The 144,179-nt window shown below is 43.9% G+C and overlaps 2 protein-coding genes across 3 annotated transcripts in view; one reads left to right on the top strand and one right to left on the bottom strand.

Moving 5' to 3' along the window:
* Positions 1-2,174, top strand: part of KCNK15 (potassium two pore domain channel subfamily K member 15) — a 10,986-nt gene extending 8,812 nt beyond the window's left edge. Inside the window, exon 2 of the mRNA XM_063120227.1 lies at positions 1,139-2,174. Within this exon, the coding sequence (XP_062976297.1) occupies positions 1,139-2,055 (917 nt within the window). The 3' untranslated portion in view covers positions 2,056-2,174. The remainder of the gene's footprint in view (positions 1-1,138) is intronic.
* Positions 2,175-22,528: 20,354 nt separating this feature from the next.
* RIMS4 (regulating synaptic membrane exocytosis 4) lies at positions 22,529-131,407 on the bottom strand. 2 transcript variants are annotated; one of them, XM_063145900.1, is made up of 6 exons: positions 131,294-131,407; positions 49,633-49,774; positions 29,869-29,981; positions 26,777-26,878; positions 24,776-24,915; positions 22,529-22,987 (listed from the first exon to the last, which is right to left on the bottom strand). In XM_063145900.1, the coding sequence occupies exons 1-6, from the start codon at positions 131,388-131,390 to the stop codon at positions 22,769-22,771; spliced, it is 813 nt and encodes a 270-aa protein (XP_063001970.1). In that variant the 5' UTR covers positions 131,391-131,407; the 3' UTR covers positions 22,529-22,768. The 2 variants fall into 2 exon arrangements, with proteins under 2 accessions (XP_063001970.1, XP_063001979.1); XM_063145909.1 differs by having other exon boundaries at positions 49,633-49,771.
* Positions 131,408-144,179: the final 12,772 nt, after the last annotated feature.

Genomic DNA, 144,179 nt, shown 5'->3' with positions numbered 1-144,179 from the left:
GCTTTCTAAATATTTGAAACATGTAGTCTAGTGTGCTTCTCTGGTGGGGATCTAGTGAACCCTTCTACATGGAAAGCAAGGTTAAAGCAAGTACAGGCTCTTACCGTTTCAAGATGTAAACAGGCTTGAAACGGTAAGAGTCTGTACTTGCTTTCTCTTGAACGAAGCTTTTGAAGAACCTTGCTGTCGGGCATCACCAAATTTCTTCTTCCTTTGAAGCAGTCTCATTGTAATCTACGGTCTAGTCAAGAATGTTGACTTAGGGGTATCAGTCTGAGAAGGCCAAGAAGCTTACCTGATGGTTCTGCAACGTTGTCATTGGGCATAAAGAATTCCATACTTGTTTTCCAAGCGTGCCATACCATGGGATATGTGGGAGTGGTGATTGTGCTGTGTGTCTTAATGGTGATCAAGTTTGGAAAAGTGGAAACTAAGTTGTGCTTGGAGTTGGGCAAACACTTAACACTTATGTGCACTATGTATGATTTATTGGCCCAAAGTGTTTCCAGTCCATTGCCACCTCTTAGGGGACAATTGGTTTAATTTATTCCAAGGATGACCAAAACAGTCATACTATCTCAGAAGAACTGTGGAAGGTCAGCTTTGGCCATCCTTTGAATGGATTAAACCAGTTGCCCCTGAAGAAGAGCCGTGACTCAGTAGACTCAAACTTCGTTGGGCCAATAAATGATTCCTCAGAGCTCCTTTCGAGGTCTCCTCTCTCCTCATGTTTGTATTGGTGCCCTCTCTTCTTTCCTTCTTTCTATCATTTATATGCCCAGGCTGTAAGCCATCCTTTCCCAACCATGAGTCCCCAGATGATGATGGACTGCAACTCCTATCATCTCTTGAGATTCTGGTCCTTCAAAAGCAGGTGAGACAGCATCTTCTTTTCATGGTGCATCATGCTGTACAAAGTCAGGCTGTGTAACCTAGAGGAACATCCAGTCCTTGAGACCAGTAATTATATCGTGCATCACTTATCATTCTTTGTCCCTGAGGAGCAATACAATGGCCAGAAATAGGCATTACCCTGTAAGTTCTTGACATAGTTCTTCCCCTTCCTATTGCTTTAAGATTCACTCTAAATAATGCTTATCTCTCCCCCCCTGCCCCACATCACCTTCTTTTGCTGTAGGTTATGGGCATGCTGCTCCTGGAACCGATGCTGGCAAAGTTTTCTGCATGTTCTATGCAATCCTTGGCATCCCTCTCACCCTGGTCATGTTCCAAAGTCTTGGTGAGCGCATGAACATTCTAGTCCGGATGGTGCTGAAGAAAATTAAGCGGTGCCTGGGCATGAGGCAGCCGACAGTCTCCATGAAAAACATGGTGGTGGTTGGCTTCCTCTCCTGCATGGGAACACTGGGCATTGGGGCAGCTGCCTTCTCCTATTTCGAAGGCTGGACATTCTTCCATGCCTTTTATTACTGCTTCATCACATTGACCACCATTGGGTTTGGAGACTTCGTGGCCCTGCAGAAACACGAAGCTTTGCAAAAGAAGCCCCCTTACGTCGCCTTTAGCTTCATGTACATTCTTGTGGGCTTGACGGTGATCGGGGCATTCCTGAACTTAGTCGTCTTTCGGTTTCTGATCATGAACTCGGAAGACGAGAGGCGGGACGAAGAAGAGAGGGCGTCTTTGAGGAGAACCAAGAATTACATCAACCTGAAACCCAGGGAGGAAAATCGGAGCAGGAACGAGATCCTGCTCCCCATTGAAGACCGGACCAGTCAAATGAACCTCATCCCGTTGATCCAAGAAGATGCCGAGAGGCAGCGGGGCAAGTCTTCAAGTTCCACCCCGAGAGTCCCTTCCTTCTGCAACTGCCTATGTTACAGGCCGCGGCTGAGCAGGAGCCCAGATCCTCCCCACCCAGAAGCCTTCAATTGCCATACGAATCTCGTTTATTATAATTCGATTTCTTACAAAATCATGGAAGTCTCCCTGGGTGGTAAGGAGCCCACCGGCTTGTCTTCCCCCAGGAGCACTCTATCATCCAGTAGCCCCAGCTGCCGGGAGCACGGTCGACTCCGGAGGAAGTCTATCTGAAACGTGCATGCTCCTTTGGACCTTTTTATGGTTCATTTTTACTCTGAGCTGTGTTCCTTTGCCGAACTTGTCTTTTGATGATAAATGATTAACTGAGACGTTGTGATTCGGCCTCCTCCTTCTCCCCCTCTCTTTTGCAGGCGTGCTCTGTAATGGCCACCAACGCACGGTGCTGCCAACTCCGTAATGCGCTGCCTGAGCGATGCTTTTTAAATACGAATGGTGAATCATAGTTTCTCCTGGCCGCATATGTCACAGCGTTTGCATTGGAAGTCAAGTGTTCGGGTGTGTGTGTGTTAAATAATAGAACTCCACAGTGCATCAGAGTTGCTGTGTCATCTGAAGAAATCCCTAATTATTCCCTTGGGGGAATGTATAGATAATGCTCAGTGACATCATTGCAGCCCATTTTCTAGGCTTATTCTGGCTTGGCTCCCATACTGTAGGAGCGCACCTCCTACATCAGTGGGGAGCAGATTTCAAGCTCATGGGGGTCTGCTTTTTTTAGAACCCCCAAAACTGCTAATCGAAGCCTGGTGTAAAAGACATACACTTAAAAAAAAAAATCTGAGCCCCGCAATTTGTTTTGAGCACCAGAAGTGGATGGAGCTCACAGTCTTTCCACACAAAAATCCACTCCTGGTTATCCTAAGCCAGGTGTTGGCAAGGTGCCCTCCAGATGTTTTGTACTTCAACTCCCAAAAGCCCCAGCCGGCGTGGCTAAAGTTCAGGGATTGTGGGAGGTGAGGGGCCCAACATCTGGAGGGCCTTGGTTTGCCTACTCTGCCTTTGCCTTTCTTCATTCAACGGTATAATTTAGGGTGGCAGGAGTCAGTTTACTGCTGCTATTGTTAAAGATTTGGGAGTCACAAATCCTTTACTGCAAATTACCCAGAGATCTACTGTTTGATCCAGATTTACCTTCTGCGCACTGTACAGTTCTGGTCACTCTTGCTTTGTACATTTCACACAGAAATGGGGTGTGGGAATTCTACTAAAACAAGATATTGTAGAGCTGGAAAAGGTGCAGAAAAGGGCAAATCAAAATGATCAAGGGGCTGGAGCAACTCCCCTATGAGGGAAGATTACAACAGCTGGGATTGTTTAGCTTGGAAAAAAGGAGGCTGAGGGGAGACCTGATAGAGGCGTACAAGATGACACATGGTGTGGGGAATGTGGATAGGGAGACATTTTTCTCCCTCTCCCATAATACTAGAATCCAGTGGGGTCATCCCATGAAGCTGATTGGTGGGAGAAAAGGGAATTTCAGCAGGTGGCATTTGTATGCATGCAGCCCCTGGTGGAATTCCCTCTTCATCACAACAGTTCAAGCTGCAGGAGCCCTGCCCTCTTTTGTATCTGGTCACACTAGGCAGGGCTCCTGTTGTGATGAGGCGTTTTCACCAGGGGCTGCATGCATACAAATGACACCTTCTGAAATTCCCTTTTCTATACAACTATTAAAGATACAGGAGCCCTGTCCTCCTTTTCATAGAGTCACCTTAGGAGGGGGTATGGCGAAAGGAGACACCCAGCGAATTTAGGCACTCATGCTTTGTAAAGTTACGTAAATGATCCACCATCAGGTTGGAGTGTCAGAAACAGTTCTGGGAGATAAAAAGCTGAATGGCAGATGGCGCCAGACAAGCCCATAGAATATGGTGACTGGCCGTCTCACCTCTGCTACAGCCTGGTAAAATGTGTCCCTCTTAGCTTCTTAGTATTTAGTCCTGTTGATGAATGTAGACTGCAGACCTTTCAGGGCCAGCGCAAGCTCTCTGCCGCCTGAGGTGGGAGAGCATCTTTGTGCCTCCGCCACATCTCCCTACACCTGCCTGTCACATCTCCCAGCCCACCACTGCATCTTCCCCCACCCTTTCTGTGGTACAGGCGAACTCCTAGGACAACCCCTCCCACAATGCCTGGCTCTGCAGAAGGACCCCTTCAGAACTTGGCTCTCTGAAGAGCCACACCAGCCGCTTTCTCTAGCCAATGCAGCTCTACAGAGAGCTCACCCACTGACAGGATTCTCAGTGCAAGCCTGTACTCTATTTTGCTGAAAGCAAAACAAGAGGGTGGGCAGCTGCTCCACAGAACCCCATTGGTCGGTCACTCGCTCCAGTATTTGCCAGAACGGGAGAATGGGACCAGCGGGGATCTCTGGAGCCCCTGCTATTGTCACCAAGTGGGTGGCTGCTCTGGGGAGCCGCATTGGTCCCCCTCCCTCACTATAGCAAATGCTGTGTTAGGTGAGCAGCTGGCATCACTCTCAGGAGCACCTGCTGAAGGAGGCAGTGGGCCCTGGCAGGGGCGGAGGGGAGCAATGCAATTTGCCGCTCTTCCTGCTCCACCGTCTGAAGTGGGGCCTTAAGCTGGCTTCATGGGAGGGCCAGCCTTGAGACCTCCACATAGAAGGGGGGTCTATATGGTCAGGAATGCAGTTCAAAAAGATTTGAGGTCTCTGTCTTAAAGCACTGCTGAAGTCAGGCACTATTCCTGCTTCAGGTGTTGGGCCCAGGATCTTCCTTCTGAGGCAGGAAGGGCTCTGCTTGCAGCAGGTTCATACACCTTGTGTCAGATCATTACAAATGTGGACTAAAAAGCATGAAATAACACTATAAATGTGGTATATTTCTTTATTGCATTTCTGTACCGCCCAATAGCCGAAGCTCTCTGGGCAGTTTACATGTAATGGAACATGTAATGTGCCCAGACAGTTATCAGTACACATCGCTACTGCTGTAAAGCAGTGAGAAGGTCAACTCAGAGGCTAGTGTAGATCTCGCCTGAGTTGACCTTTTCACTGCCATTTCACAGCAAATGTGATTGCTCCTCATCTTCTTTCTCCGCATTGCTATTGCTTGCTTGACAAGTAGGCAGGTGGTGAAGAGGAGGAGCAACTCTTGGGGGATCTTGTCAGTGGGTCCCTGCTGTGGTGGGGGCCCTTGGCAGGTGCCCAGTGATGCCTACTCGTGACACTGCCCCTGACTATTCCCCTTTCTGTCTTGCCAGATCACAGACATAACATATATTTGAAAAACAATTAAATGGGCCAACATGCTCTAGTCTACCTAAATCCCATAAACTTCCAAAGCCATAAATCCCTTTGCTGAAAAGAAAAGAAAATTTCTTTGTTGATAACACTGCTATAACTATTTTTGAAGTATATTATTACATTCGAACCCGACAACAAATAAAATATATTGACCCTGAATGCAAGAGAGTTGCTAGGAACTTAAAGAGCGCAGGACCATCGTATACAAATCTGCACAAAATTTGTATATGCTAATTTATATATGCCAGTTTATTTATTTATTACATTTATATACCACCCATAGCCGAAGCCCTCTGGGCGGTTTACAAAGGTTAAAAGCAGTGAGTATTAAAAACAAATAAACAAAAATGTAAAACCAACAAAAGCATGAAAGCAACAATATCCAACTATAAAGCAACTATTCTTGGGTCAGTTAAAAACTCAACACATGTTGTTGACTGCCTGGGAGAAGAGAGAAGTCTTGACCTGGCATGCACCGAAAAGATAACAATGTTAGCGCCAGGTGAGCCTCATCGGGGAGATCATCCCATAATTGGAGGGCCACCACTGAAAAGGCACTCTCCCTTGTTGCCATAAAGTGGGGGAGGCATAATTTTTAAATAATTACTAGGATTGGTTTAAATTTCACAGAAGGCAAAGCCAGCCAACTGATTTCTTATTCTAACTATCTCAAATACATTCTTATTTGACTCAATAAATTTGTATCCACCCCAGATCATTTCAAATCAGTAGTTCCTCTTTAATTTTTGCCCAAGCTTAACTGCTAGACATTGGGGTAATGGGTAGGCTTAAACTTTCCGTCCTTGGCTGAAATACCCCTTGAAAAATACCTCTTTTATGGGATTTAAGCTGGGGTGGGGGGGGAACCTTCCATTAGCAACAGTGGATACTCAGGGTTCTGGGAAATAGAACCAGGGCCTGAGAAATAGATTCAAGGTCCGGGCCCCATGGGCCTATTATCCCTAAGAACGCCCCTGCTTGAATGTATCTGGAACAAAGGATTTTTGGACTCCCACTAAAAACTCATTAGTCCTCTGCCTTCCTTCACCACCTAATTGTGAGTATGATAGAACAGTTAAAACATGATTAAGAATAACTGATCTATGTGAAGTAATCTTGCATTAGGTTACATCTTTAGACTACATCCTTCCAGCTGCATTTCGATCGTGTGAATGCATTGCGCACTTGTGCGTACGGTGTGGAGCCGCATGCATGCAAAACGATGTACTAGGCAGCGTGTCAAGCGAAGGGCCCAAAGCGGCACTGTTGTTGCTAGGGCTAGAAAATAATGATGGGCAATTTTGGGGTCTGGAAAAAAGAAGGAAGGAAGTTATTATTCAACACAAATGAGTGCCATCTTGTGGTAAACAGGCAGAAGCACAATTCAGCAGTGACCGTCTCCCAAGATTTTAGAATTAAAGGCAAACAACGGAGAAGCTCTTTTGCATGCTTGACAAACTGATCAGCAGGCTGAGCTTCATCTGAGCCCAGAGGCAAGGAGAAGGAGAAGGAGAAGATTCAACCTGAGCATTTCTATGGCTGGGATTTACCTAGTGCAAAATCAATGCATGGTCTAAATTTAGTTTGGAGCCAAGCAAACAAACGAATAATTGTTAGTTTGAAAACAGGACAGAATTTTAAGGATGCAACCTAAGCCGTTACTTACCTTCCCTGGGCATGAACCCTAATGGACACAGTGGGGCCAGTGGTCTAGTGGTAAATTTTGAAGCGCAGGTGTTTGTTGTTAACTGTTTTTGGGGGTGGCTTGGACTTGAATGGGCAGTTAAAGACCCATTAGCTTTCCAAAAGATCTGTTGCTGGTGGAGATGAAAACTGCTAACAATAAACACCTGTGCTTCAAAATTTATCACAGTATTACATTTATATAACCACAAGATACACAAGGTGTATTACGTAGTCCCTCCCTTCCTCTCCTTTTGATCTTCACAATGACCCTGTGAGGTAGCTTAAGCTGAGCGTCAGTGACTGGTGCAAAGCTTCATGGCTGAGTGGGGACTAGAACCTGGATCTCCTGAGTCCCAGTCCACTGCAACACACATCAGGTGAGAGATTCTAGGGTGGCCACTTGTGAATCAGCAATACACAGGACATGCATCATCCAAAAAATTGGGGTGATGGGAGTTGTAGTCCAGCTCATCTGGCGGGCCCCAGGTTTGGGAAGGCTGCCATAGTGTGTAGCTGAGAAGCACCTTTGGGCTAAGGCCCCAGTTGATCCTGAATGGCTTCTGTTTCCAGGAACACGCAGTTGCTCGATGAGGATGATCAGGCTGTGATGCAGAGAATGGTCGAGTACCAAAACCCCCCACAATAAGGCACAAATGAAAGGCATAGCACTGCAGCCATGTCAGGGACCCCATCGGACATGATAACAACTGAGACATCCATAGCGCCCAGCGTTTGTTTCGCAGAAAAGAGCAGCCGCTGTTCATATGGCACCTGACAAAGAGAGCGAGGCAAGGCACCTGTTTATTATTTGTTGCTATTACAGTGCGTGCGTTGCTAGGAGATATTGATGCTCAGGCCGCCAGTTGCTTAGCAACTGCCAGAAGCTGATGTAGCTTGTGGAAGTGGGTGATGGAGGAGCTGGCCGTGGCCCTCTCCAGGGTCCTGCTTGGGGTTCTTACATTCGAACAACACAGTGGTTCTCAACCTTCCTAATGCCGCGACCCTTTAATACAGTTCCTCATGTTGTGGTGACCCCCAACCATAAAATTATTTTCGTTCTTTTCTACACGATCCATTGTCATGGGATGGTTTGCTAATGAAAATAATACATAACAATAGCTTTAATAATACAAAAGATGATACATGACATAGTTCAGTCAATACAGTTTCCTAAGACCATTGGAAATATGTGTTTTCCGTGAAAGGGTCATTCGACCCCCAAAGGGGTCCCGACCCAGAGGTTGAGAACCGCTGGAACAACAGGAAGGAAGTGGGTTTTCTTCTCCCTTTCCTCTCCTGTTCTCTTTCGGTACCCTGTGTCTGCTCCTTGTTTTTGCCCTTCTATCCCAGCCTTCCCTTGCCTGGTGTCCTCCAGATGTTGTGGACTTCAACTCCCATCAGCCTCGGCCAGCATGGCTAATCATCAGGAATCCTGAGTGTTGTAGTCCAAAACATCTGGAGGGCACTGGGTTTAGGGAAGCTGTTCTTTCCTTTTCAACTGTCCCTTCTTCCTTCCGTTGTGGAACTGGCTGGGAGGCTTCATTTGAAAAAGGCCTCAGCCCTGGAACATCTGGTCAGTGCCAAGAGCGCTCTGGGAAAGCTTGCGAGGACTGGGCTCAGTCAGAATGGAGCTGCTTTGAGTTTACTCTCCATCAAGAAGTTCTATCATATATTTATAGCAGTGGAGGCTGGTGTTTCCCCAGATGGGTGCACCCAGTGGAGGCTGGTGGCTCCAATATGAGTGGGGTGTTCAATCCGCTCTGGGTTTCAGTCAGAATTGGTCAGAACTCTAAAGGAGCTATTCAAGCTTCTTAATGTCTCCCTGTTGATCCTTTGCACCTTGGATATCTCCTTTAGAGTTCTGATTGGTTCTGATTAAAACCTGGAGCGTATTCACCACTGTACTGACATCGGAGCCATTAGCCTCCGCTGATTAATAGCGACCGCATTTTTCTGAGTGATGGTCCTTTTGTAATCGAAAGCCTGCCATCTATGCACCAAGGGGAGGTAACTCTAGGCTCGGGGCAATGCTGAGGTTTTCCATCTTTAGGGAACTCGCAAAACAGCCCAGTGAGGACTGGCCACAGAATGGTGACTCTTGGGAGTAAAACCCAGATGGCTGGATTAGGACTGCAGATGAGCCTGATTTGGCCTTCACAGCTGAGGTTTGGCAGCCCTGGCTTGAGGCCTAACCTTTCCTGCCTAAGGGGAAGTGCTAGAGACTTTCTTTTTTCATAGGGTGGAGCATTAGCATAATGTGTTGTGGTGCAGTGGCTAAGTATTAGACTTAGGGCCTTGCTAGACCTGCCGGCTACCGTTAGCGCGCCTCCCCCACGCTTCCAGACGCCGGAGCCGCAGGGAGGACGGAAGCCCTGCGGCGTCCGCCATTTGTTTTGTTTTGTTTTGTTTAAAGGGGCCGCGGGTGGCCCGAAGACTTCGTGAAGGTAAGGGGTGTTTTTGTAAAAACCGGGGGGGGAAGGATGGGAGGGTGGGGGGGAAGGGGGGGCGGGTGACAGAGGGAGCGCCGCTCGCCGCCGCCGGCGCTCGCCTGCTTGCGAGCGGCGGCGAGCAGCGCTCCCTCTGTCACCCGCCCCCCCTTCCCACCCCCCCTCCCATCCTTCGCCCTCCCCTCTCTTTCCCCCCCGTCCCCGGGCCGATGGGCACAGCGCTCATATGAGCGCTGTGCCAGGCCGGTCCGCGGCTTTTCGCGGCTCCTCACGAGTAAGCGAGGAGCCGCGAAAAGCCGCGGAAGTTGCTAGACGTTCCCCAGCTCCGGCCTGAGGCTGGAGCTGGGGAAAAAGTGCGCCATAAGCGAATTCGCTTATGGCGCTTTGAAGGAGGCCTCAGCACGGCCTGCCTCTGGATTCCCCTGTGCGTCATCTGGACGCACAGCAGGGAAACCGGGTGAGAAGGCGCGCTAAGGCCTCGTCTAGTAAGTCCCTTAGAGGAGGAGGCATCTGGGTTCACATTCCCTCTCATGAAGCACACTGGGTGAGCTCAGGCCCATCACTAAAGTGGCCCCTTGTGAATGGCCAAAAAAGAGGACAGAAAAAAGAACAGTTCTGCATAAAATTTACATATGCCAATTTCTATGTGAATATGCACATTTAGAAAGTATTATACTTTAAATAGAAATGCAGTACATCTCACCATAGTGTGGAAGACTGCGTGCAGGTGACCTGTGTGCATTCAAGGCCCTTCTGATGGTTCTTTAAATTGGACTTGGCCTGAAGAGCCCTTCAGATAGAGGATGCCTTCAAACAGAGGAGTGTCCTCTGCAAAAGAGGACACACGGCCACCCTGCATCACCTTTTCAGACTAACCTAACCTCACAGTGCCAATATGGGGATAAATTAGTTTCCTACGTTCACTATTCTGGACTCCTTTCATGGAGGGTGGGGCAGAGGGATGTGATATAAGATTGGCAATTGTGCCAACGTGCGTTCAAAATGATAGATGGCTTGTCACAAGGGCCATTAGGGCTTGGCATTTATGGGTTTAGCTTTATAGACCATTCCAGGAAGGCACAGGGCTGATCATTCATTGTTGTTGTTTTAAAGCACCCTTGTAATAATTTAGCAGATTAAAACTTGCTGTATTATTGCTTTGCTGAGCTCCACAGGCCATCCCAGATGGAACGAATGAGCATCCATGCCAGACCTTCTGTGCATCACATAATCAGGGCTACAGGGATGTAGAAGCCCTATTTATGATTTATTCATTTATGTAAAATTCTTATTTATTTATTAAGAATAAATAAATTAACTTGGAAAATATTTATTTATAATAAATAACTGGGAAAATATTTTCTTTCTTTTTATCATATCATTTATTCCACGTACGTTTACAAATAAGACTTTTAGGGCTCAACCCTATGCTTTGAGCCCTGGATATTTGTAACCCCCCAAACCCAGGGACTTATGAGTATCCTATGCAGGGTGGCTGCAGTACAGAGGGGATCCTCTCCCCCGTGCTCCACCCACCTTGCTTTTTTGGCTAGATGGCTGATTTTGGCAGTGACGATTTTTGGCTGGGGGCTTCATAGCAGGAGGGAGGCCATGTGGCACTTAGGAAACAGTTCAAACCGGCTTCCGCAGTCGCCCCCATTTTACCCTCTCTGCGCTTGATTTACGGACCATGGAGGGGCAGCTGCAGCAGTTCACTCCACACTGGCTGCGAGGGGGAGGGGGGCAGGGAGTGTGGTTTTCTGGCTCCATGTTTGGAGCGCAATCTATGAGCTCAGAACCAGAAAACTGAAAAATCCTGTGTCCCCACAGGCGCTGTCTGGGGGACATAGGATTGCTCCCTTATTGAATCCACTTTCCAATGTGATTAAAATTCAAAATAGACCTTTAATTAAAGAAATGTAAAGTGAAGGAGGATTACTGATTTATTAAGAACTAGCTAATATACCCAGCGTTGCTCAGGTCCCTGAATAAAGTTTATGATGGTTATTTGATAAATAAGAAAGGAGGGGATGGGCGGATGGAGAAAGAGCCCTGGAGTACCTCTCCACAATATCCCAGCAACCGAGCTGCCCCTCACCATGGTGCCCAAGCCCCTTGCCAGCTGCTGCTGCTGCTGCTGCTCCTCCTCCTCACCACCCTCCGCCTCCTGCTGCTACTGTGGCAGTGGCTGCTCGGCCTCCTGGCTGGCCCCCATTGTCCACTGCGGGCTCTTTCAGACTGGGGATGACATCATCACCATGAGGCTGGAAGCACAGACCCAGATGCCCATTGCATGGCGACAGAGGGAGGGGTGCTGCGGGCAGCCATTTTCAAATGCTGTGCCACTGCAATGGACAGGGTGTTTCTGGGCATGCATGGGGTGCCTCCCCTTCCTTCTTCCCTCTCACTTAAGGGCCAAGGCTGTATGCACACTTCACCTGTGTTATTTCTGAGAAAATAGCGATATCAGGACAGGCTTTGATGTAGAATTGGTTTGACTAGTTGCAACCAACTTGAGGAGACTGGCTTGTGAAAGGCATGCAGTGGTCATACACCCAGGCACTCACAATGGCCACCAAAGGCTGCTAAGTCTGGCCTTCTGTCTGAGGCATGCTGGGAGTTAACCAAAGGCATGCTGGGAATTTAATAAAAAAAACCTATGGATTTTTTTAAAATTAAATTCTTAAAAAACACTTGAAACCCCAAAAATCGGGTTTTAAGATTTTTCTGTTACATTTTACAGCAAGACCTATCAGCAACCTAAATTTTAATATTGCAGCTCATCTGGAAGTGGGTAAACGTTTCCGGACATACAAACCCACAGACATACTGTCAGCTTTATAGGTAGGGAAGAAATTCACCTTGCGATGATAACAGGCACACTGATTCCAGCCTGATTTGGGAAGCTCAGGAGGAGGATCTACTGCTTAGTTCTACTGCTAGTTCCATGCATGGAATTCTAAGATACTTTGGGCCTGCCTAGGCGATGCACAGCCCTAGTAAAAAGAAAGACAATCTGCATGTGTTCAGAGTGCTCTTTTATGTGCTCTAGTGCTGAACTCCTAGCATTAAGGTACTTGGAACATGATCAAAAGCATACACTGAATGAAAAGCCGCAGATTCAAATTAGGAAAAAGAAGTTTTTATTATTATTATTTTCAACAGTTTCATTAGCTTAACACTAAATTGTAAATTACCCAACCATTGCGTATTGTCTGGATAAAACTGACAGACAAAGAAAACAGCACATCATAATCTTCCCTTAAAGACAAAGGACAGTCTCCAACATCAATGCGCCGGACACTATGTGCTACATCACACTTTGCTGCATGTACAGCGCTGTTACTGTGTACAGAGCAATCTGCCACAGGAAGTTCCAAGCAGGGAAGTTCATGCACCTTACTAAAACTTCAGTGGGATTTGTCAGTGGAAGATGAGACCTTCGCTTGGACTTTTAGGTTTTTTAGGGGAGATCTTGCGTTGTGCAATATATTCCAAACATTTGCAAATTGGTGGTAAAACACATCCTGGTAACATAATAGGTGGACAAACATGTCGTTGCCCAGTTGTATCCATTTGTGAAACTGTGATAACTGTCATGCACTATGTGGGAGGAAAATACTAAGAAAAGTAGGCATGCTGGTGGACAGAACATATCCTGCATTAAGCAGGGAGTTGGACCAGGTGACTTCCAAATTCCCTTCCAACTTCATCATCTTATGGTTCTATTGAACACATTTTGCTGTCTTCACATCTAGAGATAGTAGGCAGAATCCAGCAAAGGCTAGCCATAGGTAAGTCTCATTGAAAGCAATGGTTTACCAGTTAGCTACCACTAACAACATTTTCCATACATGGGATTAAGTCACCTTTGAGTAGAATCCATTTGGGGTTAGTGGAGTTCAATGGGGTTTCCTAGTTTTGTCCCTCCCCCCGGACTTCACTTTGGTTCCTGCTGTGGTACCTAAATCAATCTGCAGAGAACTGGGGCTGTTCATTTTTCAGGCATTTTGCGTATTTTTCACATGTTCCATTATTTGCACAAATTTCTGAGCCATTTCCACAAATTTCCAAGACACTTGTGCAAATTTGTGCAAATGTGTCAGAAATTTGCACAAATTGCGGAACCTGTGCAAAAAAACACACACGGAAAAAAGTTCCCGGAGTTTGGGGAAAAGCCCACAGCTCAGCTTACAACCACAAATTGAACTGTACACCTTGTGGAACTCAGTGTAGTAAAATAATGAACCAGATTCCCCATTGATGGACTTCCCTCCCTTTGATTCTCTCTTGGCTATTTATGTAAATGTATAATCAGTGTTAATCTGGAAAAGAAAGGGAAACAGAGACAAATTGTAATCTGCAATTTATAACTGCAGGTCAATTCAATGGGCTTATCTGCATGATCACAGTGAAGGAAATATTCACAGTGGTTTATTTCCCCCACTGCACATGCTGGGGGCATTGCCATAGTTACCCTCAGCAGCCACCCCATAGCCCTTCAACAGCCCAGAACCCTACAACAGAACACTTCTGAGTGGCTTGTTAACCATGGCAACAAGCCACCCTCACCAGAATCGAGGATACGGAAAGCTGCTTTACCAAGGATAATTATGCTAATCCCCTGGCATGCACAAGGAGGCTAACAAGCCATGGTGGCTTATTAACCACCCTGCAATCATGGGAACTGGATCAATGTGTGTTAGGAACATTGGATTTTTAGAGGGTTTGCTCATGCACATCAATTAAATTAAAATGCTGAATCAGCCACAAAATCAGGACACCAGTGGATTTCAATCTGAGATGAATGCAAGACTGGGTGGGGGAAAGGGCTCCAGGAATTCCCCTGCAGCATTAGCTTATTTGGGAACTGGATATGCCTTTTTATCAAGCAAATGGGCTCCAGGTTAGGCCCCATCTGAAAGCAATTTCCTTTCTTTAGGAGGGGGCTCTTGGCATATAGGAGGCGCTTTGCAAATAGAATTCCCAGGTTCAATCAGTGAAATCTGCAATTCAATGGAGGCTGGTGGTTCTGACGTCACTGGCAATAGCTAGACCTAAGGTTTATCCCAGGGTCATCCCTGACTGCTCCCGGGATATCCTGTGTGTCATTTACATGAACAGGGATGACCCTGGGACAATCCTGGGATAAACCTTCGGTCTAGCTAAGGCCACAGAATGCTTGTCCACATTTCTCTTATTACTTCTGGGGTTGGCAATGAGGGCAGGGGTTAGAATCATGCAAAGGGATAGATTTGGCTCAAGAATCACCAGTTGCTGACCTCTAGTCTAGGTTCAGCACTGTAGATGGAGATGATTGTTTGATAAATCTGTAATCAAAGTAAGGGAATTTAGTTTTCCATAAACATGAGTGAAACTTTAACACTGGAAGTAAGAGTCATTTTACAATCTTGAGAGTTTCCATCTGGGCTTGCTCATCCCCTTCCCACTTTTGTTGAAACTAAATTTTGGCACTGATGGAAGCCTAAATATTTTATTCACTGTATGAACTGGAATAATTGTTCATGTACATTTTCACTGGACTGCACATCAATCTATGTTTGTCGTTTACAAAGGTGCATGTATTCCCCTGCGTTAGAGTCATGTACAATAATAAAGAATGGAACAACAGCTCAGGGGGGAAAAAACTTCCACCTCTCTTGAGTTCCAATGAGGTGTCTTTGCCGAACAGGCCCATTAGAGGGCAGAGCTGCCATCAAATTCAGAGTACAAAACATTGGCAGTGCCAATGCCTGAAACAACAGTGACAAATGCTAAACAATTATCTGAAAAACGAGGAGATCTGACACATTGATGAGCTTTATATTGAAACCTTTGACAATTGTAGCATGGAAGTCAACAACAGAGATTTCATGGTCAGTGAGTGGATTTGCTTATAGAAGTAGATTGAATTAAACCATCTGCATTGCCCTACCCTATCTCCCTTTTTTAAAAAAATAAATAAATGTCCAAATGACCCATGTTAATATGCCCTGTCCAGAGCTGACGTCCCTAAGAACTAAGTCTGTCATCACATATTGTATCCATGTGCTGCCATCTGCACGTCACAACCTGCAAAAAAGATACATTATTGCTTGTAAGCCTATGTAGACTCTCTTTATAAAAAGACTTTTTGTTGTTTTGTTTACAGAATACAGGATTATGAGAAACTAGCTAAGTGGGGTGGGTGGGTTTTCATCTCAAAAATACAACATCAATTCCCTCAAGAAAGGCTTAGATCTTAGGTTAAGATCTTTAGTAGAGATGTAATGAACAACTGCAAATATTTTTTTTTACACAATATTAATAATAATAACAACTTAATGATAGTTTCAAGTGAAGTTTCTATAGGATTATTTCCTGGTAGCTATTTACATACTTTGCCATTTCTGGAAAAGAAATACAAGTTGATAAAATATAACACAGAACATCTATTACTAAACCAATGAGGCCCTGATCCAGATAATGTTAGTTGTGCTGAAGTTCCACTGAATTCTATGTGACAAGTTAGTCATGGCTAACTTATGTCCCATTTATTTCCAATGGGTCTTAAGTGTGACTAACTTTCTCTGTATCAGGAAAACAATGAATACTCATTATGCCAAGAGAGTAAAAGTTTTTCTTTCTTTTTTTTTTAAAAAAGGTCAAATTATATAATCTATTAAAAAAAAAGATGCAACATTTTTGTTTTTAAAGAAAATATTTCTCCAGTGTCAAAATTATTAAATAGCATGTAATAAATTAACTTAAAATAAGTTTCATAAAAAAATTGTCCTGCTATCTAAGATGATTACTACTAAACATGCTTACACTGAGATTCATTACTGCCTCAACATCTACAGAATTTCATTCTATGCATAAACTTATGACATTTCTTATGCCTGAAGACCTACTTTTTAAAAAACAAAACAAAACAGTACATGTATAAGGGATCCAGTATTAAAAACATTTAAAAGGTATAATTATATACAACAAAAGCATTCACAATTTGATTTTTCCTTCTTCAAACATCCTCTGCCCCAAATTTGGGAAGTATGAGTTGAGCTAATAGGCTAGGGTTTGCTTAATCCCTCATCCTCATAAGCAACTCTGTTTATAGATGAATGATCTGGTGTTTTGAGGCACTGGAAAACCAGATTCAACTCCTGACTCCAAAAACAGACTTCCTGTGTGAACCTGGGCACTTCCTGTGCCATGAGATCAGCCCAAATGTGGAGATGGTTGACTTGTGACCTCATGGGCCCTTTTGCCCTTGAAAATTCAGCTCCAGGAGCTAAGAGAACCATAGTTTTCTCTGTCTGTTTCTACCATTTGTATTAAGAATGAGAGGGATAAAGCAGTGCCAGAAGATTGAAAAACCCACACAATAGCATCTGAAGGAACTAGGGACATAGGATCAAGTCTTCCTCTTTTTGAAGAGAAAAACAGAGTAATGGATCTCAGAGCAAGAATTGTGTGTTTTCTTGGGATACTGGCTGAGAAGATAATGCAAGGGAATTGAAGCAAAGGGATTGAAAATGCCATAAAACTCAGAGCCTGAGTTTTAGCTGCTCCCATTAAGAACAAGCAGAGTTTTAGGAAGTACAAGCGCAGGAATAATCACCTATCTATTTGGGACACTTGCTGACTCTTAAACACAGCTATTACTTCCCCGTTAAAGAAGTAATAATTAAAAAGTACAGATAGACACAATTCTATTTTAAACTTTTAAAAAGGAAGAAAGAAATCAGGTTTCAAAGGCTAGCCATTTACTTTACAAACTCAAAATGACAAAACAGAAGTTAGACCAATAAGTTAGCTCCCAAGATTTTTTTAAAAAAGGCTACACGATAAGCTACTCCCCACAAACCTTGGGGTGGTTTCAGAAACAGCATGAAGAGGTGCTATGAGCAATGGGGAGGAAATTCAGGTTTGTACACCAAAAGGAACACTTTTGATCACGACCTGATATCGTGCAATCTAGCAAAAAAAAGGAAACAGGCTCTGGTCTGGGCTTTACATCAGAAGAGCTCTTCTAAGTCTAATGCTATCAGCTAGGTCTTTATCAGTTGGGAGTTTCTAAACCATTTTTGGATGTTGTACTAAAAAGCTGTGCACAGATACAGCACAAGTGTGCAAAAGTGCAGAAAAATGGCACCAGTTCAAATCTAAGGGTTCATCAGACGAGCGTTTTATCACACTCTCACTACTGCCCACTCATGGTTTTTCATGCATCCTTTAGATGACAACATCCGCCTCCTGCGCACCTCCCAATTCTTCTTGCCTTATTTCCGTCACAAAATAGACCCCAAAATAGACCCCTGTCTGCAGGAAAAGCAGCGCGATAAAAACGGCCCCTAAATGGGCCATGTGGTCTTTGTTTACTTCCTCTTTCTTCTTCGGAAAGAAAGAGGAAGTATTGTGCAACAAAAGCAGGGGCAGAGAAGCGATGGCAGGGAACTGTGATTCCCTCCCCCCTGCCCTGTCTGATGGAGCTCCTAAAGTAGATTGGATGCAAAGCCAGTTAGGCTTTCAAAAGAGATGCTGTGAATGAGAACACCTTTCAGTCTGGAATCTATCACTTCAGAAAATGTTGTTCATGTGGAGTTGTTTTGAAATCAGATGCACATTCTGGCTTTTTCATTTGGATTTATAAATGTGGGTCTGCATCTAAGAGAGGTCTTTCTATGCGTGAACCTGAAGGACTAACAGTCTCTTCTGGGGGCAGAACCTTGCCACAAATGGAAAACTGCTTTTCATGGTACTGCTCCTTACTGTGAGTAAGGGACAGCTTTTCAGAAGGTATGGGGAAGTGTGGTAGGAAGGCAGAAGGTCTGAAAAGCTATTCTGCATGCACAGAAGGGTCCTTTGGGCTCAACTGTTGCAAATGCAAACTAGATCACAAGTGAATATAACCCAACATTGGGTTTTGGCCACAATCAAAATGGCTTTTCTAAAGAAGAAACAAAGAAAAAAGCTAGGAATTAGTTCTCCCTACAGAAACATGAAGAAGAGTGTTTGCTTTTATTGTAACCTTTTTGTATGTTGTGTTTTAATTTATTGTACACCACTCTGATATCTCTCAATGTGGACAATAAATAAAATAAACAGGTGGACTCCACTTTTTGAAATTTCCTGCCCAGACGGGCACACCTGGAAGCTAATTTGCTATCCTTTCAGCGCTAAGTGAAGACCTTTTCATTCGCCCAGGACTTTTATGCTTTTAAACAGGGCAGCAAGATTGTTAATGGGAACTGGCCAACAAGACCACATTACACCAGTACTTTTCCAGCTTCACTGACTACCAGTCCAGGTCTGGGCTCATTCAAAGTGCTGATATAACATTCAAAGCCCTCAATGGCTTAGGGCCAGGTTATCGGAAGGAATGCCTCCTCTCTTATGTACCTGCCCGGACCCTAAGATTATCTTAAGTGCTCCTTCTCCATAAATTCCTGCCAAAGAAATTGAGGCAGGTGGCTACCAGGAGGAGGTGTATCCCGGCTGTGGAATGAACTCCCTAGAGAGGTTCACCTGGCACCTAAGTTATACTCTTTTCGACGCCAGGTGAAGACCTTTTTATTTCCCAAGTATTTTAGCATTTTACCATCCTAGTTTTTTATCTTTGCTGTTTTAAGTCTGTATTTTAAATCTGTGCATTGCTGCTCGGTTTTATTCTGGTTGTACTGTGGAATGATCTCCCCAATGAGGCTCGCCTGGCGCCAATACTGTTATCTTTCACGCACCAGGTCAAGACTTTTCTCTTCTCCCAGGCATTTAATAGCATTTAACAACGCTAAGTTTGTTTTTTAACGGACCCCAGAACTGTTGTTTTTAAATGGATAATGTTGTTTTATATTGTTGTCTATATGTTTCTAATGTTTTTTTAAAATTTTGTATACTTTTTTAATGTTTACTGTTTTTAACTGTTGTAAACCGCCGAGAGAGCTTCGGCTGTGGGGCGGTATATAAATGTAATAAATAAATAAATATTGTGTTTTTATATTGTGGTTTAAGTTGTACACTTTAAATTGTACTTTATGTTTTTAATTTTTGTGAACCACCCAGACGGCTATTGGGTGGTATAGAAATGCAATAAATAAATAAATAAATAAAGCTTGAGTTTTCATCGATTAAAGGCACAATCCTATGCAAGTTTAGGCAGAAAAAAGTCCCACAACAATCTAGTCAGCATGGAAGTGGTAGGACTTTTTTCTATCTAAAAATGCATAGGATTGCACCTTTAATCTGCTACATTTAATTGCTACTTTTGTTATTTATTTTTATTCTGATTTGGTAATGTTTCATTGTCGTTTAGCTCATTGCTAATCACTCCATGAACCAATTGTTTAAAGGGTGATTTACAGATACATAAGAGTATCCGTCTCATTTTAGAGTCACCGGGGATCAAACCGCATTCGATCATTTGATGTTTACGAATATTTTCTATCAAAGAAAATTCAAAGCAGTTTTGAGAAGTTCCCCTTTGTTCTCTTTATTTTAATTCAGCCCAACTCATTTATCCATTCAAATTTAGAAAGGCATTGGCACAGCATTGCAGCAACTGCTAGTCATGGAGAGAGCCAGCAGCAAACATTTCAACATTAAACCTGTTGTCATGCTGTCACAAGGTTAGGAAACCATAAGTGTGTTTCAGCATTTTTACTTCCATTCCCCCTATCAGCATTTGGGAAAGAATTGACAACTAACTGCAGGAAACATATAAAACATGACCAACGCGATTATCAGTTTTAAACAACATAAATATCTTTGAATTTATAAAGCATGAATACCTGGGATTCAGTTCCCAGGTTTGGAATGTATTTGTTTCCCCAAAGTTCTTTTTAAAGACAAGGCTATTAAAAGAGTCAAATGGCTACCAACCACTAAATCTAACCCAATCTATTCTAGTTCATATATATTGTACAATACTGCTTAGTGCCTACTTTACAGAAATATGAAGAGATGCCAGAATGTAGTTAGTGTGTTCTTAAATTATTATTTTAAAAAACAAAGTCACAACGTATTTTGGCTAGCATGCAACTACTTTCCTCCAACCCATAGACAGAAAATCTTTAATATGAATTGGAAAAGGAATTATACAGAAATCACAGGCATAGAAGAAATGAAGACAATCGGATTGAAATTCTGGAGCATCTATGACTTTAATATACTTAAAATTCTTAGCGTTCCCTTATTCTATTATCTATATTAGGTTACTTCTAGCACAGATCATTACTAGGCCTATTGTTTTTGTAGTCATTTGGTCTCCTATTTCCCAAACCATTACAAATGCTGTCTATAAGATACAGCTGTCTAAGTTTCATTCTATAGCAAGTCATGCTTTAGCCATGCTTATTTCTTAGGCCACGTATAAACATTTGTCATTACTTTGTGCTGTAACAACAGCCCAGGGAGCCATTTCCAGATGGTTCCTTAAGGTTACTATTGGACTCAGTATCCTTAACTGTGAAACAAAACTTTTCGGCATCCTAACAGGAAAGTTGAGATAGAAATAATTAAGTCTTCATTAAAAAGGAGAGCTAAAACAAACATCTAGTAATGTAGAAAAGGTAGATCTAAATACAGACAGAGCATCCTGGCCTGAGGTACCTTCTAAAATTACTCTCTAGAGCTTTCAGACATGGCTGTGTACAGGTAATGTTTTGTACAATCTGTGTAAACTGCTCTCCCTCAAGTGAATTACCTATCTACTCTATGTGACTCTTTCTGTTGACGGTTCCTGTCTCCTTAGCTGTACGCAGAATATATATAGCTATCTTTTTATTGGCTAACATAAAATATTTACAACACTCTTTTCCTTTCCTTTTTTCTTTTCTTTTTGCATTTTAAAACCACCCACAAAAGCCTATCTGCAGTGGCTTTTGCATGAATGACTTGAGATGTCACTTTTTTGACCTGCCCTCCTTTGATGATGGTTTTCACCTCGCCGGCTGATTCACAATCAACTCTGTTTGAAAGTCAGGCTCCTCCTCCTGAGTCACGGTACACCCCTCTCTCACTAGTGCAGTAGAAGAAGACACACCCTTATTGATTGAATCTGGAATGTATACGGCTCTGTAGTAATGATGGTGGATGGAGGATCAATATTACAGTATGAGTAGAGCACATCCACTCATAAGATCACACAGACGGACAGGCACACACATATAGGCAGAAAGCCACGTGGAAGTTGAAATGCCATTCTTAAGCCTCCCAACCACTCATTCAAAAGTGCTTTATAGTTGTTCACACATGCAAACAAACCATGCGAGAGTTTACAAGGTGCCTTTAGCATCACTTGTGAAAACGTCCTTCTTAGTCATTAACTGTGTCCTGTGCCCAAGCATTGGAAAAATCCAGCCCCTTTTGCCCTTCCTCCAGGTTGCTTCATACACCACTGGTGGCTTAAATAAAGCTGCCTTAATGCATCTCTCCTTTTCATTAAGTGCAAGGATCCAACGATCTCCTGCAAGCATCTCTGAGATTACAAATAGGATTTCATCTTCTGATATTTCTCCCTTCCCTTATGAATTTGCTTGCAATGCTGTAATAAAGTATTGCTACCTCAAACCAATCCCTATTCTAGAGGAATGTGGCACGTCACGAGGCATGTGCAAGAAAATGTAAAGTGTGACTAGAATGTGGGAGCACAAGCATAACTAGGAATAACACAGCATAAGCTGAGGTAAGGTATGGTGCAAGTGTGTGCTTGCAATGTTCATATCTAACAATGGGCTAGGAAATCTCATCTCTGCACGATTTCCAATTTGCATTCAGCCACATTCTCTGTGCAACATCCCAACCGGGTTGCTATGCTCTCTGTATTAGAACTGACTGGTGTAATCAAAGTATACACCCTTGTTCTTCCAACAAAAATGCTTCAGCAGTACTGTTGGCCTAAGTCCTATAATAGAAGACACTGCTGGCAATTTGGCACAGTGTAAAAAAATACAGCAACAGTGTTTATACATCAAACAGAACTACGGAACTTGTTCTAGAGAAAAAGTTGCAGTTCCTTCCCACCCACCCCCATTTCTTAAAGGGGAAAAAAGTTTACAAAACCCATAAAGTTTCCCTGAAACTGCCATTTTCTTTTAGGTCAAATGTTTGCTTTTGAATATTTAAGAATTGCCAAAAGTTCTCTTTTTCAAATTTGTAAAATAGCACTAAGGAGAAAAAAGCAACATCTTCCTCGGTTTAAAAAAGTTGCTGTAATATCTCAAGATTTTACATTGATCTGAATCAAGGATGCATGGATGACGGTGAAAAAAAGGGAAACGAAAACGGTGAGTTGTGTGTTTGTGTGTGTGTGTGTGTGTCCTTCTGTAATTAGGATTGTGCCCCGCAGCTCCTCCCACTTGGATGGAGAGAGGTCACTGGCCTCCATCTTGGTTTCTGTCCAAGGTTACTTGGCCATCCTCACCTTCAGGTTTTCCCCCAAGGACTGATCGAAGATGCAATGCGCTCGAGGACAGCGTTCCGGCAAACAAAACCTTGACAGCATGATTTTAAAAACAGAAGCAGTCCCAAAGTACTTCCTTGCTCATTAAGACCTGTCGCAGCAAGGTCCCACTGTGCTCTCCAAGGAAAGCTGTGACGATTGGCGCAGGAGCGGAGCGGTCGCAGGATCCACCATTGAAGAGGTTGGGAAAAGCTTATACCAGCCTACCGCCAAAGTTGACAAATCCAATTCTTCCAAAAGAACCCGGGCGACTCCCATGAAGTGTTTGCGTTCCATGCGTCCGTAGTTTCCCCAGACAATCACCTTGGGGAAAAGAGGGGGGGAAGGGGAAACGGGTTTAGTCCATAAATAACTTTGCACTGGTTGATGGGAGATTTGCATGGGATCGATCTTTGGACAAAGCCATTGATACAGATCCTGATGGGAACAACATGAAGGACTCAAGGGGAAGTTCAGTGGAGCTTCGGGTCCATAGCTCAGAGGGATGGGCTGTAACTCAGTGGTAGAGCACCTGATTTGCATGCAGGAGGTCCCAGGTTCAATTTCCGGCATCTCCAGATAGGGCAAGAAAAGAATTCGACCTGAAACCCTAGAGAGCCACTGCCAGTCAGTGTAGATAATACTGGACTAGATGAACCAAGAGTCTGAGTCAGTCTAAGGTAACTTCCTATGTTTCTAGGTCAATCGCCCGGCATTGTTATGGCAGAAAATGCAACCTAGTGACTTCTTTCCTGCATTGTTAGTGGCAACAAAATAAAAAGTAGGGGGAAGATGCATGCACATTGGTCAGCTACACAGTGCCTAGAGGAAATGGAAGTCCCTTGCAGTCCAGACATAGGAAGCCTTGTACTAGGTCAGATTATCTGTCCATCTAAGCACACTTTGTCCAAATTAAGCATATTATGGTCACAATTTGCAGAAATTACAGAAATTGAAGCTGATTTTTTAATAAATTACACAAATTGTGGCAGCAATTTGCATACAAGCCAATTTTGAAAAACAAAAAAGAACCTGAAAATCCATGAGCTGGCCCGATTTGATGCAGATTAAGTTAAGCCAGTTCACAGGTAAGTGAGCTGGAGTCCAGGGGACCAAGCTGCTGAAAGCTTGGAGAACTTGACCCTGTGGACAGATTCCTCTGACATCCCTAGTTCTACTTTACAGAGGACAGGCCTCTCTTTGAATGTGTCTTCTGTTTGAAGTACTGTCCAGTCCAAGACTGGGTTAAAGATAAGGAACCATAAGAAAGGGGAGCCCAAGGGCCTCGGAGTTATCCATCAATAGTGAGCACCTGGACAGTACACACGTCACCCGGGCACAGTCTTCACTGCTATAGCGAGATGCCCGCCATTTCTATTTGAATTACAGTAATGCTTTCTAAATATGAATCTATACATATGAATCAACACATGCAAATATTCTGCAAATCTGTGTCCTCTTGTCCTGTGTGTGTGTGTGTGTGTGTGTGTGTGTGTGTGTGTGTGATGCATTTCTTCTTTTGAGGGGTTATGTTGTAAAGTAGGGATGTTGGAGGAATCTGTCCTGGGGATCAAGTTTGCTGAGCTTTAAGCAGCTTGCCTCACCACCAGACTCCAACTTGCTGGCCCAACTCAATCTATATGGACACAGGCTAGGTCACGGATTTTCTGTCATTTCTCCCAATCAAAATTGGCATTTACACACTTCGCGTGCCCATAAATTACACAAATTTTGACTGTAGTCCACGTAATTTGTGCAAATTGCAGCCATAATATGCTTAACGTGCAGAAATTACAGGTGCAATTTGCACAAGGTAAGTATATTTGCAGCTCCAATTTGCGCAAATTATGCAAATTGCGGGCAAAATTTGTAAAACTTATGCAAACTGGTTGTATTTTGCGTAAATGCCAATTTTATGAGGGAAATAACTCTGAAAGTTGCAAGATTTGGGGGGGGAAGCCCCCAGCTTGGCTCACAGATGGAAGATGAGCCAGGGGCTTTGGGTAAAAGTGCCAGTTTTCCCTGTGATGGTCATCCTTAGTGTAAGTGACCACGCTATACTCTACTCTAGCTGTGGGACCAGCCTTCAGGGCTCAGACCTGTCCATCTTACCTGCAGTACTTTGCCTTGTGGACTCTCTGGGAAAAGTAATACTTGGTTGTACAGGGGGTCTAAGGATTTGCGAGCCACTTTGGTCTTCTTCTTTGCGATGCACACCCCATTTTCTAGTAGATAGGCCTTAATGTAAGCAGCTGGTGGGGAAAGAACATTGTAAAAGCTCATTTTTCATGTTAAACACAGAGTTGTTTTTTTTGGGGGGGGGGAAATTACTTTATTCATTTATTTACTTGTATTTAATTTATCTATGCCCCACCTTTCTACCAAAAAAAATGCATTCAAAGTGGCTGACAATAAAGTTTAGATTAAAAACAAAATCTTAATTAACATAAAAGATAAATTAAAAACACAATTAAAAAACAACAATAAAAGAAACAAAATGCATCCAATCAATTAAATTCACCTTCAGCAACAGAGCAGCTTATATGCCATTGCCATAGCTCTGTCTGAATAAAAAAAACACCTTTGCCCATTGGGGGCCCAACCTAATCTCCCCTGAGAGTTCAGAGCCTGGGAGCAGCCACTGAGAAGACCCTTTCTTGCATCCCCACCAAACGTGTCCCTGATGGTGGATGTGCCAAAAGAAGGGCCTCCCTCAAGGATCTTAAAACCTGGGCAGGCTCATATGGGAGATGGCAGACTTTCAGGTAGCCTGGTCCCAAGCCATATTTTGTTCAGATGGAGCTATTATAGGATGCTTAATATGTAATATTATGTACCATTGATGTTCCTTATCAGTTCTAGACTAAGATTTATCATTAGTGAATTTGTTTTAATGATTTTGATCTATTATATACGTTCTTTTTGTGGCCTTTATTTTGTTAACTTTATTTCCAAATAAAATAAAATTTCATGATGTAGCTCTTTATATTGTTTTTAGATGCTCAGCCGGCCAGACAACTTGCCTGTCCAGCCAACTCCAGACCTCAAAAGATGCTTCCAAGGAGGAAATTATACTTCTGAGTATGCTTAGGAGCACTGTTTCAAATTTGGGAGTTAGTTGGGTAGGCTGGCTAGCTAGCCAGCTGGTCCTCTGCCTGCCTGCCTGCCTGCAAGATAATAAACCACTTCCGTCACCAGTTACGCTCGCCCTCCCCTTGCAAAGATAAGGTTGGGGAGGTTGCCTGAGAAAGGTGGGGAAACTATCAGAGGAGGGCATGCTGGTGGGGGAGAATGTGAGCACCATTTTGAGGCACAATTCAGACTTGCATGGGCCTGGGCTGCCTCAAAAAGGGATACATCTTTTCAAGTGGAGTGGGTTTGCTTTTTGAACCTGCACCTCTTTGAATACCTTCCCCATCCCTCCTATTTATTTTCATTGATGGGTTCCAGGATCATTCAACTAACTGTATCAATAAGGTGTCATTAGAAAGCCTCCGGCATGTAGGCAAAAGTTGCTCCTGGACATTGGAACTGAAATACCCTGATCTCCTCCCTGCCCCTGAGCATCCAGCAGCCTGGACCAAAGGTTACCTAGCCTCTCCGTGACATCAGAGCAGTTACGCCAATGGCACTTGGAGGAACCAAAATCCATGTGCTTCACTGTGACATTAGATCAGTTGAGTCATTCCCTACCGGATGCCTACCATATATTTATGTTATTATTTATTTGTTACATTTATATCCTTCCTTTCCACCAAATGGTGTTCAAGAAGGCTGGGTATACAGGTGGGTTATTAGTGTGTCACCCTGATATTAAAACTGTTTTCAGAATATTCCAGTACTGCCAGGGGAATTGGTAGCAGTTTGGTGGATGAATATTTAGGTTGACCCCCAAAAATAATAATTTCAGCTTCTACTTTTCTGAAAATTATTTGCCCGGGGATAATGGCCTTGCTCACCCAATGTTACTTGCTTATACCTGTGTAAAAACCAAGCAACCTCTGTCTGTGCTTGTCACAGTGATCTAGCTATTACCTAGCATTTTGTGGAGGCAAACAGTCAGCAGTTTGTTAAAAGGCAGAGACAGTTTAGAGAGCAATTGGAAAATGCTACCTGGAAGGGTTTTGGAGCCAGGCTTTGGAGTCAGTCCTCGGGCTTGAATGATATCCACTTCCAGTTGTCCATTTCGTTCCTGTAATCCAATTTCCACATCCCCTAGACATCAAGCAAGATGCAAGTTAAAGACAAATATCTGTTTATCAAAAGGGCTTTATAATAATAATAATAATAATAATAATAATAATAATAAGAAGAAGAAGAAGAAGAAGAAGAAGAAGAAGAAGAAGAAGAAGAAGAAGAAGAAGAAGAAGTCGTCACTTTAATCACTGGCATCACATAATTTTTTTTTATAGAAAACCTTCAGGCCTACCAAAATACATCCACACCAACATCCAGAAAGCAGTCATACTTAAAACATGCTCAATAGTCAGGAGGTTTCTGAATCAGTAAAAGACAGCATGACTTGGCAAAGCCCATCATGTCCATCTAGAAAAACCACCATGAGCAAGAAAAGAGGGATGAATAATAATAATAATAATAATAATAATAATAATAATAATAATAATAATATCATCATCTCCTTTAACTGCTGCTTGCTTCCATGATTTCTCTTTAACAATTAGAGGTTTTAGGATAACACAGAACTCTCCGCTCTGTGTGCAGATGATCATTAAGCAGAAATCAGAGAGTGAATCCCAGATCCTCAAGGCAAAACAGATGTGGAGAAAGTGGGAACAGAACATAGCTTCTTCAGATGCTGTGGTAATTTTAAACTTTGGATTAATGGTCTTAAAGAGGGAGGAGAGTCATTAGGTGGTAAAGTGTATTAGTTCAAAATGCGGTCAGCCGGCACTGCTGCGTTTGGGGTATGTGTGCTCATGTGTGGGGCCCTGGACCTCTGATTCAAAGTGCCACTATTAAGAGGATGGGAATGAGGCACTAGCCCACTATTTCCCAAAATGGACCACTAGGAAAATAAGCTAGCAGAGCCTTCGAATCAACTCTTGCCTTCAAACTGAGGGCTTCCAAACTATGAACCCTTCCTCAAATGAATTTATTTTATTCAGCAGCAGGAGGCAATCCAGAATGAAACCTCTTTGTATTCAGATGTTCTGAGCACCAAGGTCAGTGCCTCACCACTAAAAATGCATGAGAATTTCAATTTTGCTCACAAAACATGTGAACATGCCCTGTTTGAAGCTCCAAATGCGAGCAACAGCACGTGTTCGCTGGAAATATTCGTAGATTGTTGAACATGTGCTTGCGTTCTTCTCGTTTGTGATTCTCAGTTCGATTTGCGCAAGTGCCCTAATTTGGGCAAATGTCCTCTGTGAGCTGAATCAGCCCTGCTTTAGTCTATGGAAGAAAGTTGACAAATCTCCCATTTGATCGTGGCTCCATTTGCGCGAGTCCCCATTGGTGTAGAGTGAGCAGCGATTGCAAATGAGAAGGGGGATCGGCCATCAGACAAGTGGTGAGCAGATGTTCACCTAATCCTGGTGATCTCAAACACCCCTCATTCGTCCATCTCAACACATCAAAAGGCACGCCAGCGCAAATGAACAGCAAGTGACCCCAGCTAATCCACACACCCAGGTCCAGTACTGATCCAAAACAAAAACACACATATTGAATGCATTTACGAAATGAAAACAAATGGACTAGATGTGACCACTCTCGTTCAAAAAACGTTGTGAGCAAGAGAATGATGCTACTAATCTAGCACTAAGACACCCAACCACACCAACCTAGACCACTTAATTTTGCAATTCATTAAACTAAGCGTATTACTGCAGTCCTGGGGTGGAGATGGTGGCAGGGTGGGGCAGGGAGCGCGTAGATTCTGGACTGCTTAGTAGGTGATGCTGAAGAGGCACATCCCTGAATTGAGTGCCATTGCTGCAGAGCTGCCTGACTTGCCCTGTGCAATTGCACTTGCTTATTAATGATTAGGGATGTCAGACTGGGGGAGGAGCATGGTGAGTTTTCACCAGCTCAGCCCCACGGATGCAAGTTCACAAATCCCTGAGCTGGCTCGACTTGGTGTGTGCGGAGTCAGGCAAGCTCACCGTTTCCTGTTTGTGTGTGTGTGTGTGTGTGTGTGTGTGTTAGTGAAAAAATGGGGAGAGGGTAAAGAAAAAAAATGCTTTAGGTACAAGCGCTATGGTTCCTGCCATAGAAGCCTTGTTCCTAGAGTGTCCCTGGAACATCCTAGGAAAAAGTGCTCAATGTTTCCTGTCAGCTCCTTTGGGGGCTGTCTTCATGGCACTGGGTTGGTGCCACCTCCCTCCTTAACCCTGCACTTTCCCTCTCCCAGGGACGGCAGCTAATCCTGATGCTGAGGAGGGAGTATGGGGTTTCTGGGTGGCCATCCAGATCCCGGAGCCACTGGTCACCTTCCACCAGGCTCCGCCCCCATGTTGGCCCCAGATTGGCCGTGGAGTGACATTACATTTCCCTCCTTTTCTTTGGTGATTGGGTTGGGGAGACTGAGGAGGGGAGGAGGCTTCAAAACCTTGATGCTGTGAGATGGAACAAATGCTGTTGCTGCAGTACTAAACCTGTTGCTTCTGTGTGTGTGTGTGTGTGTGTGTGTGTGTGTGTGTGTGTATGTGTGTGAGAATGTGTGTGAGTGCTGTGTGTATGCATGTATGCATGCACACATGTGCAGCCTCTGCCACCTCAGCATATACCCCGTGTGGCTGTAGGGTCCAAGCAGGTTGTGCACCTCTGCTATACACATACACAGAGCTGGTGTCAAGGGTCGGCATGGCTGAGCACCTACCAAGGGCCCAGCAGGGGCCCCCTGACAAGAGCACCCTGGAGTTGCTCCTCCTCTTCGCCATGGCAACCTGCTTGTTCACCTGCCCCTTGCTCTGGCCCAGACAATGGTGGTGGTGAGAAGGAGGAGGAGGAGCATGTGCCATCGCCTACTTCCTCATTGGATCCCTTCCTTTCAAGGATGCAAATGGTAGCAATGATGAGAAAGAGGAGGAGGAGCCAGAGCAGCTGGTAACAATGTTGGTGAGAAGGTAGAGTTACTGATGGAAGGGCCCCAGGGAAGGTGCCTTGCCCATGGGTCCTCCAAAAAATGGAGCTGGCACTACATTTACATACATAAAGATAACTGTTTTTCTGTTCCTTACCCATGGAGGTAGTGGCCAAGGTCTGGCGCCCCACAAACTGGGCTGGTCCCATGCTGCCCAAGAAATCGCTAAATTGTCCAGCGGATGCCAGGTGAACTCCATTGAAATTCAAGCTGCAAAACAGATGGGTTGGCACAAGTCATTATTTCAAGTCTTCATCACGAGGCGGCAATTAAACAGCTTTATGTTAATTGGATATATGCACGGAATGGAGAGCTGTTTTTATGAGCCACAGTCTCGCTGATTTTCACACTGGCTTGTTATGTCACTTACTTTCAATTTCTCTCTGTAAACCCACAGAAGAGATGCGCTCGTGTAGTTATAGATAGTTGCAGACAAACAGTTATTGTCACAATAAATTAACTTGGGGGAGGATGCTGCCTTTTTCTATAACAAGCTTAACTGTACCTTCCCCCCTCCTTCTACACAGTAGGGGGAAAATGACAATCTCTAGCCTGCAGGGCTGAAAGGTTTGCAATTAATTTTTTGCTAGTGTGCATTCTCTCTTTCTCCTGAGGCTATTAGTTTTGGGAGAAAATCTAAAGCTGAGCAGACTAGCCGTTCTCTATTTATACTCAATGAAAGTACAGCAGATGAAAGCATATATTCCCTTTCGCCCTCTCACAATGAAAAATTCATTGCTAAGCTTAATAGATCATGCTCAGAAATGCACATATTTTTAATCTTTTTATTTATCAGATGTATCTACTGCTCCTTATCATAAATCCTAAAGTGGCTCACAAATACAAAACACAAGTGCGAATAAAACTAATAACCTAAACCCTAAAATAAAATTTTAAAAAATCAAACCAGCCGCTAAATAATAAATACAACAGTCTGTTATAACAAGAGAGATGATTCAAAGGTCTCCCCCAAAACATCCAAAGGACCCAAATGCCTGAGTGAAATGGTGCAACTTAAGTAGTCAGCGAAACTGAATGACTGAAGCTGCTTAACACTCCCTGAAAGGCAAAGATTCCTAGAACAGGAGTGCCCCAATCGAGAAGGCCCTTCAGTCCCATTTATGCAATGTGCAACGGCGGGACCATGAGCAGTAAATGGAAATAACGCAGTAGGGAGCATTGCATCAGCTGAGGTACATTGTGATACACTTCCTCATTGCATTAATTTCACCTCGGACCCTTATACTCTCCCACAATTAACTTTCACACATTTCCCATAGTAACACGCTTCCTCGTCCCAGAATTTGGAGGAGCTGCTTTTTCTTTTGAAGCATTGAATTTCTTGACTGTGCCACCGACAAGCCCATCATACACCAACCAGAAACTGGCAAGCTTTTATGTGAATATTATTTGGATATCCCCCAAACCAGATGTTCCCAGAGAATCCAAGTTCTTCGTTTCTGTCCAGTACCAATTGGACTGCTCTGCCTAGAATCCTCTGCTTCTTCCTTCCAAAACTTGAGCGAAAGAGCATCACCAGACAAGCATTTTCTCACATGGTTACTGGCCACTCATGGATTTTCACGGGTCCTTTTCATGAAGCTGTCTGCCTCCCCTGCATGTCCCGTTCCTTCTGCTTGTTTTTCCGACACAAAAAAAGATGTGGAAAATCCTATTTTTTGGCAGTAACGAAACTTGCTGCCATTTTCTGCTGCGTGCAGGAGAAACAGCGTGATAAAAAAAATGGCCACTAAATGGGCCATGTGGTCGTTGCTTGCTTTCTCTTTCTCCCCTGTGCGAAGAAAGAGGAAGCATTGTTTTAGGTGCAAAAACCTGCCCTGAGTTCTCAAACCATTGCATGGATTTACGTACCCAAAGTTAACATATTGAAAGCCTGTTAGCTAGCAATCTCAAGAGCAGATTTTGCACGAAGCACAGACCAAGCATTAATGAATGCTTGGCCCTGTGTACAGATTTGTTTTCGAGAAACTAATTTTAAGGGGCAGTGATCCATTTTACTGAGCTAGTATGTCTTCCCAGCGGGGATGTGTGTAGCAGTGCCAGAAATTTATAATTGTGTCTAATGTTAGTGTGTAGCAGCTTCCATGGAAAAGTTGGCTAAAAACCATTGGGGGGGGGGGGTCATAGGAGGAAAAGAACAGGAGTTGTGGTTGCAAGGCCGGCCTAGACCAGAGGACATTTACTGACAATGGTGAAAACTAATGGTGCACATTAATGAAAACAATGGTTGATAAGAAGTGGTGCCTCCCGGATTTTTTAATTAGTCACCTTGCTGGTTGAAACACATGCCTAAATTGTTGAAACGCCTCACTTATTTGGGGCCCTGCCTCTTTTTCCTTTGGCCCCGCCCTTTTTCACTTTGGTTCTGCCCACCACTAAAATATGGTGTCCGAGAGCTTCTCCAAAATGGAGTTCATCCTCTGGGCTGAAAAATGTTCAGCACCTCTGCTTTATATCAAGGGTGAGGAGAAGTTAGATCTCACAGATTGCTGTTTGATTTCCAGTTCATCAGCAAGGATTTCTGACTTCCAGTGATCTAATTGTAACATCAAAAAAATGACCTTCCCTCCCCTAAATTGTACTGCTGAAATGAAGAAAGCGTGGGGTAACCAGGAGTGGATTTGTATGTACAGGGACTGTGATCTGGTTTCTGGTACTCGTCACAAATTCCTTTTGCACTAGGTTCCAGATGGTAGATCCTGGGGTTCTACCCCAAAACAAAGTAGATTTCAGAAGCATAAAATCTGTGCATCTCATCCTTCTACAACCGAGCACATGGGGCAGACAAAACCATTGCTTGATTCAATAAGCTGCCTCCTAGTCATCAACATTTATAAAAAAGAGATACCCAACCTCCCTTCTTCTATGACCTTTGTCTCCTAGTCATCATAATTAATGATGCACTTGTTTCAGCAGCATGTTAATGATTTAAATAAAATTAGATTAGACGGCCTTTTGAAGTAGTGCTTGACTCCCCCTCTGAACTTTATATAGTTGGGTGAATCTGCCCCGGGCAACAGCCAATATGTGCTGTGTCATCAACTTTGAGCAAAGTCAGCAGAGGTCAGGCATTGCTGCTGCGCCAATGGAGTCAACAGAGGGCTATGCAGCCTATGAAAGACAAGCAGAGTGGAGACACAAGCACAACACACACTCATTCAGGCACCGTGAGCCTCCATGGATACCAGCAGAGGCTGGTGACGCTGATTTCGGTGGGGCTGTCATTCCATTAAATGTGCTATCCAAGGTGCTGAACCCACTTTGGGGATAGGACTCAACACCGTGGATAGCCCCTTTAGAGTTCTGGCTGGTTCCAACCCAACCTAGAATGGAATAAGCCCCACTGAAATCAGAACCACCAACCTCTATTGATGGATACTAGTTTTGCACCAAATGCTTATGGGCTTGGATCCTAAGATCTCATGCACAGACTCACAGGACACTGGCAGAAGGGGAGGGAGATGATGTTCTTTCCAGATATCTGGGACCCAGTATGCTCCCCAGATATCTTATCCAGAGGGTTGGTAAACCTTCTGGAACAGCACGGGAGGTGGTGGTGATGATCTGCTGGCAGAAAGGGTAATTGGCAAAACCCCATCTCCTTCAAGTATGGCCATTGGCGCATTGTCAAAAAAGAGGAAAAATTCTCACCCAAAACAAGGAGAAAAGATGACACAGATTTGCATATAATTTGCATATGCTAATTCATAGGTATAATGCAAATGTAGAAATCATTACTAGGATTTAACTAGGTTCTCACCCTATTGGGGAAGGCTCTGAAGAGGTGACCTGGGTACCTGCTCGGTCTGCTGTACAGGTGATAACTGTGGATGAGCAACTTCAAGGCCCAGCAGATTTCTTTATCTTTACACCAGACTTGGACTGTACAGCCTTTCAAATGGAGGTTGCCTTCAAAGACAGGACTGTCCTCCAGTAGCCATGGACGGCCCCAGGTTGGGGAAGGCTACTCTATGCTATTGACTCCAAAATAAGAGTGTGCACAGACCCCCCGCTCCGCTTCTCTTCCAGATCTGAGATTTGCTGATCGGGCCGCTTCACTCTGCCCCTGCCTCGCCTATGTCCGCTCCACTGCGGAGCTCCGGATCCGGATCGGAGCTCCGTTTCCCCCCCCATAGGCTTGCATTGAAAGCTAAAAAAGTATACAACTTTTTTTCTGTTAAAGTTAGAAACCTCAAGTTTGGCACCATGACACCTCATGGATGTATACACATGGACGCCAAGACTCAAGGCAATCCCATCATCCCCTGATTTTTGGGGAATTTATGAAAATCGGGCACCCCATTCACACCCCTTTCCATAGCTCCGTCAATTTGCATGTTAGAAACCTCAAACTCGGCACCATGATAGCTTATACAGGGATACACATGCATGCCAAGACTCAAGGCAATCCCATCATCCCCTGATTTTTGGCGGGGCTTAAACCTTTTAACTCATCCCAAATCAAGTCCCATTTTACAACTATGTCAATTTGCACATCAGAAACCTCACCTTCGGTACCATGACAGCTTATCCATGTGTCCACATGGACACCAAGTTTCAAGCCAATCCCATCATCCCCTGATGTTAGGGGAAGTTATGAAAATCGGACATCCCATGTTCATGCATGGACTGTTCTCTGACATTTTGACAGATAAAAAAAAGGAAAGTGGGCACACTCACAGATGCCATCTAGACCCACATTCATGGCAAGCCTCAAGCCAATCCCATCATCCCATGATGTTAGGGGAAGTTATGAAAATCGGACACCCCATGTTCAGGCATGGACTGTTCTCCGAGGTTTTGGCACAGACAACCCAGCACTAACTCCCTGCAGGAACGGTACAGGGAAGGCACCACCCGCCTGCTAAGGGTGGTGCGACACGGCAGCTTATAGTACGGAACCACAAGCGCCATCAGCCTCTTGAAGCCTGCGTTGTCGACGAGGCTGAATGGCTGGTCGTCCAACGCCACCATCTCACCGATGCAGGTGGTGATCTGGGTGGGCGTTGGAAAACGCCATCTTGTGGGTCCATACTTCCCCCACACCATGTCCTGCAGGGTTGCCTGCCTAACCCTCGTGGGGATGGGAGATGGAGAGCTTAGAGTGGCAGTGCCAGCAGCAGCAGCAGCAGCAGCAGCCGCAGCCTTCGGCTTTCCCCTGTAACTAGTCGCCTTGGAAGTGCCCGCCTCTTTCCCCAGCAAGATCGTCTGGTGCTGCCTCTGAAGATGCATCCATGCTGCTGGTTCCATAATGCCCTGTAGATGAACCCCTGCATAGGGTGAGTTTGCAGTGGTGACAGACAGCAAAGCGGGGATCCACTCCCACCTCAAAGTGGTCCCACACTATACTTGTCTTTCGCTTCCATGGTGACACCAATTGCCCGCCTGAGCTCTCTGGTGTTGCCACAGAAACAGGGGTGGCAGCGGAAGAGGTGTGGGATGAGATTGGGGAGAGAGCCTCGGCCTGCTGCTGCTCCTCCTCATCCCCCACATCCTGGAGGACCACCTCCTCCTCCTCCTCCCCCTCCACTGTGCTGAGGACCTCGTCTAGGAGATCTGGAGACAGGTCCATCAGCGGGCTCGTGGGCTCAAAGGATAATGAAGGAGTTGGGGATACTCCTCCTCCTCTAATGCCACCTGCTTCTTGCAAAGGGGCACTTTTCCCATTCCCACCCTCAAAAAGAGAATGCCGGGCACAAGTTGCAGAAGAGAGTGCCTCTGCCTGCTGCTTCTCCTGCTTCTGTTGCGGAGCAGCCAGCCAAGGAGTTGCCCATTTGATTTTCACAGCAGGAGAGGCAGCCTGCTTACTGGTGCCAGCCTGAGCCTTGCCTTGACCACTGCTTTCAGCATGCCCCGCCACAGACATGCGCCTGCTCCCTCTTCTCATGATGATATTATACTAATACTAATAATAATATGTATAAGAATATACTAATACTAATAATAATATATATAAGAATATAATACTAATACTAATAATAATATGTATAAGAAAGAATATTATTAATACTATATGTAGGGAAATGGGACAAGAAGTGTGTATGCTTTGCCCAAACAGGATTTGAAATGCTCAATCTGTGGCTGTTGCACTTCACAAACACTGCACACAGCACACTCACACAATAACAGAGTCACACACACAGTCCAAGTAACAGAGAGAAGAAATAGAGAATTTTTTTTTGTATTTTTTTGTATTTTTTTGTATATAGAAGGAAGATGAAACACAGTCAGGCTTTAAGAGAGGGAAGGGGGGAAACAAACAAACAAACACACACACACACACTCCAAAATTTAAAAATAAAGTTTATATTAAATCAAAGTAAGGGAAAAACACAGAGCAAACTAAGCAAAAAGTCAGAAAGAAGCAAACAAACACACACACACGCCAAGCTAAATCCTAATCTATCTCCAAACACAGCAGCAGCACCTAACTAACTCCTCTCCCCATGAACGCCAAACCCCCAAGACGCTGACAGCTCAAAGCAATAAGGGTGCCTCTGCCTTAGTCCCCCCCTCCAACGCTGGGATTGGAGGATGCTTCATGAGGTGATCAATTCTCATCAGGATTGGGAGTTGAATGTGCCTGTCATCGCTTCCAAAAACAAAACAAAAAAACCAAAAACCTCTGGTTTACCCACTGTCCCTGTTTGTTTACCCGACTTTTCCAAAAATTCTAGCAAGCGAACCACAGCACGCAGAGAGCTGAGAGTAGGATCAAAATGACCCCCATCCACGACTCTCTAAGCACAAGAAGTTTCAGAAAGATAGCTTTAAAAACAACACAGTTATCCCCTATTCTTTTCCGCAATGCAATCCTATGGGCAAAATTTTTCAAAATGGCGATCGGAGCGGTCCGCGGAAAGAGAAGCGCTCCGCCAATGGGCGCTTCTCTTCGCCTTGCTTCTAGGGGTCCGCGGTCCACTTCTACTCCGCCTCTTGGCTAGGCGGAGCAGGCCAATTCGCTTCTGATTCTCCGCTTCTAATCGGAGCGGAGCACATGCCTACTCCAGAACATCAAGAGAAGAATGGCCATTTGTAAAAATGAAAACGTTTTAGGGGAGATGCGAGCAGGCGAGCTAAACCAAAGCCCCCCAATTTGCTCAGCCAGCAATTTGACTTATTGTTATTATTAAAGCAACACCAATAGAATATATCCTGCTTTAAAATTTGGAGACACTTTCCCTAAGCAGCTAAGAGCAAATATCAATACAAAAATCAGTGTAACAAATGAAACCTCCAAGCAGCAGGCAGAAACAGTAGCAGCCTCAGCAGTATAGTTAATCAAACCAAACAAACCAATGAAAGAGTCTACCCAGTCTGACGCATAACATAATCACACTGCAATGGTCACGTCTTTCATGCTCACCTAGTGGCTAATCCCACTTTGGTCACCCTGCTCTTCTGCTGCTGTTTAATAAAGCTATTTATAGTTCCCACCAAATACAGTCCTGTGCTTTGGGCCTAGCATGTATGCCACACCAGACATCAATTACATGTTCCAAGGGACCACCCTTCTAGGTTTGTCCCCCCCCTTCCCCCACCCCACTCTGATAATTTTCCCATAGTCTTGACCTGCTTTTAAAATCCTATTTTGGAAAGTGACGCTGGTTCAAACAGCTCGATGAACGAAACTGCTTGCAGCGAAGAAAGCTCTGAAGAAGATCCCAAGTGGGTGCTGTTCCCCTCCGACCTGCCAAACGCGACGCATTAGTATGCGGAAAGCATCTTCACGCGGCTAAGTTTAGGCAAACGTATCATTAATTCCTTTTCTTGTCCATGTGGAGTTTGTGACCTCTTTTCAAATCTATTTTTGAAGCGCTTCCGAGATCTTGCATGCCAAGCGCTGCTGCAGAGTGCCAAGCCAAAGCTTTCAACCTCCCGAGCGCCTCCAGGATTTGCAGCTCTGTCTTTCCAGCATCCGAAGCTCCCAAACCACAAAGGACTGTAGCCCCACATCTCCCAACAATCCAGGTGGCTAGAGCAGGGCAGAAGATCCTCCTCACTGGACACCTAATCTCCCAGTCACCTGCCTGTGCCTATCCCGTGGTCTGCCACTGGGACATTTTGGTGGTGGTGGGGTGTGTGTGTGTGGGGAGAGAATAATGCATGCATTTTGAAAAAGAAAAAAAAAAGCACACAAAAAATATGTTTGACTTTTCACGTGGGCAAAAATCAATCAATCACAATGTGATGTGGAAACGGGATGGAACAAACTGAAAAGTGGAAAAATAAGAACCAGACCCAAATCAAGCTTGGCAGATTTGCCCACCCCTACTCAAAGACCCTATGCCATGCAGATAAAGATGGCATTTATTAGTACTGCATTAAATCATGCCAGCTATTTTCAGGATTCCCCCCCCCCATTTCCCCCCCTGCCTCTTTCACAAGGAAAGGGAGAATTTCAAAGAATTTTCTCCTTGGGAAGGGAGACAGGGTTCCACCTAACTTTTTAAGATTGGCTGAAGGATCTTTACAGTGACTCTTTTCAGAGGCTTCTTCAGCCCAGCAGCACTTCCTAAGGTCCCAAGAGACCACATGACCTTTCCCTCTCCTATAGGCATTCAGGAAGAGTTCTGGAGTTGCAGAAACTTTGCAAAGAGTCCCCGGGTTGCTACAAACAAGAACAAATGGGACTTATAGAGCTTTAGACAGACCTCTTATCTTGCTTGCTCTATGTTGCTGCAAGGATGAAGAGAATTTTTCTAAAGCTCTAAAAGCCCCATTTGTTCTTGCTTTGCAAGACATGACAACCCACAGTGGGTTGTCACCCTTGTTAGTTTCAGGGCGGCTTGTTGTGATGTCCAAATTTGGAGCAGCTTCCTCCCTGTGGTTTGTTAACTATGCACAAACCAACCTGAGAAACCATGGCTTGTTGAGCTGTTCAGGGTGGCTTGTTTTCAGGGTGGCTTGTCGTGACATCCAAGCCTGGCATACTTATTTATTTTATTTTATTTTATTACATTTATATACCGCCCCACAGCCGAAGCTCTATGGGCGGTTTACAACAATTAAAAATAGTAAACATTAAAACTCGCAGGGAATAGGCAAGAGGATGAAGGGGGAAACAAATGATGACAAGCCGGCAAGCCCCTGATTGTCTGTCGGCAGCAATGTGGCTTAGCGAGCTATTAACCAACCCGCCATGGCTTGTTTTTAGCGTGGCTTCCTATGACATGTGAACTGGCCCAGAGACAGAGGGACTTTGGGAGCAGACCAGAGACAGGACTAATGCCAAGAACAATGCTTCTTCACTTTTAAATTTTGTTTTTGGGGCGGGGTGTGTGTCATCCATCTGCTGTTCAGCCCTTCTCTAGAGAGCTGGTAGATGCTAAATCAAATACTGGGTTGCAGTCAAAAGAAGACATTTGCAATGAATCTTTTTCCTTCTGCTTTTCATTTGTTACCTCTGCAGGCCGAGGATTTTTGCTAGAAAGGCCTGTTTATAAACAAAGCACTAATGTTGAGAGGAAGAGTATGGGACCACTTGGGAGCGGATTGCATTAACCAGCCTGATATGCATTAAACACATTCATTGCACCACCCAAGTTGCTCAGAAACTGACATTTCCCCAAATTTCTTGGCACCGAGTTGCCTGACTGATCACCGAATGGAATAAACAGAGCAAATGATCTTTTACAATTGGATTAACGGGCTTTTTGTTCATCACTTCGACTGCTTAAAGTGGATTAGCGCTTGCTGTTTCTGACGTTATCTAATATGGACAGCTAAATGTACTTCCAGTGTCCCCCCTTCCCAGGCAGACGAACACTTTCCAGCAATATCATGCTTCCGATTCTCAGGCGTCCCTGAGCCATTGTATCACTCACTACTTCTAGCGTTGCCCTTCTGCCCAGCAAGTTGGAAGCCTAGAGTGTCCCTGCACACTCCTGTTGTTGATTGTGTGGTGGGCTGACAATGGTCTGAACTGGGTCTAGCTCCAAACTTGGTGCCCCTGGACACTATCTGCTCAGATCCCCTCCTTCTCCCACTTTCCATTTTTTTTCTTCCCCAGCTGCTGGGGTCACTTGAAAGCAAAGTGAGGGCCTCCAGCCAGCCATCTTCAGTTCCCATGAATGCCTCTGGACTGCTTATTGGACTCAAAAGCATTTCCTGACCTAAAGGGAACATTATGTGGTTCAGTAGGGCTGTGCGAGGTTTGGGACTGGGCTTTGAAAATTCGAATCCCAACAGCCCTTTTATGACGGATCCGCTATTTTATGATGGACCCGTCATTTCCTCTCACAGCCTACAACTCCCAACAAGTTGTGCCTAGGAGGGCTGGACATACCACAGCTTAGGAGCAGAGGGCAAGCGTGTACTTGCCGCCGCCATTGGCCGCTCCTTGGTGCGCTTGCCACCTTCCCTGTGCGATTGCCACCATTGCCACCTTCCCCATGTGATCGCATGAGAGGATGCCCACGATCGTGCTCGAGGACAGATCCGTCATAAAATGGCCATCGGGATTCGAATTTTCGAAACCGAATTCTAAACCTTGCACAGCCCTATCGTCTAAACCTAACTCTTTCATCAACCTGTTGCCCTCCAGGTGTGTGTGGATGAACTCCCATCATCCTCAGCCAGTGTAAGGCTCTTCTAGCATAAGGCTATTCAAACTCTGCCTCAACTTGGCTGTGATAAGAGTGGATCTTTTTGGATGCAGACTCTGGAAGGAAGCAAGTACATGCTGCCAAGACAGGGCCGTGAGACACCAGTCCAATAATATGTGAGTATTCATCAAGTTCACATTCAAGATGGACACTGAAGCTACTGTTCTCCCACGTCATCTTTCCAATAAGATACCAGGCCTCAAAAAGCTACTCCACTCCAACATGAAGTTAGTTGCATATGGTGGCTCCACAAGTGGTTGTGTAGTAGGGGAACCAAGGCTGGCCCTCCCATGAAGTGGGTGAATCCCTGCCTCAGGTGGCAGAGTGGGAGGAGAGGTGAATTGCGCACTTCCTGCAACCAACAGGAGGACCACCACAGGGGCTGCTGGGCAGGTGTTGCCAGCCAGGAGAGTACCACTGGGCAGGTGAATACTCTGGCGAGCTCCGCCAGCCACTCTCCCACTGTGGCATTTGCTACAGCAAGAGAGTGGGGCACCTGATGGGGAACTCTGGGGCTGCCACCCAGCGGCGCTACAGTGGGTTCCCCAGAACCCACTCATTGGAAGAACACCAACCTCACTCTTCCAATGAGGCCAATGCTGCCCACACTGGGGTAGCAGCCAGTAGGGCTCTCCAGAGCAGCCAGCACCTGCCCTCTGAGGATGCTTAAAGGATTCTGAAGAGCCATATCAACCATCAAGGGTGGGTAGCATGGCTCTCTAGAGAGCTGGCCAGGCCCAAATGCCTAGCTCTGAGGGGGGCATTGTGGAATGGGTGTCTGTGCTGTGTGTGTGTGTGTGTGTGTGTGTGTGTGTGTGTGTGTGTTCACAGCAGGGTCTGGGAGCCACAGGGGTGGTAACAGGGGTGGACAGACACAGGAGAAGTGCCTGTGTGCTATCCTGCCTCAGGTGGCGGCAGAGCTTGTGCCAGCCCTGAGGCGAACCCACCCTAAGAATGACTACCCATCTCTGACCCTGGTCAGAAGACACCTTAAGCCATGGCTTTAACCCCAGTGGTTAAGCCAGAAAGCCAGGCTGTGTTCAGAAGACACCTTAAACCATAGCTTTAATCATGGTGAATAAAGCAAAAAGCCTTATTAGCTGTGGTTAAAGCCATGGTTTAAGATGTCTTCTGAACGGTTTGTTTGTTTTAAATCACCAAAGCAACTACCACTCTACTGCTTGGGAGGGAAGCCCGTTTGTAGGTATACCTAATATGCAGAATTGTTATGCGATGATTTGCACTCAACCACCCAGTTTGGCTACTAGAAGAAACAATGTCGGGGGCAAGATCTACACCACTGCTGCAAAACAGTTTTTAATGGTATTGACAACTGTTGGGACCCAGGACACACTCCATGTACCGTTTTCAAACCATTTTCAAAGTGTTATATCCTGCTTGGTGTAGATCTGGCAATGGTTTCACAGGTAGGCATGCAGGAAACAGACTTGGGGCTGGCTCTGCAGCCTCCAGTGCTGTGTTTTTGAGTGCCTAGAGAAACATGCTCTCATCATGCCACAAAGCCAGCCTCTAGGGAAGCAGCAGGAGAACATTATTTTTTAAGAGCTGAAAGACAACCGAAAGGGGGAAGGCAAGCAAATTGATCATATGTCCTTGCAGAACATGTTTTTGACTTCCTCACATCAAGCAAGAGCGCACCTTTCCTGCTTCTCCTGCAGTCACCGCCTGCTGAGTTATTCTAAAGTAAGAAAGTCACCTTAGCATTCTGCAACCTCATCATCCCTGCGGTCATCAGCGGAAACCAAGAAAGCCTCCAGGTGCCTCCATTACAGACTGCAGCAGCCAACAATATTTTCTTCTGGGGGTGCTGACCCTAATCCAGCTCTTCCAAGAAAACCAGTTGCCAGGGACAATTGCATTAAACTTCATTAGCCTGCCACATCTTGCATATTGTACTATATAATTCACCCAGCACAACGTTGGAGACAAAGCTAAGCTTTAGAACCTCTGCTGAATTGGCAGAATCCCTAAACAGCAAGGAATGCTTCCGATTCTGATGTTCCTGAACCTGCTTTTGGGGTGTGTGTGTGTTTCAGTGTCAGAGCAGATCCCTAGAATATAACATTTGGGATATTAATGCAAAACTCAGTTAACAGAAATATTTGCTGCGAACTGCAGAACTCGGCAGGTACTGTATCAGTAATATATGTGAGAATATTGCAAAGAATTCTACTTTTCTCGCCATAAAATATTCTGGTTTACATGTGGGTTCAGGGAGCATACCTTAAAGGCCCCTTCCAACTCGACTATTCTATGAGACTCATGTAGTTCAGGTCCCAGGGCGCTTCCAGGTGGAGGGGTGCTAGTACTACCAACGCAAAGGCATTGTGCAGCTACTCTGTTTTTCTTTCTTAGAGAGCAATCCTATGTTCCTGGGGCGAGCATCCCAGGGACCATAGAATGGCTCGGGAAACTCCTCTGAGATTGGAGACAGTGCTCCAACCTTGGAAGGGAGAAAGGGAGATCCGACCCCAGACCCTTCCTCCCTCGCAGCTGGATTTTCCATGGTAAGAAAACAAAATAGAAGAAGTGACGGGAAAAAGCAGAAAAGTTATGACTAGAAGATGATGTTGTCTGAACTCTGTAACAGTCCCATGAATTAGGCGGGGTGACAGTGCAATAAATACTGCAATAAACCAGTGCCTGGTTCCTCCAGAAGCAGGAACCAGGCAGATGCACCCAAGTCTTAACAGAACAGAAACCCTTATTACTGGTGGCTAAGAATTATGGGAGTTGCAGTCCAACACATCTGGAGGGCACTAGGTTAGGGGAAGGTGAACTACAACACAACCCAGAACAGCCTTCCCCAACCTGGCATCCTCCAGTTGGACTATAGGTTGGACTACAACTCTCAGCATTCTGATGACTGGCCACACAAAGGGTTTGGTTAGCAGGAGGAATAGAACATAACTCAGTCCCAAAGGCTTAGCAAAATCAACATGTTTTTACAGTTCTCTAAAAAGCCACCAAAGAAGGGAGCTTTCTGGGAGAGTGAATTCCACAGTTTGGGTGTCACGCGTTAAAAGACCCTGTCCCGTGTCACTGTCAAACAGACATATGGAGACAGCAGGACACAAAACAAAGTCTCCACTGGAAAATGCAGCAGTGGGTGCTGCACATTTGGCCAACACATAGAAAAAAATCTGATTGCTTGGGCCAGGTTCCCCCCTTATGTAGGGGAGCTCTCTGTACATACATAGGGATGTCGGAGAAATCAACAATGAAATCAAATGAATTCATATTTCTATAAATCTGACCCATGGAGTCCACTGCAGATAGCTTTTCCCGAATTGCATGGATATTGCAGACTTGTGGACTGGTTTTTTTTTTTTTTTACTTTCCCAAATTTTATGCAAATTTTGTCATAGAAAAATACGTAAAACAAAACAAAAAACACCACTGGCCGAAGTTGCAGATCTCCCACATAGGCCAAAGCAGGAAAATGCGCATCGAGACGGATTTGTGCTTTTTTGCACGTGTGAATTTGTGCAAATGCAAATTGCTGCAAATTTGGGAAATTGGAAAAGTCCAATTCCATCAATGAGTGGCTGATGGAATGAATCCGCCATACACAGGTGGAATAGATTTTACAAAATCTGTACATCCCTATGCATACATCAACGTGTGCATACAACCCCTTCACACACTGGCCAAATGCATGGATGGTAGAGGGTTGCGGCTAGCCCGCAGGGCCCCATGACTCCCCTCAGGTCTTCTTTCAACCCATGGGTGGCATATCTAAATTCCCCCCTTCCCAAAGTGCAGCTTGATTGATGTGGGAGGAGGCAGTCCTTCAAACAACCTCGTTCCAGACCATTTACAGCTTTACAGGTAATATCCAGCTCTTTGCATTGAGCTTGCAAATGAACAGGCAGGGAGAACAGCTTGAGCAAAACTGGAGTTACATGCTTCACAAAGCAAACACCAGACAGCTTTCTGGCTGCTGCATTTTGCAGCGGCTGAAGTTTCTGATGGTTTTTCAAAGGCAGTGCCATGCAGAGGGCATTGCAGGCATCTCATCGGGATTCACACCGGTTTCCTGCATACCACAATTTGGAAATCAGAAGCAGCCAGCTGCGGGAACATGCAGGAACCCTAGTAAACATCGGGCAGGATTTGCTTCGGTGCAGATGTAATGCAAAGCCGCGGCTATAATTGACAAGGAAAGGGAGGGGGGAATTCATGCCTGACAGCAAGAGCGAGAAGGAAGGGGGGTGCATATCCCTCAGGCTGGCTTCCAATTTGTAAACCATGATTTGCAGGGAGCCAATTTGAACCTTGGATGATATCCCTGGATATGAAGAGGCATTTACTTCATGACAGCCTACCCCAAGGGCAATGCTCTGAGCTGAAAGCAATTTGACTTCTCGCTAGCCTCCTTAGCCTGCTGCTCTCCTGGGAGGTGTGCCATCTTCCTAATTTGGAGGCTCATCACGATGAGCAAAAAGCAGCAACATCCTCAGCTGGGAGGCTAGTGAAGGATTGGCCATCTCAGTCGATACGCGCAATCAAAAGACAATGGCTGGGGGGGGAGCAACTTCTCAGGAACTGAACCGTGGAGGGACAGAGATACATGATCTCCTCGTCGGAACTTCCTACTTCCGGCCACAGGTTATGAAACGTACAACGGCACCATGGAAGGATACAGAAAACACTAATCTTCTTTGACATAGCTGACTGAAAGAAATTATATTCCAGCTTTCTGCAATGGGGCATCCAGGATGATGGGACTTGTAGTCCAAACATCTGGAAGGGAGGCTATCCCAACATTGCGTTTTACAGTATATGCCTTTCATAGTACATGCCAGCTGATATTGGGAGCCAGAAATCCGCGTTGTTTCCACACTACATCCTTTTAGCATTGCTGAGGCATTGCTTTCTGCAATTAGCTGAAAGTGGGATTAAAGTGTAGGTTCCACACAAACTGTGTAATCCAGCAATGGAGGTCCTCCTATAAGGTTTACTCACAACTCTTGCTAAGCATAAACATTCCCAGCAATCTGAATTAAAATGCCATTTTTGTAGTTTTGGCCAGTTTCGTTGCTTCCTGATAGACGTGGGTAGGGATGAGTGATGAATAGACTATTAATTGCCCCTTGAATCGCCTTTCTTAATTGCACACATGAAAAGGCGGTGAGGGAGATAGAACATTCTCCGCTGCAACAAATCAACTACATCCGTACAATCCGCCCCACACACTCAGGTCGTCTGGGAAGAATTTACTCCAGCCAACAAAAACAAGGCTGACAACTATTACCCAAAGGACCTTTTCTTCTGCTGCTCCAAGTTTGTGGAATGGCTTGCCGGGAGAGATTCGTCAACTTAACAGTCTTCTAGAATTTAAGAAAGCCATAAAGACTGATTTCTTCCGGCAGGCCTACCCAGCTGAATTTTAAGATGCCCTTTTTAATGGTGTGCTGCTTTTAATGATGCACTGGTTTTAAATCTTTGAATTAGTTTTATGTACTTTATGTTGTTTTTTATTGTGTTGTACCCCGCCTCAATCCAGAGGGAGAGGCGGGTAACAATTATTATTATTATTATTATTATTATTATTATTATTATTATTATTTGCTAGGGAGCAAAGGGTGAATGGAATAAACCTAAGGGATCACGTCTCAGAGCTTTCTGAATCTATCTATCCATTTGCATCCCTGAAACCACACTTTGTCAACATGGGCAGGAGGGATATTATGGGAAAGCTGAGAGGCAGCAGAAGGTAACTGGGTTTGAAAATTTTCACCTTGGAGCTCCATCACACCAATAATTTAGTGCACTCTCGCCATGCCTGGTGTGCAGATTTGAAGCACGGTACCCACATGACACTGTGCCTGTCCTGCTGACACTCCACCTCTTCCCCAGGCTTTTCCACCTTTTCCTAGAATGCCTAAAGCCCAGATTATTTTCCCTAAGCATGTTTTCCTTTGTTGGGGGCATGTGCTGTGACAGGAGCCTGGCTGTTGGCTTGAATGGATTGCATCAGGTCCTGGCAGGGAAAAACGATCTCTCCCAGCAGCTGGCTCCAAGCCTCAATATAAAATCCAAATCTTGCATCCCAGGCTCAGAAGCATTTTTTAAAAATCATACAATGCCCAATCTCTGCAGGGACAGGATTGTACTCTCTCAATGCCCCCAAAGAACCAGACTAAAGGGTCATTCCATTTTTGCCAGGCAGAAAGGCGGTCTGGTTGAAGTACTCATCTGACAGGACCTGTCTTGTTAAAGGGGGGAAGGAGCAACCAATGAACTGGAGAGTAGGGCCGGGGTGGAGTGGAAGAGCAAACAAGAGTAGAAAAGGGAAATTTAGCAGGTGTCATTTGTATGCCTGCAGCACCTGGTGAAATTCCCTCTTCATCACAATAGTTAAAGCTGCAGGAGCCCTGCCTAGTGTGACCACATACAAAAGAGGGCAGGGCTCCTGCAGCTTTAACTGTTGTGATGAAGAGGGAACTTCACCAGGTGCTGTATGCATACAAATGATACCTGCTGAAATTCCCTTTTCTATACAACTGTTAAAGATACAGGAGCCCTGTCCTCTTTTCCATATGGTCACCCTACCAAATACTATTCGTCTGAGGAGGTGCGCAAGATAATAACACCGCTTGTTTGCTGATTCACCGGGCCATTGGTTCTTTTGTGACATCAGCAGCCGTTACACTAGTTCCCTTGACCTGTACACCCCAGAACTATTTGCATGTTTACCAATCAATACACTTCAGACCAAGTTAAAGGGCAAGAATAACAATGAACATTTACAAATGTGCAAGAATCCACACAGCTATAACACACCTGTCTTTTCTTTTCTAAATCCACTGGGAACATTACCCTTTCACTTTAATGATAATTAAAGGTTTGTGCAGCTGTCCTGGCAAAGGCCTCAAGGGTGGTGCATCAGAGGTACCGTCTTATGGACATGATAACCAACCTCCCCCATGACTTGATGGCCAAGGCATTGTTATATTAACCCTTGCAAGTGTGGAGAAACGTTATCTTTCCTTATTATAAGAGGATAGTTGCATGCTATTGACATTAACAAGTGCATGATATTAAAATGGAGTAACTTTTTACCAAGGTACTATATTTCTTTGGGGATTATGCTGTTGCTCCCCTCACCTCTCCACACACACCTTTTCTGATTGGTTTGAATATGAAAGCAGCTGGACCATGCAATGGTGGTGCACAGATGATCCAAGATATTTGTACATCATTCCCAAGAAGCTGAGCTATACAAACCTAAAAGAAAGAATGTTGCTCGGACTTTATACTGTTAGTTTTACCCTACCCTGTGCCTGTTTTCCCTACCCAGTGCCTGTTTGCATTCCCTTCCCCTCCTTATTGCTTTACTATGATTTTAGTAGAATGTAAGCCTATGCGGCAGGGTCTTGCTATTTACTGTTTTACGCTGTACAGCACCATGTACATTGATGGTGATATATAAATAAATATAATAATAATAATTCTCTTCCTGCACTGCCAAAAGGACAAAATGTAATTCCTAATCCTCTGGATTTTGTAATATAGACAGGGAGTAGAGCTGCATAACTGCAATTCCATAGCAGAATTATTTCCCCGGAGAAAGGTTTTCATGGAGGACATAAATTACATTATAATTACAGAGCAGCAGTGTTTCTATCTCTGTAGCAGCTTGGAAATATTGATGATGCCTAATAACAAAACCAACAACAACAATTATCCTGGCTGGATCTCCAGAACTAAACCATCCTCCAATGGTCTCATTGGCTCAGTTCAGACAACACATTACTCAACCAACGGTGGTTTTAGAATTCCACGGTGGAGTTTTAACACCATCATTGAGAAATGTGGTGGGAAAACTCCATGAACAATGGTGTTTTTTGCAAAAACACTCCATGCAAAATATCCACGCTGTGCAGAGGAGAGTTCCTCCACAACCGTTGTGTTGCATGTTGTGTGGCGGGCTCCATGGAGCTTTCCCTTGCATTGAGTTGACTTTTCTCACTGGCTACAGAGTTCCCTGGCAAGAGAGGCGAAAGAAGCGAGTGCCACTCTAGGAGAGCCGCTGGGATTGTTTTTTTAGCAGCAATGGCTGATGGGATACTATCGGGAGGACCGGGGGAGGAAAGAGGGGGGAAGAACTGGCAATCAAACATTGCGATGCATTTTACTCAACTCTACGGTAGCCCACAGTCACACAACGGTGGAGTTAGAACATGCTGTGTGGGGAGTACCCCGTAGGAACTCAACCTGTGAGTGGTTTCCACACTGCATTGACTAATGTGTTGTCTGAACTGAGTCACCCTTGAATACCTTTTAAAACAGGGATGGGAGTCAAATCCTGGGTCCCAATCTGACCCTCCAGGTTTCCCCTGATGGCCACACCCCCTTCTTTTGGCCCTACCCACATTTTCCCCAACCACCTATCATTTGGTGATTACCTGGTTTTTCCCCATGCTACAAGTTAAAATGCCTTCTCTCCTAGGACTTCGTTACTGGCAGTAAGAGATTTAAACTACTCTATGTGGATGCTCTGATATTTCCTCCCCCACCCTGCATCCCTATTGCCTTTAGCCCCACTCTCCACTGGAACATAGCTCCCAAATGGAATTTGGCCCACGTGGTGAAAGAGGTTATCTGCTGCTGATATATACGAAGATGTCAACTCTAGTTCACTAATGTATTTGTGGTGTAGATAAAGGAGAGGACATTATTCAGTATACTATATTTTAGAGTGTCTTCTGAATGAATGGAGATTCTTGGGGTGTCTCATTTGTTTAAGATATGTCTGTGATGCCTGCTTGCTGATAATAACTATGACCCTGTTCAGAAGCTAAGCCACGTTAAGCATTTGGAGCTAAACAATATGGCTTAGTGTGCCATGTGAATCATGACTTAGCATGTCATGTGAACCATTCCTAATCATGGTGGGTACATAACCACAGTTTAAACACTCTCACTAACCCATTTGTTATAAAATGGTGGGCAGCCTAACCATGGCTTAGCGTGTTGTCTGAAAAGGCCATATATATATATATATATATATATATATATATATATATACACACACACATTTTTTAATGGGTCGGGGTGGTTATATTTGTCAAAGGTAAAAAGCTGAGCCACTAGCATTTGCTTGAGATTTGTCTTTTTCCAGGGAAGGAGAAAATCACTTATTTTTAAACACATATTTGTCCGAAATGTTATGACTATAATCTTGCTCCCCACTTTTAACTTACTTTCCTTCGGATCCATAGCTGTTCATGCTTTCCTCAATGGATTCATGGCTGGCTTGTCGGATCGTCCGGCTTGGCATTTCAACAGCCAAGCCAGTTTCTGTGCTGCGCTGGATAGCACCTTTGAGTTTCCGGCCATCTCCTTCTAAAGCAAAGAGAGACATAGAGAGGGGTAGGGGAAGAGAGAGAGAGGGAGGGAGGGAGGGAGGGAGGAAGAGGGGGGGAGAGAGAACATTTGGGAGGGAGGAAGAGGGGGAGAGAGAAAGTGAAGGAAAGTGGTTAGGCTTTTCGATATTGTGTGAATAATATATGTCAATGAAACAAAATAGACAAATAGAGTTAACAGGGAGACTAGAACTTAGGAAACTAGAACAACAATGGAATCTGGAAACTATGAGCGATTAATCCCTTCTAGCATGGCAGAAATATGATTAACAGCTTTTGTTGCCTTGGTGGATGACGTAGGCCAGGAACTGAACAAGGGGAGTGTGTCCCTGTTGGTTCTGCTGGACCTCTCAGCAGCATTCGATACCATTGACTATGGTATCCTTCTGGGCCACCTCACTGGGATGGGACTTGAAGGCACTGTTTTACAGTGGCTCCATTCCTTCCTGGAGGGATGGACCCAGCAGGTGGTGCAGAGGAACTTCTTGGCCATTGGTTTATGGAGTCCCTCAGGGTTCCATTCTGTCCCCCATGCTATTTAACATACACATGAAACTGCTGGGAGAGGATGTCCTGAAGTTTGGGGTGTGGTGTCACCAGTATACTGATGACATCTGTCAAGGATAAAAATCCACTTTGGTTGTAAGGCAACTCTGTTTTATTGACCATAATACAGCTGTATGGAGAAAGTCCTAAAGACAAAGATCTTCTCAACTGGCAGTGTGAAAGGCAGGTATATTTATACATATTAGCATCTTAACCAATTAGCAGTTGGCAAAGTTCTAAAACAAAATAAAGACAGATCAAAGAAAACTTCTTCATTATAACTTATCAACAGATGGCCTATAACTCTTCCAGCAATGTCAGACTGAGCTGGATGGTCAGTCTTCCTTATCAATCTAGCTTATTTGTCTTTTACTATATTCCAGTTAAGCATGTCCTTCCAATTAAGCAGTTTCAGCATTACTGCACATTCAGGCACATACATCATTCCAATCGCATCATGCAGTTCACTTGCAAGAACCAAACTACATCCAGAGGCAAACATACAGAGCAGGTATATCAAGGCTTGTGGACTTGCTTTCTCAGCCCCCCACCCCTTTGAGCCTCCTAGGCCCACTAACCACATTAAACTTGCATTGCCATCAATAGATCAATTTATCTTTCTTTCTTTTCCTCAAGCACTTCTCTCTACGTAACACTATTTGCTTCAATTCTATCTTTATGACAGCATTAGTAGTAGAGTTAATACAGCATTTTATCAACAATGATTACACAGATTATTACTATGCAAGCAATGATTACACAAAGCACAAGCATAATTATTTGCAAGTTTTTAGCATCAATGGAGCCAAACATATTGCTAAACCAACATCAGATGGACCAGGGCTCTACGTGGACAGCTTTTGCCATCTCACAGATCTTCAGCTAGAGGGCGGTATATAATAATAATAATAATAATAATAATAATAATAATAATAATAATAATAATAAAAAAAAATGTAGCATGGTCAACTACTTCCTGTGAGTCATCAGGTATGTATACACAACATTCCTTACCCACAAGGGCACAGACTCTGCCTTGACTGGCTAGAATGTAATCTAAGGCCATGTGATTCTGTAACACCATCTGTCTGATCTCTTTTTGTTCAGCAGCTAGGCTACCAATGGCATCTGCAGTTTCATTTGCCATAATTTCAATTACAGGTTGCAGTCTAATAACAGCTGAGCCAATTCTATCTACACCATAGAGCCAGTGTGGTATAGTGGCTAAGGTGTTGGACTGGGAGTTGGGAGATCTGGGTTCTAGTCCCTATTCAGCCATGGAAACCCATTGGGTGACTTTAGGCCAGTCACATACTCTCACTACCTCACAGGGTTGTTTTGAGGATAACATGGAGAAGAGGAGGATTATGTATGCCGCCTTGGGTTCCTTGGAGGAAAAAACGGCAGGATATAAATGTAATAAATAAATAAATAAATAAAACATAGGGAATGATATGCATGTGGATGTTGTCCGCTATGGATTATTCACACGCCCAACTCTACTTCTCCTTTCCACCAGATTCCAAGGTACTAAACCAGTGCATGTTGTGCAGACTTTATACTGTTAGTTTTACCCTACCCTGTGCCTGCTTACCCTACCCTGTGCCTGTTTGCATTCTCTTCCCCTCCTTATTGTTTTACTATGATTTTATTAGATTGTAAGCCTATGCGGCAGAGTCTTGCTATTTACTGTTTTACTCTGTACAGCACCATGTACATTGATGGTGCTATATAAATAAATAAATAAATAATAATAATAATAATAATAATAATAATAACAGTGTCTGTCGGCAGTAATGGAGTAGATGAGGGCAAACAAATTTAAGCTTAATCCAGACAAGTCAGAGGTGCTCCTGGTCAGTCGAAAGGCAGATCAGGGAAAAGGGATTCAGCTTGTGCTGGATGGGGTTACACTCCCCCTGAAGACACAGGTCCGCAGCTTGGGTGTACTCCTGGATTCAGCCCTGAGCCTGGATGCCCAGGTTTCAGCAGTGGCCTGGAGTGCATTTGCACAGTTAAAGCTAGTGCACCAGCTGTGTCCATTCCTAGAGATGTCTGACCTGGCCACAGTGGCACATGCCTTAGTTACATCCCATTTGGATTACTGTAACATGCTCTATGTGGGGCTGCCTTTGAAGAGTGTTCAGAAACTTCAGCTGGTTCAAAGAGCTGCAGCCAGATTGTTGACTGGGGCTGGTTACAGGGAGCATACAATTCCCCTGTTAAAACAGCTTCACTGGCTTCTAGTTTGTTTCCGGGTTCAATTCAAAGTGCTGGTTATGACCTATAAAGCCCCATATGACTCGGGTCCAGGTTATCTGAAAGACCGTATTCTCCATATATTTCTCCAAAGACTAAATTTATCTTGGTTTGGAAGAATAGCTTTAATAAAAATTAAGATTTTAGCTAAAATTAATTTTGTGTTTAGGATGTTACCAGTAAAAATATAAGAAACCGAGATAAAAAGTTGGCAAAATATTATTAATAAATATTGTAATGGAGAAAAGAGAGTAAGAGTGAATAAAAATAATTGGTATCTAAGCCAAAAAAAGGGTGGATTGGGTCCCCCAAATATAAAATTATACTACGCAGCAAATAGATTAAGACATATTGTAGAAGCAATTATAGGAGTAGGAGATTTACACTGGATGGAATAAAAAACTATAAGTAATGTAGAGATGAGTTTGGATAATGTCTTTTTTAAAGATGGAGGGAGAAAGTGGGTTGGAAGTATAGATAATCCACTCTTGAGGACTCAATGGGAAATTTGGAGTAAATTTAAAGGGAAGTTGCTTCCGAGCAACTCTCCCTTAGCACCGATAATAACGTTAAAGAATTTCCCAGAGGATCTGAAGGGTAGATTATGTAAAATATTAAAAGAGAAAAATAAAATGAAATTAAAGGATTGGTTAAGAGATATAAAAACAAGAGAAGATATGGAAAAATTGTTAAAGGAGAAAAAATTATCTTGGTTAGAATATGGGCAATTAGAACAATGGAACAAAAAGTGGATTAAAGATAATAGAGTTTGCAGAAAGATGACGAAGTTTGAAGAGTTAATAGTAAATAAGGAAAAAGGTAAAGGAGGTAGTATAGTTTTAAAAGGGTTAATGAGTGAAATATTTAAAATATTGTTAGAAAAGGAGTTTAGAGAGAACTCAGAGAAAATGGTATGGGAGTCAGATTTGAAGGTACAAATAGGGTGACAGAGATGGGAGGGACTATGGAAACAGAGAGTGTTGAGAAGTTTGTCAGTGAGAATAAAGGAGAATTATTTTAAAATTTTGTGGAGGTGGTACCTAACCCCGATTAGAATGAATAAGATAAATGATCAGTGTTCAGCAAATTGTTGGAGAGGTTGTGGGGAAAAAGGAATGTATTTACATATGTGGTGGGAATGCAAATATGTACAAAGATTATGGAAGATGGTGTTTTCAGAAATTGAAGATATAGTGGGAATGAAAATGGAACAAACACCAAAGATTGCATTACTGTCACTATTTGAAGATATAAAGTGTGGAAAAGAAACTATAGAGTTGATATCGAGTTTGCTGGTTGCAGCACGATTGATGGTAGCCAGGAACTGGAAGATTCAAGGGGAATATTCTATTGAAGAATGGTATAAAGAAGTATGGGATATAGCCATTAACGATAAATTGACATGTAACATTAAGTGGAGAAAAGGCGTAACTAAAATAAATGAGTTTGAAGGAATCTGGAAACAGTTCCTAATATTCGTGTTTACTAAGGGAAGTGGGAAACCGCCAGCAGAAGAAACGATAAGATTTTGGACTCAGGAATAGATCCTGAGGTGGGGGGTGCACTTTTATGTTAAGAATGATTATGTTGTAGTATGATAATGTATAGGTAATACTTATTCAACATATATGTACTCAACATTTATTCAATATGTATGTAGCAGTTGTTTGATGTTTTCTTTTTATTATCATTATTATTGTAATGTTGTATGTTTATATAGTGTAGAAAATTAAAAAAAAGACCGTATTCTCCCTTATGAGCCTATCCGTCCTCTGAGATTTTCAGGGGAGGCCCTTCTCTCGGTCCCACTACCATCACAGCCACACCTGGTGGGAACAGGGAACATGGGAGAAAGCCTTCTCTGTGGCTGCCCTGGGGCTATGGAACTCCCTTCCCAGGGAAGCTAGACTGGCTTCCATCCTGGTGTTTGGGGAATAGTCTGGACCTCTGTTCATGTTTTGTTTATATACTGGATTTTTTTAAAAAAAAAATGTATTTTAAATGTTTTAATATTGTAGTATGTTTAATCATTTTTAAATTTTTGTATATCTCTATCTGTTTTAACTGTACATGTTTTAATTTGTAAAGCCGCCTTGAATCCCAGTATTCAGAAAAAGGTGGAATATAAACAAATAAATAAATAAATAAAAATGATGATGAGGTGATCCTAAGTGCCTTGTTGCTTTTCGGGAAGGAGACTTCCAAGTATTCTACTATGAGCTTAGCTCCAAGTTTAGCATCCCTTTCTGAAAGATGCTTTATGGGGAGTGGGTTCATGAAATAAGTGAGGCAGGTGGCTACTAGGAGGAGGGCTTTCTCCGCTGTGGCACCCCGGTTGTGGAATGAGCTCCCCAGAGAGGTCCGCCTGGCGCCTACACTGTACTCCTTTCGTCGCCAGCTGAAGACCTTTTTATTCACTCAGTATTTTAACACTTAATTTTAACTTAAATTTAAATTATACTGTTTTAACTCTGTATTTTAACCTTATATCAATTTTGCTGCGTGGTTTTATCCTGGTTGTGCTTTTTATATTGTATTTTGTATTTGTATTTTTAACTTGTTGGTTGTTTTATGATGATTTTAATTTTTGTGAACCGCCCAGAGAGCTTCGGCTATTGGGCGGTATAAAAATGTAATAAATAAATAAATAAATAAATAAAATGAAAACCATCATTTTCTACTCTAATTCTAACAATTCTAACATGTGTTGCAAGAATTTATCAGGTTCCCCCTTCCTGTTCCTCCCCCTCCTTCCACCCTCCTCTCTCTCTGCCTTCCTCCATTTCTGGAAGCACATGGCTTACTCTCTTGCTCTTGCCTGTGCGAAGGAACACAAAATGGATTGAACAAACTCCTTTTGAAACCCTATGCCATACTTATTGCTGTTAGCTTCCCTGAGTGGTGCACAGGCACCAGAAGGGTGGGATATACATTTTTGTACTGGAATAGCCAATTTTTACAAAGAAAAGATCCCACTCCCATGTCCACACGTTCCAGTAGCAAGAATAATTTTGATGCCACCGATTCCCTTTCCTGAGGAACTAGACTTCAAAAGCCCACCCCCTGAAAATTAACAGTTTCTATTTTCATCGGCCGCTCTCAAAGGCCATGTTTCTTAGAATAAATTATGTTATATAATGAATATATAATGAGTACTATTAATGCTAATTGCTTTGGCTGACGTCGGGAAGCTGGGATGTTTCAGCTGACATGCAATACTTAAACCATAATGCTGACAAAGGGCTGCAAAATTCTTTTAATGAATTAGGAATTCTCTTCAAAATGTGCCCTGCCATAAGAACGCAAGGTTCTTCTCTCTGTCTGCCTCTTTTGCTCGGCAAGGGATAAGAGTCTGCTCTAGGAGTGTCTCACCACGTAAGACAATTGTGTATTGGCCTCAGTGAGCCCATTCAGAAGACACCTTAAACCATGGCTTTAACCACAGTGGTTAAGCCAGAAAGCCAGGCTGTGTTCAGAAGATACCTTAAACCATGGCTTTAACCACGGTGAATAAGGCCTTGTGCTTTATTCACCGTGGTTAAAGCCATGGTTTAAGGTGTCTTCTGAACATGGCCCAGCTTTCTGGCTTAACCACCATGGTTAAAGCCATGGTTTAAGGTATCTTCTGAATGGGGCCAATATGTAGTAGGAACTGTCACCTTGGCCACTGGACTATTTCAAGAGAAGGTGAAAGAAGTGAGATTGTTCCTCTCCTCAAAACAGTCTGTTGAAAAGCCTTTCTTCTGTTTCCCTCTTCCCGTATGTAAAGAAAAAATAAGTTTTTCACATAGTCCTCTGCCGCCACTTTACCCACCCACCTTCCTTGCTGAGTGGACCTGAGAAAGGGAGAAGAGGGAAAGACGAAAGAACAAGATGTGTGCTTATCAGGCTCAAGAGGCTGAGTTTGTCTTTCTGAGCTAATCATGGTTCAGAGATTCAAGAGCAGTGAGAAAGAGAAGAGCACTGAGGAAATGAATTCTTTTTCATTCATCTCTCTCTCTCTCTCTCTCTCCCCCCCCTTCTTCTAATGGTAAGAAACTTCCTAAAGGTACAAGCTGTTCAACCGTAGAACAGTCTGCTTCATGTGGTGGTGAGATCTCCTTTACTGGAGAAATTTAAACAAATGCTGGATGGCCATCTCATGGATGCTGTAGTTGCATTTTACAATGTAGACTCTGCATTGAACAGCAGAGTGGCCTAGATGATCCCAATGGTTCCTTCCAATTCTAAAATTCTATGGTTGCTCTCCCTCCCCAATCACAAGCAAGAAAACCACAGAGAAGGGGGAGTGGTCCAATGCAAATGCACCTCTCAGAGGGTTGCACCAAGCCTGTGGGCTGCAAGTCTCCAAACATTAATAGTTAGATCGATGACAAACTCATAATCCAGAGGTCATAGTCTGAGTGCGTACGTTGTAGTAACTTTGCTGAAGCCAAGCAGGTCTCAGTCTGGCTAGAATTTAGGTGGGAACTGCTTGGGAATCCCTTGTACAGCACTTTGAATTCCATAGAAGGCAAAATAAATAAATTAAAAATTAAAAAACTACATAAATTGTAATAAATAAACGCTTATCCAATAAGTGAATAATGTAACACTGAATGCTTTATAAAATAGTATCTTTTGATACCACAAAATGTGCTAGAATCCCCAGAAAAAAGATGGCCATGTTTATTCTTTGAATTGTATGTTTTATGTTGAAAGCCACCTTGGGAAGATGGTCACCTTGAAAGGCGACTAAAAATGCATCAAATAAATAAGTAAATAAATAAAACCTTTTCTAACTTTACTCAGGTTTTCCTACAAGTGTGGGCCTTACCAGCTGATTACTTAACTGTACAATTACTAAACCATTTTTTTTCTATATAAAAGGTATGAAACACAGAATGTGGCATTGCTATAATACTCTGCATAGAATCTAGGCTTCTTTCTTCACGTCACTGTGCCTTTCGCACCCTGGTAGCCTCCAGATGTTTTGGACTACAACTCCCAGCATTCCTGACCGTTAAACGTACTGGCTGAGGCTGATAGGAGTCAAAGTCCAAAATATCTGAACTTTGGGGAAGGCTGATCTGCTCTGATGGGATACCCAACTTCCAAATCATTTCAAATTGCAAGAATACATTGCTGGAAAAGTTCTCCCCCTAATCTAGAGCATCCATTGCTCTTGCAGCTGTGATACGGAGTGCAGTTCTGAAACTTTTATAGGCACTTATATGACCGTGGCTATATTGTCACTGGCAGCATTGCAACACCTCCAGTCACTCTTACCAGTGTCGATGCCAATTCTCAATCCGTGCATGGTGCCAGCAACATTAGGAGTGGTGTGCAAACCCATAGGTAGCATCTGGATTCATGCGCTGCCCTCCCACATTATCAGTGCCACACATGGTTCCAGAAGATGAAAGGCATGACCTGGCCCAGCTGCTGCTGCTACTGCACTGCCTATTTTCCTTCTGTTGCTTCTGCTGCCTCCCTCTACCCCTGCCAGATGGGAAGCAGAGAAACAGCAGACTGATAAAGAGTAAATGCTCACAATCACTCCCTGGTAATGGGCTTCCTCCATATACAGAGCACCACCACTGCATAAGACACCACAGATGTCCCCCATTTAAGAACATAAGAACACTGATACAACAGTACCAAAGTGTCCCTTATTTGAGAAATCTTAACAGCTGAGATCTCGGATTAGAGCAGACAGAACATCCTCAGTTGTGTGTCTAAGAAGGCATTTTGAGATGGCATCTCAAAACTGACTGTGGGTAGATTGGTTGTACTGTCATGTCACCTCAGCAGTCTGCTTGAATTTGTGATTTGGGGATGGAAGGACATAAAGGGGAACAGGAAGGCAGCTTGCGAAGTGGTTTTCTCTCATCTTGTGGCTTTTAAAGCCATCACTCACCACTGCAAAAAATAAATCTTAAAGCCAGACCCATAAAAACTGTTATTTACAGGTGAAAAAACTAATGTGTTCTGAATTTCCTGCTGGAAAGATCTTTATATCCAAGGGCTTCCATTCGTTATGTGCTCCTTCACACTGCATCCAGGATTTTCTGGGACCTATACAATCTAATGTGGATTGAGGCTAAGGATAAGTAATGACAATAAATGTGGTGCAACATTAGCTGACCATGTGCATTCAACGTACCCATGCATCCAGTCTAGTGCATGGTGCAGAATTTGGCATGCTCAGAATTGCTCTTCCTTCCACCAAGTTTCTATACTCATGGATGTGGAGAAAGTAGAAAAACCATGTTGGCAGCATCCAGAGAAATTTCTGAAACCATAGGAAGAATGGGAAAGTCTTCCAGAGGTGAAGAGGTGGAGCATAAATGACCTGTATAGCTCTTTCTTCTTTACCATTTAGAGATGGCACCTGTTCATGTTTATGGGCCATTCCTATTTTAGGAGCTCTGACCATAATAAATGAAAACTTGTTATGGACAGCATTTATCTATGCTTCTGCTAAATGCAGGATGATGTATACAAACCAATGTTGTTGTTTTAAAAAAACACCATGTATTTTAGCCAAAAATAAAAGCCGATTGTTTCTGAAGGCAACGAACAGCAATACCAAGTATACTTCCTAAAATATCCAACCTAAGACGGGCAAGTTGTTTTGTAAAAATATAACACAATGCATTGTTTTGTTTGTCATACCCCCTTTGAAAACTGGAATTGTTGCTGTAGAGGAAACTGAATGGCTATAATGACTATTGAGTTTTACTGATCAGTTTTGCAGCTTCATTTTTAATAATAAAAATGATCTGCCTACATAACCATGAATGATTACACTATGGTTAGATTAAACTACCTCCGGTATCAGAGGCAGTAAGTCTATATACTGTACACCAGTTGCTGGGGAACATGGCCAGGAGGGTGCTGTTGCACCCAGGTCCTGCTTGTGGGTTCCCGCTTGAGAGCTGGTTGTCCACTGTGTAAATGGAATGCTGGACTAGATGGACCCTTAGTCTGAGCCAGCGTGGCTCTTCTTACATTCTTACAGTATGTTCTTAAATCTCTGGCTTTCTTATTTGGTCCACTGATGGACCATTCATTAAGCTAAAATGGCAGCAAACCATTGGCTCCTGTTCATGAGACCTCTGACCCTATTGCTAGATAGTCCTAGTCTCCATGACCTTCTGTCACTCAATTCTCCTCAATCACCCTGTCCCACATGAATAGATAGAAAGTTTTAATAGCAATGCAAGGATAACTTATGCCAAAAAATGCAATGTATATACAGCTTACTTATGTTTAGTTCATTTTCTTTGTGAAGTGCTTCATTTGTAAAAGTAGATTTAGGGCCAACATAGATTATACATGAAATGCGTGATTAGGTTTCACACATCTGTTTCTTTTCAAATTTATAACTTTTCTACACAAGCCCATTAATCAGCTGTTAATCCACTGTACTTTCAATTTCATTGCAGAATTGAGATATGAGCACTTTATGAGCCGTATTTCCTTTCCTGGTTTCCCCCTACATAACCTCTAGGTGGCACTGTGGTATAGTGGAACAGAGCAAATACACAAGAGGAAATTGTGCTTTCTTTCACTTTCATAATTAAATGCTGCATTTTCCCTGCACTAAAAAAAATCTTGCAAAGTTCTGGTTAGACACAGAAGCGAAACTGGAGGGTCATGACATTGTCTAAAGAACCCGTAAACAACAATGAATAAGGAATGATGTCCATGATAAATGCCTCACATAACAGCAGCAAGGAAGGGGCAATCAGGATTAGGGCCATGGTATATGGCAGGGGAGCCAGGGGCCAAGTCAGCATCCCAGAACTCACTGGAGGCTGCACCCCTCCCCGCCGCTGCCCAAACATCCACAGCCTTGCCACAGAAAATGCTGTTAAAATTTGATAGCACAGCAGTGGCAAAAATCCAGCAATTTTTCTTTAAAAAAAATATGTGCAGGATGCGTACACCTTATTTTAAAGCAAAATTGCCTCTCAGGAGGCTTCTGAGAGCCTTGTTTTGCAAACCTGATGACAGCGCTCCCAAGAAGTGTAAAGGAAAGCAAACAGTCATTCTATTGCAATGAATGATGAAATAGTTCCCAAAGGAAAACCAAAGGGACACAGTGAGAAGCTAGCAGAGTCATCAAGTCCTTTTGACTATATAAGTAACAAGAAATGGTGAGAGTATTGACAGAAAGGAAAATATCACTTTGCACAATGCATATTTCATATAAAATTCATTATCCCCCAAAAGTGAGAACATAAAAACATAAGAAAAGCCATGCTGGATCAGATCAAGGATCCATCCAATCCAGCACTCTGTTCTCACAGTGGCCAACCAGATGTCAACCAGGAACCCACAAGCAACAGTATCCTCCAGCCCATGTTCTTCAGCAACCGGTATATATAGGCTTACTGCCTCTGATAGTGGAGGCAGCAGATAGCCATCAGGACTAGTAGCCATTGATAGCCTTCTCCTCCAGGAATTTATCCAACCTCCTTTTAAAACCATCCGAATTGGTGGCCATCACTACGTCTTGTGGTTGCAAATTCTGACAGGGGTGGCCTGTAAGCTTAGTCGGCTTAAACATTCATGAAGGAATGTAGGTCTATCAGTTTGTATCAGCAGTGACAGTGAAATGCAGCCACTGTATTCAGAGCCACTGTGTATAGGAATCTCATTCACCGGCAGCAAGCAAGAAGGGATGGCCATCGTCACCTTGCATGCTTGCTGAATATTTTCTGGCCACTGTTGGAGACAAAAGTACTGGAGTACACAGATGCCTGATCCGATCAAGCAGAATTATGTTCTTATGGCTATCACTGGGTCTCCTGAATGATGATGCACTTCATGGAAACAATTTGTCTTTGTTTGCTTGTTACAGGCTATCTGTGTGGGTATTGATCTCCTTTCTTATGGCAGTACGAGACATATATCCCCTGCCCACTTTGCAATTAAAACATGCAACTTCTAGTAGTTAAATTAATGGGCAAGGCCACCAAAGAACACAGCCGGGAGGAGATCAGGAACTTCAACGCCCATTTGAAATTAATTGCAATTTAGTGTAGTATTCATGCTCATCTGGATGATTGACCTCAGAGATGAGCATGACTACAACCCACAGGCCACTTGTGACTCCTCTGGCCTTGACCTCCTGCTGACCCTGTGCCACCCAAATTTGGCAGTGGCAGCAGAAAAAAATAGCAGTTTGCCCTTTTAATTTGGAAGCAAACCACTATGGTGACTCAAAAGTTTCAAATTAGCTTGTTTTCAAGCTAAATAGGGCCCTCTTGAGTCTTTGACTTGGATTGCTGAAGGAGTTTGGTGGCAAACCACTGATTTTTTTTCTGCCACTATCCTGCCAAATTTTAGTGGCAGGAATGTGGCAACAGCAGGAGTGTAGTTCCTAGGGGTTCAAAATTGCCCCACAGACTGCCCAATGTTTCCAGCTGCTGATCTAGTTTAAGGGTAGTCAACCTGGTGCCCTCCAGAAGTCTTGAACTACAACTCCCATAAACCCCAACCATCATAGCCAATGGTCAGGGATTACGGAGACTGTAATCCTAAAAATCTGGAGGGTACCAGGTTGACTATCTAGCTTGTAAGTAACAGATAGCAATCTGATAACAAACCCAAGAGTAAAAGCAGCCACAGGGATTCAGCACCAGACAGGTCGTATAGGGGCCAGGCCATTTGCTATGATACTGACAGGCTTTGCACAACACGCTAACCTACACTTAGTGGTTGAGCATGCGTATTGTTGAACCATGGGTTGTTTGTTGAACTGTGGTTTAGCAAGCCAACCTGTGGAAGCCACCCTGGGTTCAGACAACACATGGTTCAATGAATAACCCACAGTTCAACAGCAATCGACACTCAACCACTGAGTATGGTTTAGTGTGTTGTGTGAACAGCCCCACAGTTTCTGTTTCTAACTAGCTGAAGAATCAAATCTGCCAGGTTCCCTTTTTTAGTTATAAAGACAGATAAATCCATTGCGCATTCTTTAGCTCTTCATTCCAGCCAAATAAGGACAACCATTGAAACAACAACATCATGGTGGCTCTATAGTGTCATCACCAACACTAAGGGATGATGGCTGGCATGGTGAATCGGTGCATTGAATGACCCATCATGTGTCAGTATTATGAGTCGCTACATCCTGGCTCAGCTCACTGCCAAAGGTTCTCCAGGACATTGTATGTCACAATTTGGACATGCATCAAAATATGTTTAAGACCAGCTCACAGTTCCAAAATGTCAATACATTCTAATTTAATCATTTTATTGTGTATCATCATATCCAGTCAGAGCAGCAATTACAGATGCAAACACTTCATATTTAAGGATTGAATCTGTAGTTGTTTATGATTCCACTCTCCTGTGAACTTGCTTGCCTCTTGTTGAAGGCTGGCGTAGTACAGTGATTAAAATATATCCATTGAGGTGGAAGCCCACCTTGCAATTTTTTATTTTTTTTATTTTTTTTTGCAAATCTCAGCTATGAACTCATGAGTAATCTTTAGGCAAATATTCATTTCTTGCTTCATACCTCCATCCCCTATCCTGAATCAAAAGATTTACCTTGCAGGAAAGTTATACGAATTTCTGAAATAATGTATGTGAAGCACTTAGAGGAGTTAGAGAATGCATTCTATAACTATCAGCCAAATCCTGAGCACACCTTGCCCACTGAAATCAAAAAGACTTTGAACAGCCTTCTCCAACGCAGCATCCTCCAGATGTGTTGGACTGCAATTCCCATAATTCCCAGCCAGCATGGCCATGACTTAGAAGTTCTTGTTTTGGGCTGGACCGGGCCCTAAACAATATTGCTTCCTTTCAATCTGGTTGCAGTTCCTCCATCCTTCTCTTCCTTCTCGATTCTCTTGGCTCCCCACTTCCTTATTTAAAATTCCATCTGCTGCAATTACCGTTCAGCATTTTCTCCATTTGGGTCCACATTTGGCTTCCACTTCCATGCTACAGGAGGAAATTAATTGAGTGGGTTGTGGAAATATCTCTCTGAGTGGTGCCGTCCATATCTGCTAAATTAAGTGGTATTGATTCAAGGTTGAATTAAAAAAAATGGCTGGCTTAAAATGGATGAGCTGGCCTTCCAAGATTACTTCTTTTTCTTTGAAGTGCACTGTGCATTTGTATAGTGCTGGAAGAAGTTAAGCGGACCGCGTACACCCCCAGTGAGTTCTCATCAGCCCCAGACCTGCACAACGTGGACAAAATGCTTAGCTGCCAGAATGCTTAGTTGCTTCTGCAGGTTTTGCCCTCTCCTGTATTTCTAGGGAAAAGGCAGGGAAATCAGTTTCCCCACCTGTAACTGGTTTCCTGTTTTAAGAACATAAGAAGAGCCCTGCTGGATCACACCAAAGGTCCATCTAGTCTAGCATTCTGTGCCCACAGTGGCCGATTAGATGCCTATGGGAAGCCCACAAGCAGGACATGAGTGGAACAGCATGCTCATGTTCTCTAGCAACCAGTATAGATTTATTTACATTGCACACATGTAAACTATATGCATGTATGAATAAAAGGGCTATGTTGCCTGCCTGTCTGCATTGCATTGCATTGCATTTCTGTAATGCTCGATAACCAAAGGTTTTTGAGCTGTTAAAAAAAAAAGCATACTACAATACAAGACAATAAAAACATAATATAAAATCTCTAACTTACAAAATTTTAATGGCTAGAACAGTTATAGTAGGGCCTGATAAAAAGAACTGACAGAGGTGCCACATCATATGCCATCAAATGCAGGGGAAGGAAGTTAGTGTGTGCAGGAGCAGTTACTACTTGCATGCTCCACATTTGAAATGCTGCTGCACTAGTCCATGAGAACTAGTGTGGCAAGTAGCCTGGTTCACTCAGAGTAGTATTATCATGTTTGTGCCCTGCCTTATCAGGTCAGTCCCCTATTTTGTCTATTCTGCCCCAATTGGACCTTATATTATTTGTTATATTGCTCACTAGGTTTTGCATTGGTAATTGCTCTGGTTTACCCTCTATGGATCTGCTAGCAACTGATCAGGCCCAAATGCCATGCATAGATTAGTTGTACCAAGGAAGAATTTCTATCTGCTTTGCACCAGCTCTTCCTCAGTTTGGAAGAAACCTCCTGGGTCCTGTGCTGCTGCTCTGCATTACAAATTGAGCTTGCATTGTTTTTTCACCTCATCAGTCCATTTCATCGCATCTCATCTTGGGCTCATTTACACCAAGCAGGATATTCCACTATGAAAGCGCTATATAAAAGGCAGGAGGCACACTACTGCTTTATAATGGTATTGAAGTGCACTGACAACTGTTGGGGCCCATTGACACATACCATATACCACTTTCATAGTGTGATATCCTGCTTGGTGTAGATGTGTCATAGGCTCCAACAGTTGTCAGTGCACTTCAGTACCACTATAAAGCATTAATGTAGATCCTGCAGTGCACTTCAATACTGCTATAAAGCAGTAGTGTGGCTCGTGCCTTTTATATACCACTTTCATACCACTTTCACAGTGGAATATCCTGCTTGGTGTAGATGAGCCCAGTGTCCACCTCATCCAGCCACCTCACCCATCTCTCATCCTTCTATTACCAAGTATTGATCCTGTATTTATTAGTTCTTTAACTGTTTATATTACATTAAATAAAGATGAAGGTTTCAGTTGTACAGAAGTGGATTAGAAGTGAGTTTAACTCAGCCCAGCGTGAGTTGAGGCCAGAATGGTGTCCTCTGTTTGAAGGGTTGTCAAGTCCAAGTTGGCTACCAGTCTGTTTCCAAGCAGAATTCAAAGTGCTGGTAAGGACCTATAAAGCTTTGTTCCCCTGCACTCACGTCTGCTCTTCCTTGTGCCCAGTCATTGTGCTACAGAGCCAACCCACATGCATGCTGTCTGATCGATGACCTAGGTTGGGGTACGGCCATCTGTTTTGCAGAGGATCGTCCAAATCCGGAATCATCAGAAGACATTTCTGGGCCTTGAGTTTCCCCATCAACATTTAGCATTCAGACGACAGACTGAGCAGGCACACCGGTCGCATTTTCTTCCTCACTGTGGTGAGACGGAGATATATCACATTTCTGTTTATAGTAATTATTTCCCAATTCGAGTCTATACAGAAGATTAGCATATGCAAATATTATGCAAACTCTTTTGGCCTCTTTTTTGTTTTGGTGATACATTCCTTCTTTTTGAGCAAAGCATATGTAGCCACCCTAACATATCCCAAGATTTCTCAGTGAATTTAAGGATTTGGGTTCGTTGTTCTGCTGAATTTAGGGTAACCACATGGAAAGGAGGACAGGGCTCCTGTATCTTTAACAGTGGTAGAGAAGGTGTCATTTGTTATATATGCAGCACCTGGTGAAATTCCCTTTTCATCACAACAGTTAAAGCTGCAGGAGCCCTGACCTCTTTTGTATCTGGTCGCACTAGGCAGGGCTCCTGCAGCTTTAATGTTGTGATGAAGAAGGAATTTCACCAGGTGCTGCATACATAACAAATGACACCTGCTGAAATTCCCCTTTCTCTACAACTGTTAAACATACAGGATCCCTGTCCTCCTTTCCATATGGTCACCCTAACTGAGCTCCCAAAAGCTTCTCTGTTCTTCAGCAAACTCAAACCCATATTTTCAAAGTTTTCATCCAAACAACTTACCTTACAGTCATATCCCACCTTTCCCTCTAAGAGTTCAAGGAAGTGCACATCAGTCATTCTCTCCCTTCCTCTTTTATTTTGTTCCCACAACTCTCTTATAAGGTAGGATAGGCTGTGGGGTGATGATCGGCCCAAGGTCACCCATTCAGCTTCAAGGCTGAGCAGAGATTTGAACCTGGGTCTCCTCGCAGTCCTAGTCTTGAGCTGTCCCCACCTCTTTTATAATGTAGTATCTTGGTGGTGGTTGCTTGGGTTTGTGCAGGATGGGGAGTTTGTGCTTGGATTTTTTGGGTAGTGTCTGTTTTTAAATTGTTTCTCTTTTCTGGTTTATTCCGATGCAGAGAACAGAACCCCTGTGGACTATTTGCCAGGAGGCATTTAATTACACATCCGCTCTGAGCTGAATCAAAGTATTCCTTTGGCCCAAAATATAAGGGATAAAAATAGTAACAGAGCAACTTGAATACCTAACACGTTGATGTACACACTACGTTTACAAAGCAATTTGTCTTCACTTGGTATTGCATGCAGGCCTTTGTTTCGCTCACCTGTTTTTAATTTGCAATGTGTATTTATTTTTACTTGTGCGTTTAAGGCCTCAGCTAGACGAGGGGGTCGGAGGGCAACGATCTCGCAATTTTATGTGTACACACAGCGCGTGACGTACAGGAAGGAAAAGGACGTTGTGCCCACCTATTTTTTTTAAGGGAGATGGAGCACACGAGTGCTCATGCACAAAATGGTACATTTAAAAAATAAATAAATTTCCCCACTCCCCCCCTACCCCCGATGGGCACAAAGCTCCTGAAGAGCTCTGTGCCCCATGCTCGGCTCCCGGCTCCTCGCAGTTACTCACGAGGAGCCAGGACAAACTGTGACTCACGCACGCACGTTCTGCGATCTCAGGATCAGCCCGAGACTGCAGAAAAAGCGGGCTAGAAATGTAGGGCGAGATCCTGGGGCAAGGGAGGGATCATCCCTCCCTGCTCCCATGATCCCCTGTGTGTGATGTGAACGCACAGGGATGATTCGGGGTGATCCCCGGGATATTGCCCCATCTAGCTATGGCCTAAGAGAAACAAAGCAGTTTGGTGGAGAATGTCTGCTATAGGCAGTGTGGTGGAGGCAGAATCAATGACTCGAGTCAAAAGTACACAAGAGGAGCCCTGCTGGATCAGAGCAAAGGTCTGTCTAATCCAGCATCCTGTTTCCAGAGTGGCTAGATGTCTGTTAGGAAGTCCACAAGGAGGACGTGGATGCAACAGACTTCATCCGCTGTGATTATATTTGCAGAAGTCCAAAACAACTGAAGGAGACCAGTTTGAGAAAAGCTGATGTAGGCAAGTGCACTTCTCCTCCATGGATGCCACTCAGCCTACTGGCGCTGAACATGTTTATTGCATGCTATCCATTTAGCTGTCACTGCTAATACCTGTTGAAAAGACTTCCATAAATTTATCTAAGGGCCAAAACAGACATTAGGTTAGTATACCAGCCATACTTTTTCTTTCCCCTTTTTTATCCTTGAGCAGATTGGAACCCTATCATGTGGGCAGGGGGCAGGGAGGGTTTTAACATTTGGATCAGGCCACCTGCGCCTACTCCAAAGTAAAAAAATGAAGGAGAAAATACTCGTAGAGCATCTTTAGATGAGAGTTTTGTAGTATGCTTGTGACTGGCCACTCAAAGATTTTGGCGGGTCATTTTGAGGACGCAGCGAACCTCCTGTGCATCTCCTGCTCCTTCTGTCATTTTTCCCGCTACAAAATAAGACCAGGAAAATCTGGTCTTATTCTCAGCTATAATGCTAATTAGCGCTATTTCCTGCTGTGTGCAGGAGAGGTTGCGCTATAAAAACGCCCACTGAATGGGCCATGTAGTTGCTGCTTGCTTTCTCTTTCTTCCCTGTGGGATTCTGCCCATCCCTATTGTGGAAGACAAGGAGGAAGCAAAGCAACGGTAAGGAAATGTGATCCCCCCCCAATCTGAAAACACTCGTAGCTGCTAATGCCTGTAATGTCTGTTTTGGCCCAAAGTCCATCACCATCCATCTTGTGGTAGTCAGTTCCATTGTTACGCGTTGTGTGAAAAAGTACTCTTTTGTCCATCCTGAAACTATGGTGAATTTCACTGGGTGAGCCCAAGTTTAGATAAAAACGTAAGAGAAGCTCATTTCTTATTGCAGTTTAACCAGCTGAACACAAGTTCAGCAGGCCTGGAGAAGAGCTGACATGCCACGGTCAGGCATGTCACAGTTCTGCTCCTTAATGGGAAGAGAAATTTTATAAGCCCTGGAAGCAAGGCAATTTATATTTGTGTCCAGGAAGCAGCAAAACTGTGATGTTGCTTAAATAATCTACTGGAGGTGGGGGTGGGGAAAAATGGATAGAAAATGGCAGGAGACGAACTCGGGGCAACAATCAGTCAGTTTGCGTCATGCTTTGAGCTGTCACTTGAATCACTGACAGCCTGCCGAAAGGTCCACACACTGTTGAAAAATGCTACAGAATCTTGTGATGAGGTAGAAGAAGCTTTGTTAAGACGGAGCAACTCACCACATGGAAGCTGAATCACAATTGTGTGAACCAACTCCCTGTGGGTTGGGGTGTGTGACTTCTACAGCACTAGAGAAAACCCCTCTGGGGCACGCTTGTTTGCTGGTGTGGCTGAAATCACCCTGATCATGCAAACAACTCCCCATGTGTCTATTAGAGGCCTGCATATCTTGCTGTTTTGGCAGCAGCTTTGTGCTGAATTAACACTGGAAGCTAGCTCTGCTTTGCCTGATAAGAGACAACAGTCATACCTTGTCCTTCTTCCTTCCTTACTATATTGCATTTATTTACTCTCTCCAATAACTGGTCTTGAACTGAATATTCAAGCAGAGCGTGTTATTAAACTAGCGTCCGCCATTTCCTTTAAACCAGCCTTCCTCAACTTGGGATGCTCCAGATGTGTTGGACTACAACTCCCAGAATGCCCCAGCCAGCTCTGCTGGCTGGGGCATTCTGGAAGATGCAGTCCAACACATCTGGAGCGCCCCAGGTTGAGGAAGGCTGCTTTAAACCCACACACTTCAGAATGTTCAATAGGACATTTAAAACTTCTTCCGACGAGCGTTTTATTGCACTCTCGTTACTGGGCACTCGCGTATTCCTTGGAGGTAGCTCACATGACGTCGTCTGCCTCTCGTTCACCTTCCGCTCCTTCTGGTCTTCCTTGCGCCGCAAGAAAAACCAGAAAAATGCCAAAATATTTTTTAAACCGAAGTTGCTGCTTTCTCCTGCTGTATGTGGGAGAAGCAGCGTGCTCACAAGGGACTGAATGGTCCTCCTGCACCTTGTTTACTTCCTCTTCGAAAACAGGAAGTAACTGTCCACAGAGAAGCGATGGTAGCCAGCGTTTCTTCCAAGGTGTGATGGAACTTTTAATCTCATATTGGATTGGATTTGACTTACTGCAAAATAGCTGCAGCTTGGACACATTGGACCAATTCTAACAATACCCCTCCTCCCCAACCAGACCAGTGCATGGTGGTGGGGTGAGCATGTGAAGCTCCTCACCACCCAGTGGCATAGCATCCCTGCCTCCACTATCTGTGCTTTGCACATGCAGGGGTGAGTCATTTGATGTACATATTTCATGGGATCACGGGGTTGATATCCCAATTTCAGGAGGAGACCAACCGCATGATGTGACACGTTTTGTGTGCATGGGAGGCAATTGGATGATCTGGAGGCAAAGGCTATCAATGGCTACTAGCCCTGATAGTTATGTGCTATCTCCAGTATTCGAGGCAATAAGCCTGTGTGCACCAGTTGCTGGGGAACATGGGGGGAGGGTGCTGTTGCACCATGTCCTACTTGTTCATCCCTGGCTGATGGCTGGTTGGCCACTGTACGAACAGAGTGCTGGATTAGATGGGCCGTGGGTCTGATCCAGCATGGCACTTCTGATGTTCTTATCCATCCCCATGAGTAGAGATGGGACAGCACAGCAGGGGTGCAGGGGGATGCTTCATGCACTCGGTCTCTTGAAGACAGTGGACCAGATGGGGTGTTAAGTAACATTAGATCCAGCCCATTTGATAATTTTGACTATCTAGATAGGTAGGGATTGTAGAATGGAAGGGAGGCAGCACCCTGGCCATTGGGCAATATGTGCATGTGTGCAAATACATGCATGTACGCCATTTCCCCCTAATGAGGAGGGAGTAGCCTGAGCTACACAGGGCTCAATGCCTAAGGAAGCACTGACTTTCCCATATCATACAATTCCATTAACCTTCCACCAGCCTTTGCTTCTGGCAGTTATATTAAAGGAAATTGTTCCAATGTTAAAGGTTACAGAGGGACATTAATAATAATAATAATAATAATAATAATAAATGTATTTCTTACCCGCCTCTCCTTTTAGATCGAGGCGGGGAACAACATTAGAACAGGAATCAATACATCTTAAAAATTCATGATTTAACATTGATCTGGATAGGCCTGCCGGAAAAGGCTAGTCTTTAAAGCTGCCTTAAAATCACACATAGAGTTAATTTTACGAATCTCCTCCGGCAGGCCATTCCACAATCTGGGGGCGACAGAAGAAAAGGTCCTCTGGGAAACTGATGTCAGCCTAGTTTTAGCTGACTGAAGTAAGTTCACCCCAGAGGACCTGAGTGTGCGGGGCGGACTATATGGGAGAAGGCGATCCCGCAAGTAACCTGGACCCAAACCATTTAGGGCTTTAAAGGTAATGACCAACACTTTGTACTTTGCCCGGAAACTAATTGGCAGCCAGTGGAGTGATTTTAATGTTGGTGTAATGTGGTCACCCCTAGGTGTACTGGTGACCAACCTGGCTGCCATATTTTGAACTAGTTGAAGTTTCCGAACTAGGTACAATGGTAGCCCTATGTAGAGCGCATTGCAGAAGTCAAGCCTTGAGGTTACCAGCGCGTGCACTACTGTCTTTAGGTCTTCTGACTCTAAGAAGGGGCGCAGCTGGCGTATCAGCCGAAGCTGATAGTAGGCACTCCTGGCCGTCGCATCTATCTGGGCTGTCATTTGGAGTGACGGATCCAGGAGCACCCCCAAACTGCGAACACAGTCTTTCAGGGGGAGTGTAGCCCCATCCAGAACTGGCTGACACACCTCCAAACCTAGGTCAGAGCCCTTGACAGCAAGCACCTCTGTTTTGTCTGGATTCAGCTTCAGTTTGTTTTTCCTCATCCAGCCCATTACTGCCTCCAAGCATTCATTCAGAGGAGACACACTGTCCTTAGCTGATGCTGTTACTGAAGGCATAGAGAAATATATTTGGGTGTCATCAGCATACTGATAGCACCCCGCCCCATGCCTCCGGATGATCTCTCCCAGCGGTTTCATGTAGATGTTAAACAGCATTGGGGATAGGATGGCACCTTGTGGTACGCCATACAACAGCTCCTTTTTTGAGGAGCAACTATCCCCCAGCATCACCATCTGGAATCTACCTGAGAGGTAGGACCGGAACCACTGGAGCACAGTGCCCCCGATTCCCAAAGCCCTCAGGCGTTCCAGAAGGATACCATGGTCGATGGTATCGAAAGCTGCTGAAAGGTCCAAAAGTACCAGCAGGGACACACTCCCCCTGTCAATGCTCATGCGGAGATCATCCACTAAGGCGACCATAGCTGTCTCAACTCCGTATCCTGCCCTAAAGCCAGTTTGAAATGGGTCTAGAAAATCTGTATCATCCAAGACTGCTTGGAGTTGGAAGGCAACTGCCCTCTCAATCACCTTGCCCAAAAATGGAAGATTTGATACTGGTCTATAATTATTAAGGTCCAGGGGGTCCAGGGAGGGCTTTTTGAGAAGTGGCCGTACCACTGCTTCTTTTAAACATGGTGGAAAACTCCCCTCCCTGAGAGATGCATTAATAATATGTTGTAGTTGTAGTCTAATTGCATCTCCTCCCTGGGTGACCAGCCAAGAAGGACAGGGATCGAGAGGACAAGTTGTCCTCCTTACTCGTCCAAGCAGCTTGTCCACATCATCAGTACTCACCAACTGAAACTGATCCAGTGTAATCCTACTCACAAAGTTGCTGGACACTTCAGCTTCAGCTTCTGTTATAACGACGGCATCTAAATTGGCTCTTATCCGAGAGATTTTATCTGTGAAATGATCATTAAATGCATCACAGCGAACTACCGAAGGCTCTAAAACTGGGTTCAGGGGAGGAGGTGCCCGAGTTAGACCCCTCACCACCCTAAACAGTTCTGCTGGACGTGAATTCGCAGACGCAATGCGGTCAGAGAAGAAAGCTTTCTTCGCTGCACGTATTGCCACCCCATAGGAACGAAGATGTTCTCTATGACGTGCCTTGTCGGATATGAGACGAGTTTTCCTCCATCGGCGCTCCAGTCGTCGACCTTCCCGCTTCAACTTCCTGAGATCTTCTGTGTACCAAGGTGCCCGATTGGAAGCAGGTCGGAGAGGACGTTTGGGGGCAATCGTGTCGATAGCCCTAGTTAGGTCTTGATTCCATCTATTGACCAGGGCTTCAACAGGATCGTCGACAATACCAGCCATAGTACCCTCTAAGGCTTTCTGGAATCCAAGAGGATCCATCAGCCTTCGAGGGCGGACCATCTTAATAGGTCCGCCACCCCTGCAGGGGAGGATGGTAGCCATGATATTAACCCTGACCAGAAAATGGTCTGTCCATGACAACGCAGAGGTATTTATCACCTCCGCCCACAGATCTGTCTGTTCGGAACTGAAAACAGCATCGAGGGTGTGACCTGCTGAATGTGTAGGTCCAGAGACCAATTGGGATAGGCCCATGTTTGTCATGGATGCCATGAACTCCCGAGCTGCACCTGATAAACCACTCCCGAAAGGGATGTTGAAGTCGCCCAGGACCAAAAGCCTGGGCGACTCCAACACCAACTCCGACACTAGTTCCGTAAGCTCAGCCAGGGAGTCTGATAGGCAGCGGGGTGGCCGGTACACTAACAGAATCCCCAGTCTATCCCTGGTCTTTAGACTCAGGTACACACACTCTATGTGATTCAATTCCCGGACAGGAAGTCTGGTCAGGTTGAGATTATCCTTATAGACCACAGCTACTCCGCCCCCCCGTCCACTTTTCCTCACCTGCTCGATAACACAGTACCCAGCTGGGAGGGCCTGGGCCCATGTTGGGCCACTGTCATCTCCCAGCCAGGTCTCTGTGAAACATGCCAGGTCGGCCTCCTCATCATTAGGACACAGCATGAAGAATGGCAAAAGACACCCACATCTAAAAGCTGGCTCATAAGGAAAACTGAATTATTGTGAAATGAGATGTAGGTTTTTTGCTTTGTTTGTTCCATTAAAAAAAAAAACAGCCCAATGATTATTGTTTTTCCTTTTTGGCATACAGTCTGAATTGTTGCTGCAGAAGAACTCAGAATTGCTAATGAGCTCTTCCTACTCAAATCTAAGAGCTGTGTTCCAGGAAATGAACTTATGTGCCTACCAAGATCCACCTACAGATGCTATTTTTCATGAATAGGGTCTACAGGCACACACCCATTCATAATAATGACTCCATACTGACTGCTGTTCCCACACACGTACAAAACTCCCTGCATGTGGATGAGAAGCCCATCAGGAAGAGGGCTACTAGAAGCTTTCTTCCTGATGTGCTAGTTTTCTATGTAAAAGTATTTGTTTAGACACAAAGCTGTCTTCAAAAACAGCAGTATTCAGAAGCCATTGGCATAAGATTTTGGTTTCCCAGGACCTTTAGCTGTTAACCAGAAAATCATCAACAAAGGATTGTGGAATTGGTCAACCAAAATTGTTCATTAAGCTTGATTCTGTTTGTTGAGGGCTAAATGAAGACCAGGATCTCTTGCTGAACATGACTGAAAGGACGTAGTATCCACCTAATTTTTGAAGTTGGGAGTTTCCAGAACAGGGCCTTTGAGGATGATCTCAGTGACCCTTCAGATATCCTGGTCCCAGGTCATTTAGGGGTATTTAGATCAGCACCAGCACTTTGAATTGGGCCCAGAAAGAGCTTGGATGTCGTCGCAGTTCTTTCAATTTCAGCAGGTCTCATTTGTATGCATGCAGCACCTGGTGAAATTCCCTCTTCATCACAACAGTTAAAGCTGCAGGAGCTATACTAGAGTGACCAGATACAAAAGAGGGCAGCTTTTGTGATGGTGAAGAGGGAATTTCACCAGGTGCTGCATGCATACAAATAGCATCTGCTGAAATTCCCTTTTCTATACAACTGTTAAAGATACAGGAGTCTTGTCCTCCATTCCATATGGTCACCCTAAACTATGGACCCATCTTCCAACACCTGTCATGAGGTGTACAACCACATTTTGCACCAGCTGAACCTTCTAGAGTCATCTTCAAGAGCAGCTCCACATAGGGCAGAGAAGCACAGCACGGGCAGCCTGGCAGGGGAACTACTGTTACCGGCCATCCAAAATTCGCAGCAGCTAAATAAATCGGTGTTTTATCCCTATGAGCTTATCTTCAGAAGAAGTTAACTGTGACCTACTTATTGCTCTGTAGTGGTTTCTGCCAAATTTCAGCCAGAACTTTGGTGCCAGAAGTTCAGCCTCTGAGGGGTGGGTCCAGGAGGTGGGAGATGGCCGCAGGAGGACCTACTGAAGTTGCCCACCACTGACATAGGCCTAATCTACACCTGGAGGCCTTCCAGGAGTGGAGAGGGATGTTCACGGGGTTTTGTGCTTCTGGGATTGTCCCTCAGAGGCCACACATCATCGGTTTTCCCGAAAGTAAAGAAGGACCATTCCAGGACGCCATATACCTTTTTTTTACAAGCAAAGACAATCGCACAATAGCATGGGTGCAATCCTGTGTGAAGGTAATATATTTTTAAACCCCAACAAACTCGGTGCTGGAAGGAGCTGCGAGCCATCGCAAAGATGGCGGAAATGATCTCCCCCTCACCACTGCACAGCTCCTTGTCCATTTCCTGAGCCCCACTACATGCTGGGAAGAGGGAGGACCCCGAGAGGGAGAGCCACACCACCCATGTGCCTTGGGATTGTCCCGAGATTGGAGAAAAAACTGGGACAAAAGCAGTCCTAGATATCCCGGGAGAACTGAGTGATTGTCCACGGTTTCACTCTGGGATCATCTGTGTGTTATTTGGACCCGCAGGGATGATCTTGAGTCCACCCCGGGATAAATATTGGGTGTAGATGAGGCGATAGAGTCAGTGCATGGCTGCAGTGTAACCAAGGCTAGAATTTACAGAATCACGGATCAGTATAGCAAGGTCTGCCTGACTAAGAGAGGAAAATGCCTTATTAGCCGAAGATGAAAGCAGGCACTCTGCACAAGAATTCCAACCCACTGTGAAAAAAGCACCACTGAGTCCAGGAATATCCCCAAGCTTTTCACCTGATCTGGTAAGGTCACAGATATCCCATCAGTCATAGGCAGGCTGATCCCCTCCAGCCCACGGGCATTCCTGAAAAGCATCACCTCCATCTCGTTTGGACTCAGCTTCAGCCTATTCTAATCTAGCCATAATCAAAGCATGGCTAACGGAAGAAAGTTCATTCCTACAGGCCAAGGATTGAAAATATGGTGAAATGCAATATTTGGAAGCCATTGGCATAAGATTTTGGTTTCTCAGGACCATCATGAAGTCTAGGAACCAGTGCCAGCTCCAGGTGTTGGAAGTGTTGAGTTATGGCTTTAGAAGCTGATTAGTTATGGCACAGACTGGGTTCCTGGCATATAACCTTTTGTGTTAAGTCTCTGTCTGGGCCCTCCAGAGACTAGCAGAGATTACAGCGGTTCTCAGCCAAGTCAGCAAAGACGTGAATTAAGACAGAGATTTATGTAGGTTCAAATAAACCTTTTTACTGGCAAATAAATATATAATTTAGTTATGGCAGTACAGATACAAATACTTACAAACGGTCAGTCAATACAGCTCACATCAAGTGAGCCCTTGGACAAGACACCCTCAGTGGGCCTCCTTCCTTCTCGTTGTTATTGTCACCCCCTGCTATTGCTCCTCATCCTCTTTGTCATCATTGCCACTTGCTTGCTTGCCAGGCAGAGTGCTGGTGAGCAAGTAGGCCGCGGCATCTATAGCTTGACCACGGTGGTACAGGCATTGGTAACCTCAAGATTGGATTACTGCAATGCGCTCTATGTGGGGCTGCCCTTGAAGCTGCTCCGGAAGCTGGAGCTAGTGCAGAATGCTGCAGCTCGGCTGTTGTCTGGAGCTGCCCCTTTCCAGCATGTAACTCCTCTGCTGAGGGAACTGCACTGGCTGCCTATTCGCTACCGGGCCAGGTTTAAGGTTCTTGTACTTGTGTACAAAGCCCTAAACAACTTGGGACCAGGATACCTGAGAGAGCACCTTCTCCCTTACCAACCTGCCCGGTCACTGAGGTCATCCAAGGGCGTGCTCCTGGTGGTTCCACCTAGATCCATCCTCCGATTGGAATCCACCAGGGGAAGAGCCTTCAGCGTGGTGGCACCCCTCCTGTGGAATTCCCTGCCTCTGGAAGTCAGACAGGCTCCAACCTTGTACTCCTTTCGGCGCCTCCTGAAAACATCTTTATTCCAAGAAGCCTTTCTTTAACATGCAGCCTTGGATTTCTGTGTTGTTGTTTTGCTTCTTTTTAAATTTTGTTTTAACTGTTTTATTCTGTTTTTATTTTCATTTTACCTTGTACACCGCTCCGAAATTTTTTCAATGAGGAGCGGTATATAAATATTCTAAATAAATAAATAAATAAATAAATAAATCTACTACTTTTCCTTCCCACCACCACTACCACTGTCTGGGCCAGGGGTGAAGAAGAGAAACTTCAGGGGCCTCTTTGTCGGTGGGCCCCTACTGTGTTGCGGGCCCTTAGCACATGCCTGATCATGCCCACCTTTGACATATGGACCCCACTTCATTCATTCATCCAACTTCAGGTGCCAAACTGCATTGCTGTAGCTCCGATATTGCCAGAGTATTTTGTTGAGGTAGAACACCATGCATGTGTGACATGGAGAAACAGCATATCTTATTCGTGACAGAGCCAGTATAAATGTAGTGTTGCAGAACTCATTTCTCATAAAGCAGCACGCATCTACATGCAGTCTTGGAGGGTGGAGGGGCAGGGGGAGAAGAGTGGATTTTCATTCTAACATAAGTAATGGAAATACATTTCATGGGAACAGATTTAAAGAGTGCACTGGAAACAATTTACACGAAGCAGTGATTAAAACAAGGTCGGTCTCTAGGGAGAGGCTGGAATATTACAGGCCGTGTAAATTATCCGGATGGTGCTCCCCAATGCCGCTCACCCGGCTCTCTACCTGAGCCCTCTCCATCATTATTCATGTTTACAGTTCTTATAACTAACTGGGGAGCTTTTCTGAGCCTAATACACACTGGAATTTTCACATGAGGCATGGTGGGGAAGGGAGGCTGCATGGACAGCAGCAAAGAAAATTAATTTAAGGTACAGCGCAACAAATTTCCCATTCCAAATATATTCAGGGTGACGTGCACTTTTTTTTTTTAATGACAGGCACTGTAATTGCGTTACAGTTCTGTCCATACTCAGTCACACCACAGCAGCTCGCAGCAATCAGAAGAAACACCGAAACCACATTGGCCCCAAAGTAATGCAGAAATCATTTGCCACACAACTGGTTGAGCATTGACAACCTGTCTGCAAAAAAGTCTCGGAGGAACACCTGCAGTCAACAGAAGTGGGCCACGTTGGTGTTAAGGATGCACAGATAATTTTATCTGCATCTAATTTGGCATTTGGAAGCATTGCAGTTACCCCATGGCATAGCAGCAGCAGGAAACTTTATAGGCAAGTCTTTTTCCCTTAATGTAAGGATATTTCTCTTTAAGAATGGACCAGGGGATGATAGTAACAAATGCCATAGCCAATGCCCCATAGCAGCAGACAGAAGGAGATCAGAAACCACTCATTCATTTATTTGTTTATTTACAATATTTATATACTGCTCCCCACCCAAAAGATTTCAGAGCAGTGTAAACAACAAATGGAATAAAAGAATTAAAAACACCATATTAAAAATACAATTTTCAAAAGAACAAAAGCCCAATCTACACCAGCCGTTTATTCCAGAATAATATCGAGGTCATCCCTACTCCCGCAGTGATCTAGGGACGCCCTCACAGTTATTCAGGAATATTGCAGACTGCTTTTGCCATGGTTTTTTTTGGCTCTCTCGCTACGATCCCGAAGTCCGCGGCTGGTGTCCCCCACCCCCACCCAAAGCTGTTGATGTTTGTCATGAGCTCGTGGCTTGGTGAACAGCCAACCCACTGTCAGGGGCGTGTCCAGTAGTGTGCAGGAGAGGGCGGACGCCATTTTCAGCACAGTTTTTGATTGGTTAGCAGCATGTTTTGGTGCCAACCGTGTGTATTTTTTAAAAAACGCACACAAAGATATTGATGCGCAGGAGTGCGCATTTGGCACAATACCTATCCCCTCCCATGCGTTTCTGTGTATTTGTACAGGTGCGCATCTTGAGGTATTAAAAAATAATAATCCATGCCCTGTACCCATCTGTCCAGTCCTGCCCACTTCTCCCGATACACCTTCGGAAGTGCCATCATGGGGCGCACATCCTCCAACAGCGGGTCTCCTTTACTCCAGGGATGTGCCCCATTAGGGACAATCATAGAAGCTGGAAACCCCACGATTATCCCTACCCCCTCTCAAAAGGGCTCTAGGTGTAGATGGGCCCAAAGTTTTGATAAAACCCCATTACTGGTAAAACTGCAGCTGGTCATTCATGGAGAGCTTCCAGAAACAGCAACGTTTTTAGGAGGCACCGGAAGCAATACAATGTATTGCTACCTGACCTCCAAAGGCAGGGAATTCCATAGGAAGGGGGCTACCACACTGAAGGCTCTTATTCTGGTAGACTCCAATCGGACCATGGATCCATGTGGAATCACCAGGAACATGCCCTCAGATGACCTCAGTGACTGGGCAGGTTCACAAGGGAGAAGGCACTCTAGATCCTTTAGTATGTCTAGTCAGTCCTCCAAGATTGTGTGGAGAGCTAGACCGATAATGTGAAGGACGCTACACACTATCAGTGAGGCAGGGTGCTTCCACAATAGGCATTTACTCTGGGACTGCCCAATCTCTTCATTCACATTTTATATCGGCATTATGACATCATGATCATCATCATGTCTCTTCCACTTCTTTTGAAACCTCAGAAAACCTGACCTTTCTTGGGAAACAGTATTGAAGTCTCTGTAGGTGTAGATGGCCTCAATTTTCCCCAACCTGGTGCCCTCCAGATACATTAGACTGTAACTCCCATCATTCTCAGCCTGGGGGTCATGGGAGTTGGGAGTCCAACACATCTGGAGGGAACCAGACTGAGGAAGGCGACCTTGGCATATTGCTTATGAAGAGGTGTGCTTTTGATGTGTGCAACTTCAGTATTACATTACAGTATTACAACATCAACTTCAGTATTACATTTTAGCAGTGGCCTAAAAAAAACCCTGTTAGACATTGAGCTTTTCTATACGAGGGCTGTTCATCACTGTATCTACTTTCAGCTTTGTCACAAAATTGAGCTCTGAGCTCTGCAGCTTTTCCTTTCCTGCTTTTCTGCTACATAACCTCTAGGTGGCACTGTGCTATAGTAGAACAGCACAAATACACAAGCAGCTCTTTTGCTTTCAAAAATAATACCCCATTTTCCACACTCATAAAGAAAAACCCTGGGAAAGTGCCCTTAAAAAACAGAAGTGAAATTGGAGGGCCACAACATCGTCTAATGAACCTATAATCTACTGTGAGTAAAGGAATTACATGTACACAATAAATGTCTCATGTAGAAAAGCTAGTTCCTGCAAAAATACTGAAATGAAAAGAATTTTTTGTGCAATTTTATATCATGCCGCTCAAGTAGTATGCATAAGTGAATTGTCCCTTCCCTACCTACCTACATCCATGAGTGTGGGTGGAATGGAATGGGATGTATACACAAAAGCTACACACACACACACACACACACACACACACACACACAGTGTGGAGCTTACAGCAAAAGAGCAACAAATGTGTAGTGCTAGAAGCTGCCTGCCTAGAAGCACACTTTTATGGGGGTCGGAGCAGACCCAGGAAGGTGGGAGGCTAAACCATTAAAAATAATTATGCCCTCACCAGTTTGCAATGAACTTTACAGTACACAGACATCCATTATTTTATTTGTTCTGGATCTGCTGGTTGATCTTTGGTTAATGATCAGCAAGGATTCCCAATTATTTAGCATCAGCAGCAGCAAAAGGATTCCCCTCTCCTAGCCCTAAATTATACTGCGGAAAAGAAGAACGCTTACCAGGGGAAACCAGAAGTGATTTTTTGTGCGGAAGAAGGACTATGAGGTCCATTTAGTTCTAGTACTCAAAAGAAATTCATGGGATCAGAGTATATATGCACTGTATGGTTCTAACCTATAAAGCCTTACATGGCTCGGGACTACAATACATAATGGAACACCTCTCTTGACACAAACCCACCCATACACTACATTCAAAATTTAAGTTCCAGGTGCCGACTCCGAGGGAGGCTCGGAAGACGGTAAAATGGGAGAGGGTTTTCTCAATGGTGCCCCCCCCCCAATTTTGGAATGATCTCCACTGAGACCCCGTTCAGACAACATGCTAAACCATGCTGCTTAACCACAAAAATGGTTAACGGAATACTTAACCATGGTTCACAGTGTAGTCTGACACACGTTTTCCCTAACCATCTACCCCGTTAGGCTCACTAAGGAAAACCTAACCACAAAAAGGTTAAAAGTGTTGTCCTACATGTGGTTAGCGTTAAGCACAGCTGAACATGGTTAAGCTTACCACAAAGCCCAGAGTGTCGTCTGAACCAGGCCGATGAGGCCTGCCTGGTGCCAACATTGCTATCTTTTCAGCACCTGGTCAAGACTTTTCTCTTATACCAAGCAATTAGCAACGCGTGATGAGTTTTAATCAATCCTGGATCTAGTTTTTTTTAGGTTTGGCTGATAGCTCAAAGTTGTTTTTAGATGTATGTTGTCTTTGTATATACTAGTGCTGGGCCAAATGCTGCCCCCTTTTTTGGGGAACTTTCTCTTTCCCTGCAAAAGAGGCATATATTTTTTCTTCCTCTTTCACAGGGAAGGGGGAAAATTTGGAGAATTTTCACCTTGGGGAGGGGGGGACAGTGTTTCCACATACCTTTTTCAAGTGTAGCTGGTTGCTGAGAAGGCTTCTTATTTTTTTAGCTTTTCCAAATCCCCCCCCCCAACTTTCCCCAGAATTTGGAGGAACCCAGCAGTTCTAAGTGAATGCTATTGGAGACCATGTGACCTCACCCTCTCCAATAAGCATTCAGGAAGAACTCCTGGGCTCCTGAAAATGCCAGGGATGTGTTGAAAAAAACAAAAAGAAAGAAAGAAAGAAGACCCCTCAATGACTGATTACATTTAAAAAGGTATGTGGAAACCATTTCCCCTCCCCAAGGAGAAAATTATCCAAAATTCTCATCTCTCCCAGCCTCTTTGGCCCAAGTTTTCTTTTTCTTTCCCCCCACCTCACCCCCCACAAAATGCCGAAAATAGAACGGTCAAAATTTTTGGCCCAGCACTAGTGTATACTGTCTATTGTATGTTTTTATGATTTTAAATTCTGTATACCGTTTCTAATGTTTTAATCTTTTGTAAGGATATATATACAATGAAACCATAATGTCTAATATACAAAAATATAAAATAAAAATTAACAAGACAGGCCTCTTCCTATGTGGTTTTAGCTACACATTGGTCTGTGCAATATGTTATTGCACTTTTAATGCAATATCATTGTTAATTTTTATTTTATATTTTTGTATATTAAAACATTATGGTTTCATCCTTAACTTTTTGTTGAGCATTGTATTCTTGTTTGTTAAGGATTTCACCGTTCCTTGCTTTTAATCTTTTGTAAACCACCCAGAGAGCTTCAGCAATAGAGCGGTATAGAAATAATAATAATAATAATAATAATAATAATAATAATAATGTGTAGGGGTTCACTTGAACAGTTCAGCTTCTAAGATGAAGCACCAAATGCTTAGTCCAGATGCTTTGGCAGGTAAACAGCTCTAGGTCATATACCACCAATTCTGCTTCACAATTTTCTCTGTGTCTGGACTGGAGAGTTTTATGGTGTGAGACCTTGATTTATTTTGAAGAGAAAGAATGCTATGAAGCTCATCTTTAAAGGAGAATGAACAGTTTGTGGGGAGAAAGAACTCAAGCACCTGAAGCGAATGTAGATTTCACGACTGTATGGCGGTAAAAAGGACCACTAGCTAGGATGACTCAAAAAAAACCTTGGGAAGAAAAATACCCACTCGAACTCTAGCACAATTTGTCTCTGCCAAGGTTCTGATTTCAGTTATTGTGACCCAAATCACTGACATTTCATGGCTATTTTATAGCAAAAGGCAGGTGCGTGCTTGTATGATTGAGAGAGAGATTGAGACTTGTGCAAGGCCAATCCGATGGTTTTCTGGCCAAGATGGAATCCTCACCTGCAGTGTCCTGCTTGTAGCATCCACTTGGCTACCTCATAGGTGATAGCAATTTGTTCTTTTATGTCTGGCTGAGCCCTGCCAAGTAGAGGTAGACTATACTGATTCGCAGAATGTTTCCATAAATGCAAACGTGCTTGTTACAGCTGGTGTGACTGACATGGCTCACAGAAGTGGCTATAAAATCCTTGAGCTGGTGCCAGTCGCAGCCATAGGGGAGCAATGCCCCCTCTCAAGAGAAAATGGCAAATCAAAATTAAGGGAAGGAACACTGACCTTCTCTCCGTTGGACATCTGTTACACTAACTACAGGGCTCTTTCAATTAAGGGTCCACAGCTGGCACAGCACATTGCAATAGATTGGAGAGTCTGCGTTTTGGTCGAAGAATATCCAAGCAAAGCAGTAGGAAGGAATGGGCTTTATTTTAAGAGGAACACCCAACAGAAGGAACAAAAAATGGCCCGTTTCATGTAGCACCCTCACAGGCATATTCCCAAGGGAGAGGGGTCAAGCACAAAGTCTCTCAAAAGGGTTGAATTTGGGCAAGCCTGTCTAAGTTACTCATGATTCAGCCTGGAGATTTTATCACAAAACCAGAAGTGGGGGAAGAACACCAAAACGATGATCCAGTACAGCATTGCACTTCGCATGCCAACATTGTGTTGGTTGCCTGATGCGATGGAGGCTGGTGGCTCTGACCTCAGTGGGGCAGTGACTCTGCTCCAGGTTTCAGTCAGAACAAGACAGAACTCTAAAGGAGCACCTTGGATGGCTCCTTTAGAGTTCTGACTGAATCTGAAGCAGATTCCATGCACCACTGAGATCAGAGCCACTGGCTTCCACTGGCCTGACGTCTACGCATAGCTAGAACAGTGTGTATCCCTGTACCTTCAATACAGCCTTCCCCAGCATGGTGCCTTCCAGATGTTTTGGAGGTCAACTCCCATCAGGACCAGCCAGCATGGTTAATGATCAGAAATCCTGGCAGGTGTCATTTGAAACACCTGGGGTGGGGTGGGGGCAGGGTGAGGAAGTCAGTATTAACAGGGCCTTTTCAGAAGTGGAGCCCCATTTGTAGAATGCCCTGCCTATAGAGGGCCAGCTGGCCCCTTCATTGCTAATTTTTAGGTACCAGGTGAAAAGCTTTATATTTGTCCAGGCTTTTAAACAAATGGGAATGGTGACTGTATACTTATCTTTGGGTCCTTCACAGGAAGCTTTTATCATGCACTTGTGGTGGGTCACTCATGGAAGTTTGCGGGTCCTTTTCATGACATCATCAACCTCCCATCGTTTTTCAGCTTTATTCCACTATGTTTTAACTTGCCAGAAATGCAGTAATATATAAATTACTTTAGAGTAATTTTAAATTTTAAATTTAAATTTTAAATTTATAATCTTGCATTGCTGCTGTTTTTATCTGGTTGAGCTTTTATATTGTATTTTATATTATGGTTTTATACTGTTGTTTATACTTTGAATGTTTTTAATTTTTGTGAACCACCCAGAGAGCTCCGGCTATTGGGCGGTATAGAAATGTAATAAATAAATAAATAAACTGCCATCAAAGAGGTGGTGTATTTCTGGAATTGTGCAATGTTGTGCAGTATCACAGCACCATCTATTGGCTGTATAAATGAAATATTTGGAGATTGGCAAACAGGAAACAGGAAAAAAGAGGGGAGGTGCAGAAACGCATGTATTGTGCTGATCATTATCCCATAAAGATTCCGGAAGATGAAGCCTCTAAGAGTGCATGATTTTGGCTTTATGTAAAGACGTTCTTGGAGTGCTCTGAGGTTGGAACGCTGCAACATTTCTAATGCCCTGCGGGACTTTTGCCAGCAGGGCAGAAGGGAGGGAAGAGTAGCATTCACTGATCTTCCTCCTGTTTTATTTTTAAAACCAATTTTCCTCCGATTGTAAGCAATGACATAGAGGGAAGGGTCGTGGAAAGATCCACAGGGGCAGGGAGGTAGAATTCGAGATCGAATCTCCTCCTCCAAAGTTCGGCCTCTGTCTCTGACCTCAGTGGAAAAGATCCCACCTCTCTCATGGCCCTCTGGGACACCCTTAGGATTGCAACCAAAGTCTGATTTTATTCTTTGATTGCCAGGATATTTGAAGTTTTCTCCGCTGCTTTAAGGGCTGTCCAAATGCTTTGAAAGGTCCTCCGTGGCTGTGCAGTGGCGCTACATCAGTTATACGATGCAGTAGCCGCCTTGCTGCCATCACGAAACTTTCCCACGAAGCTGTGAGTTTAAAAAGTTGGGGACTTACATCGACTTTTTTGCTGGAGTAAGATGAGTACGGCACATCCGTCATCTAACCTTGCTCTGGCATCGCGGAAGAGCTGTTCCCGAGTGGATGGCAACCCATGGAAGAGGGCAGGGGTGGGCCTGCAAGCTGAATGGCTGTCTGAAAGCCCACACCCCTCCTTCTGCATCAGGATTAACCAGGGCCACCCCGCAGCAGAGAAAGTGCAGGGTTTCCTTAAACGGAGTGGCAACCCAGCGCCGTCAAGGCAGGTCCTTGGACAGCTCTCCTGCTACTTCGAATGAGTTATTTTATCAGCTATTTTATTATTTGTTTCATGCTGCTTTATTTTAGTAACGTTCATTTGATTTTTAAACATTTATTACTGTGTTGTTGTTGTTGTGTTTAAAAAACCTGTTCGCTAGTTTGGCAGGTTTGCAAGTTGGAAAGTAGGTGTAAAGTGGCTTGAACAATTTGCATAGAAAAATGGTTGTTATTGAGGCAGCACTGTAGCAGGACAAACTGTACCTGTTGGATTTCTGACTTCTATCTACCCAACTATTAAAGGTAAAAGAGAGTGCTTTCTTCTATTGTCCCAACTGATCCTTCAACAATGGTGGGAAACCTGTAGTCCTCCAGGTTTTATTGGACTACAGTTTCCATCGTCCTTGCTAGACCATGCTGATGGGTTTTGGGACTCTAACAGCACCTGATGCTGGAGCTTCCCCATCCCCGCCCTACAACTTCTTGTACTGCCAAAACCTTCAACAAAAACATGCGGGGTGGGGGGACTCAGATTGAATTTGTCACCTTTTTCCATTGCAGATTATTACAGGGTTATGGCTCTTTTTTCCTTTTTTTTTAAAGTTACTGCTCAACCTCTTTGCCTGCACCTGAACCGTTTATTCCTGTCGGTTTGTTGCTCCAAAATCATTTTTTCCTTTTTGGCTTTCAAATTGCCCTTCTGTTCTACCCAAGATGTGTTTGGAACAGCTCGTTTCAGAGACAAATGACTTTAAAGCTTGGATTATCTGTACGTTGAAATTTGTTAGCCACTGTTTGCTTTGTGCCTGCACTTGCCTACTGTGAAAAGCCAGAGGGGTGGAGGTTGAAATGTATTTGCAGCTGTTCATCAATATGAAATGTGAGTTTTCTTTCCTTATATTGAAGCAGAAAACAGCTATGAATCAAAATTATGAGATGAAATAGGAAGTGTATACAACACTTTAAGTACTTTTTGCCATCCCTCTGCTCTAATGTTGCTAAGTAGCACATGCTATACCTTAGAAGTTACAGCTTGTGCCAAGCAAATCAATCATCCCACCCCACAACCCATGAAACAGCATTCAAAAGGCAGAGCTTGGCAAAATAACTGCAGGATAATTCTAAACATCCATCAGCATGTAGGGTTGCCGATTCCTTTTCGGCATGTTCTTTCCATTGTGGCAAACACTCTCTGTAACCGTTAGTGAAGCAATCAAAAGGTCTCATCTGCTAACCAAATCAAATCAATATAAAAGAGAGACATTCCGCTTGTTCCTGGCAGGAATTTTTAGACCGAAACTGCAAACGTTAGCAGCAGCAAAGCCATCAAAGTCAAACTCGTAATCAATGAGCAAATCATGGCTTGGACTGGCTCGGAGTGGAGATAAGACATTGCCCTTGCAGAGCACTGGGCCAGTTTGGAAATGCTCTCACTGCGCTCGTTACAAATGTACCCGTATCTTTCCAGGAATGAAGTCAATGGAAAAAGAAATGCCGCAAAAGCCGACACTGGACAATAGTGAGTGGTTTATGCCATCACCAGTGACAATGGCCAGAATCCAATGGGGTGCATGTGCCACCGCCAATTCCCCTCCACCATACTGTTTTCTTTCCACAAGCGCTGGGTCCTGCCAATTCCGTTGCGCAAGCGGAATCCGCCATTTACACAAGGAAGATTTAGCGCTTCCTAGGGGGAGTCCCAAAACAAGCAGAAATGCTCATTTCTGGAGGGAGGCAGGTCCGTAGAGCAGCTCCCATATGCTAGCTCCAATGATCTGTCTCCTTCCAGAAACAATCAATTTTGCTCATTTGAGGTTGGGGGCGTCTTGTGCAATGGAGTAGGGGGTGGGGGTAAGAGAATTTCCTGGGAATTAAGTGACCCACTGGATTCTGCCCATTGGTCCCCACAATCTGCAAACCAGTTTTGCAACCATTTTAAAATACTATTCCTTTTTTTAAAGGCCAAAGTATGAATATATACATCAACATACACCATGTCACTTTTAAAAATTAATGGCAGGCAGCCTGCCTGAAGACTGACCGCTGTCTCATACTTAATCAAATGGAGCAAAAGTGCATCCGTTACTTTATTTTGCTGTTTTCATTGGTTTGCACAATACATTCAGGGCTTTCTAGTCATGGGGAGAGAGAAAGAACTATGTAGAACACCGAAGTCCTGCCCCCAACCTTGTGGACCTGCACTCCTAAGTTGTGAGATCAGCAGCCATTACTGACACATGTCGAAGCATATCTTAATGACAAGAGTTAGAAACTTGCGTTAAAAATAAAATACGGAAATGAAGGAGTAGCAGCACATTCTGCTTCTGTTCTCCTACAAAAATAGAGTCCCCACATAGCCTTGGTTATCAGGAACTGCAGGTGCACCTAGTGACATCTGACTCCTTCTTGGTTGTGAAACCAGAACAGTTCGGTCAGTCCGGATATCACACCAAACCATGGTTAAAACTAATCTGGGTTTAGAAACCAAACCATGGTTTGAGATCCCAATCATATAACAGGCAATTATGGTTTAGAGTTGCCTATTAGCTTTTATTTTCTGTTGGCTTACTTAGTGTCTTCCTTCTCTATTATTATTATTATTATTATTATTATTATTATTATTATTATTTATATAGCACCATCAATGTACATGGTGCTGTACAGAGTAAAACAGTAAATAGCGAGATCCTGCCGCATAGGCTTACATTCTAATAAAACAATAAGGAGGGGAAGAGAATGCAAACAGGCACAGGGTAGGGTAAACATGAGGAATATTATGAAGCAGATGAGGGAGATGAAGCAATAACAGCAACTATGCTCCATTTCTGACATCACAGCAAACCATGGTTAGCACAAAACTTGATTCACAAACCCACTGCAAAAAATGCACCCAGTTTCTGGGTTTATTCCTGCAACTGGGCATCTGTCCCTTAATAAAGGAGGGGGCTTTTCTGGGAGTGGGAGGCTAACCAGTTTGAAGGCTTGAATTGGGGGGGGGGGGTCACTTACCTTAGCAGCAATTAAGCCTGCCTCACAGGCTGCCAGCCCTGCTGTTTTCACTGTTGCAAAGGTAGGCAACTCCCTCCCCACCAAAACTGCTTCAGTGCCCACTCCCAGGGAAAATCAAATGGACAAACCGAGTCAACCACTTAAGGATTGGAGTGCTGAACTGAGTGCCGGTAGTTCAAAGTCCTACTTCAAAACATGGTTTCCAATTCAGCTTTGTCATCTGATCGCAAACCGTGGTTTGCCAATTCTCCTGATATCATGGCAAACCACAGTTAAGTTCCCATAAGCATGGCTTGGCATGAGTTGTGCCATGGTGTTCTGAAAAAGAAAGCTGTATGGTATTGGTAAAATGCGGTCAGTGCAAGACTCTGTTTCACCACAAAGTATGAGGACAGCCTTCCCAAGCCAAGCTCATTAATAAATCAAAATGACAATAAAACAGTTGGAGGGCAATGAATTATTGAGCAAAAAGCAATTTACTAAGTCAGACATAAACTGAAGCTACATAAGCCAGGAGCTAACGAACACAGAATCTGATTTGCCCAAGGATGCTTTTATCGACGCGCTATAAATTGCCAGTCTAGCAAAACACTAACAGAGATGGAACAATCCCTTTTTCATTTCGTCATTAAAGTAAGAATACCAACGGCATCCTTTATACAAGGCGAGTGAGAGAGAAAGTCAATATCCCTTTAATAAGAGGAGATGCAATTAATGCTGTGCGACTCTATTACGTTCAAAACTGGAGAATGACATTATCGAAATATGTGAAATGTTCCAGAACAGATTTTCCACTGGTGTAAATCATATGGGAAGTCTAGGGTTCCATCTGTTTTCACACCAATTCTGCTGGTTGCTATGGCGTGCAAAGGTCAATCAAGTACTGTGCCTATGGGGTTTGGTGGCTGCCATTTCCCTAGAAGATACAGTTTTATATTCAGAGACTGCCACCCCTAAAATCTTTATCATTTTTATACAAATCATGCTTTCCATGTTCAGAATTTCAACCCTCAATATATATATATTAGCAAATACAGCATGCAAGCTGCTGTTCCCTCAGTATATCCAGCAGTTTCATTAACACCTCGCTAGAAACTGCACTTGCAACAAAGAGAGAACGGAGACCTCAATTTCACTCTAATGAAACGAACTCCTGAATCTGTACTTCTTTTTCCTGGCTGGGAAACATTTCATATTCTTACAACGTAGAAGCCATCTTGAATAAAAATCTGCATTATCCTTTGATGGTTAACACACGTGATTTTCATTGAGCAGATTGAGGCGGCTGCCTCAGGCAGTTGACGATCGGGGATGGGAAGCATTTTGGAGGATGGAGCTGCCTCAGGCAGAAAAATGCATTGGGCCTGCCATGATTACGCTGTATTCTTTTAAAATATTTCTCTTCCTCCCAAAGCACTAGTTTATTTCTTCTGTGGCGTCAATCATCAGGGCCGGCTCTACCATTTGGCAGAATGAGGCCGCTGCCTCAGGCAGCTAATTTGGGGTATCATAGTAGGGCAGCAAATGGTTAGTTATTTAATTCATTATTATTGGATTTTTATTGCCAGAGGTGGGGAGAGGGATTTTCTGCCACAGGTGCCCTTGAGAATGGGTACTATGAAACTTGACTTGTGGGGGTGGATTTGTTGCTCTGCTTCAAGCAGAAAAAGGTCTTGGACAGCCTTGTCCGCAACCCCACAATATCTCAGAAGTTTAATGGATTCCTAATATGCAGCCTCTAATACTGCCTTCGCTGACAAGATAAAAGTGCTGAAGACATTTTGTTGAGATGCAATTATTTACCACACTGTTGTCAATTTGTCTCAGTTCACACTCCCATCTCAAATCCACAGGATGTAGGAGATTGAAAAGATTCAGACAGTAATATTACCGGATGACATTTTTGCTAAAAAAATAATAATAATTTTAAAAAAAAACCACCACGAATTGGGTGAATGAACACAGTTGATCCTTTACCAAAGTGGACATTTATCCGTGTTTGTGGGTATGTTTGAAACCATTTGGTAAGTTGATTGTCCATGACATTCTGGAGTGGGGTAAATTTTAACAGTCCCCTGGGATTTCTGATTGGGTGTAGATGCGTGGCAAAATGGTGTGTGTTACCTGATAAGCAGTTAAATAAAAACAATAACAATCTTGCAACTCCTTATGCTGTCAGGCCTGGTTGACACATGTAAATAGAACAAGAGCTGGAATAGTGTAGCAATTAGGAGGCTGAGCTCAGTGGAAGCTGATGGCTCCAATTTTAGTGGGGCTATGAATCTATAATAGGTTTCAATCAGAACCAGCCAGAACTTGAAAGAAGCTATCCAAAGTGCTAAACCCTATACCTAAAATTTGAGTTCAGCACCTTGGAGAGCCCCTTTAAAGTTCTGGCTGGTTCTGACTAAAACCCAGAATGGATTCACAGCCCCACTGAAATCAGAGCCACCAGTGGCTGAGCTGCGTATGAGGAAGCCCCAAATTGGAATCTCGCTTCTGCCATGAACTCATTAGGTGGCCTTATCGAAATCTGTCTGTCTGTCTCTCTCTCTCTCTCAGTCTCAGTCCTCCCATCTGCAGTGTGGATATAATAATATGGACTTACTTTGCAGGCTGGTTGTAATGATAAGCATGTGAAGCCCTCTGAGTTCTTGAAAGTACTACGATATAATTTTAAAGTATGGATGACAAGGTAGAATAAACTGTACCACTTGAGAATGCATGGCCAGATTATGGAATTCATTAATTCCATTTATGAGTCACTCTGTCATCGAAGTTCTCAGGCTGACATACATAATAAAAGCAAACATACACACACACACACACACACACACACACACACACACACACATACAAAACCAAGAATCAAAACAATAATGAAACTTTAAAAACAAACATAAATCAAATAAAAAGCTGCAGCAGCATTTTTAAAAACAGAAGATAAATATCAAGACAGCATGCTAGCAGGGAATGATGGGAGTTGCAATCCATCACATCTGAAGGGCACTAGGCTGGGAAAGGCTGACATAAAACTTTGAAGCATACTGTCAGGGAAAACTGTGGGCCAGGGCTATGGCCCCTCTATGGTAATTTCTTTTTCCATACAAGTCGGGAACATGTAATTGGAATAGTCCGATGTACACTGCAGAGGAATCTTATAAGAAGCAAGATCTCTTCGCGTTGGGCACCTGGGAAACGCAGAAGCAGCACAAGACGTAATATTTGTACAATACGCCTTCAAGTGCTGAAAGTGCTTTATGTACATTATCAACGTAAACCACCCAGAGAGCTTCAGCTATGGGGCGATATATAAATGCAAATAAATAAATATAAAATCTAGTTGTAATCCTTACAACAACCCTGTGAGGTCAGTCACTATTATTATCCTCCCACTTCCATATTGCAGATGAGCACGGGACTGGGACTGGGACTAGGACTGAGGCAGAGAGAGAGAGAGAGGGAGAGGGAGAGAGGGAGGGAGGGAGGCTTGCCTAAAGTCATGCAGTCTTCCCATAAGAATGTAAGAAGAACCATGCTGGATCAGACCAAGGGCCCATCTAATCCAGCACCCTGTTCACACAGTGGCCAACCAGCTGTCGACCAGGGACCCACAAACAGGGCATGGTGCAACAGCACCCTTCCACCCATGTTCCCCGGCAACTGGTATATACAGGATTACTGCCTCTGATACTGGAGGTTGCACTGAGCCATCAGGACTAGTAGCCATTGATAGCCTTCTCCTCCAGGAAGCCTCCTCCTCCAGGAACCTGGCACACTCCAAGTATTTTAAACTTCTGCTCCCATCAGCCCCAGCTAGTGTGGCAAATGGTCAGGAATGATGGGAGTTGTAGTCTTAAACCTCTGGAGGGCACCAGATTGGGGAAAGCTAACCTATTGAGTTCATGGCAGAGACGAGATGCAGATCAGCGACTCCATGATTTGTAACTCAGTTTCTTAGGACACAATCATATGCACATTTAAACAGAAAAAAGGCCTGCAGCTCCCAGCATTCCCCTGCCAGCCATGATGATAGGGCATACTGGGGGAATGTAGGCCTTTTTTCTGTCTCAACATGCATAGGACTGCACCTTTAGGAACTATACTACACCAGCTAACAGAAAGATTGTCTTCCATCATCTTTCTTGGGTCCTCCAGCATGAAGCCATAGGCTGGTGGCTCCAATGTGATGTGATGGTGAATCCTCTCTGAGTTTCCGTGGGAACCAGCACCTTGGATAGCTCTGTTAGAGTTCTGACTGAGAGCTTCGTCCCACGTACCTGCTTCCCTCAGATTATCCCTGTAGCGCTTAGCTTTCACGGTGGTTGTTGTTTTTGCTACCGGGCAACAGCGATCCTTTGCATACCAGGAAGTGAGTTTAAGGGGGGAAACGTAAAAAATCATTAAAAAAATCAACGGATGACCCAATTCAATTCAAATTTGGTATGCTTAAAGCTCTCCCTAGTATCTATTAGTGTGCCAATTTTGGTGACTTTATCTTTAAAGCTTACATAGATGTAAACATTTGTTTAAAATCCTGCTCCTGCGCCCCAGCCGCGGCTCGGAAGATACGCTCAGAAAGTAGGGGCTAAATATGGTGAATCTTTTGGCTTTGAAGCACAATTAAAGCAGGATGCATGGGAGTACTTCACAATCAAAGCAGATTATAAGGTGGAAAACTTCTGAGTCCTTTGCATGCAATTCACAGTGATTGCACAGTATAACGCTGGTGTGATAAAGCTCTGAAACCCAGAGAAGATTCACTGCCCCACTATCAGAACCACCAGCCTCAACTAAAAATTATTTATGCCCTTTATTTATTTATTTATTTATTTATTACATTTCTATACCGCCCAATAGCCGGAGCTCTCTGGGCGGTTCACAAAAATTAAAACCATTCAAAGTATAAAACAACAGTATACAACAGTATAAAACCATAATATAAAATACAATATAAAAGCTCAACCAGATAAAACAGCAGCAATGCAAAATTACAAATTTAAAACCATGTTATTTAAAATTTATAGATTGTTAAAATGTTGGGAGAATAAAAAGGTCTTCACCTGGCGTCTAAAAGCATATAATGTAGGTGCCAAGCGAACCTCCTTAGGGAGCTCATTCCACAGCCGGGGTGCCACAGCAGAGAAGGCCCTCCTCCTGGTAGCCACCTGCCTCACTTCCTTTGGCAGGGGCTCATGGAGAAGGACCCCTGAAGATGACCTTAGGGTCCGGGCAGGTACATATGGGAGGAGGCGTTCCTTCAGATAACCTGGCCCCAAGCCGTTTAGGGCTTTAAATGTTAATACCAGCACTTTGAATCGGGCCCGGACCTGGACTGGCAGCCAATGAAGCTGGAAAAGGACTGGCGTAATGTGGTCTCGTCGGCCAGTCCCTGTTAGTAAGCGTGCTGCCCTGTTTTGCACCAGTTGAAGTTTCCGGACCGTTTTCAAAGGCAGCCCCACGTATAACGCATTGCAGTAATCCAAACGAGAGGTTATCAGAGCATGGATAACTGTAGCTAAGCTATCTCTGTCCAGATAAGGGCGCAGCTGGTATATCAGCCTGAGCTGATAAAAGGTGCTCTTTGCCACTGAGTTCACCTGTGCCTCAAGTGACAGTTCTGGATCCAAGAGCACCCCCAAACTACGGACCCAATCCTTTAGGGGGAGTGCAACCCCGTCCAGGACAGGGCAAACATCACCTCGCCGGACAGAAGAACCACCCACTAACAGTACCTCCGTCTTGTCTGGATTGAGTCTCAGTTTATTAGCCCTCATCCAGTCCATTACCGTGCCCAGGCACTGGTTCAGAACAGCCACTGCCTCACCTGGGTTTGATGAAAAGGAAAGGTAGAGCTGGGTATCATCCGCATATTGATGACACCTCAGTCCATATCTCCGGATAACCTCCCCCAGCGGCTTCATGTATATGTTAAACAGCATAGGGGATAAGATAGAGCCCTGTGGAACCCCATGGCTTAAGTGCCACGGCACAAAGCAATAATCCCCCAGCACCACCTTCTGGAATCGGCCATCCAAGTAGGAGCGGAACCACTGCAACGCAGTACCTCCAACTCCCAGCTCAGACAACCTATCCAGAAGGATACCATGGTCGGTGTTCTTTACTGTTCTCTGGGCTTCAGCAAGTGCCTCACCTCACTGCCTATTCACATCAGCTATGTCCAGGCATGCATTAAGATCCATGTTAGCGAAATCATGCATTGAAGATTTTCTTATGCATCAGAGCACCCATCATAAAATCACAGTAGCTTTGTGAGCCCTTTTAAGTGGCATTAATCATGCACCATTTAACCTTTGCTTTGTCCCTTTCAAATAACTTCTTTTATTTTCACATCTTTTTTTCCCCCAAGCCGGTTTTACATACCTTGCTAATTACATCTTTCCATGCCACACGCTGATGAATCCCACTCAGTTTGGATTAGAGGACGGCTTGATATATTAAAGGCACAATATATCACCATTTACTGCAACGCCAAAGTGGGTATGCAAAATTTGTGCAAGATATTCAAAATATAATTCAGCTAGCTAGACAGACCACTGGCAACATATGCAGGAAAAGAGAGTGAATGAATGAACCATTTATATTGAAACCTGTTCATGTAGATCTGAAAAGGGCAAGAGAAGCAGAGGTTTCCCAAAATACATACAGTATATTTATTCTCTCCCCCTCCCCCCCCACTCTCTCTGGCCATGACTAGACCAGGCCTATATCCCGGGTTCGTCCTAGGATCATCCCTGTACATCCAAATGACACACAGGGAATATTGGGAGCAGGCAGGATGACTGCCTGCTCCCAATATCTGACAGACGCAACACTTTGTCCTAAGAATGCCCAAATTATTCAAACTTACATAAATGACACAATCTGCACTTCACTATTTAGAGTATTTTGACACAAGCTTGCAGTGTCAGATTGAGAGGGGAATGAGCTGCACGGGTGAGAAGATCAATGATCATTGCGGTGATCACTAGAAGCCAACATGGATTTGTCAAGAACAAGTCCTGTCAGACAAATTTGATCTCATTTTTTGATAAGGTAAACTCCCTTGTGGACTGTGGGAATGCTGTGGACGTCATATATCTTGACTTCAGCAAAGCTTTTGACAAAGTACCACATGACATTCTGATTAACAAACTAGCTAAAAGTGGGCTAGATGGAACAACTATTAGGTGGATCCACAGTTGGCTACAGAATCGGACTCAAAGAGTACTTATCAATGGAACCTTGTCAAACTGGGGAGAGGCAACGAGTGGGGTGCCGCAGGGCTCAGTCCTGGGCCCAGTGCTCTTCAACATTTTTATTAATGATTTGGACGAGGAGGTGCAGGGAACGCTGATCAAATTTGCAGATGACACCAAATTGGGTGGGATAGCTAATACCCTGGAAGACAGAAACAAACTTCAAAGTGATCTTGATAGGCTGGAGTGCTGGGCTGAAAACAACAGGATGAAATTTAATAGGGATGAATGCCAAATTCTACATTTGGGAAATAGAAACCAAGGGCACAGTTACAAGATGGGGGATACTTGGCTCAGCAACACTACAAACGAGAAGGATCTTGGAATTGTTGTAGATCGCAAGCTGAATATGAGCCAACAGTGCGATATGGCTGCAAGAAAGGCAAATGCTATTTTGGGCTGCATTAATAGAAGTATAGCTTCCAAATCACGTGAGGTCCTGGTTCCTCTCTATTCGGCCCTGGTTAGGCCTCATCTAGAGTATTGCGTCCAGTTCTGGGCTCCACAATTCAAGAAGGATGCAGACAAGCTGGAGCGTGTTCAGAGGAGGGCAACCAGGATGATCAGGGGTCTGGAAACAAAGCCCTATGAAGAAAGACTGAAAGAACTGGGCATGTTTAGCCTGGAGAAGAGAAGATTGAGGGGAGACATGAGAGCACTCTTCAAATACTTAAAAGGTTGTCACACAGAGGAGGGCCAGGATCTCTCCTCGATCCTCCCAGAGTGCAGGACCCAGAATAACGGGCTCAAGTTAAAGGAAGCGAGATTCCAGCTGGATCTCAAGAAAAACTTCCTGACTGTTAGAGCAGTGCGACAGTGAAATCAGTTACCTAGGGAGGTTGTGGGCTCTCCCACACTAGAGGCCTTCAAGAGGCAGCTGGACAGCCACCTGTCAGGGATGCTTTAGGGTGGATTCCTGCATTGAGCAGGGGGTTGGACTCGATGGCCTTGTAGGCCCCTTCCAACTCTGCTAATTCTATGATTCTATGATTCTATGATTCCTCCATTTGCCTGGGATAATCCTTAGGTCTAGCTAAGGCCTCTCTCTCAATCTCAATCTCTCTCTGACTATCACAGAATTTTAGTTCATTTACTGGCTGACTAGTGTGGCTTTTTTTAAGGGATTACAGTGAATCTTAGAAATACAAGGATGGGGCCCATATCAAAGTCATTCCACACACTGCATTTTTAATCATACAGTTGAAAATATAAGGCATGCATGTGTCGAAGAGATGTTTGTAAAGTATCTGAATCATACAGGAACATGGTTCATGGATACTGCAGCAGAATCAAAAAGGAAAATGCTTGGTGAGGACAATAACACCAGAGACCACTAAGACCAACAATCCATAAATATATGAACAAACCCTCTCTTGTATTGTAAGGGCACAAGAGTCCATCTGTCACAATATAAATGGTGTATTGTTGTAAAGGATGCCAAAAATTATATAATAAAACATGAATAATGCCAATCTATCTCACTTGCCAATCAAATTCCATCCTCATTACATAACCTTCCTTCAAGTGAATGTTCTTGAACTTTTATATAAACATAGTAAATGTATACCAATAGTCCTCAATCAAGGCAGCTGTTATAGATCCATCTCTGATTTCATGTTTGGCTCAATTCAGTGGTCAACAGTTGTCAGTGGAGGCTGATGGCTCCAATGTCAGTGGGGCGGCAAATCTCTAGAGTTCTGACTGGTTCTGATTGAAACTCGGAGCGGATTCGCAGCCCCACTGACATCGGAGTCATCAACCTCCACTGATAGTTATAGGTCTTACATTTCAGCTCCAATTCCAAACTATCCCCAACTTTGTAGGTTCTCAGTCTGGTGACTTGCTCCAAATTAATTTTTATTATTTATGAGCTTCTCACACAACCGCCCAGAGAGCTTCGGCTATTGGGCGGTATAAAAATGTAATAAATAAATAAATAAATAAAACCTGTTCCACTTGGTGTTTTCAAGGCATGTTTCTGAGATGCTACAGTGGCTCAGTGGGAATGACGAATGTTCGAAGTAGAAAAAAAATCCCATTGTGTACATCCAAACCCTTGATCATGCCCAGAGTTAGGCCTAATCTACACTAAGCAAGATATTGCACTATGGAAGTAGTATGAAAACGATATATAAAAAGCAGGAGCCACACCAAGCAGGATATAGCACTATGAAAGCAGTATATGGTATGTGTCAATGGGCCCCAACAGTTGTCAGTGCACAGATCAGAGGCAGTTTAAGACAGATCTACACCAAGCAGAATATGACACTTTGAAAAATGTTTGAAAACTGTAAATGGAGTGTGTCCTGGTTCCCAACATGTGTCACTACTGTTATAAACTGTTTTAAACCAATAGTGTAGATCCTGCCTATGTACACCAGTTGCTGGGGAACATGGGTAGGAGGGTGCTATTGCACTCATGTCCTGCTTGTGGGATTCCTGTGGGCAGCTGGCTGGCCATGTGTGAACAGAATGCTGGACTAGAGGGACCCTTGGTCTGATCCAGCACAGTTCTTCCTATGTTCTTATGTTAAAACTTCAGGTCCAGGAGGCTAAAGTGGTTCCCCAAAGCTCCTTAAACAGCCACACCTTCTTCCTTGGCCTTGTCCCTTCTCCCCACAACACCAATTGTTCAGTGGCTTAATAGTCCCCCAGTTTTTGTGCAGTTGGCTTAGGGCATAGCTAGACAGGGTGATATCCCGGGGATCGTCCTGGGACCATCCCTGTGCATCCACATGCCGCACAGGGGATCCTAGGAGCAGGGAGGGATGATCCCTGCATTTCCCCGGGATATGGCCCTACACAGTTTTCTCGCTTTTTCCCACGGTCCGAGGATGATCCTGAGACCGCGGGACATGTGGGCAGCCATCCCAGTATAGTCCCGGCTCCTCGCAAGTAAACACAAGGAGCTGGGAACCGGGAACAGGGCACAGAGCTCTGCAAGCCCTCCGTGCCCATCGGGGTGCAGGGGAGGGGGTCGGGGCTTTTTTTAAAAAACAGTTACCTTTGCCCTGGAGTGCTGGTGAGACCAGCTCCCGTTTCTTTAAAAAAAAATAATGGTGGGTGCAACGTCCTGGGATGTCGCACACCACTTGTAGATGAGGGGGGCGATCTCGCAATCACCATATCGCGAGGCAGTAAGATCTTGAACTTAAAATATGCTGATATTTTGGTGTTTGGGGTTGCATCCCTTTGCTTTTGACCGTGCCCAGCACTTGAATGTGGCCCTGGAAAACATCTCCAAAATGAAAAAGGTGCTGCATCTCCACTGAACGTTTTAGGCATCATGTAAAAACTTGGCACTTTAAAATGAGATTTGGGCAATCCTTTTAATTTAAAACCAGAGTTTTTGTTTTGATTGGTCTTTTCATATGTAATTGTATGGTATTTATATTGGATTTGTGTGGTTGTTTTTGTGTTATGTACATCACCCTGGGATCCTTTGTGGCTGAAGGGCAGCTTATATATTTTAAAAAGAAGTTTTAACAATCCTTGATGTGTTTTAGTCCTGATGGTTTACAGCTGTTCTTACACATTGTTCATGCTAACATTTATTAATCTGTTTTTTAAGATTGCTGTATGACTAAGCATTTCGAAGTTATTGTTTTAAATATTGCTGATTTTGTTTGTTCGCTGCCTTGAGTTTCATTTCTGGGAAATAGGTAGGATGTAAGTTTTTTTAAAAAAAAGAAATGAAGTTCCTTGTTCGTGATGTTTCTGTTTTCTTTTCTCTTTAGATGGCCTATGGGATTTGCATGAGCCCTCTCCTACTTAGGGCCCTCTAGATCTGTTAGTCTGCAACTCCCATAATTCCCAGCCTGCATGGAGTTGCAGTCCAACACATCTGGAGGGCACCAGGTTGGGGAAGGGTGATTCATAGACTGACAAATGTGATGACTTATATCCAGTGGTGGCTTTGCACTTGCAGAAGGCACTTCTGCTTACACAAGGTGGGGACCTTAATTTTTGCCAAGTTTCCCCTTCTACCTAACGCAGCTCCCACATATCCCCTGAAAAAGTATGGGATTGCAGTAGGAAGTTGAGAGTGGCAAAAATCAGGTGCCCTGCCTGCTCAACTGGAAGCCCTTCCCACAAGCAGAAAACCACCCAAGATTTTTTTGAGCCACAGCTCAGCAGTAGAGCAGATGCTTATGCATGCAGAAGGTCCTAGGTTGGATCCCCAGAATTTCCAGGTAAGGCTGGAAAAGCTCCTTCCTGAATCCACTAATCATCCATCCTAGATGGGCGAGACTGAGAAATTGGCCTGTCCAGACAACACACTAAGCCATAGTTAGGCCACTAACCCTTTTGCAGCAATTGGTTAGTGAGCGGGTTTAAACCATAGTTATGTAGCCACCATGGTTAGGAATGGTTCACATGAGATGCTAAGCCACAATGTTTAGCTCAAAATGCTTAACCACCATGGCTTAGTGTGTCACCTGAACAGGGCCAATGTTAGGTAGCTTCTTATGATCCTGTTTTCTATGTCAGCCTATCCTAAAATGGGTGTTTGTACTGTATGTGTGTGGGGCAGCTGTTGCATATATATGGGGGTTGTTGTTTTTCAGTTGCCTTTTCTTGGCCTTACTCAAAAAGTATTAGCACTGAGCTTCTCATGAGAGTTATGGGTCAAGAAAAACAAAGTCATACCAAGGTGACAGATGCCTTTATAAATATCAAAGATAGAATGACAGATGGTGAAGGAACCAGTCAGCCTGCAAAAATGTAAGCAACGCCGATGAATTATTCATTATCCAAAGGAAGAGAACAAGAGGGACAAAAATAAGGAGCGACAGGAATAGTTGGAATCAGAGGAACACAAGGAGGCATGCCACTGGCCAGCGCCTATAAGAAGTAATGGTACAGCATTATTCAAGGCATGTGAGACATGGGGAAAATAGAATATGCCATCAAAAATCATGGATTGGCTACTTTATAAGAGTATAGGTACACGGGCCACAAAGTCTATAGAAATGCTTTGCCACCAAATAGTAAACCCATCCATTTGTTCCATTTGTGATATAGAATCATAGAATTATAGAATAGCAGAGTTGGAAGGAGCCTACAAGGCCATCGAGTCCAACCCCCTGCTCAATGCAGGAATCCACCCTAAAGCATCCCTGACAGATGGTTGTCCAGCTGCCTCTTGAAGGCCTCTAGTGTGCTCTTGTGAGCTCTGAAGGCCTCTTGAAGGCCTCTATAGTACTAAAGAGATGAGCTCAGCTGTGGTTTTTACCTAGAAAATGATGAGGGAATTACATCATATTGATTATCAAGAGCAATTTCTTATGCGGAAAGTGTTAGCATTCAAATAAAGTGGGAGCATTACATACGCAGAGTTCTATGGAGGTGAATCGTTATGGAGGATACACGGACTCATTTCAGTGTGCCATACAGGTCTTGTGTTCTCATGCTCCTTTGTCCCCTTCTCTTCATCCCCTCCACATTCCACTTCAATAAGTGATTTCTCTTTAATGCAAATCATAGTTTACGATAATATCAGAATTGGCAAACTATGGTTTGTGTTTACTCTCTACGTTTGAAAACTATGGCTTGAGACTGTTTTGCAATCCTGGTTTACAGGGCAAGAACAAACCATAGTTTGCAAGTTTGGATGTAAAAATTATTTATTTATTTATTTATTTATTACATTTCTATACCGCCCAATAGCCGGAGCTCTGGTTTATGGTTTAATCTAAAGTGGAAAAAAGGGATTCAAATAGAATGCGTAAAGCAGCCTTCCTCAACTTTCCCCTTTACAATACAGTCCTAGGACTTCTCTACATTGAAGCAAAAATCTCATACTCTTACCAGGTCTTCATCTTCTGGAGTCTTCGCAGGATTACGATCAGCACGATACTTGTGCTCCCTGCCCCCCCCCGCCCCATTTCCTTTGGGAGCTAGTTCCATATATTTCATTAGGGTGACCATATGAAAAGGAGGACAGGGCTCCTGTATCTTTAACAGTTGTATTAAAAAGGAAATTTTTGCAGGTGTTATTTGTATATATGGAGAACCTGGTGAAATTTCCTCTTCATCACAACAGTTAAAGCTGCAGGTGCCCTGCCCTCTTTTAAATCTGGTCACTCTAGTATAGCTCCTGCACCTTTAACTGTTGTGATTTTTATTTATTTATTTATTTATTTATTTATTTATTACATTTTTATACCGCCCAATAGCCAAAGCTCTCTGGGCAGTTCACAAAAATTAAAACCATAATAAAACAACAAACAGGTTAAAAACATGAAGAGGGAATTTCACCATGTTCTCCATATATACAAATGACACCTGCTGAAATTCCCTTTTCTATGCAACTGTTAAAGATACAGGAGCCCCGTCCTCCTTTTCATATGGTCACCCTACATTTATGCAGCCAGTAGATGGTGCTCAATATTGTTCGATTCTGAGAGTATACCATATATTTGATGGTCGTTTAGTTTTATTACTGTATTTCCACCAATTTATAAAATGGCAGAATAAAGTTTAAAAAAACTATGGGAGAGGCACATGAAGTTGGCAATTTTATGAAAAGGACCCATGAACTTCCATGAGTGAACACTCACAAGCGTACAATAAATACCTCATGTAAAAACAGCCCTACTCTCAAAGGTAAGTCACATTGAGTTCAATTTGACATACTCTCAGGTAAGCAGCTTTCCACAATCTGATGTCCTTGAGATGTTTTGGGCTACAATTTCCATCACTGATGACCATTGGACATGCTGGCTGGGGCTGATGAGACTTGAAGCCAATTTCATGTGAACCAGCCCACAAGATGCTGAAGATGGAAGGGGTTGTAGCTTGGTGATCAAGCACATACTTTGTTTGCAAAATGTCCCAGGCTCAGGCCAAGCCATCTCCAGGGAATGCTGGGAAAGATTTCTGTCTAAAACCTTGGAGAACTGCTGCCAGTTAGGGTAAGCAGTACTGAGCTAGACAGACCAAAAGTAGAAGGCAGCTCCCTATCAGATGAGCAACACTTGGACCATGGCAGTTCTACTGTGTTCCTTCCAAAGGCAAGCAAAAGAAAAATAATAGGAGTATAATGACTTGGTTTGCCAGCTTCCAAGGAAGGATATAGATACTCTAGAGGCAAAGGACTAAGGGGCAGAATCCCACACTACCCGTCTGCTAGTGGAGTTGGCTGCTGATTTTGGTCCACGCAGTGGAGTCTGGTGGCTCTGATGTCAGTGGGGTGGTGAATCTGCTCCGGCTTTCAGTCAGAACCTGTCAAAACTCTGACTGAAACCTGGAGCTGATTCACCACCTCACTGACGCCAGAACCATCAGCTTCCATGGCATCCACGTGCAGCTGGCCTCGCCAATTCCATTCTGAAATCGGCCCCTAGTGCTTGCGGAACTATAGTTTAGCAAATCCGGGGGAAAACCCTGGGGCATGTCTATGCTGGGGAGGGAAGGAGGGAGGATCTCGCAATATGCTGATTGCGAGATCTTCCCCTTTGTCCACACGTGGCGCACGATGTCCAGGAAGGAAGGAGGACATCATGCCCGCCATTATTATTATTATTATTATTATTATTATTATTATTATTATTATTAAAGATGAGCGCACAAGCACTCCAATGTTAAGGTCAGGTGTTTTTTTTAAAAAAAATGATCCCACGCCCCCCACCCCACCCCCGATGGGCATGGAACGCCTGAAGTGCTCCGAGCCCCATGCCCGGTTCCCGGCTCCTTGCGTTTACTTGCAAGGAGCCGGGACGAAACTGGGACGGCTACCCACACCTCCTGCGGTCTCAGGACAATCCTGAGACCATGGGAAAAATCGGGCTAAAAGCCGTCCCGGTTATCCCAAGGAAATGGAGGGATCTTCCCTCCCTCCCCCCAGGATCCCCTGTGCGGCATGTGGATCCACAGGGATGATCCCGGGGCAATCCCCAGGATAAGGCATGGTCTAGACATGCCCCTGAAATGTGTGGAAGGGGGCAGGTTGGTGGAGATGGCCTAAGGGAGAAGCACTAAATTGTCGTTCTGCAAACGGTAGCAGTCGCTTGTGCAACAGAATAGACAGGGCTGGCGATGTGCACAAGTATAGTGTTGGACTCTGTCCTAACTATTTAAACCATTTTACAAAATAAAAACCTGGAGAGGTATATTCGGTAGCTGTGTTATTTCCAAATGTGAATAAAAAAGCAAATGCTTTAGCTCTTTTCTTTTAAATAATGAGATGCCTGCCTGGAAAAGCATCCTGCAAAGGGAGGGGGGACCCTGCCTTTTTCTACACATCTAAGCCTTCTAGGCCTTTCAGCTCAGTGGTATTTGTTTGTGGAAGTAATTACTAAAGCTCTTTCCTAAATGTGGTTACAATCGTGCGGCTATTAATACAGAATGACATCAGTCACATCACTTTTGGAGTGATTCACAGATGCAAAACTTGTAGGTGTTCAATAGCTGGTTGTCAAGTCGAAACAGAACATAGTTAAATATAATCTCGATCTGCCCTAGATTTCTTAAAAATAAAAATAAATGTAGCTTTAAAGGGCAGCACACCTGCAGGACTCTTGACATAAGCAAGGAGAGACCAGGACAAACGCCGTAGTAATGAGCATTCAGAGCAGTGGAACTACAGTACGATCCATCCTGTGCTTTCATTTTTTTCCTCTGCCCAAAAGATGAGAGAAGCATGAGAAACTGGGTCAATGCATTCTTTAAGAAACATGACCTAAGAAAAATGTATTTCTGTCTAGTAATCATTCCTCATCTTGGCTTCTATCTACCAGGAACAGACGCACTGCTACAGCCATGATAGCTTCTCTTATGCAATTGATCAAAATTATATGGTAACACTCCAGAGTCACAATCTCTGCAAGAGAAGTTGCCATAAAGTTGAAATCTTTGTAACAAAGAATTGTGCTGCCTGGAACTCCATTAAACATAAGCACCCTACTTATTCATTTAACTCTAGTCTCTACAACTCAAGCACTCTTCTCCCACCCACCCACCCAATCTTATTGCCACTGTCCATGTCCCTCAGTTTCCGCTCCTCTGCTGGTAAAGCAGCAGTTTCTGCAGCCAAAACTCTCCCCACGGCCTGAGTTTGATCCCAGCGGAAGCTGGTTTCAGGCAGCTGGCTCAGGTCGACTCAGCCTTCCATCTTCCTGAGGTCGGTAAAATGAGTACCCAGTTAGCTGGGGGAAAGGTAATAACGGCAGGGGAAGGCAACGGCAAACCACCCCGCTATAAGGCCTAACAAGAAAACATCAATGAAAGCTGGCGTCCCTCCAAGAGTCAGTAATGACTCAAGTGCTTGCACGAGAGGTTCCTTTCCTTTCTTCCTTAGTATAGAACCACTGTGGAGGGTGCTGCCTTCCTAGGTGGCTTCCTGCTTGGGTGGCCACTTGTGCATTGCCCCAAAAAGAGGGAATGCAGCACCCAAAAAGTGGATAAAAGAGGAGGCCAATTTGCATAGTATTTGCGCATGCAAATTTATGTGTACAGATGCAACTTGAGAAATAATAGCTATAATATAGATTCAAACAGAATACATCTCACTATAAGTGAGAAAGACTGACTAGGTGACCTGTTGCTTGTTCAGTCTGCTGCTCAGGTGCTAACTGTTGATGGACAACTTCAAGGTCTCTCCTCTCCCTTCTTAAGGTCCTTTGACATGAAGCCAGGTATGGACTGGAACCTCTTTAAATAGAGAACACCTGCAAATAGAGGACTGTCCTCTGCCAGCTCTCCAAAATGGAGGACTGTCCTCTGTAAAGGAGGACATCTGGCCACCCTACTTCCCACTATAATTATAGAGAGGTTGCAGAAGGAAAGTAGTTGTCTTTCCCATAAACTATAGAACATTTCCTGCAGTCCTGGTTGTGGACTATGATGTCTACCAGCCGCATGGACAGCTGTCCTGCACATGCCCCAAATATATTTAACTATGAAACATGAGAGTTGGCTTGAATTGACCTAATTCTTAGCATTGTCATTGCCATGGAAAAACTGGCATCACCAATTTCCATGCCCATTCATCTTGCTTGAGCTCCAATTGCTGGGAAACATGGGTGGGAGGGTGCTGTTTAGGGTGACCATATTTTGGAAACCAAAAAGGAGGACAACATGGCCGGCCCCCAAGGGGGCGCGTCCAGTACCAAGGGGGTGTGCCCACCCAAACATAGCCTTGGTCACATGTCTGATTTTACAGCAAACATTTAAGACAAATCTGTTCTACATAACATCTTAATGTTAAAATCACTGAAATAAAGAACAAGTGAGAGATTCAATGTCATTTTGATTTGTGGATGCCTTGCCTCTGCTGAGCTCCAGGTACCTGACTGCCCACCAAATTTGCAACAGGAAAGGTGCCCTGCTTGCCCAAGACTTCTTACCTAAAGACTGGAGATCCCCTTAATGCCAAGGGCTGAAACTGTGCAGTGTGCAACATCCCAAAGAGGAGGTTTGAAACCTGAGTTTGAAGAATATGGCTCCAGCAGTTTTAAAACACAATAATTTTAAAACTTTGAACTTTTAAAAAAAACCTTTAAAGAAATGGATGAACAGATCTGATTCAAACTTGGCATGGCTAAATCTCTCCTTAAGAGCTATCATGGTGCCAACTTTCTGCCCTTTATCTTTAAAAATGTCATTTAAAAAAAATAATTTTAAAACCTCAAACTTAAAAAAAACCCTAAAACTCAATGGATGGACAGATCTGTTTCAAACTTGGCATAGCTGAAGTCCTTGTTAGGAGCAATCATGGTGCCAAGTTTCATCTCTTTATCTTTAAAAATAACATTTTATTAAAAAAAATTAAATCCTCAAATTTAAAAAAAATCCTAAAAATCAATGGAAGAACAGATCTGTTTCAAATTTGGTATGGCTAGAGCTCTACCTAACATCTATCAAAGTGCAAACTTTCAGCTCTTTATCTTTAAAAATGACAGTTTTAAAAAATAATTTTAAAACCTCAATTTAAAAAAATTCCTAAAAATCAATGGATGAACGGATCTGTTTCAAATTTGGTGTGGCTAAATCTCTACCTAAATCCTATCATGGTGCAAAGTTTCATCTCTATCTTTAAAAATGACAATTTTAAAAATAATTTTAAAACCTCAATTTTAAAAAAATTCCTAAAAAATCAATGGATGAACGGAACTGTTTCAAATTTGGTATGACTAAAGCCCTTCCTAAGAGCTACCATCGTGCCAAGTTTCATGTCTTTATCTTAAAAAATAACGGCGTTATAAGCATTTTTATTAAGTCCCATTAGAGCTGCTCTTTGGAAAATCCGGATTTCCCCTCCCCCCTCCCGGATTTGTCATATGGTCACCCTAGTGCTGTTGCATTCATGTCCCCCTTGTGGGTTTCCCATGGGCAGCTGGTTGGCCACTCATTGAAGAGAATGCTGGGCTAGATGGACCCTTGGTCTGATCCATTACACCTCTACTTATGTTCTTAGACAGAAGGCTGGATTACCTGTTAGGATATGTACACTATAAACTAGGGGCCCAACTAAGCTAGATCAGACTTTAAAACGGCGCTATCCACACAAGATCCATCAACATGCAGTTGAATGCACGTGGTAAGTGGGTATAAGACTGCAGTATAAGGTTGCAATTTGATACCCAGGGCTTTGCTAGACCTACCGGGTGTTCCGTCGTTGAGGAGCGGTGAAAGCGGATTTCCCCATTCAGCCGTGACGCCTCATGATCCACACCTTCGTTAGATTTGTGGTGGAAGTTTGTGCCGGTTGTGCTGCTGCCGCCTCGAGCACGGCTGCGCAGCCACACCGGCCTGATTTCCGCGGGGGGGGGGGGGTTTCCGCTCACCACACGGTTTGCGCAAGTCCGAAAGACCGCAAACAGCGTAGATCGCTTGCGCAGCCATCAGCGATGCCGCCGCGGCACTGGCGGCGGCGGCGGCAGTGGCAGTGCCAGCTGAAGTGCTGCTGCTGCTGCTAGTGCTGTTGCTGCGTACCAGACCCCTCAGGCACCAGTGAGTGCCGGTGTTGAGGGTGAACATTGATGCGGTCACTTCCTGATGGGGGTCGTGGCAGGTGTAATATGACCCGAGGTCAGTCGTTTGCATGGGCACTCTGTGCCTACATCTCCCATCATGCCTCTGAAGTGTCGGTGGCGATGACCGCCTCTGTGCCCTCCCCCCGTCCCACGGACCCAACCCACATCTGGGCGTAGGCATGGCAGCAGCCCAGAAACAGCTGTGCCCTCTTCCAGCCACGTACCCACACCAACAGGCACACAGCCCTTCATGCCTGGAGCGACCCCCTCAGTCCCCGCTAGCCTTTACATCTTCGGCGCAGCGTACAGCACTGCCATTATGCGGCCGCTGTGGCTGCCCACCCGAGGAGTCACCAACTTCCCATGACTGTGGGATGCACGCCTTTCCGAAAAGTGACCCACACAGAGGTTGAAATAGGAGAAACAGGTGCACATCCCCCACCCACCCCCAGCAGTATACCAGCCACTTTTCTGGTCCTCCGTTCCTGCGCAAACTGCCACTGTGGGAATAATAAAAAAAAGCCGCTCAGCTGCGCTGCCCCAGCTGGCGGACTGGGCGCAAATGGCGGAGGCGGCTTGATCGAAGCCGCTGGCCACTCCCCTTAGCACGCCTTTTCCTGCCCAGTGCGGACCTCAGTGACCTCACATCCTCCCACACGTACTCCGAATTAGCGCGGGCCGGCAGGAAAAGGCGCACTAGAACTCACTTTTTTAAAGTCGGGAGAAAGAGGCTTCACCGCAGGTTAACGACGGATCCTCGTGAACATCATCTGGAAGCCTCGACATGACTGCGGAAGGTAACGCGCCCTACAGCCTCGTCTAGTAACGCCCCAGTTTCCTGGTAATGGGTAGTATCCTATGTAAGACTGCCCTAGAGTAGACCAATCAATGTTACGTGACTAATTTACGTCTCATTCATTTCTATGAATCCGCTCTATGTAGGACTAGCATTTGATACTACTCAATAAGCCCCATTGAACTCAATAGGACTTACTTTTGAGTTGTTATTATTATTGTTATTGTTATTATTTTTACCCAGCTCCTCAGCCTAAAAAGGCTCCCAGAGCAGCTTACAATCCATTCCCTAAAAAAGACATGACACATAAGGAGAAGGAGTTAGGGAGAGATATGGAGGGAGAAAGAGAGAGAGAGCAGAGAGAGAGAGAAATTAAGTAGACTGGCAACAGGGCTGATGGGATGGCCCTGCTCCCAAAGGAGGGGGTCCAACTGGAGCAGGCCCTGATGTTCTCTCTGCTTGCACCTTGCTCCCTCACTCCTTCTTCCCCACAGGGCCACGATATCACACCTAGATATGTATAGAGACTATTTAGGCAGAAGCAAGGTCTGCATTATATTGGATCAAATATAGTGGTGGCCCAAATTGTGGACACTTTTTGAAATTTTCATGTTTTGCAACTTTACATGGTTATAGAAAATGTTCTGTTTCCCAAAATTCAAATGTTTATATATCAACTGAAAGACCTGATTTACGTAATACAGCAATCCTGCTTCTTTTCCTGGGTGTCCAATCAACTCTTTTCTTTGGTGCCATTCCTCTATTTATGATGTACGTACGCACACTTTTAATTTGAGAAATACTTCAAATACTTTTGTAAACCACCCAGAGAGCTTCGGCTATGGGGCGGTATATAAATTTAATAAATAAATAAATGTAATAAATAAATAAATATTCACACAATCTCCAATTGTGCTTCAGTTACAGAACAAACAGCAAAACTGACTTTCCCCAACTTGAAACATGATGTATCGCAGCTGCTGCCATGTGATTGGTCCCCAGAACAAGGACTGTGATTGGCCAGTAGGGTTTGCAATTCCAATCCGCTTCTTCATTCAATCACCTGGGTTTGTTTTTAGACTAAAGTAAGCATAACCTTTTTTGTACTGCAGATATTTGCATTCTGTTTCTTGTATTGAATTCAGCATTAAATTCTCTTTTAACTGATATATAAACATTTGAATTTCATGAAACAGAACATTTTCTATAAGCATACAAAGTTGCAAAACATTAAAATTTCAAATAATGTCCACAATTTTGGCCACCACTGTAAGTGTATCAGGAGTTGTAGCCTTGGAAACAAGGAAGGGAAAAATAAAAGCAAGATCTTTTGTGAAAAATAGTTACTATTTACATCTTCTTTTTGAATAACAGATATAGACTGAATGGATCTTGTAAAATACTACTTTACCAAGAACTTGTTAATGAAGTAATTTAACAGATGTTTAAAAAATCTTTTCTCCCCCTCGTTTATAAATAAATAGGGAGGAAAATAGCAAATATGGGGGAAAGGTCCCTTACAACAGATGAGAGATAGCTTGACAAGTGGACACGTGGAGAAAATCTACTACTGTAATACAAGAAAACAAAAACCATAAACTATTTATGCACCAAGACGGCACTTAAATTCAGAAATGAAGGATCCTGGAGGAACGATGTGGCATGCCAAAAGTGGCAGCAGTGCTTCAATTATTTATAGGCGCACTGAAAACATTGATTAAGACATGAACAAAATGAGGACAGAGATATGGTTAAAGTGGGGGTGGGGGGCGCAGTTCCTAGCCAAAGGCCACAGGGCTTATGATCCCACAGCCCATGGTGCCAATCAACAGCTGGCATCTCACATTGTAACAAAATGCCACAAAATCACCACTGACAGGTTGCATATGGAAACAATCTTCACAAAACAACTTAATGGCAGAACAGAGATACTGAATGTGAACTATGAAGTGGTTCTAGATCAAATAACATTCACAGGATTAAGTGCTTCAACAGGAGAGATACAGGTGGCCAGGTTGTGCTGGTAGATGTCCAACTAAGGACAAAAATGAAGGGTGTTTTAAATTAGGGATGGGAAAGGTGTGGTCCTATCTATCTATCTATCTATCTATCTATCTATCTATCTATCTATGGCCTACAACTCCCATCACCCCTTACCATTAGCTATGCTGAGTAGGGTTGATGGGGGTTGTAGGGCAAATGATCTGGAGGGACACATGTTGACTAGCCCTCTTTTGACTAGCCCTCTCATATTCATATATATATATATATATATATATATATATATATATATATATAAAAACAATAAAAGGACAAAGATAAGCTTCCAGGCCCTGTGTCCCATCAGCCAGTGGAGGCTGGGGGCTCTGATGTCAGTGGGGCAGTGAATCCATGCCGGGTTCCAGTCAGAAGTCTCAAGGAGCTATCCTCCAGCCTCTGTTGCTATCTGCCCTCCCGGCAGGGAGGTCTGAAGAGGGAGACTGTTCAATACATACAGCTTCCCCATGGCTATTTACAGTCAAGGTTTCAAATTGTGCTGGCAGCATCCACAAGCCCTCTTCTTCAGAATTCCTCCCATGTGTGGAGGGCAGTGTGGTTGGCTGATCAAGACATGATGGTGGGGGGAAGTGAACATACGAAGTGCCATGCTGGATCAGACTGACGGCCCATCTAGTCCAGTACTCTGTTTACACAGTGGCCAACCAGCCATTGGCCAGGGACCAACAAGGCAGAACATGGTGCAACAACACCCTTCCACCCATATTCCCCTGCAACTGATGCACACAGGTTTACTGCCTCGGATACTGGAGGTAGCACATAACCATCAGGGCTAGTAACCATTGATAGCCTCCTCCTCCAGGAATTTATCCAGTCCCCTTTTAAAGCCATCCAAATTGGTGGCCATCACTACATCTTGTGGTAGTGAGTTCCATAATTTAACTACGCGCTGTGTGAAGAAGTACTTCCTTGTATTTGTCCTGAACTCCTACCAATCAGCTTCATGGGATGACCCCGGGTTTGAGTATCCTTCTAATTGTTGCAAGGCATTAAACATCCAAACAGGGCTATAGAGTCTTACGGCACAATCCTCTGGGTTGGGCCCTCGCAAGACAGAAGCCACCAAACTTGGAGGTTTCCATGTATCATCCAATGTCCTGCCACCCTGAAGCCAGCAGGGCAGGGGGAATGGTGAAGGTGATCTTCACCTCCCATTCATCCAATCATTCCAGTTTTCGCTAGATGGGCTTTTTGCCCATCTAGCAACACTGCTTCAGAAGGAGAGGGAAGGACACTGTAGAGGCTCAGGATAGCTGTGCTGAAATGCCCCCTCCCCCCACTCTCTGAGGTCAATTTTCTGACTTCAGAAGCCAGCTGGTGCAGTTTTTTCCATACCGGCTGCAAGGGGGTGTCAAACCCCTGACTCCCCCTTCTGAGTTTGGGGCACAGTCTCCAACCTCAGAGGGGTAATCCCCACTATCATATGGCTCCTTCGACAATGTTTAGGGGCCATGGGATTACTCCCTTAATAGTTGGTCTACCTCTGTTATTCACTTGGGGCAGTATCCAGCAGGGTCATTCCACTGACACAAACGACCTGGTGCTAGAGGAAAGGAAATTCCAAACTATGTGCCAAGAGGAGGTTCCAACTAAAGGTACATTTGCACAGGCATGGTTGCACACACCACTGTGCAAGCAGCTGTGCAAGCGTAGCAAGCAACAGAAAGATTCAGTGTGCCACTAGCTGTTCCGGAGGAGCCATACATGCCTCAGTGACTATTATACACTGCACAGTGATATCTGAAATGTACATTATATGGGACTGCCCATGAAGACAGTCTGGAAATGTTATCTGGTCCAGAAAACGGACTATTGACCTCTGCAAGTCAACATGATCATCTTAGTGTCCCACCCAAAATGCTGGAACTTACCTATAAGTCTTCTCCCATATGACCCCCCATGAACTTTGACAACAGTTGATCAGTCCCACTAATAGTACTTCCTTCTATAGATGCCTGTTTAACAAATGCTAGGAGCAAGGCCTTGTCAACAGTAACCCCAGTTATGTTGAAAGTCCTCCCTGAGGAAGTTCTCACATCATGTCTCACATCATGGAGGCAGACAAAGCCATGCTTTGGGGTATGTGCTGAGCCATATATATGTTTCGGCTGCTGGTCTGTGTTGTTTGGTTGACTCGTATTTTAAAAAAATATGTTTATGTTTAAAAATAATTGGTTTTAAGATTGCATTATTTTTTATTTTGTGTTGTAAACCATTAAAAGGCGGTCGGCAAGTCCTTTAAATAATAAATTATAATAATAAACCCAGTGGGTGTTCTGGCAATAAATATGTAGCGGAGCGTGAGTACAAAAACCAATGTGTTTGTGTTGTGTGAACAAAATGATATTTAGACTGCGGTTAATGGGTGGCAAAAGCATATCCAAGTCTGATCAGATGAAAGTGAGGATAGGGCTCCCATACTTTGGCGAAGGGTAGAATTTGGCAGCTATTCATAACTCTGTATGTTGAGGTTACAGCTGCCAAATTCCCTATCCTCTCTTTTCATTCTTCTTCGCATCTGGTCTCATAACCTCTATCAATTCAAACCTTTACCAAAAATGTACTTTACGTTTACTGTGTCATTTCCAATCAATTTTTGGGGGGAGGAATGTACAGCCATGGAAGCCCTTGCCGGTATCAAAGCGCAAGGCAGGGTACCGTGGGATCTGACGTTGCCATGGAAATGTCCTCGTACAGAGCAGCGTTTGGACACAGGCTGTTTCATTACAAGCGGCATCAATACGGCTCGCATCAAGCCGCCTCTAGAGTTCACCAGCAGCTGACAGCCAATTCAAGCTGTCTCACTATTGGATCCCCACCAATCTGGCAGCAATGAGCTCGAAAGCACGCAAGGAGACTTTTTTTAAAAAAAGAACGATCTCATAAATCACCCTGTGATCCAGCATCTATTATCTGCAAGAATGAACATCAGCTTGCACACCTGCCCCGAGGGTAACTTGCTCTCATTTTCTAATCATTCAAACATGCTTATGGCCATGACCCTCAAACAACTTAAGGCATTTAACACTGTAGGGGAGGGGGGAATAATATAGACAAATGTATTGCTTGTCATGGAGTCCTTCTCTGTGAGTTCCTGCCAAACAAAGTGAGGTGGGTGGGTACTAAGAAGAGGGCCTTTTCTGCTGTGGCACCCCGGTTTTGGAATAAGTTTTCCAGAGAGGTTAGCTTGGTGCCTACATTGTTCTCTTTTTGTCACCTTGCGAAGACCTCTTTATTTGCCAAGGCATTTTAAATTTTCAGTTTGTTTTTTATCTGGTATTCTGTTTTAAATTTTTGCACTGCTGCTAGCTTCTCTTTGGATACTTTGTATTTTTATATTGTAGCTTTAAACTTTATACTTTTATATTGTATTTCGTCCTGTGCATTTTATTGTTTTGTATTTTATGATTTTAATTGGTGTGAACTGCCCAGAGAGATTCATCTATCAGGTGGTATAAAAAGTAATTAAATACATAAATATTTTCCTTCCCAGCTTGCCCCCCACAAATCAGTTTAAAAAACAAAAAAGAGGATAACACAGAAAACACTGGAATGTATTAGACTGGTAATAATATCACCTGGATTCTTCATAAAAAGCAAACACATAAAAGATGGCAATTTCAGGTTAGATAGCTAGTCTGGGCAAGATCTACACTAGAGCTTCTTTCATGAACACTATATGCTGGTATTTCTGCAAACTGGAATCATTGCTGTGGTGGCACATGCGAAGGAATTCAGCACAGTATCCACCCCATTTTTAGCATGCTCGAATGTCACACACAAATTCAATCGTGGGAAAAGTCGGAGGGGTTTCCTTTTTTTCTTTACTCAGCTGACAGTACACGTACCTTTAGTTGTGCAGCCGCAGAGATTTAAAAATAACTTCATGGTAATTCAGAGCTCTGTTCCACTGTACGTGCACAGTCAAAAGTAGCCGCAACCCCGCCCCCCCCCAAAAAAAAATTCACAGAGAAGGAAGAGGAAAATGATTTGGGGGAAGCTCCCTTCAGGGTACTTCAGTCTCCTTCTCCTGCTCTGCTCATGCCCTTGGCATGCCAATTGGTGAGCGACCCCCATTCACCTCCAATGTCTTCCTTCTTTCCCATTTGCTCTAGCACAATGGCACCCAGTAAAATTGCCGCTGCTGTCACCCACCACGTCTCTCTCTTCCTCCTCTTCTCATTCCTAGAGCACGTCTAGAGCAGGAGGAGGATTTACAATTCCAAAACTTTATGTGTATTATCTAGCAGGTGATTTGACTGCTATGTTTTGCTGGTTAAAACATGGCGAAAAATACTCACTGCTTTCAATTGGCAGGAACCAGCTCTCTTACCAGTCAAATTAGAATGGTGTAGCACAGCTACCAGGACAACTGTCATTTGTATACCCTGATGGTTTGAGTTAACTGTAATCCTTTTTCAGTTGTCTTTGATAATTAAAAGATGTTTTACGAATGTGCTACGACACCCCGGCCTGCCAGGATGAAAGCCATGTGAAGTAAACACAGGTCTGAGCTTTGCATCCAGCAGTAAGCAGAACCTCAGGGAGTTTCAAGTGGATATTGCTTGCTTTGGGAGGAATTGATTATAGTCAGTGGCAGGATCTACACTATTCATTACACCGTTGTTTAAGTGCATTGTTGCGTCCTCCCTTGCTACGTTACAAAATGCAACTTGAGCCCAGTCAACCGAAATACCTTTTCTTCTATCGTTTTACCCCGGCACACTCTTCTTTAGAACGTTCTTCATTATGCTCATACCGGCTCTGAAGTAAACCTCCTTCTTCCGGTGACTCTGAGCTAGACCTGCCGGGATAAGCCGGGATAAGCCGGCAGGGAGGCGGGGCGACGCGTTGGGACGAGGGAAGCCCTGCAGCATCTTAAAGGGGCCACATGCGCCCCGAAAGATAAGCGGTTTTTTTAAAAAATTAAGCCTCTGTCCCCTCTTTCACCGCCCTCCCTCCCCCTCATCGCGTTGTGCCAGCTCTCCCTCCCCTCGTCTAGAAAAGCCCTCACTTGTGCGCCTCTGCCTTTGGCCATTTGCAATTCGCATCCTCCCCATTTGAAATGATTTCAGGTGGGATTTTTGGAGGACTTCTTGCTTTGGTGGTTGCACTGAGAGATGTAATGGCTGGAGAACGGAATCTCAACTCTGCTATTCTATGATTCTATGATTGGGGTAGTTTATGTTCTCTCTCACACACACACACACTCACGCTGAGGAGAAAACAGCTGCTTTTGGCGCCTACCGGAAGTCGTCCTAATCAGGAAGCAAAGACCATGGTCACGAGACATGACTTTGAAAGACGGCATTGAAAACAACGAAAGGTTGGGGCACATTGTTAGTTTTAAAACGATTTTAACAGAAAGTGGAACGGTTTTAAAAGTCAGAAGAAACGTAACAACAACAGCATCACGTGACTGCTGACGTCATCTCTGCCAACTTGTTACGTTTCATCTAGACAAGTGTAGACGGCCCCTGGGTGCAAGTTCAGTCTCAATCAGTGATTAAAGAGATATCACAAAAAATGTCAGAGGCCTCCATTGATTTCTGATTCAAAAGGAATCTAAACATTAATAGTGCAAATCCGGTGTTGCACATTGCGACTTGAACAACTTCACACTTTTAAAATAAATGTACTACAAATAAACTGGCAAAGGTGAAAACAAAACAAAAAAAAACTTTCTTGAAGCTTGAGGTCAAAAACATGTGATGTAAGATTTCTCTCTCTCTTCTCCCTCTGATGTCTTTTCAGCTCTTTCTCCTCAGCTTCTCCTCCTACTACTCTATTACCAACTGACTTTTCTTCAGCCCCTTTCACGGCATTCTGTCCCTGTCCTGTCATAGGCTCAACACTTTAAGAGCTTACAGGAGTAAGCATTACTTCTTGTACATGCACATAGAGCATCATCAGATGAGCGTTTTATAGCATGCTTGTTACTGGCCACTCACAGATGCTTACTTACTATTTCTAATGGGAGAAAACATCCTATTGGGAAAACCCATCTTATAAGGGCAAACTACAGAGACATCATATCTAGTTTGGCCCTTAATACCAGATGCTGGGGTGGGGTGGGGTGGGGGAACACTGGGGGAAGGCCAATGCATTCATGTCATATTTGTGGACTTCCCAGATTGATGTGGTTGGACACAATGGGGAAAAGGATGCTGGACTGTTGGTTTACTATAGCAGGGACTCTTCATATTCTGAAAAAAGAAACCATGGCAGAAGGGCAGAGCAGAACCAGGCAGAAAGCTGAACATGGGTGGGGGGAGGCAGATTTGAGATGCATGAGCCCCTCCTCCTTCTTTTCCCAAGGAATTTAGTTAGCCTTTTTGGAAATTAACATTTTGCCTTAAAATTCCTCACATGTGCAGCCAATTCTGCCCCAAATTTTGCTTTAGAGCAAAAAATAAAATAAATATACAGCACCAACAACCGAAGACTCTTCTGATGGTTTCTTTCTGCATAATCTCTACATTTGGGGTTTCTTTAGATTAAGGGGTAATTCTGTTGCCTTACAGGGCTTTACTTCCTGCTTTCTTGCACAATTGTAATGGGCTGCATTACACAGGCAGAGAGAAGCCACTATATAGTCTATAATTGAAAACTTCTCCTCTCAGTTCTCATAGCCTTGAATGGGACAGCACCCTCTAGTGGATGCTTTGTAGCGCAACTTCAGCTGCTCACAGTGGGAAATCCCGCAATATTTCAGAACTATCGGGATATCCAGGGTTTGCTTTTAGAATGGGATTTCCAGGGGAAGGTGCGGGAGACCTGCAGGAGGTTGAGGCCATCGTCAAAAGGACCCACAAGTTTCCGTTAGTGGCCAGTGATGAGTGTGTTTTATTTTGTTTGTGCGAAGAGCCCCTTGGCATGAATTTTCTTTAGGAGAAATTCCAAAATTGCAATGCAAACTGCTGATACAGTTCAAATGCTGCCGTTCACATAGGGAAGGCACTCTAGTCCAGTGGGGGCTGGGGGCTCTGATGTCAGTGGAGCGGTGCATCGGCTCAGTCAGAACTAATCAGAACTCTAAAGGCAATATCCAAGGTGCTGAACCTATTTGTGGGATTGGCCAGCATGGCCAACAGTAACGAATGGTAGGGGGTTTGAGTTCAAAACATCTGTGAAGGGAGGCACCAGTTGGGGAAGGCTGCTCCAGTCTGAGAGACAGTGGCTCTCCAGGGTGTCATACGTCTTCCATCACCAACTACCTGATCCGTCTCTTTTAACTGGAGATATCAGGGTATGAACCTCAGACATTTCCGTATTAAATGCACATGCTCAGTTATTGAACTACTGTATGGTCTTTCCCCCATTTCTTCACAGGAAAAATATAACTTTCTCTCCCTAGCTTAGAACACTTTCCACAAAGCTTTTCCCTAACTCAGAACTCACAGCAGCTCAAGGAATCTGCTGATATAACCCTGAATGGCTGTCAAGTGTCCAGTTCATGTATATCAACAATATCTGGCAAATGTTGGAAATGTGAGGAAGAAGGAACTTTCTATCATCTCTGGTGGACTTGTAAAAAAAGCTAAAGCTTTCTGGACACAAATACATTCTTTAATTCAAAAAATATTAAAGACTAATATACAAATGAAACCAGAAGCCTTTCTATTGGGACTAATGGACAACCAACTGAAAGAGAAGGGGGGACTTTTGTTTTTATATATGACAACAGCAGCAAGACCACTGTTCGCACAGAAGTGGAAAAATGAAGCAACGCCAACAATGGAAGAATGCCTATTGAAGATATTGGAGTTGGCAGAGATGGCAAAACTTACAGTGATAATGAGAGATAAATCAACAGCTACATTCATATCTGAATGGAAACCTCTAATAGCATTTTTGCAGGAAACAGAGAAAAATGATGTTTTTGTCTGTGGATTCAGTGTATGAGATATACTTAACTTAGAAGAAAGAAAAGGATTTGATTACTGTCTTAAATGTATCAAACAAGGAGAAAAAATAATTCACATTTGTGATATGTAGAGAGCCAAAAATATAACTTAACCTCTGTGTGTGTGTTTCTTTCCTCTCCCATTTTTTCTTTTTCTTTTCTCTTTCTCCTTGGATGTAACGTTGTTATGTAATGCTTTTTTGTTATGTATGTTTGTGAAACAATAAAAAAATTGGGAAATGCCGAACAATGTATCTATTTAAGCACTATGTCGTCAGCTCTGAGCCTGATCTCTCTTTGCCTACTTACCTATAACATGCACTGTTCCCTCTCCCATTCAAGAGATAAAGTACAACATCCAAAAAATAAACACAGCATCTAATACAGTGAAAGATTTCCTTTCATGGAGCACCTGGAGGAGAAGGCTATCAAAGGCTACTAGTCCTGAAGGCTATGTGCTACCTCCAGTATCAGAGGCAGTAAGTCTATATAATCTGTTGCTGGGGAATATGGGTGGGAGGGTGCTGTTGCACAGTATCCTGCCTGTGGGTTCCTGGTCGACAGCTGGTTGGCCACTATGTGAACAGAGTGCTGGACTAGATGGACCCTTGGTCCAATCCAGCATGGCTCTTCTTATGTTCTTATTCCCCTGCAAAGCTACTGAAACAAATACTGGTGAGACTGCAACAAAGCTTGATGAGTTGCAGCCTCTGAAATGCCGAACAGCTGTTCAGAAAATATAATGCTTCTATTGAACTTGGATAATTCGTTGTGTTTGTTTTTAAAACTGCCCAGGGCAACACTTCAGAAACAGACATACCAAATAAAAGTCAAGATTGCAATGTTCGGAATCAGAATTTTGGTAATTAAAAGCAATCAGATGGCACATTTTGTTTAAACGTCCTGCTAATTTCCAGATGCTTCTAATTTCAAAATGTGCACAGTAACTGGAAGATGTTTGCCACTATCTACTACATCACACCATTTCTAATTTTCCATGGAAGAAACTGCTGGGAGAGCTATTAACCCAGTTCAGGGAAGTTGATAATACTGAACAGATTTAAGATTCTGTAAAAACTGTAAAGATTCACTTCATGGGCACAGAAACTTAGGAAAGATTTCATGGTGATGCAAATGGTTGAAAAGCCAATTGATTGTATTAGGGTTTGTTATTTTATTTTTACATGAAAGATGGCGAAGCATAATGGCTAAGAGAATGAGCTACAAACGAGGAGGTCCCTGGTTCAAATCTCACATCTCTAGGTACCCTTAACTGAGCTACTTTCTCTGCCTCACCCTCCCCATCTGCAATATGAGGGACAATACCAACTTACTCTGAAGGGTTGTTGTAAGGATTACAACTAGATAATGCACATGAAATGCTTTGAATGCTGGAAAGCGCTATACAGATGCTATACATTACATGGTATTTCATGTTACATTGTTTTAGGATGTTTGCTATTGTAAGTGGTCAAAAAAATTGGTTGAACAATAAACTGAAGACAAGAATGTGTAATGTTTCTCGTCTAACTCAATATCACAAACCGAGGTGGGTAATTCATTGCTGAGACTAGAATCTCTGCAAAGAAGTTGTTATTCAAACAATGGTACAATGGATCTACATTTCTTTTTTAAAAACCAGATGCATGCATTCATCAAACAACACAGGGGAGACGTCAGAAAGCTACAAGCATTTCAGGACTTCTCTCAATGTAGGAACCTGACAGACCAAAGGATTTCTTTTCTGGGTTTGTAAGCTGGGAGAGCTATGGTTTTGAGCTAATAAATGTTGCATACGAATTAATTTTACATGAATTGGAAGTGGCAGGAGAATATTTGCTCCTACTAGACAGAAACATATCCACGGACACGTTCATTTAGAATAAATTGACAGTAAAAAGATCCACAGAAAAATTAACTTTGGGAAGAAGTCCCACCTTCTCTCTATTAGCAAAGGAATGACACTTACAATGCTTGTCAACCTCTCTCCAGTTATTGCTGTGAATGACAAGATACGAGCACATTTAAGATTACAGCAGGTTTTAGATAGACTATTGCCTACATAGAAAGGTAAATCGACAATTACACATCACCCTTCCTGTGTTTTTGTCACTTGTGAATAGATGCATCCTATTTCAAGCACATCTCCTCGCCCCATAGAATTGTACACATTTGGGAATGACTCTGGTAAGAAAGCATCTCTAGAGTCACAGGTTCAGCAGCTCCCTTACCCAATTCTTCCTCCTTTTCCATGACCTTGAGAAACTGGCACAGCATTCCTTCACCATCCCCTACTTTCTGATCTCAGGGGAAGCCCTTTACAATTTCAGTCTTTAGGGTTTTTTTCCCCCTTCTTGCAGTAGCACAGAGCAATGAGGCATATGTGAATTGACAAATCTTCTTCTATACCTTGTTAGATTTACTGGAAAACAGATAATGGGGATGGGGTCTCTCTCTCTCAGACAACCCCGCCTGAAAGAACTCTGTGTATGTTCTAAAACCCAAGGTTCTACTCAAGCCAGTAAAATGCATTAACTAAGTTTGATTGACTTGATCAATGCTTATTTGGAGGGGAAGATGCTTATTGGGGAGGGGCCACAGCTCAATGTGACAGAGCACATGCTTGGCATGCAGAAGGTCCCAGGTTCAATACTCGGCTTCTCCAGGAAGGGCAAGGAAAGAATCCTGCCTGATATCAAATCAAATCTTTATTGTTACGGTCAGCAGACCATCAGACATATGAACAGGCAGATTACAGTAAAACCATAAATATACATTTAATTAAAACCACATAGAGTTAGGTTAAAAAGAAAAAGGTCCCATTGTTGGTCTTATCTAGAGCACATTTTGGGGTGAGGATGCAAGGCATTGAGGGAGGAAATACACTTTGTATTGTAATTATAAGCCTAGAAATGCCTTCTTTAAAATGGCTTTTCAACAATGCCCCATTGATGCTATTCAAACCTTGTGATATACAAACCATGGCTGTACAAAAATTGTGTGAAGCATCCTATTTTTCTCTCATGTTTATTAAGAATCCATTATTGTCAGGGATCTGTAGGACCCCACTCAGTTGCAGGCATTCCTTCAAAGAAAGGATGTGGAAGTCCTTGATACTAAAAGAAGGATATGTCCACATAGCCACCTTGGTATGAAATCCCAATTCTTAAGAAGTAGAAGCCATAGCTCACTGGAAAACCAGTCTGTGTAGTGGTTAGAATGATGGACTCGGATGAAGAAGACTCAGGATGCAATCCCTGTCTACCTGTAAAACAGCTGTGTGCTCTTTGGCCCTACTGTCACTCACTGGAATAATCCTCACAGTAAACTCCAGATTCAGGCCGATGAGAGAGAGGGGGGCCCTTTAGGGAAGCCATGAGCCCTACTTTACATAGGACAGTCCCCTATTTATGGGGCTGTAAGAAGATGGTATTTAAGAAAATAAGAACAGAAGAAGAGCCCTGCTGGATCAGACCAAGGGTCCATCTAGTCCAGCATTCTGTTCACACAGTGGCCAACCAGCTGCCCATGGGAAAACCACAAGCAGGACATGAGAGCAACAGCACCCTCCAGCCCATGTTCCACAGCAACTACTGTACCTAGGCCTACTACCTCTGATAATGGAAGTAGTTCATAACTATCAGGACTAGTAGCCATTGACAGTCTTTCCCTCCAGGAATTTGTCTAACCTCCTTTTAAAGCCATCCAATTTCAAAGCCCTAGCAGTCCTCTAGAAGCCTGGTTCACAGATAAGATGCGAGAGTAGTTGCCCATTGCCTTGAAGTTGCCCATTGTCTGTTAGCATCTGGGAGCTGTCTATATGTGCTCAAACCCCTGCAGTGCCTGTGAATCGGTACTGCATCAGTTATATGATGCAGCAGCAGATTCGCAGCTACTGTAGGGCTTTTCTGCAAAGCTGCGCAGTAAAAAACGTCAGGGACTTTCCCCAACTTTTTCAGGGGGAGCGAGGTTAGCCCGGCTCTAACACCATCTGACCTTGCTCTGTGGTTTATTCAGGGGGCATTCCAGAAGGGTAGAGTCACCGGAATCCAGGAAGAGGGTGAGGGGTGTCTCCAATACTCGGATGACCGCTGGAAACATGCATTCCCGCCTTAGCATGGGAATTACCCACTACCACCCTGCAGGAGTGAAACCATCGGGTTTAGGGGAACACAGCACCAACACAGTGCCATGAAGACAGCCCCCCTGGACCGTAGACTGAGCAGGCACACAGCTCCTCTGGTCACAGTCTTCCCTACTATGGAGAGTTGTATGATATTCGTATTTAAATTATGAAAATTATTTCTAAATTGTCATCCATGCATATAAGGTAGCACATAGAAATTTTATGCAAATTTGGAGTCTCTTTGGATTTCTTATTTTATTTTCTAGAGAGAGTCAGTCATTTGTTTTTGCATACAGTCCAATTGTTATAGTTATTTTGCAATCCTATGAGGATCCAGCCCCCTCAGATCTGTTGCCTCATTTTTATTCACTGCTTTTCTTTTCTTTTTAAGAGAGTAATGTACAGTACCTAAAATACACCCTCATAGGAGCTAGGAGGCCCCAAGTTCAACACATACCTGAACCATGAACTCACTCGATGGCCTTAGGTAAGCCACCATAATTGAAGCTGAGTTTCAGTCTACAATATGGAGATGATGATGATGATGATGATGATGATGATGATGATGATAGTAATCTCTCTTATATGGCAAGCATAAGCTAATTATGGTAATATACATGAAGTACTTTGAATGCTTTCAAAGTACTATAATGCTCCTCATCAAAAACAACAGCTGTCTGTAGTGCATGTTCTTTAGGTAATTCTAAGAAACCGCAATTAGGGCGCAATCCTATGCATAAAAACAGAAGAAGAGTCATGCTTGATCAGAGCAAGGGTCCATCTAGTCCAGCATTCTGTTCACCCAGTGGCTAGCCAGCTGCTGATGCAAACACACAAGCAGGACATGAGTGGCTGGGGCATGTGCTGGTAGTTGTAGGACTTTTTTCTGGCTAAACATTTATTATTTATTTTATTTCTATACCACCCAATAAACAAAGCTCTCTGGGCAGTTAAATGCATTGGATTGCACCCTTGGGCCTAATCTACACCAAGCAGGATATTGCACTATGAAAGCAGTATATAAGAGGCAGGAGCCACACCAAGCAGGATATAGCGGTATGAAAGTGGTATGAAAGCAGTATATGGTATGTGTCAATGGACCCCAACAGTAGTCAGTGTACTTCAATACCGGTATAAAGCAGTAGTGTGGCTCCTGCCTTTTATATACCACTTTCATAGTGCAATATCCTGCTTGGTGTAGATCAGGCCTGTGTTTCCATTTAGTCTTCTCTTCATTCCTCTTTTTATTCATCTACCAATTCCAGGAGTGCTGGGTGTATTTTAAAGTGTCTGTATAAATATTCTTTATTAGCAATACTGCTACAATACTTTGTTCCATTAGCCCTTGAGAAGAGTCTTAGGGCTTTCCCACATGATAAAAGTATATCTCCAACTGCATTTTAACCCAGGTGTTTCCTGCAAGTCTTTCCCGTGCCAATACCCTTCTAGAAGCAATAGAAGGGATACAATACACAAGGTGGGTAGCTTTGCTGCATAAAGAATGAATACCCAGTTTTGTTTATAGTCTGGATGATACATAGTCCAGCCTAAATGAGATTGACTGCTCAGCCTTCAAAGAAGGGGTCCAATTTAGCTCTGAACCTACTCTTAGCTTACCTCGTGTCATTTTTAATCCTGCCTGCCGACGATTTCTGGGCATCTTCAAGGAGATGCAAGAAGGACTCACCAAGATTTATGCTCCTGACTTGACAGAGATAGAAGTTATGAGATGGATTTGTGAGGATTACTCAGCTGTGAAATCACTTTCTTTACCAGAAAGTCTGGGTTTCCTAAAAAGCCCCTCTATGGCCTGGCGTAGGTTTAGGTACACACTGCCTCTATTTCATCACAGGGAAGGCAATGGAGAGACTGCAATACTGGAACAATACCAGTACATCTGTATGACAGATTTGCAAACACAATCGCTCATGAAAGAATGGCAATGCAAGGTCAAAAAAATGATGCTGGGGAAATGGACAGTGGAGGAAAATTAAGGAATTGAGTTACGGCAGGTGAAGGGAGGGAGCCACTCTGCAAGACCTCGTTTTGTAAGCCCTGTCCCAAAACATCTAACTACCTTCCGAGGTCACAATTAGCCTTTCTGAAGGTTAGGACTAAATCATGAGGGGGAAGAGCTGCTGCCCCCTTGCGGATATTACATCTTCATACCCAGAATTTTCTGCTTTTATTTTTTTTTGAAGTCTCTGGGGCGTTTACTGATAAAGGTGATGGCGAAAACATATCAGCAGTGTTCAACCCAGTTGCTCAGTAACCAATAAACTTCCTCCCGGTTTCCATGGCACTTCAAAAAAAATGCAATTATTTCATAAATTAACTTTAATTTTATATTAAAGGCTTTTGTTCTTTCATGTTAGCTTACAATGGTCCCCACCAGGGAAAAAAAATATGGATAAAAGCCCTCAACCAATATGAGCTAGTTATGATGGTGCCTACAGTGGTTGCTAGGCTCCATTTGATTGGGTCTGTGTGCGTTGAACTCATCATGTTCTGTAGCTAATGTCATCTCCTGTAGACACCCCCACAGATAACGAGACTACTTCCTGCCATTAGAAGAACTGTTCAGTAACCAGGAGATAAATATCTTCGCCTAGTAAATGGTGGGGGAACTGCATTTCTCATACATTGTTCTTCTTCTCCGAGCTCGGGGCACTTGATTTTGCCCCAAGTACATGCAGTGGGCAAGCTTCTGCAGGTCAAATGTGGCATTCATATTCTTAGGATGGATGCCAGGTTTTAACCAAAGACTGCAGTTTGATTTAGTCCTGGAGTCTCCAAAATGGAGTCCATGGAGAAACCACTCTTGTTCTCGCCGTACCCTCCTGATTTTAATTTTAATTCTTAATATTCTTTTAATTAAAAGAAGTTTATAAATTTGTTTGTTTTTTAAACTGGTAGGCTGACGTGCTGCAAAGTGAAGGGCTGCCTTCCAGTCACATCTTTATCTAGGTTCAAAAGAGTGGCTTTGTGTTTGGAACTCAGACCCCACTTCTGTCTTCTACTTATATTCTTGGGCAACTTACTTTTCTTTTCGTCTCACCAGTTTGCCTTCTGGGATGTGGTCATGCCCACCCATGCCCACCATGGCAGCCATTTTATAAATGGCCAATCCCCTATGGCAGCCATTTTGAGAGAGTATACACTCCAAAATATTCCAAATATGCCCACCAGCCCCAAAATCTAGTCTGATCTAGTCTGAAAACCTTGAAAATCACCAGTGTTTTAAAAGGATGTATGAATCTTAGGGTGAATCATCAGGATGACTTTCGTCTTTTCCACCCAAAAGTATTTATCATACTCAGGATGCGATATAGAACTCTGTGAAGAAGGGAAACCAAACATTTGGCCATCAGGTTTAGCACAATATTTTGTTCTTGCACAAACTTACATTCAAAGTATTAGCATTTGGTTGACACAAACACTGAAATCCTGCAGTAGAAAGCCTGACTGTATCTGGACATAACAACCTTGTTTGTTGTCCTGATTAGAGAGGTCTGGAAATAAGATGACTGGAGGTGGAGTGATGTAATCTTCAACATTATCTTGTTCATGCAATGCAAGTGCTGGTTTGATTCAGTCCTAACTGCACAATATTTAGCAGCATGTGATGAGATTTTAATTGATCCCGGATCTGTTTTTTAGGTTTGACTGATTGCTCAAAGTTGTTTTTAGATGTAGGTTGTCTTTATGTATATTGCTTGTTGTATGTTTATATGGTCTTAAATTTTTTATATCGTTTTCAATGTTTTAATCTTTTGTAATTGACACAGAGAGGTTAAATTATGGGGAGGTATTATTATTATTATTATTATTATTAATAATAATAATAATAATAATAATAATAGACGTCTGATGTCAGTGGAGCAATGAATCTGCTCTGGGTTTCAGTCAGAACAACTCAGAATCATCTCCTTTAAAGTTCTGACTGAAACCCAGAGCAGATTCTCCACCCCACCAACATCAGAGCCACCAGCCTCCACTGCGCGGCACTCACATCATGCTATCACCTTCTTCAGAAGGGATAGATATAGTGGGAAACTGCATCTGTTGGAACTTCAACTGGAAAATAAACCCCTCACCGCCACTTTGCTGCTGCTCTAGAAGGTGAAAAGTCACTTTCCCCTTAGGAACATAGGAAGCTGCCTTATACTGAGTCAGACCATTGGTCCATTGTGCCCAGTATTGTCAACACTGACTGGCAGTGACTCTCTAGGGTTTCAGGCAGGATTCATTCCTCACCCAACCAGGAGAAGCCAAGGATCGAACCTGGGACCTTCTGCTTGCAAAGCATGTACTCTATCACACGGAGCTATGGTCCTTATCTTAGCGTTTCCACCAGCCACTTCTGCTTGGTAAACTTTGACTGCCTACTCCTTTCGTCTTGGCCACAAGAATCTTCTGACTGAGACCAGGAAATTGGGTACTAGTCAAACTAAACCATCCTCAGCTAGATAGACCAAAGTTCTGACTCGCTATAAGGAAGCTTCATAGTTTCTCGTTAAGAGTTCCTGTTCCATAGAAGGAGAAGGCAACATGTCTATCTAGAAACTGCAGGCTGACTACAGAATTGATGAAGCAGAGTCTTGTCAATTTCACTTCCCCATGATCAATTTCACTTCCCCATCAAATGAAGTGTATAGGAGGCAATACATATAATTTTAAATGAATTGTACATGCTTAACACCTTCCCCTGTGCAGTCCATTATAGTTTCAAGAGAAAAGGAAAGTAAGCAAGAGAGAGAGGGAGGGGGAGAGGGAAATTTCTAATTACTTTCAACCCACTTTGCTTTGAAAAGCAAAACTGTCATGACCTCCCTGTGAGTTAACTTAGGTTGACATTAGGTGACTTTGAGCCAAACGCTAAGCATAGCTTCATGGGAAAGCAGGGATTGGAACCCAGATCTAAATTCAAGATTCTCTCCACAGTATCACACTGATTTAACTGTATTGTTTGCTGTAACAATTTTGATGAACTGAACTTCCCAACTGCAGGCACACTCTAAACCAGTGGTCTTCACTGGTGAGTCGAGACCCAAAAGTAGGTCACGAGATCAATCCAGATGGGTCTCGGCAAACCTGTTGCTACCATGTTGGGCAATTGTGAAATTATAAAAGTGGGACCCATGTTGCAGGTTGGGGAGTCTGAGCTGGATCTCAGTCCTGGACCAATTGAAGACCACTCCTCTAAACTATTCTGTTCAAGTCTATATAATCATTCAGGATTAACTGAAAGGGGGTGTCTTCTGTCCCAAACTGAATGCTTTCATCTTTTGGGCTAGAAATTATTCCTGTTGGCATTTGCAAATGCCTGCATTCAACTGCTTTAGAAACTTAGTGAAGAGAATCAGGGAACTTCTACGCCAATTCTTTTGCAAATGGTTTGCACCTGTATGAGCCACAAACACTTATGCTGTCCATGCATCATCCCATATCCTGTCTTGATTAATGCTCAATATCCAGGTTTTAACAGATGCTTAACTTAGCATAGCGTCCCTTACGCCTGTTTGTGTGTGTGGATGTTCTATAATATCCCTAATCTAGGGCATTACTCAGCTGCCCTTCTTCCACTACTTCAGGGTTTTCTCCTACAACTTTCCTTTTCTTAAAATAAAGCTAAGTGTGTGCATTTCTACCATGCCACCCATCAAACAAGCATCAGTTCTTCCTTACTAATATGCACCTCATTCTGTTCTGTTTCCGTTAACTTTTTCTGATGTTCCATTGATTTTAAATCAGTAACACTCACATAGGCCCACACTGTGAACCGTTATTAGCATATGGGTACAAACAACAAGGGATGCAAACAGCATGGTGCATGCTGTGGAGAAAGTGGACAGGGAGAATATTTTTCTCCCTCACTCATCATACTAGAACCCTGGGATCATCCCATGAAACTGATTGGTGGGAGATTCAGGACAGATAAAAGGATGTACTTTTTCTTACAGTGCACAGTGCATAAACTATGGTATTCACTACCACAAGATGTAGTGATAAGCACCAATTTGGATGGCTTTAAAAGTTGATTGGACAAATTCCTGGAGGATAAGACTATCTATAGCCCTGAAGGCTAAATGCTACCTCCAGTATCAGAGGCAATATGCTTGTGTATACCAGTTTCTGGAGAACATGACCCAGAAAGGGTTTTTTGGACTCATGTCCTAGTTGTGGGTTTCCCCACAGGAAGCTGGTCGGCCATGTTGTGAACAGAATACTGGACTAGATGGGCCTTTGGTCTGATCTTACATGGCTCTTCTTATGTTCTTAACATAGAGCAGATTAACCATGCTTTTAAATATACTTCCTTGCAAAGCCCACAGATCCAAGGGTAGAAAATAAATGTGGAAAGCAAATTTGAAAGTAGCAGTAAGGACATGAAAGGATGGCCATTGACAAACTGTAGTTACAAATGGCAACAGAGGGACACTGGTGTGCACACACATCTTTATTTACTGGCAACATCGATAAGTTTGAGTGCAGCTGCACTTATAGACACTGCTAGTAGTATAATAAACTGATGATAATGCACAGTCCCTCCAGACAAAGAGGTAAGAGATGAGTCTGGCTCTTTTCTGATGTTATCTCCCTCTTTCTCCCTCTTGCAGCTCAGATTCAAGAATAGCAGGATGGAGAATGGCCTCACCGGCGGTTCATAGAGGGAGGGGCATGATTTGGTGAATTTCACAAACTATACAAAACAACCTAGCCTTGCCATCAAGTGGGCACTGAACAGAGAGTTGCAGCCAAATGTAGGCTCATGAAGAGTGTACAATAGGCTATCAGGGCTTGCAATTTTAAAGTTAATTTTAATTGATTAATAACATGTTCGTTCTTCTATCCCAGCAAAAAAGAAAAGAAAACCCTCCTCCATTTTGCTCCACGTAGTAAAGAGACCCTCCTTTTCAAAGTCATCAAGTCACAGAATTCAATGGTCAGGGACATCTAGTCCCAATAAATATTAATTTAACAAATTAATGTTTCAATCCTATGCATGTTTAGACAGGAAAAAAGTTGGGAAATGCTGGGATTTGTAGGACTTTTTTCTGTCTAAACATGCATAGGATTGCACCCTAATACATTTATCTGGATTTAAGCCTCATAGATTTCAGTAAAGATGACGTTTAACTTGCACACATAAATGTCCTTGAAATGTATTAAACTGATCTTCCTCCACAACAGAAAAATGTTTGTTCGTTTTATCAATTAATTTTGGTCAGAATTTTTATTCTTGGGGTAAAGGGGCTTGCCGTGCAAATAGCCAAGATGGTATTTTGTGTTTCTTCCTAAGATCAGTGCTGATGTTTGCAATCCTTGGAATGTTTTACAATCACAGAGGGCTTTTTTTGGTCATATTTAAACTTTTCCCTTTCATCACTTTATCCAGAAAGCTGAGGAGCTTAATCGAAGGATTAAGATTTGCACTGTGCTTTTTTATAAATACGTTGACTTCAGTATACATCAAAAGGCAGGGAGTTCATTTGATTTTGCGTAAGTATGCCGCTTTAATCCCATGCACAATAATTCAGGATTCTAACCCAGTATGCCTCGCAACAGATACCCAACATGTCTGGTGGGCAGCAGCTGACAGATTCCTAAAGAGACTCGGGCAGTTTAAATGGGGTGTCATCAACCACCCATAGTGAGTCAAGCAAGGATTGAGTCACTGAATCCATGATCTCAGGGTCCTGCTGAAAGCCATGCATAGATCCCCTGAACCGTCTTGCCCTCCTCAATCCGATGTCCTAGAGGCAAACAGCAGCCACAACCTGTACTGGGAACCCTCTATCACCAGACACGGCTCAAGAACAAAAGGTGAAAAGCACACACACACACACACACACACACATACACACCAAGCATCCTATCCATCCACCTTGAAGAAGGAAGCCAACTTCTGCTGCCTCCCTTACCTATCATTTTCCATCCAACAGCCCAGCCCCATTCATCTACCACCTCACTCCACCCATTCATCTCTATGTATGCTGAACCCAGTTAATGCATATGCGCTCCTTTTGACATCGCTGAACTCTCACTCTCCCCTCTTCCTGTTGCCTGCCCCCAAAATGCCCTTGGCCCATTCAACATTGCATCTACTGCGCTCCCTGCCCCAACAACCAACTCCAATAATTTTATTCATGTCCTTCACACATCAGGGGGGTGCAGAAAGGTTCCCAAAGCATGTGTATGTGTGTGGGGAGGGGGGGGGAGCTTCTTCATCACTAGCAGCACAGAATAATGTAGAACATCCCCCTCTTCAGTTCCATTCATGATCTTTTTCACAGCTGGAAATGGGTGGGAGGCTGAAGTGTGTACAGGAGACGGCACAGAAACAACCACAATATATACTACATTGCACTGGCTTGGGCGGCCCTCCCACACCCCACATTCTCCTTTATACACCTTTCCTCAAACCATCTCTATATTGCCATTCATTCTGTTCTTATTATCACCTGGGAGGTGAGGTGACAGATGTGACCGAGGGGATGGAAGTCAAAGATAATCTTACGACACCTCTGCTGTGTCCTAGCCTTCCCCATAACCTGGCAACCTCCCGATGTGTTGGCCTACAACCCCCACCAACTCTGAGGATGATAGGAGTTGTAGTCCAACACATCTGGAGGTGGCTGTGTTGGAGGAAGGCACTCTCTGCAATATAAACCCTGCTATCCACCCCTTGGCTGCTTCCTCTGTTGCATCTGCCCTTCATTTCTCCATTCTCCCCTCTCCCCGCAAACGGTGTTTGGATCCGCACGCGTCCCCTTCCTCCCCTCCCCCCTCCTGGCCCGCTCAAGCCTTACCCGCATCTTCCTCGTCGAAGCTGTTCATGCAGGGGAAGTAAATGGCCAGGGCCTCGAAGGAGGCGGACAGGCTGAGGCGACTCTGCGAACGCTCCATGAAAAGCCCAGAGCCCGGGGCGCCGCTGCCGGGGGCTTCGGCCGCAGCCTGCGGCTTGGCCAGCTTCGACGCCCCATTCTTCACTCGGAGCACAGCCCGCGGCGTCTTGGCTGCTGTAGGGAGCCCTCGGGGAGGTGAGAAAAAGGATGGAGGAGGTAGAAACGTGAGGCGAGGAATGGGGTTTGGGTGGATAAGAAGAAGGGGCTTGGACCCACACCCTGCGGAGGGGAGAGAGCGGGAGAGAACGTGACGCTGAGAATGGAAAGAGCGCAGAAGATGCTGGCGGTACCCAGAGGAGGAAGCTGCTGACGGTACCCAAGGGAGAAAGATGCTGGCGGTACCCAAGGGAGAAAGGATGCTGTGATCAGGGATGCTGTCAGGAGACCTGTTTCTTCCAGCTGCTGCTGCTGCTGCTGCTGCTACTGTTCTAGGAAGAGGCTGAAAGGTACTGCAGCTGCTATCACCCTGCGGGAGGGATACACGCCGGGGTTGCCCCTGATGCAGATGTTAGGATGGATGCTGCTGCCGACGCCTTTGCAGCTCCGGGAAATCTGGGCGCTCCTGCTGCTCCAAGGATGCTAGCGAGAGAACCACCTGCTGCTGCTGCTGCGCCCGCTCTCCCCGGGCGCCCTTGGCTCTACCCACAGAGGCGCGTCTGGCTCGGCTCGCTCTGTTCCCCCGCCGCCAGGCTGCGCTCCTTGCGGCTGCTCCTCTCTCAATGGCCCTTCATTCAGCCCAGCGTCGAGGGCGGGGGCTGCCGTGAAGTCATTCTTGGAAGGCAGCGCAACCAATCAAGAGCCTTCTGGCGAAAGGAAAGAGGGAGGGAGACGTTGCTCTTAAAGGGGCAGAACTACTCGGGAGGGTTGGCGAGCCGTTGCCGAGCGAAAAAGCGATGGAGCATGCGCCCTCTTTCCCTTCGGGAGTTGGCAGTCCATCATTTCAAACTCCTAGGGTTCGGCTCCAAATCATATCAAGTCAGATGTTAAATCAAATGCCATGCATCAGCGGGAATGCTGTTGCCTTGTGTACCAGACGGATGAAGAAAAATATAATCCTAGATATGTTTAAGGGAGGGGCTGTAGTAGCTCTTTGAATGGAGAAGCGTCAAGATTCACTCTCTGACATCTCCAGGTAGGGTTGGAAAAACTCCTGCCTGAAACCTCTGGAGAGCCATTGCTAACTGTCAGTGTCCACAAGGTTGGGCTAGTCAGCCTTCCTCAACCTGGGGCGCTCCAGATGTGTTGGACTAACTCCCAGAATGCCCCAGGCTGGGCTAGATAGACCAATTATCTGACGGTATAATGCAGCTTCCTATGTTCTATGCCTATGTCCAACTTCAGATGTACGCTGATGGGATCTGAGCCAGCTGTGACTGACCCAGAAAGAGAACTTGGGGTGATGGCGGACAGCTTGATGGAAATGTCGACCCAGTGTGCGGCTGCTGTGAAATCGGCAAATTCCATGTTAAGTATAATTAGGAAAGGGTTCGAAAGTAAAACTGCCAATATCATACTTCCCTTATACAAATCTATGGTGTGACCATACCTGGAATACTGTATACAGTTCTGATCACCATACCAAAATAAGGATAGAGTTGGAAAAGGTGCAGAAAAGAGCAAATAAAACAATCAATTCTCCACTAAGGAAAGCTTACAATTTTTAGGACTGCTTAGCTTAGAAAAAAGGTGGGTAAGGGGAGACATGATAGAGGTATACAAAGGTGTGGAGAAAGTGGATAGGGAGACATTTTTCTCCATCTCTCATAATCTTAGAACTCAGGGTCATCACACTGACATTGATTCAGGACTGATAAAAGGAAATACTACTTCACACAGTGCATAGTTAAACTATGGAATTAGCCACTGATGTAGTGATGGCCACCAATTTGGATGGCTTTAAAAGGAGATTGAACAGATTAATAACTCTATTAATGCCTACTATTAGAACCAGTATGGCTATGCATACACCCTTGGTCTGATTCAGCATGGCTCTTCTTATGTCCTTATTCAGAAGCAAGTCCCACTGAGTTCAATGAAGTCTGCTACAAGATAGGATTTCAGCATTTGAGTATGTGCAGAGAGCTATGCATTTTTAAAAGTTTTTTATAACAATTTTTCAAAGCAGAGCACAAAAATTAAGTGATTGCAACACCAACTCAGCCTATTAAAATCCATTGGAACAAAACAACAATATATAACCACCTGTAGAAAAAGCAGGAGAATAATATTTTTAAAGACATACCATTACGATGCCATGCTGTTCACCAAAGTAAATCACACAGAGCACAATGGGACATACTCTCACAGGCGTACTCTCATCTGGGACATACTCCAGATGTTTTGGACTACAACTCTCAGAATTCCTGGCCATTGGCCATGTTGATTGAGATTGATGGGAGCAGAATTTTTTAAAAAAAAAATCTAGAGGACACTAGGCTTGGGAAGGCTGAAGTAGAGGACTGCAGCCTTAATCAGTCAAGGTGGTCATAGGCATGCACAGCACATTTCCTTAGGGTGTGCACCCAGGGATTTTTTTAAAAAGTGAATGTTTGTTGAATACTCAGTTATAAAGGACATTATTTTTATTCATTTGTTTATGAAACACTGTAGACATTGATGCCCTACTCCTGTTAAGCTTGCCTGACTGCAGGAAGGCCATTACAGGTGCGGGGGGGGGGGGATGAGGAGACGCTCCTCAAGCCCCAGCACTGGTGGGACTTCGTGGTGACACTGGCTGGAGGAGGGGCTTACAAGGTGATATTAACCTTCAGGGGTCCTCCACCTGGCCTCTTTGAAGTACAGCTCATGGCAAAGAGACTCCCAGCGGAGCGATTCCATTTCGCTCCTTCTGCCAGGAGCAAAGGTACACTCTCGGAGGAAGCAGCTCTTCAGCATGGTAGCACAGCAGCCGGAGAACCATTCCCTCTGCATCTGGATCCCCCCTCAATGGCCTCAATTCGGAGCTTATTTCTTGAGACATGAGGATGTGCCTGAGCACACCCAGCACACCCCTTGCACATGCCTATGTAGGTGGTAAGTGTCGTGGGCTTGCCCGTTCCCTCTGGCATTCACATGGGCTGGCAAACTGAAATGAGACATTCACATCAGTGAGACTTCTTTTATTTGAGGAAATCTCATGGTAACAGGTTTAATGGTTACACCCTCTCCAAAACACTCTTAAAGCATGTACAGTAACTCCTCTGCTGAGGGAATTGCACTGGCTGCCTATTCGCTACCAGGCCAGGTTCTTGTCCTTGTGTTCAAAGCCCTAAACAACTTGGGACAACTTGATGTTGTGCAGACTTTATACTGTTAGTTTTACCCTACCCTGTGCCTGCTTACCCTACCCTGTGCCTGTTTGCATTCTCTTCCCCTCCTTATTGTTTTGCTATGATTTTATTAGATTGTAAGCCTATGCGGCAGGGTCTTGCTATTTACTGTTTTACTCTGTACAGCACCATGTACATTGATGGTGCTATATAAATAAATAAATAAATAAATAATAATACCTGAGAGAGCACCTTCTCCCCTGCCAACCTGCCCAGTCACTGTGGTCATCTGAGGGTCTGCTCCTGGTGGTCCCACATAGATCCATCCTCTGAATGGAGTCGACCAGGAGAAGAGCCTTTAGCATGGTGACTCCCCTCCTGTGGAATCCCCTGCCACTGGAAGTCAGGCAGGTGCCAACTTTGTACTCCTTTCGGCACCTCCTGAAAACATCATTATTCCAGGAAGCCTTTCCTTAATGTCCAGCCATGAGTCACTGTATTTGCTTCTTTTAAAATCTGTTTTAAGTGTTTTATTCTGTTTTTATTTTCATTTTATCTTGTACACCGCTCCAAAATTTTCAGTGGGGAGCAGTATATAAATATTGTAAATAAATAAATAATAAATAAAGCTGAATGATAGTCAGAACACTTTAGGCTCCATGCTTCAGGCAATCACAAAGGGTGGGGGGAGAATTCTTGAATGGCTGAGCAAACCATCCCAAGGGAGCTTCTCCAGATGCTGCAAATGCTGGTAACTCATGGGGACATGACTAAAGCCAAAATAAGATCATGGGTAGATTAAAGCACCCAGGCACAGGAGTCCCATGCTTTCTGCTTAGCACTGGCACTGGCAACTCCCTGCCACCTGAGTCAGGCAGAGAGAAAGATCATGCACCAGTCAATCCCAGCTGCTGAATGCTGAGTTGACCCTGGTAAGCAAGATCACAGGGAAGGGAATATCTCAGGCACAGGAACTCCCCTGCATGTAACTTTAGCTCCAGGGAAGCTCTCCTGGCATCTGAGCCAGGACACACACACACAATCCACAGCAAATGCAAGTCCAAGTCTATGAAAAGCCTCACAGTACTTTTCATGGCACAGTCCTTAGAAATCCAAAGTCCAAATAGTAAAGCATCCATGTGCAGAGTGCTTTCAAAATCCCAAGCAGAGATAGAATCCAAAGCAGGAGGAATTTCAGTCCTTGCATCGAGAGACGAAACCTAGCAAAGCCTTTTCAGCATTATTATTATTATTATTATTATTATTATTATTATTATTTATATAGCACCATCAATGTACATGGTGCTGTACAGATTACACAGTAAATAGCAAGACCCTGCCGCATAGGCTTACAATCTGCTGCTTTGCACCAGCATTTAAAGCCTATTCAAAGCCACTTGACAAACAGGTCCTCTGACCCGTAAGCCATGTCCATGTGCCAACAGGGCAGGACTGGACAACCCATACGTGTCCATAACCCCCACCTTTCCAAATCACTCCCAAGTTCCCAGAGAACCAGCAGCTTCAAGGCCACAACAGGGAGTAAGCAAGCTAGTGCTATGGGAACTTCTTAAAGACACACTGACATTCTATAACTACTCCTAATAAAGCTACCTACATTATACCTATACTTGACAGTAAGGTGCCTTTGGAAAGATAATAGGAAGGGAGCTGAATGAGAGGGCATTTTAAAGCTCTGGGGCTGCAACAGAAAAGCCCCTGCTTCTTGTGAAGGACAGTCTCAACTCCATGTGCAATGGAGCCCAAAGCAAGGGGTCTCATTGATTAATACCAAGGAGGTTCCTATGACAGGAGGCATCCCCTGAGATAATCAGGATCCTGGCCATTTAGGGCTTTAAAAGAAAGAAAAAACAGCACCTTGAATTGAACCCAGCAGTGAATTAGAAGACAGGCAATAGGAAAATACCAACTTACGGTAACTCCACCATAATAGAGTAGCTGTATTTGACACTAGGGCAGCTTTATATACTGCTTGGCAAAGAAAAAAATGTGATTCTGATGTTATGCAAGGTATAACCCAGGTGACTCTTACATTTCCATTCTTATCCTTAGCCTGCATCCTTATATGATTTTCAGATATGGCCATATTCAGTTTTGAATTGAGTTCATTGAGTTTTCAGCATCCATAATGTGTTTTATATTCACTGTTGTTCCCTGCCTCGATCCAAGTGGAGAGGTGGGTAAGAAATAGATGATGATGATGATGATGATGATGATGATGATGATGATGATGATTTGTATAACATTTTTCAATGAAAAGAGCCTTTACATTTATTTGTTATTAAATCACTTTAATCCACTACATCTGCTCAACCTTTAAAAGAATAAACACATGATATTCTCAAAATATTCTCCCCTATTTCTTGTTCTTTATGTTTTCAGTGTTTTCAAGCATTTAAATATATCGTTTGGGAGGTGACCAATAAATTGCACAACACATATGTGCATATTTTGCATCACCAGAACCATACATTCAAACAGTAGCTGGGAAGAAGAAGTTGGAAGCAGACTTGATTAATCTCTGTCCTCACATTTTGTTATAATAGTGCCTTTGTTTAATGTGGTAATGAAGCAGTGGACACATGGCAGCCTTCCTACAAAAATATAGCACTTTCTTTAGTCAATAAATGGTGAAATCCTTTTGCAAGAATAACAGCCTCTTCATTCCCATGTAAGCCTTAGCTCATTCCAGTTTTGCTGAGTTCTTGGCATGTTAGCGAGCACCCAGAGGCCAAAGTTTGCTGTGTCATATATACACATGCAGGGTACACTCTCAAACATACCCCAGAGGCCACTTTCCTGCTCTTTGTCTTTTCTCAAAGCTTCTCCAGAAAGGCTGGCTGCAGATCAAAAGTACCAGCTGTCCTCACAAGTTGAGCATTGCTCACCCAGGAAACTCAGAAGCAATGTAGGCACAATTGCATCATATGCTTCCATTTGCGCGGAGGGTTCTCTACCAAGAGGTTCTGTGTGACTCAAATCTCGGATTGGAAAATAAGATGGAAGCTCATCCTTCAGTTGTTTTTTCGCAGCAACGTGCAGGATACCTTGGTGTCACAAAGAAAAGAGGCCACAAGGCCTTTACTCAAATTAGTGCCCATTGTAACCAGCTGTTTTCCAAAGGAGGATATCATAAGAGAAGAGGATGTGCCTGTCTGCCCCCAAGATGTTCAGATGGCCCCTGTGTGCACCAACTCAAGTTCCTTGGAGGACATTCAAGATATATACTTTATGCTGCTGCACATCCTCATTCATATGGCCACAACTCACATGTGTACACATGTAAAGGCCAACGTGGGTCTAAGGGGACCTTTAACCAGAGGTATGCTGTTGCATTCACAGTGGATTTGTGAATTATGATCTTACAAATGGGGGAAAGTGGCTTCAAAAATGGAGAAATCAGTTGAAATGCTCACGGCCTTGCAGGTGAAATTGCATTCCTGCAGATATGGAATCCAGCTTTGGGACTCAATGGGTGTGTTATCAGGTTTGATTAAGCTCTCTCTGTGAGCGTACAAGGTAACGGATCTCTCCTGGCAAATACAGTAGTAAGGTGGTTCGGTCGGAAAGTACAAGGGAACTCTGGGCCTGGAAACATGGGATTGGTACCAATAAGCCCCCGGATTATTCTCAGAGCTGAGACACACCAGCATGAGGGATGCCCAAACAAGATGAAAGAACATCAACATCAAATTAAAACAAAGGGAACAAATAGGATAGTTCTGGAGAATGAATAGATAGTTCAGTGAAGTTCCCTGCACCTCAATTAATTTATAGCAATTGTAATTAATTTATTTAACAACTTTTTATTAATCGCTTACATTTTTAAAATGTCTAATCGATATACAACAATGCATAATAAAATTCCATGCAAAAAGCTGAAAAGAGAAAAATATAACAGGGTAAAAACAAAATTACCTTTCTGGGAAAGCTTGCTGAAACAAGTAAGTTTTCAATAAATGCTGAAAACCCCAAAGGATTGGTGCCTGTCTAAATTGGACAGAATTCCAGAGAGTGGGTGCTATAATAGCCTGGTGGCATACTGGCATCTAGTGTGCAAGTCCTCCCTCAGAATAGGTGGAATTTGCTGTTAGTGATAAGCCATTTCTATTACTAGCTTGGCTGCAGAATTCTGTACCAGCTGCAGCTTCCGGAACTGTATGAAGAGCTGTCTATATAGAGCAGCATAGTACAATATGTTGGAAGTGTAGGTGCAACTCAGCTAGCTTCAAAGGGAAAAGAGAAAAGCTGATGTATCTGCATGGAAAAGGAATAGAAAGAGGGAAGACCTCCAAGCTTTGATCTGTGCTGATCTTCCTTCCCATGGTAGACTGATAATCTTACGGTTGCTGACCTCACTTCCTACTTCTTCTTCCTACTCTTGCCTATCAGAGAGGAGACATCTCTTGGGATCTTCTTCCATCTTGAGTTGGGAGACCCTCTTATCCAACATGTATTTCCTGCAATAAAATACTTCTTTGACCCAGGGTGTGAGCATGCTTCTTCAGCTAGGATTCCACACACCTCAGCCCTTGTTGAGTTCTTGCATTTCTGCTGTCACAATATTCAAAACAAAAGGTTTATAATTTGGGAGGAAGAAGTGGGAGGAAGTTATTTTGTTGCTGCTATAGTTAAATAATTGGGAGTCAGAAATCCTTCCAAGTCTCCTGGAGCTCTACCAGTAGATTCAGATCTAACTTTTGCCCACTCCTGGCTTAAGCATGAGGTGATGAAGTTCTCAAAGTAAGAGATGCCCAGAGTTCAGACCTCATAACATATTGCTTTACAAATACTGGTCACAAATTCTGCACAAAGTTAGCTATGCATAAACCATAAGCTTTGATAGAAAATAGTTTCCATAATACATCATCATCATCATCATCATCATCATCATCATCATCATCTATTGACCATTTGGTGACTTGTGATGAATCACTACCAGCTGGCTGTTTTCCATCTATCAAAAAGCAGCAGTTGCAGCCTACCTCATAAGCTGAGAATGGATAAGCTGGAGCAAGTAACATTGTTACCCGAAGCCTCTGGAATAAACTGTGCTCTAAACTTCAATGTTTAAAAATAAGAATCTGTCCTGTTTCTGAGAACATGTAAGCAGATCTTGATTCACAGACCTCTTGCTGTTTTCACTGAATCTGCTGCCAAGAGGGTTAGATGGAAGTTGTCCAATTGCTTTAGTGCACAAAGACTTCTCTCTATTACCACGATGTCTAGGGGTGGATTCAAGCTATTCGGACTTTGGGAGGTATCCAATAGCTTTTTGAAAGCTGAAAGCCTGTTGCTTGTAAGCATACAGGGTCCAGGTCATCTAAAATCTCTGAATATGTGACTAAAGCCCAGTGATTGCATCCTTTCATACTTGCCTAGATTTTGAGCAGCCTGGGAAATATGGTCACGGCTTAGCTGGAGGTTTCACATTTATTTATTTATTTATTTATTTATCATATTTATACCCCGCTCCTCATCCAAAAAAGGCTCTCGGAGCAGCTTACACTTAGCAAAAAAGACAGTCCCTGCCCTCAGGCTTACAGTCTAATAAAGACATGACACACAAGGAATGACTTATTCACACTGTTAAGGCTATCTTTCCTTTTAAGACAGCCTTTCCCAGATTAGGTATATACAGTTGTTGTTTTTTAAAGTTCCATCTGCATTTTGCAGAATATCATGAGCATCATCACACAGAGGAAAAACCCATTTGCTTACTGACGCTTCTCCACCCATGCGTTTGTCCCCCATTACTTCTTCTTTTGAAAGAGGAAGTAAACAATGTACACATGGCCCATTCAGTGGGCCGTTCCCACTGCTTCTCTTGCACACAGCATGAAATAGCAGCAACTTCCATTTTTATTTTAAGTCGGACTTACTGGGGTGTTCTTTTGAGGCGTGTGGGAGGCATACAATGTTGTGAGAGGGACCCACGAAAATCGGTGAGTGCCCAGTAATTCACGTGCAATAAAACACTTGTCTGGTGGAGCTCCATGTCTCTTTCATTCCGTCGTCTGTTTGTTGATTTAATCAGGTGTTTTTTTTAATGGATGTACAAGAATTTTGTTCCACTTGTGCTAATGCACGTTAGCTCAGAAACACAGGACTCTGTAGAACAAAAAACAAACAATTCCTCCCCCCAATGTCATCACTATTTCCAGACATTTTGCATCTCTAGTCTTTCTATAAAAATCTTATTACAAAGTTTTTAGATATCATTGTGGAGGGGAGAATAAAGGCTGGGTAGCAATGTATAAACACTGTCTTAAATTCTAAAATATATATATTTCATATTCCAAGGCTGCTCAATTTTTTGTGGGGGGAAAACAAAACAGTCTTTGGGGGGGGGGAAATGGGGGGGAATCTGTTCTCCCCCCTCCACAATTTTTTCTGGTTTTCATCCGGGCCTCCACATCTGTAATTGTGCACTTTCTTTTTTATTACTTCACGTCCTGATGGAAAATTCAGAAATCTGATCTTCCACTCCCTCAGAATTTGCCCTCAAAATTATTTGTATGAATGGAACCTATTTTATCAGACTTTCTTGATTTTCCTAGACTGTTCCAATAGCAGCATTTGAATTCCCCAATGTTCAGACAATGAATACTATTGCTTGCATTAGCCTCAACTGCACTACCCATGCACAAGTGGTACCTCCCTCTTGGGCTCTGGTGGTGCAATTCTAGTTGCATAAGCAACAGCACCAGGCCTGGCATCAGGGGAGCAGCTGCTGAGGGCCCAGAGGTTCAGAAGGGCCCATTCCTGTTGACTTCAGCAGCTGCCACTATCGGCTTCTTTGCTTGCCTACCTATCTAGCAGAAGGAAGTACCGGGGGCAAACCAGGAAGCTTCCATGCCAGGAATATTTCTTTAAAGTTACATTTTGAGTAGTAGCAACTTGAACCTATTACATGCTGGCTTGAGTGTGGGGGGACGGGGATGGACACATGGATCTTGGAATTGTTGTAGATCACAAGCTGAATGTGAGCCAACAGTGTGATGTGGCTGCAAAAAAAGCAACTCTACTATTGTATGATTCTATGGCCAATGAGGACACATTAGCCGAGTTCTTCCAAAGGCAGCACCTGGTTGGTTCAAGTCACTGCTACTCAAAATGCAACTTTAATTTTGAATATATATATATATATATATATATATATATATATATATACACACACACACACACACACACACACACACGGCCTGCAGGCTCAGCTGGCTGGGTCCTGGGGCACTTTGCTTGAGAGTAGGCTGGTTGGGTGAGGAGGGAGGAGGATGAACCATGGTAAAAATAAAATAAAATGGAGGAGATGTTGGCTAGCTGACTGGCTGGGAGTGGGGGCAGTCGGCAGCTGGCTGGTGGGCTTTGGCAGTGGTGGGGGCTTCGATGGGTGGTAGGGTGACCATATTTTGGAAACCAAAAAGGAGGACAATATGGCTGCTCTCAGGAGGCGGGGCCACCCCAACATGTCTGGCCCCCAAGGGGACGTGGCCTCGGTCAGCATCCATTATCAGGATCCATTATCATTATTAACATCCATTATCTTTAGCAGCATCAGCATCATTAGCAGCATCAGCATTATTATCAATATCAGCATCCATTATCATTATCAGCATCAGCATCATTAGCAGCATAATTATCAATACCAGCATCAGCATCCATTATCATTATCAACACCATTAGCAGCAGCAGCATTATCAATATCAGTATCAGCATTCATTATCATTATCAGCATCACCATCATTAGCAGAGCAGCATCATTATCAATATCAGCACCAGAATTCATTATCATTATCAGCACCATTATTAGCAGCACCATCATTAGCAGCAGCAGCCACTGTCCTCCTGATACCTCTGCCGCCAGTGCCATCTTCTCTCGCCACCTGGGCTAGTCCTCCGCCGGTGTCCGCCGCCTGGGTGGTCTGGGCTGCTGCCACCAAGGGGTGGGTCTTCGTGTTCGCTCCCTGTTCCGGCCAGGGAGTGAACTGCTGCGCTGAGGCAATCGCGTCAGTGCAGTAGAAGGGATAGATTGGCCCTGGGGGGAGGCAGGGGCTGGGAGATGCTGTCCTGGAAGTCCCGGGACGTGTCTTCCAGTCCCCACCCCCAGCTCAGATCTAGCCTTCTGCTGCGCTAGATCAGCACTGGGGGAGAGCTGGAGGACCCGTTCCTGGAAGTCTGGGAACGGATCGTCCAGCCCTTTCCCCTGGTGTATTGGGGTCCATTCCCGGTTGCCCCAGTGACCTCCATTTCTCCAGAGGTCTCCAGGGTTTCCCGGTGCATCTGGTCACCCTAATGGGTGGTGCAGGGGGCTTTGGCAGTGGGGGTGGCAGCAGCTGACCCATCGGCAGCTCTGAGGGCCCACTAGACCCTGCCGCTGGTCCTAAATGACATTCGCAACCCAAAACTTAGATAAAGAGGGAATGATACATTGCCTAGTTTGACTTCAAATCTTATTATTATTTTATTATTACTGCATTTATATCCTGCCTTTTTTCCTCCAAGGAACCCAAGGCAGCAAACATAATCCCCCTCCTCTCCATTTTATCCTCACAACAACAACCCTGTGAGGTAGGATGGGCTGAGAGTCTGTGACTGGCCCAAAGTCACCCAGTGGGTTTCCATGGCCAAATGGGGACTAGAACCCGGATCTCCCAACTCCCAGTCCAACACTCTAGCCACTACACCACACTGGCTCTTCTTCTTCTTAAAATATTAGTATATGTGGCGGGGGTTTGTTGTTGTTCCATGTCTTTTCCAACAGAAAGTTTTACCTCAGATCCTCACCATTTATATTCAGCTAAAGCCACTGCTTTTTTCTTATTCTCTGCAGTCTGGTAATCTTTGAAAGAAAAGCTTAGATGGCTGTTCAACAGTTTCCTGTCAGATGGCACAGCAGGTTCCTGCTTTTTCTCATTACTCAGTGAAGATGGTTCAGATGCATTCAGTTTGGAAGAAAAACAAAATGCTGGAAGAATACTAGAAGTGAACTTTGATGGGTAAATTCATTACTGGACATTCTTGAAATGTAAGATTCTGAGTAAATTTATTTTTTAAATTGTAAATAGCCTTCTCCAGAAGTTTCCAGAAGAATTTTTATTCAGATGTGTGGCCTCCTGTACAGTAATGTGATCAGGAGCCAGGGTCTGTACTGGGGAAAATTCAAGAGATCTGTGACCATTTTATGCACTTTCTCAGCCATGTTCTTAGAGATCTACGAGGGAAGGCCTTGGTTTGAGTCTCTTTCCCCAAAGCAGCAGTAGGAGAGAATAGTAGTACAGATATGTGGGGAGGTAATGGCAGTGGTAGATGAATGGTACCTTACTATGATATGCATGTATCCTGTTCCTTTCCTACCATCATAGGAACTGGTGGGCCTAGAATCTCAGATTTGCAAGTGAGATGAGGAGAACTAACTAGCAAAGATGGAAGGCCTGCACTGGAACCAAGGATCAGAACACAGCAGCTGGGAAGCTGTTGTCTTCAAGGCCACCAAGGGT

Source organism: Elgaria multicarinata, chromosome 1, assembly GCF_023053635.1.
Source record: "Elgaria multicarinata webbii isolate HBS135686 ecotype San Diego chromosome 1, rElgMul1.1.pri, whole genome shotgun sequence".
NCBI lineage: Eukaryota > Metazoa > Chordata > Lepidosauria > Squamata > Anguidae > Elgaria > Elgaria multicarinata.
This window is presented reverse-complemented; position numbering and strand designations above follow the sequence as displayed.

Excerpts from the sequence above, each read along its gene's own strand:
- RIMS4 (XM_063145900.1), bottom strand. The coding sequence starts at position 131,390 with ATGGAGCGTTCGCAGAGTCGCCTCAGCCTGTCCGCCTCCTTCGAGGCC. Across the intron at positions 49,775-131,293 it reads CTTCGACGAGGAAGATGCGG|AAGGAGATGGCCGGAAACTC; the intron begins GTAAGGCTTGAG and ends TCTTTGCTTTAG. Across the intron at positions 22,988-24,775 it reads CACAAGGCAAAGTACTGCAG|GTGATTGTCTGGGGAAACTA; the intron begins GTAAGATGGACA and ends CTTTTCCCCAAG.